The sequence below is a fragment of the Peromyscus leucopus genome, chromosome 22 (assembly GCF_004664715.2).
Source record: "Peromyscus leucopus breed LL Stock chromosome 22, UCI_PerLeu_2.1, whole genome shotgun sequence".
In the NCBI taxonomy this organism is placed as follows: domain Eukaryota; kingdom Metazoa; phylum Chordata; class Mammalia; order Rodentia; family Cricetidae; genus Peromyscus; species Peromyscus leucopus.
Window position 1 is genome coordinate 36,898,832 of NC_051081.1, and position 143,387 is coordinate 37,042,218.

Genomic DNA, 143,387 nt, shown 5'->3' on the forward strand with positions numbered 1-143,387 from the left:
CAGGCTGGCTGGCCCATAAGCTTCAGGGATCTTCCTGTCTCCCTCCCAGGGCTTACATAGGTACACTGCCATGCCAGTTTATTTATACTTTTTTGGTAGGAATTACAAAACAGTTTGCATCATTTTATATCACCACAAGAAGATGTCTCCTTTATCAAATTCTTAATAATTATTGGTTGTTGTGTATGCAAAGGAGTGTGCATTTGCAGTGTGTGTATGGAGGTCAAAAGCAAGTCTGGGAAGCCGGTTCTCTCCTTCATCTTCCCTAAGTTCTAGGGGTTGAATTTAGGTCATCAGGCTTGAGAGACAGGTGCCTTCAGCAGCTGAGCTATCTTGCTGGTCCTTTAAAAATATTTATTACTGCCGGGCAGCGGCGGTGGCACATGCCTTTAATCCCAGCACTCAGGAGACAGAGCCAGGTCTGTCTTTGTGGCCTGAACTTTGTGAGTTCGAGGCCAGCCTGGTCTACAGAGTGAGTTCTAGGACTGGCACCAAAACTACATGGAAAAACCCTGTCTTGAAAAAGCAATGTGTGTGTGTGTGTGTGTGTGTGTGTGTGTGTGTGTGTGTGTGTGTGTGGTATATGATTAAGATGTCCTTTATTGAGCCAGGCATAGTGGCACACACCTTTAATCCCAGCATTCAGGAGGCAGAAGTAGGCTAATTTCTGTGAGTTTGAGGCCACCCTGGTCTACAGAACGAGTTCCAGGACAGCCAGGGCTTCACAGAGAAACCATGTCTCAAAAAGAAAAAAAAAATAATAAAATGCTGCAAGCCGTAGGAAAACATAATGGAATTCAGCTACTATCACAAAAGCTACTACTTGGAAAAGTCGAGGACTTCTCCAAAGGTCAAGCCATGGCTTAAGAAGTCTTGGTGATATTCTAACTTTTGTTATATATATTAGCTGGTTCCTACAGTGATTTTCTTGTAATGCTATGTGTGCTTCCAAGAACTCCTAACAGTGTATTTATCTAAAATACCTATCAAGCATCCAAGGCCCAATGAAACAACACCTGTCTTCTAGGTCAAGAGGATAGCTTTATTTCTTGTGCAATTGAGGGTGAGACCCTCCTTTCTTATACAACCTTACTAATGGACCCCTAATTTCTTACCTAACCACTTCTGGGAATGTAGATTGAGCACATAAATTCCCTTCTTGATACACTAACTGATCACTAGCTCTCTATTGACCTCCTCCTTTACCACTCCCCTTTTGGGTTGTAAAAGAAAGCCTGGTGGTCACTGCCTGAGGAAAATTCTTACCTGCCTTTATGACCCTGTAAGAATTCAAGCCTGGTGACCTTGCTTGGTGGAGAAGATTGATATTGCTTGGGTTTATAACTGGATTCCTGAGAGAATTGAGAGAATAAGGAGACTGAGAGGAGGAAAGAGAGAGAGGGAAAAAAAGAGAATGGAAGAACTGAATGGGTAAGAACCGGAGAGGAATGACTAGATAGGAAGAACTAGATTGAAGGGCTAGGAGAGAGGACTAGAGGAACGAGATGGAAGATGAGGAAGAGCCAGATGAGGAAGAACAAGATGAGGAAGAATAAGGTGAAAAAGGAGGAGATGGGAGAGGAGCTAGGATGGGAAGGAACTAGATGGCTGAGAACCTAGATGGGGCAGAACTAAGATGAGAGAATTAAGATAGAACTTAGAGGAGACAGCAGACAACTATAGAGAGAATTAAACCGAAAGGAACTAGATTTGAGAACAGAACTGAAGCAGTGCAGGTAGGATTTTATCCCAGAGGAATAAAGTAGATGGATGAAGAGCCTGATGTACTTAGATTCGTTTCCTGGAAAACAGTTCTCACCGTATGTAGTTTTTTTCTCTTCTGAGCCCCTGGGAAGTATAACATTAAGACTTGTCCTTTTAATATTATACAAGAATAAAATGTCCCTTACTTTTATTTAGTTGTTTGAGTGTGTGTCTATGTGAATGTATGCCATGTGTAACAGGTGTTTGAGGAGGCCAGAAGAGAACATCGGGTCCTGTGGAGCTGGGGTTCCAGGTGGATATGAACTACTTGACAATGGTACCAAACTCAGGTCCTCTGAAAGAGCAGCAAGAGCTCTTAACTTCATTTTTGGTGGTGTTTTGAGACAGGGTTTCTTATGTGTAGCCCTGGCTGTCCTGAAACTCGATCTGTAGACCAGGCTGGCCTCAAATTCAAAAATCAGCTTGCCTCTCTCCCCTGAGTGCTGTGATCAAAGGCGTGCGCCACCACGACCAGCTCTTAACTTCTAAACCCTCTCTCCAGCCCTGAATGTCCTTTTAAGAGCAAATAAGTTATAAGATTTTATTTACTATATCCTGTTTGTTTTTTGAAGTCCTGGCTGGTGTAGAACTTGCTATATAGACCAGGCTAGCCCCTAACTCAGTGATCCACCCACCTCTGCCTCCTGAGTGCTGGAATTAAAGGTGGGGGCCACCATGCCTGCCTGATGTCGTTTTTGAGATAGGATCACATTACACAGTCCAGGCTGGTCTGGAACTGGCTGTGTAGCAAAGGCTGGCTTCCCAAGTAGTGACTATCTTCTTACCGGAGCTGTCCAGGTCCTGGGACTATAGGCATTTGCCCCTGTGGCTATCCTTAATGACTACCTTAGAATGAAAACCACTGTACCTATAATGAAAGAAGCAATTAGCAATTCAGCAGAAGGATTATAACTGATAACCAAAAAAAAAAAAAAAAAAAAAAAAAAAAAAAAAAAAAAAAAAAGTGACTTTGGAGTCAACTGGCCTTTTCAAGTAAGGGGTCCGCTCAAGGACCAAGGACAGCTGCCCAGGGAGCTGGTGTAGAGACTTGCTTTCCATTCTCAACAAGGTTTTCACACACACACACACACACACACACACACACACACACACACACACACACACACACAGAGTAACGGACTCTTGGTTGTGTCCTGGAGCAGGTCACCCTGAGCTGCCTCAGTTAGGGCCTGGTGTTACTCATCGGGGACAGCAAGACTGAGGCTCAGTTGGGTAGCTTGATTGGAAGTCCAGGCTGCTCCGTTCCCTTGAGCAGCAGGCATGAAAAGCAGAGGACGCCAGCCCGCAGAAGCGGGGACAGGGGCCGAGCTGAGTGCCTGTAAAAAGGCCACTTCAAGCCCCATTGTGGGGACAGCAGCAGGTGGGCATGTCTGCGCTTTGAATGCCTCTTCCCGAGATGCCCTGCGCTAATGGATGTGCATTAACAGCGTCCCTTCCTCGGTCCCCGCTGGAGAACTCTGAATTCCTGAGGAAGGGCAGCCGTCAATGCCTGAGGCCCCCACAAAGGGCCCATTGTGGTCACCGCTGAGTCAGACTGGTGACGGTTGGCACCTGAGCTCAGTCAGTCTGGAGTAAGTGGTTGGCAGGGACGTCATCCGGGAGAGCGGGTTTGAGCGTAACGTCCAGGACATCTTCAGCAAAGACCTCGCCTCCAGGAAGTCCATTCTGACTGCCCAGAAACAGACCCTCGTTTTGAAAAGAGGGTTTGGGCTAAGGCAAGCTTGGGAAAACGCCCACGCTCCGCGCAATGGAACAGGAGCGGGACGTTCTGACGCAGGCGTCCTGCGTCACTGCATCACACCATCGTGATGAAATGAATGATACAGAGGCCGTGACCCGGGCTGGCTGGTCAGCCACAGGATGGGTTTGCCAGCAGGCCTGGTACTTAGCAAGAGACCCACCTTGCCTCCTGGCCCTAGCTTTCTCTGGGACTGAGAATGGGCAGGAAGAGCGGTTGGCCAGCCCCTGTGAGGAGCCTTGAGGAGGTACAAAGGAGACCAGAGAGGCCGGTGGACACGTGTCTAGCTCCTTGGCTCAAAGTTCAGAGGGCTTTGTTGTGTCCATTGGCGCGTCCTGTTTTCCTTTCTTTCCTTCCTTCCTTCGAGAGAGGGTCTCATGTAGGCCAAGGTGACCTTGAATTCACTATATAGTTGAAGTAGATGACCTTGAACTCTGAAGCCCTCCAGTTCCCATCCCAAGAGTGCTCGAGTTTCAGGTATGCACCGCCTCACCTGGTTTTATGCAGTGCCAAGGACTGAACCTGGGACCCTGTGAGTGCGAGGCAAGAAGTGCCAGCCGGACCGTACGCCCAGTCGTTTCTGTTTTTTCTCCCTATTCCCCCTTCTTCTCTTTTAGTAAGACCTTGCTATGTAGCCCAGGCTGGTCTTGAACTCATAGCAGCCCTCCTGCCCTGAGCCTCTCAAGTGCTGGGGTTAGAGGCATGAGCCACCACATTCACCTGCTATCATTTCTTCACAGAGTTCCATTCTAGACCTGATTTTAATCCAGGGAACATCTTGCCTGGAAGGGACCAAGGGCCATGGAATCCTGTCACTGTTTAGATAACAGGGGGTACAAAGCACGACGAGAGCCCAGGTTACCCCATCCCTCACTGCTTCTCCCTCCAACACTGTGACTCCACTTGGGCCCCAGGGGGCTGAAAGCCAATGGGGGGGGGGGAGAGGCCTTGCCTTGGCTGTGGGCCGCTGGCCTGGACCCTTCTGCTCTCTGGGACATGCAATCCTTGCAGGCTGTGGTGGGCTCCTGCGCTAACACATGCATTAGTGGATGAAAGCCGTCTCCAGGGGCTCTTCACCAGGGCCCTTTGGCTGTAATAAAGCAAATTAAAACCCCATTCAAAGGTCAATTGAAATCTCTTTCATGCCACGTTTCCACACAAATTGATTCCTCTTTGCCCTTGGGGTCGCAGTGAATGCCATAAAGGGGCCCAGCTGTAGCTAGATGGGAACAACTTGAAAAATTGCCTCCCCTGGGGCTTTGGCAGGGATGAGGGGGCAGTGGACCCTCCCCTTTCCCAGGACCATCTGGGGCACCAAGGGCCCTCTTCTCCAGTTTGCTCCTGGCTTTGGAGCTCACATCCACACTTCTTCCTCCATTCCAGCAGGCTGCCGTCAGAGGAGTCAGGATTCCCTTTAACTAAGCTGCCCAGCCTGACCTCAACCTTGAGAGGCCCTTGCCTCAGTATCCCGAGTGCCTGGATGACAGATGTGAATTGTGTGTCCAGCAGACGGACCCGGTGTTTGCACTGACAATCTTGTTTGTTTTGTTTCTCTGTATAGCCCTGGCTGTCCTGGAACTCTCTCTGGGGACCTCAAGAGATCTACCTGCCTCTGCTTCCCAAGTGCTGCCATTAAAGGTGTGCGCTGACCATCTTAATAGCAACTGGAATGTTCCCGATCTGCTTGAACCCTGGCCAGCCCCATGAGGTGGGCCTTTGAGGAGATCAGAGAGGTTAAATAACTCTTCAGGGTCACAGAGCTCATGATTTTCTTCCTCACACCATTCCGCCCTGCTGTCTTCCCACATCCCAGAATGATGCAGCGTCTTGAGGCGCCGCCTCTGCGTCACTTTCAAATCTGACCTCCACCCTGGGTTCTGTGCTTGTGACTCCCTGACAACCTTGGCTTATCTGCCCTCTAGTGACCCTGCAGCAATGGCCAGAGGCACCATTCAAGGAGGCTTCCCGGATCTTGTCTCTGGCTTGGACCCAGTGTGGCTCTTTTCTGCACTTGGCATTGTAAGGGAGGAGGAATCTTTGCGATTGACTTCGACAGGTTCATTTGAGACGGATCCTTGTAAGTGACTAGGAGGAGAGAAAGGTAGGTCCTGGGGTGTGGCTCAGTGGCAGAGTACTAGGATAGTATGTGTGAAGGTCTGGGTTTGACCCCTAGTGAAAGAGAGGGAGAGAGAGAGAGAGACAGAGACAGAGAGAGAGAGAGAGAGAGAGAGAGAGAGAGAGAGAGAGAGAGGAGGTAGATAGATAGATAGATAGATAGATAGATAGATAGATAGATAGATAGGGAGTGTTTATTAACATGTGTTGGACTTCTGAGTGATTGTGAGAAAACTCCAAGAAAACAAGTTTTGTGACCTCAATTTCTTCAAAACACAAAATTGTTCTTGGAATGTCATTTCAGGTCCTTCTCAGGTGTCTCGGATAGGAGTGCATTTACTTCAGATTATTCATTACACCTGGCTGTTACTTGTTTGTATGCCTCTGTGGGAAAGCATGCTTTGCCACATGCGGCTCGCCTGCCCCCTGGGGCTCGCCCACCCGTGCAGTTTGCCCATCACACATGCGGCTTGTCCTTGTGGTTGGACACTTTTCTCAGGCGACTCCTCTTAACCCGCAGATCATAAACTGTCTGATGCTGTGAATAAGGTTGGCTATTGCATGAGACTTTTGTCTGCCTCATTAATCAGCTCCCTTCTCCTGGGTCCCACCACCTCTAGGTGACAACATGTATATTCTGTGTTCAGGGAACAAGAAGTGCTCAGAATGGTGGCTTTGGTTCCAGTTTATATATAAAATCTTCACCTTAAAAAAAAAAAAACACCTCAGTTTGGCCTAGAACTTGATATATAGACCAGGCTAGACTCCAATTCACAGCTTTGTCTCTGCCTCTCAAGTGCTGGGACTGAGCACATCTGGTCCCCTAGCTCCACTCTAAAATGCTGGACAGCTTTCCCTCACCCCCCACCCACACCCAGAATCCAGCTTATTGCAAGGTCTGGTCCAGGCTGTTTTCTTTTTCTTTTCTTTTTTTGGTTTTTCAAGACAGGGTTTCTCTGTGTAGCTTTGCGCCTTTCCTGGAACTCACTTGGTAGCCCAGGCTAGCCTCGAACTCACAGAGATCTGCCTTGCTCTGCCTCCCAAGCCAGACTGTTTTCTAACCTTTCCTATCCAGGGCCCTGGACTGGGTAGCACACATTCTGCTTCCCATGACCTACATCCTACATCTCACATCCTGTGCCCAATCCATGGGCTTCTTCCTTCCTTCCTAAGCATCAAGACACTCAGCCCATGGGTTAATTCCTAGAGGGACCCTAAGTAGGTAGAAAAGCCACCCTCTGCTCCAGGCTCCTTGGTCACCACAGGAAGCATAGAAAGGATATTTCAGAGCTAAGGCGGCACTTTGCCTCTCATTCTCTTCTCTATACTCTCCAGATAACCAGGAGCTTGTCATTTGCTACGTCCCTGCCAACAGTGGCACCAGTCCAGTATTTAGCACACACACACCCCCAAACAGCAACGTGAGTTCTCTCTGTCAAGGGGCCCAGAGAGGGGCATAAGTGCTTCTACCCCAGGGCAGCTACCACGGCTTTTCCATGGGGACCACGGGTCAGGGCTGAGCCGGGACTTCCTCGCTTCCTGCTAAGAGTTGAGTTGGTGCTGGCTACAGCCCAGTCTCCCAAACACAGCTGGCTGGCAGTCTCACCCCCAAGACTTTTCTCGCAGTGAGATGACCCCAGTGCTTGGCGCCACTGGGGAGGCTGAGAGTTAGACCATCTGGTGCTCCTTCTAGCCCCCGCTAGCCCTTTCTACCCCTGAGGAGCTTGCTCTGCACCTGCCTTTGTAACGTTCTTACACCCTGGTGCCATCTCCTTTCCAATTAAACGCGCAGAGGTGAAAAGCTGGATGACGAAAGAGGCTCAGCCCTGTGCCCACAGCCACCTGGTAGGGCTGGAGCCAGGGGTAAGACTCCCAGGAAGGAGCCTTCGTCACGCAGGAGTCACGCAGGAGTCACGCAGGAGTCACGTGGCTCAGCCGGAGCCCCTCTGCGACTTGCGACTCTCTCCCCTCCGCCGCCGCTGCCCTTCTTCTCCCACCCTCCAGCCAACATCCTCATGGCATCTGGGGCAGAGAGCTCCCACTTGCTGCAGGCCCCTGCTCTGAGAACTCTCTAAACACCTGACAGGCAGCAGATGAGCCGGACAAACTGAAGCGCCGTAGGCAGCAAGCAAGGAGAGCGCTCGGCTGTCCTTCAAGCTGTTTAGAGAAAGGAGAACTGATACAGAGAAGGACCAGGATCCCCAGGGATGGGGGTTAGGGGATCATGCCAGGCAGAGCTGCACCCTGAAGGTTCTGGAACACAGGCCAGGCTGTGTCCCAACATTTCCTCTGACTGGGAACCCCGAATGTGTGTGGGGTGTTGGGTGAAGGGAAACTGTCTCTTCGATGTTATAGTTCTTTCTTTCTTTATTATTTAATTATTTATTTATTTATCATGTATACAGTATTCTGCCTGCATGTATCCCTGCAGGCCAGAAGAGGGCACCAGATCTCATTACAAGTGGTTGTGAGCCACCATGTGGTTGCTGGGAATTGAACTCAGGACCTCTGGAAGAGCAGTCAGTGCTCTTAACCACTGAGCCATCTCTCCAGCCCGGTGTTATAGTTCTTTAGTTTTAGGAACATGTACAAGGCTCTGGGTCTGAGCCCCCCACCCCCCCACAAACACCCCCAAGCCAGTAAAACTTTCCATGAGTTCTGGGGGCTTGAAGTTGAGCCCATAAGGAGTGTGAAGTGAAGGTCTAGAGGGAGGAGACGAGCTCCCTTTGCATTTAAAGTGGAAAGATTGGATTTTTGAAAGAGCGGCAGCCTATTCACCTGCCTCCTTGCCTTCTTCCCTCCCTTTCTCCTCCTCGTCTCTGCCCCCCCTCCCACAAGGTCTCACTATGGAATTCACACTGTAGATCAGGCTGGCTTCAAACTCGGAGATCCCCCTGCCTCTGTCTCTCTAAGGCTGGGATCAAAGGCGTGCGCCACCACACTCGTCAACCACTTATCCTATCGATGTGCCGCCAATGTGCCCTCCTAGAAAGCTGGAGTCAATTCCCCTTTCTCTTATAGCTGTGTGGGATTTGTGATAACCTCAACCAATAAAGGGCAAGAATGCTTCTGTGAAACTCCCAAGGCTAGACCATAAGGCTAGGCAACCATGACCTCTACCTGGCTCCCAAACCCATGCTCAGGAGGCCTGGGCCTAGACATGAGAAGCCCAGCCGTCCTCCAGCTACTGAGAACCCCATGCCCAAGTTCCATAGAGATGGAAGTGGGGAGGGGGGGATCCCAGAAGCCCTAACACTCCCCCCATGCCTGCTCCCCCTGAATTGAGCATTCTCAGCCCAGGAGCCAGAGCTGTGAGCAAGCAGCTTCTGGAGCTATAGACCTCAGGCTCCAAGCTGCCCCATGGTGGAGCAGGGCCCTGATGGTCCTGCTGAACCCTCCTACTTGTGGTGCAGGTACCCGAGCAAATTAAACAGTGTTGCTGCAAAGCATTTACCATCGGGTGGGCTGTGACTCACCTAGACAACCAGAGCAACCCTCATTGACACTTGCTCCATTTTCCTCCCCGTCTCTGCTTCTATCCACACCTTCACCTACATCTATATATCTTTTATTTCCCCCACTTACTATCCAATGATGATGATGATTATTATTAATGGGTTTTTTTTTTCCAGACAGGGTTTCTCTGTGTAGCTTTGGAGCCTGTCCTAGAACTCACTCTAGAGACCAGGCTGCCCTTGAACTCACAGAGATCTGCCTACTTCTGCCTCCCAGGATTAAAGGTGCGCACCACCACCGACTGGCCCAATGATTATTTTTATGTTGAGGAATAGCCCCATTTAAAAAATAAAGGATTTATTCTTATAACTTTTAATGTGTGTGTATCTCTGTCTGAGAACGCGCGCGTGAGTGCGGGTATCTACGGAGGCCAGGAGAACTGGGTCCCTTGGAGTTGGAGTTACAGGCAGTTATGAACCGACCAACACAGGTGCTGCCTAACTTGGGTCTCTACAAGAACAGTACATGATCTTATCTGCCAAGTCATCTTTTTTTAAAAAAAGATTTATTTATTTATTTATTATGTATACAGTATTCTGCCTGCATGTATGCCTGCAGGCCAGAAGAGGGCACCAGATCTCCTTACAGATGGTTGAGGGCCTCCATGTGGTTGCTGGGAATTGAACTCAGGACCTCTGGAAGAACAAGCAGTGCTCTTAACCTCTGAGCCATCTCTCCAGCCCCCCACTGTTATTTTAAATAGTCACAGAATATTCCACTGTATGATGTCACTATAATTCTTATAACTGCATCTTTAGCATTGGTTTTTATTTTATTGTTGTGATAACTGACATAGGGATGGTCTTGAAGAAAATTTAGTAGAACTGCTAGACAGTTTCTTGTCTTAAGATATGACAACCATGGGATAAGTCTTAAGAAATGCTAAGGTTAAAGACCTGATATCTAGAAAACCCATTCATCTACCCCTGGTTTAGCCTACCAGCCCACTTGTATCTTGCATCTCCTCCTCCTCCTCCCCCTTCTCTTTTATCCTGTTATAGCAGAGGAAGCACCCCAACCCCCCCCCCCCCACACCCACACACTCCAGCTGTGTTCAATGATTAGCTTCATTTTCTGGATTCCATCTCTGGTTTGCTTAAGACTTATATAGTACTTGCTTTTCTCATTAGCAACAATAACGTTCCCCTCCTCCTGGGTTTTTCCCCTCAGAAAACAAAAACAAACAAACAAAAAAGCAAGCCGTACAAGGGATACTCATCATCATTAAATTGGATTTCTTTGAAAGCACAGTACATTCAACATTGGAAAAGCAATCAACAATGTGATAAGAATTCACTACAGTATTAGACTAAAAGAGGAAAACTGTGTTGTTGTTTGAGACCTTCAGAGGCACCTGCTCCAGGCTTTCAAAGAGAAACTATTGATATTAAGATGCAAAACAACAGTGATTTTTTTTTTTTTCTGGTGACATTCATGTTTAATGCCTGTCTGGTGACAGTGTCCTCTTGACCCTGGTTCTGTTCTGGGTTTTTCTAAAGCTTTTTCCAGAAAATATATTTTTATTTTATATGCATTGGTGTTTTGCCTGCATATGTATGTATGTATGAGGGTATCAAATCCCCTGGAGCTGGAGTTACAGACAGTTGTGAGCTGCCATGTAGGTGCTGAGAATTGAAACATGGGTCCTCTGGAAGAGCAGCCAGTGCTCTTAACCACTGAGCCATCTCCCCAGCCCCTGGTTTTCTTTCTTTACTGGATCAAGTGGCCTAATTTTTGGCCATGATTCCAGCCACCCTTTTCTCCTGCTTTTTTTTTTTTTTTTTTTTTTTTTTTTAACATCCTATAACTAAACCAGTGTTTCCTAATATGGTTCAATGACTTTTCAGTTCACATTGACTAAAGTAAGTTCTTCTATATATAATTAGGAACTCAAATGATTGGCCAATCCAACTTTATCTTGGTTTGACTTTTCTTTTCTTTTCTTTCTTTCTTCCTTCCTTTCTTTCTTTCTTTTTTTTCTTTTTTCTTTTTTTTCAGACAGGGTTTCCCTGTGCCACAGTCCTAGTTGTCCTGGAACTTGTTTTGCAGACCAGGCTGGTCTTGAACTCACAGAGATCCACCTGCCCTTGCCTCCCAAGTGCTGGGATTAAAGGCCAGCGCCACCGCCTGGCTCTGGTTTGACTTTGATGCCACCACTGGCAGCCTCCCAAAGTTACAACAGTAATGCAAAGGGAAACAAGACAAAGTCACCTTCCGATTGAAAGGATTGAAAGGCGTCGACAGGCCTGGCGGTGGGAAGGGCAGAGGTGGATGGAAGGGAGGACAGAAGACAGAAGGGAACTGGTTCAAGCACGATAAGCTGCTTATCCAGGAGAGACAGGGATGGGGTTCCCTGCAGAACAGACATCATCTCTCAGGCTCCTGGCAGAAATAATTGCCAAAAGGAGCTAAATGGGAACTGGGTGATGATGGAGAGCTAGATTTATTTTATTTTATTTTATTTTATTTTATTTTGTTTTTGAGAGCTAGATCTTAATATGAATCTGAGTTACCTCACTGGAGGGAGGAAGGGTGCTTAGCTTGCGGGGAACACTGGGGGAAGTAGAGGCAGAAAGTAGCGCTTATGGAGTACGAATGTTTGGGGGTGGGTGAAGTCCAGGATACAAGATGGACAGCAGGTTATAACCCTGCAAAGAGGCCAAAGCCTGGTGCCACATGTCTTGTTCACCATTAGGGAGCTCAGTGCTCTACTGTGGCACAAAAGGAAAGGAGATTTGGATAAAGAGCTGGTGCTGCCAATCAGAAAGGCTGAACTCTCAAGGAAGTCCTGGAGTCCGCCCCCTCCCCCAAAGGGCATCTAGTTGGGGGGGATAAAGTTCCTTCAATTGGCAGATTAAGCAGGCACCCTGTTTCTGCCAGCCACACCTCTCCTCACAAGTTTGTTTTGCTCTTTGTCCAGGATCAGGTAGATGTCACTGCAGGTCTCTGTGTCCTGGTCTGGCCTGGCCTGTGAGAGCTTACAGCCAAGCCAGAATGCCTGGGCCTGGCCACATGGTGAAGGCTGGCCCACAGTCCCCAGACCATCCTGCCAGCTCTCAGCCCAGAGAGGAGCCTGCTTCGGTAGACCTCAGAACATTGTACCTCCTGCCTGGTTAATAGTCTGAGGCTGGGAGTTTTCCTTGGAGTTTGGGCACAGAAGTGCACCTGTCCTGGCCTAGGCCTTGGGGACCGAGGGGGACTGTCCACCTCACTTGCACCCTCCCCAACCCCAAGAGGTAGCCCTTGGGTTGCTGTGGGTGACCCCTGACAGTCTATCGTTTTTCTTTCCAAAACGGAACAGATAGATTTTGATCCCACAAGACCATCACACTTTCCCAACATTGGGGAAATCTGAGGCATAACAGACTCACTCCTCATTAGTGATATTTACTTCCAAATGCCAGGAAGGCAGACAGACGCACACAGGTAATTTTACTCCGATCTGCGTGACCTCAGAGCTAGGCCTGCCTCGCACCAGGATGCTAAGCCTCTGCCCTGTCCTGAGGAGAGATCCAACACCATGCTTAATTAAGTTCTTCCTGACCACCGGCCGCAGGTGTGCGCTTCTGCGGGTCTGTGCTAATGCCAGCCTCCGCGCTTTCCAGGCACATCTGCCCTGAGCTCAGCCTCCACCGGGAAGCCCCCCCTTCCCGCGGCCCGCCGCCCCCCTTCACGTGGCCCGGGATTCGCCTGTTGCGCTGCAGAAGCGCTGCCAGGAAGGTCACGTCCAACGCTCACCCACCCAGCCCCGCAAGTATAAAAGGAGGGAGAGGAGCGACAGGATCCAAACTGGCGGCGAAGGAGGAGAAGGAAGTTAAAGGGCAGTGACCAAGAGAGGCCACCAAACGTCTTTGTCCCCGGAGAGCTGCCTTTCCGCGACAGGTAAGGGTGCCACAGCTCGGGACAGCTCTTCTACACTGAGCTCTGCCCCTGGGCCTTGGGATGCTCCGCAGGCGGGAATGCAGACTGGCGCTCTAGCTTGTCGGGGACCTGAGCTCTTCGCAAAGTTTTTGAGAGAGAGAACTGAGCCGGGACGATGGGGTGACAGGCTGCAACGCTCCAGAAAGCAGGTGGTTTGGCGATTCCGGGGATCGCTGCCGTCGGGGAAGGGGGTAGTCTTGGGGTCTGCACGGAGAAATGAAGCATTGGGATGCTTAAGATTATCTTAGAGTCCGACCAGCCCCTGGGGAGATCTTGGAAGAATTCCCCTGTTTCTCTTCCCGATTGTTCGGACTTGGGTATATATTTGTATTGAATGTAAATGCACGTTGGAAAGGCAGTGGGAGAGAAGGCCAAGTCACAATAAGCTCCTAATAGTGGGGCTCCTTTGTTGTTGTTGCTGCTGCAGACCCCAACTCCTGATTTCCCCGCGCATCTTAGCGGATCAGAGGCGGCTGCATTGCGGTAATTATGTGGGTTACGGGATAGGACAGTAGGCGTTCCTTCCAAGATCCAGCCCGGGTTAAAATACCAGGGAGGGAACTGTCCAAGGTTCTGAGACACCTGTCTAGTTTCGGAAGCTCTCAAAAGTACATGTAGGGCTGTGCGGCATTTGAAAGGACCATGCTCAGGCAAAGGACATTTCAAATGAAGGAGGGACAGATCCCCCAAATTCTCCGTGGATAAATAAAGCAGGGGAGGTTTTCACAGAATGGCTGGGAGGAGTCAAGTAAAAAATGAAAGTAAGTAGTATATGTTTGTGTTACTCAATTTGTGAAGTAGGCGCAGATTCATTCAATGGCTTGTTTCCTTTGAGTATTATAGAAGTTGAGGCACGTGCACGATGTATGGATGAAGTGGCATCTCCATGCCTCTTGGAGAGGGCTTTAGAGAGAGAGGACTATGTCGGTGGCACTTGAAGAGGAGTAAATATAAGGCTCTCCTGAGTTCAGAGAATCCCCCTGTACATGGGGTCCTAATAGGTGTAGTTGTGTCAAAATGAATAAATTGCAACTTTCTATCTTCCAGGGCTCTTAATGACTGGAATCCTACACTCTCCCACCTATGAGAAGCACAGCGTTCGACATTTCCTGCACTACTTTTAGTTCCCTCCCCCCCAAAAGATACAAATATTTGTTTCCCCATGAGAAAGGGGGGAAATACATATGAGAAAACACATAGCAAGTTGCTCTCAGGAGCCATCTAACCGGGAGCTCCTGGAGAACAAGGATGAGGATAAGGAGGAGGAGGAGGAGGAGGAGGAGGAGGAGGAGGAGGAAGATTTTAGTCCACAGCGGGTGGCTAGGAGGAGAGGGCAGGCTCTTGAAGGCCTGAAATCTCGACTGTGGCTCCTTCAAATATAAACCTCATTCCACAGTCATCCAGCTTTGAGGACAGCTGAAACTTAGTTGAGATGACTATTAGATTTGTATGATCTTATTTTTCTTTACTGACATGTTTTCATGCTAGTTATCATTTTTCTGGGGGGGAATTTGTGATCTCAGCATTTTGGGCTAATTGTGTGCCCGTCTGAGCTTGAGCACCAAGAAGGTGAATAAAGTTGCTTCTGGGCTGAGGTGTGGTCTCCACAGTTCAATGGCTGCCAGCGCCCACTAATGGTGGCTCTGAAAAAAAAAAACAAACCCCAAAACTCAAAGCTTGTACTACAACCAGCTCTTGCAGAATGGCACAGGGGTGGAGCAGAGGGGAAGTGATTCTTGAAGGAAGACTTTCACTCCCAAATCATCTCTCTCAAAAATAAAGGCTAGGCTCACATCTCTCCAAATGAGGTTTTTCTGCCCATTCATTTTAAAATGTGAATGTTTGTTAGGAGTGACAGACACTTTAGTTATTGAAATCTCTTTTAATTAAATTTTTTTTTTCAACATGGGGTGTTTCTCTGTGTTGCTCAGGCTGTCCTGGAACTCACTCTGTCGCCACGACCGCCTGGCTGTCCTTCACATCTTACTATGAACTAATTTTTCTGATCTAGTGTCACCCTAACAGCCGGTAATCTGGAGTCCAGAATGGGTGTAGAGTTCATGAGGAACATTAGACTAGGGTGACATCAGGGATCCTTGGTGAGGGGGAGCAGGTGTAACATTCTAAGAGCTAGGGGCGGCAGAGCTAGGGAAGAGCTGGACACCAGGGGGTCAAGGCAGTGTGAGTGTTCTCATCTGCCTATTGGGCTCTTGACCTTGGCATGTGCCCAAAAGTGCTTTCTGCATTCTTCAACAGTGTCCCCCAGTGGCTCTTCACTGCAGAGAAAGCTTCCTTTCAGCTTCCTGCCTTCCTTGTATCAATATCCTCTAAGTTTGTATATTTCAGGCTACGAGAGGTATGGTGCATGCTATGTAAGTTTAGAAAACAGGACAGTTTAAGAGAACTGGGATCTGCTTTAAAAAGACATCTTCCCAGCCCTGGGCGTGGTGGCACACCTTTTACTCTTAGCACTTCGGGAGGCAGAGGCAGGTGGATCTTTCTGAGTTCGAGGCCTTTGTCTTCCTGTCGGATATGGAGTGTTGAACTGTAGCTTTACCCAGGCAGTAAACTTAGAAAGCTCTCTGGGAATTCAGGAGAACTTACCTTTACTTCATCATGAACACAAATGATTTTTCCTTTGGCTTCAGCTTTCCCGCCTCTCCGATGAGGGATTGGACTACGTGATCACCAAATAGCCTCATCTCTAATTCCTCATTTCTTTAAGGGTCTGGTTTCAACAGGAAATGGGGGGGGGGCGGGCGGCGGCGGGGACAGATGCCCAAAGCTGAATTGAGCTCTTCTTCTCTTATCCTGCCCATGATAGCTCCGCGCACACCTTCCAAGTTCTGAGCATGGCTCCTGTCCTCAGAAAGCCTTGGACGGCACAAGTGAGAGCTGTTAGTGTTGGCCCGAGGTCCTTCCTGGTGACTAGCCAACATTGTTCTGCTCCTTGCAGGGGTCCCACCAATCTTGTTTGCCTCTGCAGAGCCGCAGCCTGTCACCTGGAAGATGCCGAGGTCCTGCGGCAGTCGCTCAGGGGTCCTGCTGCTGGCCTTGCTGCTTCAGACCTCCATGGAAGTGTGGGGCTGGTGCCTGGACAGCAGGCAGTGTCAGGACCTCACCACGGAAAGCAACCTGCTGGTATGTGGCCCACGGGATACCTCCTTGGTTTGGGTAGAAGACGGCCCTGGGCTTAGGACAGCTCCAGAGGAAGAGCAGTGTGGGGTTGGGGAAAGTCATCTCCGTTGATTGGAGTGACCCAGAGCAGTTACAGAACTTTCCCCCATAAGGCTGGAATTAGGCAAAGGTGAGGGAGGAGGTGGCTTCAGAGAAAAAGGGGTCTGGTCCATGATTTGTGCTCTGTTTATCCTCACTCTGTTTTCTGTGAAAACCCCTTGCCATATACTCAATTTAGACAGTGCCATATTAACCATGATTGCTCCCTTAATTGATCCTGTATCTCCAATCATTTACTTCCCAAATTAGCCCCCCTTTAGGAACTGAAAACTTACAATTTCGCTTCAAATGTCTTTATTTTCTTCCAGTTACAAGGCCATTACCAGTTAGGTATTTCCATACAACATCTCCAGAAGGAGAAGGAAAGACCAAAGTACTGTGTGTGTGTGTGTGTGTGTGTGTGTGTGTGTGTGTGTGTGTGTGTAAAACTGGTGCCAAATATCTCATGCTGTTTCTAGAAGGCAGGTTTCCTGCCAAGTTCCTTTCTGGTCTTTCCAGAAGCATGTACAAGCCCTCTGGGACAGGCTGGAGCTCCTTCCAGGTCACCACATGTGTGCACACAAATGCCGGGTGACTGCGGGTGTCTGTTCTGCTATCGATAGACAGCTGAGGCTAGATGATGGGAGAGGCCTCCTCAAGACATAAGAGGAAGGTTCATATACAGTTTGTTTTAGACTCAGAGGACCCAAGGAACCTTTGGGAGAATCCAGTTCAGAACCCCCTAAGACTGTTGATTTTTGAGACACATTGCATAGCCTCTCCTGAGGAGATCTCATCAGAAAGGTGTGTGTGTGTGTGTGTGTGTGTGTGTGTGTGTGTGTGCTAAATAAGGTCAGAGTCATAGGTTCTGTCCCCACCTCTGACACCAATGAGCAGGGGCACCTTGATCAGATATTTTTCTCTTTCTGAGCACCCCCACCCCATTTCATTATATGTCCTGGGGGAAAGGTATTTAAATTACATTGTTTTTATCATCCACTGTTAGCATTCTGCAGTATTATAATTCTGAATCTCTGGTGTAGAAACCCCTCAACTGAAAAGAGTGGATGAGAGCCTTCTGTCTTCTCCTCGGCAACTCCCAAGGATCTTAAAAAAAAAACCTTAAGGATGTAGGCTATGGGTAAATAAAGCCCCCTGGTCGAATCCTCTAGGGCCGGAGTGCAGAGGCACAAGCATAGCATTTGCGGTGGAAATACACCCCCACCCCGGCTTTCCAGCCTTCCTTCAAGTTAGAATAAGGAGGCAGAGAAATGGACCAACTTGTCTCAAAATTCTGATGGAGACAACACGAGATCAACACACAGAGTAAAAGAATTAGTGGACGCCGGGAAGTTTTGAGACAAGGGGGCAAGGGTACAGGGCCGGAGGAGGCATGAAACTGTAGATTACTGGGGTAAGATTGAGGCACTGTTGAAAATTTAGGTCCCAGAAGTCAGACATCTATAACTAGGAAAGATCCTCTCTCAAACTCCGGTCCCATGCCCCTCCTGTACTTAAACGGAGCCACACTTTGCCATCACTAAATGACCACACCCCCTTTTGGTGCATGTTAATAGCAAGGTCCTGATAGTAAGAGCTAAAGAAGACAAGTAGGCAAGGAATGGGGACGGGGTGCTTGCTGCCGTCTGGGCAGAATCATGCAAGGGCAAGCACAGCTCTGTGCAAGATGTCGGCGGGGCCTGGGAGACCGGGTGCCCACGTGCAGGTGCCCACGTGCTGGGTGCGATGGCCTCCAGGCTCCAAGTGGCTCTGCGACCAGGGCAGGGGCCCGGTGGCCGGTGGCCGCAGGCCCTGGCCTGGCTCACGTGTGGGTGGGGCGCGCGCGATCGCTCTCTCTCTCTATCCAACAGGCTTGCCTCCGAGCCTGCAAACCTGACCTCTCGGCGGAGACGCCCGTGTTCCCAGGCAACGGGGACGAGCAGCCGCTGACCGAGAACCCTCGGAAGTACGTCATGGGCCACTTCCGCTGGGATCGCTTCGGCCCCCGGAACGGCAGCGGCGCGGCGCAGCGGCGCGCGGAGGAGGAGGAGGAGGAGGATGCTGCGGTGGCGGCGGCGGGGGAAGCCGGTGGCTCTGAGCCCGGCCTGCGCGAGGGCAAGCGCTCCTACTCCATGGAGCACTTCCGCTGGGGCAAGCCGGTGGGCAAGAAGCGACGGCCAGTGAAGGTGTACCCCAACGTCGCCGAGAACGAGTCGGCGGAGGCCTTTCCCCTGGAGTTCCGGAGGGGCCTGGAGCCCGAGGCGGCCGCCGCCGACGGCGCGGCAGACGGGCCCTATCGGATGGAGCGCTTCCGCTGGGGCAGCCCGCCCAAGGACAAGCGCTACGGCGGCTTCATGACCTCCGAGAAGAGCCAGACGCCCCTGGTGACACTCTTTAAGAACGCCATCGTCAAGAACGCTCACAAGAAGGGCCAGTGAGGGCGCGGGGACGGGGACGGGGACGGGGGGGTCTCCTCACCCCAAGCCTCCTCCATCCCTGCATGAGCGAGCTGCTCGCCGCCGCAGACCTCAAGCCTCCTAGAGTTGCCTGTAGTCAGGAAATAAAACCTTTCAGATTTCACAGATGGCTCTGGCCTTCGATGCAGACCGCGTGAATAAAGTCAAAACACACACAGCCGTCCATTGACACCACCATGTGACCAGGTGGTAGCGTAAAGAAAACATAGCTCTACCCATTTGCCCCAGCAAACGACTCCGGGGGGGGGGTAGGGTGGGGGTGCAAATAGTTTGGATGGCTCAGGGTTGGTTCTCTGTCCAACATTCCTATGATGTGCTTAGTTAGCTGGGAGCCTGTCCCCAAAGCAAGATTCCTACAAGAGTGATGACCTTGGGGGCTGGAAGCCGGGTGGCACCACCAAGGCCCACTCCCCATTGGAAAGGGCTTTGGGCTGTCACTCAGGAAGCTCCGGACATTCCTTGCTATGTTGAGCCCTGATCTGTGACTTCAGGCAGGTCCCTGCACCCTCCCCGGATTTAGTTATCTCACCTGCCCCTTCCTTCTTGACCTAAGGGCAAGGATAAGAGAAAAGAGACGTCATTATTTGATCAGGAAAATGTCAGGGTTGATAGCGGTTTCAATTTGGTTTTTCACATATGCGCAAGGCACATGATCTTACCCTCTTCCACAGATAGACGCATCGTCTCTCCAGGCTCAAGTCTTGAGGGCTCTGGTTTCCTACCTTGCTGTGTCTCCCCAGCTCTCCCTGTTGTTCAACTTCAGTCTTTCATTCTCAAGTTCTCCCTGAAGACCTCCACTATCCTAGTGCGTTAACCAGCCGGTGTCCAGTTGCTTCCTATCCGCATTAATACATATATTTAAAAAGAGCTGGTTGGTCTCACAGTCCCTGGCCCACCAACCAAAGCAGCGCCCCCTACACCTCAATTTCCTTCCCATCAGGTGCAAACTTCTGGGGCAAAGTATGTAGAGCCCATGTTAGCCATGTTCACTCTCCTACCAAGCTTTTCAGTTTGTGTTTCCTGGGATGAAGGTCCTGTTTCATGTCTGTTGGTCTCATTGCCGCCCTTCAGTTCTTCACGGCCTGGACCCCATTCCTAACGCCACCTTTGCCCACCTTACATCATCTTGCCTCTTTGAATGCAAGCCTAGGCTCGAGACCACCTCTTCTAGGCCAGGCATACTCTCATCCAGCGGCTCTGCTCATTTTCAGGGCTCCGGTGGTCAGCTCCCTCTGTGCTGTAGGGCATGCCGTCTGTCCAGGAGGGCATGACGTCTGTCCAGGAGGGCAAGCTACTTGCTGTGTGTCTGTTTTGTCCCCTCCTCTTAGAGAAACTCCAAGCTCTGCAGGCTTGCATTATATTTTGTGTCCTTGTGGTGTCTTCACAATGCTGGGGTCAGCGTTTTGCAGCGCGGTGTTGACAATGACAGGGGAAGAACAGAAACCTGTCTTCACTTAGATTAGGCATCCATGGGCCACACCCATCAAAGCCTGGTGTATTTGCTCATAACCCCTTATATTTGATAGACATTCACAAAAACATGATGAGCCCTGGGAGTCCTGGTGGGAGGAAGGTAGGAAACTCCAAAGAAGCTCTCCCTAATGTAGGTCATGGGAAATGAGCTACAATGAGGAACAGCCTGGGTCTCCTGAGGATGCTCCCTCGCTGGGGATCCTCACTTAGTTCCATCTCTAACATCTTTCTCCGCCCCCTCCATTTCATTAGAACCAGGTAAAGCAGGGTCGGTGGGGGTGGTTAAATGCCACTGGCACACTGTTGATATTTTCAGATTCCGGTTTTATCTAAGACAAAAACAAAAAAAACCCAGCCATTTCCTTTTAAGAATTCAAAGAGACAGCCATATGGTGACAACATTGACATTTATTTGAAAAGGGCATTGTGAAGGCTCATCGGGAAACCACGACTAATAGTCCTAAAGAATGACTTTGGAATAGTCCTTCCCACACCCCCTGCCTCCCCGGAAGGAAAACTAATTTGATTCAACAAGTTTAAAATACAGAGAACTGCCACAGGTGCCGATTCTGCACTCACATATAAATAAGTCGGCTAGTTTATACACAACGTTGGCAACTACTAACTACATTAAACACATGCATGGACACAGGCACATACACACTCAGCCAGGGCATGAAGGTCTAAAAGAACTCAGACACATTGAGATGGATGGGCTGCAGCATCTATGGGTGTTCAGTGCACGCTTTTAATCCTAGCACTCGGGAGGCAGAGCTCAGAGATCTCAAAGCCATCCTGGTCTATAGAGTGAGTGCCAGGACAGCCAGGGCTGTTACACAGAGAAACCCTGCCTCAACCCCCCTTTCCCCCACACACCACCACCACCAAAAAAGGGGCAAGTGCTGGGCTCAGGAGACCCTATGCTTCCTGAAGGAGCTGGATGGTGCCAGGGGGCAGCCAACGGGGCCATGAAGTTCTTCCCTCCAGCCCATGGCTTCTCCTTATCACCCCCCGCCCCCAGGTATCCAGGATCAAGACCTCCCATCTGCAGTCTTTAGATGTAGATCCAGCTTGGGTTATGGAGCCATAAAAACCAGACTTTTATATGAAAGAGATAGAGGCAGCAGTTTTCCTTGAACCTTTCCCCCAGATTCCAGAGGACAGGACCCCTGTTGCCAGAGAAGGTCAAGGGACGCAGATGCAGCCTGCCTAATACGACTGTCTCCCACCTTCCAGTCTGCTTTTAAACAACGTTCAGACCCACAGCTCAAGACTTCCCTTTCCCCCGGGCCCCCAGACACAGCCAGCCGCTCATTCTCAACAGCATCTCTGCAGCAGATGGGGAGGTCTATGACAACAGATCACTGGAAGGTGCCATGACCCAGGGATCCCCCCAACCCAAAGATACCCGGAGGAACCTTAGGGCTTTTCCAAATCCCACTCCAGCTGAACTGTGTCCTGTGGGACCGGGAACAGCCCGTGCACGGGTAGTATACAGGACAGGGCTGCTCTGACCAGAGTCCTTGGCCCAGGGCTATGTTCCCCTGCACTGTGTAGGTCGGGGGCCAGACACAGGACATTTTTAGGTTTTCTTATGTGGTCATTGAGGAGTCATGGAACCATTTATTTCTAGTCTTCAAAGTAAAGAGGAAACAGGCTCAGTGCAGGGACAAGAGCAGCTGCTTCTGGGTCACAGGTATTTTCTGTCAATCCACTTCTTACGCTTGCTTATGATCGACCAAATTAACTTCTGTACCTCAAACACATTCGTGCCCTTTAGAGTCTGTCATCAGGAGGCCACCATCTGGCCCTGGCCTATGAAGCCAGAGCCCTGGGTGGTGGTGGTAGTGGTGGTGGTGGTGGTGGTGGTGGTGGTGGTGGTGGGCTGGGGGCCAGTTGGCCTTAAAGAGTTGGCTGGCTCCTTTTGGCTCTGGCTTACAACAGAGAGGGTGGTACAGAACAGGGCAGGAGACAGCGCTACCAGACACCAGAGGCAAGGAAGGTGAGAGTCCCACTGGGTTCCTCCCCAGCTCCCACCCACTCTGCTTTTGCCTCTCTTCCCCAGCCTTGGGATGGAGTGACAGACCCCTGTGATCGCCATCTAGACTTCCTGACTCCGAGGCATACTCGGCCAGGATCGGATTCCGCTCCCTGTCAACAGGCACCCCAATATCTTACTGAATATCAACTTAAATTCTACCCAGAAGAGGGCACACCAATGGCCCAGCTCTCTAGAAGCAGCATGTCCCCGCTAGGCAGTCTGGGTGCGGAGAAAAAGAGGACGGACAGAGAGAGGGCTGAGGAGGAGCAGATGAGTCCGCAGAATTGGAACTCGGTCCCCTTTCTCCTGTTGCCGGGGCAGGGCTGAGGGACAGAAGTATCTGAGTGGGGCCTGTGTAGGCCCCTCATGCTCTAGGAAGTCTCCAAGGAAGTGGCTCTCACAACCCACAATCAAGGTCAAGATACCTCAGGGGTGGACACTGATGTCACTTGGGAACAAGAAAGAAACTGGCGAACTCTTATCCAAGCCAGGCCTGGTATAAGGGATGTGGCAGGCAGGTGAAGGAAGGTGTTTTTAGCTCAAACCTTAGCTTTTCTCAGTTTCTAAAGGGTCACTTGCCTTCGTGCTTTTTTAAAACTTGACTTCTTACTAAAGAGATATTAAGGAAAAAAAACCTAAGTCCATGCTTATAAAGTTGGATTGAGCAACAACAGCCACATGGCTCCAAAGTCACGGGCCGCCTCGTCCGCAGGGACCCGAGTTCATGCAGGCCATGCAGGAGCCATGAGCCCATAGCTCAGTGCAGAGACCCCGGGAAAGAGTTGCATTAGAAGTGCAGAAACTATGGGGACAGGGGTCAGACGGGCCCCATCTGTGACATTTATCACATGTGCAACGGGGATGAACATGTGTTCCAGTTCTCCTCATTCTGGAAAATGTTCCCACCTGTCCTAATGAGCGGGCTGTCATCATGCGGGGTCACAGGCAGGGCTGTGATCTAGAGCGTCCCAGAAACGGCTCCTTTATGACCCCAGGTCACGCTGCCTAAAATTACACCCTGGAAAGGACTCCTGCAGGTCACCAGATCTACGCCCTCTTCCTAAGAAGCAAAATCTCTCCAGGCAGTTTGAGAGGAAAACAGCTCAGAAAACTCATGGGAAGTTTAAAAGGGAAAGAAAGGACCGTCCTGGGCCGTAGGGTGCTCCCACTGGAAGAGGCCTGGGGTGCTGCCAGAGGCCTCCTGGGAGGCACAAAGGCACCCAGAGGGGCATCAGGAAAGGGTCGAGTGGTCCTTTCTGCACCCACCCAGGCCTCGGTTAGCTGCCCCCCCGGCACACGTGAGTCACAGAGGCACAGGTAGGTGGCACAGAGGGAAAACGGAGCCAAAGGGGTTTCCACCACCTCTGCCCAGGCCACAGCAAGGCCGATTAATTGTCCCCAATGTCTCAGACTTTGCCCAGAGAGGGAAAATATTTCAATCCTAGTTGTTAAATCTCTTTCCTTGAACCCCAAAGTGACACTTGCTCAATTGCTCCCTCCTCTGCCCCCAACCCTCCCAACCTCCCAACCAACAAACCAACACACAGTTCTGCTGGGAGCATCTTCCGGGAAGTGATGTGGACCGGCCTCAGGGCCCAGCATCTTTCTCCCCCGCTTCTCAGTCCTCGAGAACCAGCTAGCTTGCTCAGCTTTCTCTCGACCCAGAGGGTGTGGAAACACTGTGGGATATTTGGAAGAACGACATCAGGGACCAAACTTAACTACCTAGGAAACCTCCAGAAGAGAGAGAACCGGGGAAGATCCGCCACAGGCTTCCTCTGGATAGAGGAGCTGAGAAGACACAACACAGCAGAGACACAGACTGGTCACACTGTGCCTTGCCGATGCTGCCACCAAGCCTAGGAGAAGCCGTCCCCCTCCATCCCCAGCCTGTTGCTCTTCCGCCAGCGTCTCTAAGTGCTCAGCATTCATCGACAGTAGAAAAAGAGACACAGATAACTGGAGATTAAAGAAGAGGCCGGGCAGGACACCCGAGACAAGGAGGTGAGAGCAGACATCTCTCACACTGTCACTTCCTGATGAGGGGGGCGCTTTCCTCAGCTTCCCCGAGTACCATCTATGGCTTCCTTAGACTAGTCATGTCTTCATCAGGCTCCTTCCCTCGGGGTTGGCTGGCACTCCCTCATAGACACTTTCCCAATGGAAGCTTCCCAGGCCCCTCTGCTTCTCGGTGGAGACACCCTCATGATTCTCTGTCCCTGGCTGATACAAAAGGGAAGACAGGTGAGATGCTCATTAGCCTCAGGGGGCAGGTGACTGGATCTTCCTCATGGAAGACCAGGAGGAGGCAGGAGGGCCACCGAGGACCGGAGGCTCCGTCTTTGCTCAACTGGGGAAGAGCCACTGTCCAAGGTGACTGTTTCTCAGCTCTCCCAGCTAGATTTCCAGATGGTGGGAGTGGGCAGGAGGCCGGTCCTCCCACAGGGTCCTCTAAGGAGTTCCGTCTCTTGGAATTCAGTACACACACAGATCGGGGAACTTCATCTCGTAGACGGGGATGGAATGGTTCTGTGGCTGGCCATAGGCTGCAGTGATGGTCCCTGAAGGGCTTGGAGGGGGCCTAAGGACACATGGAAGAGAAAGGTGTGAGGTAGAAATTGGGGTCCTATCCTTGTGCAACTGAACCCAGGGCCTCAAACTCACAGAGATCCACCTGGCTCTGCCTCCTAAGTGCTGGGATCAAAGGCGTGCGCCACCGCTGCCTGGCTTCAGTTTCTCTTTAAAACTCATGCCATTCCATGAGTTCCAGATTTTCAAGATGTTCTAGAATCTTCAGTCCAGTCAAGGCTATGGCAGTGGCTCTCAACCTCCCCAAAGCTGCAGCCCTTTAGTACAGCCCCTCATGTTGTGGTGACTCCAACCATAAAATTATTTGGTTACTACTGCATAACTGTAATTTTGCTACTGTTATGAATTGTAATGTAAATATCTGATGTGTGGGATATGTGACCCCCAAAGGGGGTAGTGACCCACAGATTGCGAACCATTGCTCTATGGTACCATTTTAGAAATCAAGTACTTGCCCAGGACACTAAGGCTCCTGGCCTTCTCTAGGCCTCACTGAGCCAATCTCTTGCCCTCTTCATGGTGACTGGGAATAGAGGTTGGGGGTGGAGGGAGGGCCGCAAGCAGGTCTGAGAAGGAGTCTTAGGGTTCCAGCCCTCACCCCTGATGCTGGACACCGAGGTAGGGTCTCCTGCCTGTGCTGCCACTTACCGGATGGTGATTTCAAAGATCTGGTTGAGCTTGCTCTGCAGCAGCGATGCCTAGACACAGACAGAAGGGAAGTGAGTTTCCGGCTCCAAGAGGGTCAGCTGCCACCTCCCTGCCACCTCCAAGGACACCTGGAAGCTTCTGACTGTAGCAACTGAGGGAAGGTAACCAGGTAGGTGTGTTCTTATCCCTGGCACCTGTCTGTTGGACTTGAACATTCAGATCAGGGACAACCACCCATCAAAGGCTGGCTGGGGACTCAAAGAGGGCCAGGAATACCAGGGGGCGTTTGGGCAGGCTTCTGCTCCTTGGTATGGGTAGCAAGGTCTGTTGGGCATGGGGTCAGGAGACCGGAGCTGACGACATTACTCTTTCTTTCTTTCTTTCTTTCTTTCTTTCTTTCTTTCTTTCTTTCTTTCTTTCTTTCTTTCTTTCTTTCTTTCTTTCTAAGATTTATTTACTTATTATGTATACAGTGTTCTGTTTGCATGTACCCCTGCAGGACAGAAGAGGGCACCAGATCTCATTACAGATGGTTGTGAGCCACCATGTGGTTGCTGGGAATTGAACTCAGGACCTCTGGAGGAGCAGTCAGTGCTCTTAACCTCTGAGCCATCTCTCCAGCCCCGACATTACTCTTTCTTGATGTGTGTCCAGCACTTGGGCCTTCTCCAAGATCATAAAATGGGCAGTCCACCTCTCAAAGTGGGATGGGAATAACTTACGACAGGGAACACAGGCTTGGAAGATCTGTGTTCCTATACAACTACAAAATACGTAGATCTTATATAGATAAAATTAAAGTATAAGCCACATGCCTGTAATCTCAGCACTCAGAAGGCTGAGGCAGGATGACTGAATGTTGTAATGTGAGCCTAGGCTACATAGCGAGTTCAAGGCCAGCCCAAGACGGTACAGCAAGACCTTCACTGAAAAGAACCTGGCTGGTGAGAGGCCTCCGTGGGTAAAGTGCATGCTGCAAAAGCCTGATGGCCAGAATTCAATCCCTGGAACCCACATAAAGGTGGAAGGAGAGACCCAAAGTCCTTTGACCTATATATACATACACACAAGATAATAATAATATTTAAAAAAAAATTTTTTTGTGGACAGGGTACCACCCTCTCTGGCCTGGGATTATCTATGAAGATCAGTCTGTCCTTGAACTCAGATCTACTGCCTCTACCTTCTGAGTGATGGTTTAAAGGTGTGAGCCACCCCACCCAGCTGGCACCCACCTCCCTTACCCCCACCCACTCCCTGCCTGCCTTTTTTTGAGGTCTCACTATGTAGCTCTGGCTGGCCTGGGATTATGTATGTAGACCAAGCTGGCCTCGACTTTCCAGAGATTTGCCTGCCTCTGCCTCCTAAGTGCTGGGGTTAAAGGTCCAAGACTGTGAGTCCCTGGGCTCCGGGGGAGCAATGTAGCATTGGGGTAAACAGCAGTGTACGGTATACTGGAACCCCAATTTCTGCAGGACAAAGAGCCAAGGTCTGAACCCAGCCCTGCCCTGGACCCAGGTCTGGCTTCTGATTGGTCAGGAAGGCACCCTATGGTAATGCTACTCACCCGGGCCCCACAATGGGCTGCAATCTCCTCGAAGGGCGCCTTCTGGAATTTCTCCACCACCTGTCGCCGCCGCTCACGCTCCTGTTCCTCAACTGCCACACTGTCCACTGTGACACAGAGAACTGAGTTAGTGTTCAGGCATGAGTTAGGGGAAGGAGCTTGAGGGAGACGGACAGGGTGGACTCTTCAGATGAAAAGGGGGCGGAGCACAGAAAGGGGGCGGAGACATGGAAAAGGGGCGGAGACCTCATGCGTCGCATAGACCCAGAGTCTTTCTGCTCGAGGCCCCGCCCTCTTGAGAATCAGTTCAAAGGACCTGCATCTGGGCTTTAAAGACCCCCGTGGCTGTGCTCTTGCTGGAGCTCTCAAACGAGACCTCAGCTAGTTGTCTCTTTTAGTACTGCCGGGGTAGTTTGAAAAAGGATCTGAACATTGTAAAGGCAGCTAGACGGTGAGAATCAACGCAGCCCCACAGCACAAGTCTGAGGAAATTTTACTTAAGGCTTTCCATGCACCATTTGCTATCCAAAGTGAGTTAGCACCAAATAAAGAAAAATAGCGAGTAGGTTTGGAGGTCAAATAATGATCACTCTGAGAGAGTTAGGGAGGCAGGCAGTGCATACATTTATTTTTTTATTTTTATTTATTTATTCATTCATTCATTTATTTGTTTATTTATTTACTTATTTATTTTTGGTTTTTTCGAGACAGGGTTTCTCTGTGTAGCTTTGGCGCTTTTCCTGGATCTTGCTCTGTAGCCCAGGCTGGCCTCAAACTCACAGAGATCCGCCTGCCTCTGCCTCCCGAGTGCTGGGATTGAAGGCGTGCGCCACCACCGCTACCTGGCTATTTTTATTTTTTATCTTTTCGAGACAAGCTCTCACTAGATAGGCCCGGCTGTTCTGGAGCTTGCGTCACCACACCTACCTGAGTGCATCTATAATAACAAAATACTGAAGAGTCTTCACAGAAAGCCAGTTCAGCGGCTTAATTTGTCATCAGTTAGAAACAACCTCTTCATAGGAAGACTTCACGGGCCAGTCATGCAGATAAAGAGGTGACTCGTGTTTAAAGTCTATTGCCCTTACTAAATGAACACCAATATGATTTCTTCTCGGTGCCTTTCCCTGGACATCTTGCCCTTTTGTGTCACCTCCACACACAAGGAGTTTTATTTGCACAGACCAGTCAGTCCCCTGGCTATAACCCTCGAGGGGTGGCTTTCAGGGGCAGTTGTCATTAGTAAGTAGGAAAGGGACTGCAGTGACAGGCAGTACTGACCCCCTCATCGGGGAGTGGGGACTTGCAGCTGCAGCTTTGGCGGCCGATGAGTTTATAAGAGACCCCCAGCCTCTGCCACCTGGTCCACGTCAGCCCCAGCTTCCTCTCTCATCAGAGTTCCCCGGGGCCGCTGTCTTACCAATGGCCTTCTTCAGCGTCTCATAGGTGATCTCCTCTGCAGGTACTCGCTGAAGGAGAAGAGAGACGTGTTCAGAAAGGTGTGGGAGAGAAGGCAGCCCCTTTGCTTCTTAGGGGGATGTCCCTAGGACACCACCATTGCCAGAGGTGCCTCTGAGCGCGTGTGGAGAAAAGCAAATGAGGCCAACTCCTCATGAGGGTCCCTCAGAATAGAATTCTATTCTTTTCCCTACCTAAGCCCGTCCTGTCAAGCTCCGTGGGAGGAAATCATCACGCGATTTAAAAAGAAATCCTCAGAGAAACAACTGGATGTAAGAGGTAGTTGAGAAACACAATCTCCAATATAAACTCCAAGAACTTCATAACATTTTGAGGGCTCATGATATTAAATTATACCCCGAAGTGATGAATCTTAATACAGTAAGTCATAGGAGGTTAGAAATAATGGGACCTCTGCTCATGAGATTAGTCCTAAGACCGGAGGCAAAGGATCTCAACCTCTGCAGAACCTATGAAAGGAGGCAGGAAATAATAAAACCCAAAGAAGGGGACTCCGTGGATGTATGGCCTCAGGGAAGATGCTGAGGATAATGAAGTTTGGACCAGATTCCATGAACTTCAAACCAGACTATAAGCTTCTTGGTGTTAACATCCATGCTGAATCATGTGCCATTACAAGAAGTAAGGGAAAGATGTAGACAGGAGAGAAAGATTTAATGATATAAAGTTCCCAAAGGCACACAGCTATGCTAAGTGGTTTCTTTGAGGGAGAGGAGAGCAGACAGGCCCCCGGTGATGATTGTGTTTGATCTCCTGATCTGAGGGTGAGGACATGGGTGCATTCACCTTGTGAATTCACAGACAGGACAGTGCTAGGCTTGTTTGCCATTTAGTAAATGTCTGTTTGACTGGAAAGGACAGATATGGGGTAAAGACATTCAGCAAATATTGCATGGACATCAATAGCATACAGAACTCTCAGAGGGTCAAGAGAAGCTGCCAATTTGTTAATAGAAGAATTACATGCAAGAGAGCCTGAGGATTCATCCTATGTACACCATCTATCATCCATCCATCCGTCATCCATCCACTCATCATCCATCCAACATCCATCCATCCATTCGTCCATCTTCTGTCATCCATCCATTCATCATCCATCCAACATCCATCCATCCATCCATCATCCATCCAACATCCATCCATCCATCCAACCATCCATCCATCATCCATTCATCATCCATCCATCCATCATCCATCCATCCAACATCCATCCATCCATCTGTCTGTCCGTCCGTCATCCATCCATTCATCATCCATCCAACATCCATCATCCGCCCGTCATCCATCCATTCATCATCCATCCAACATCCATCCATCATCCATCCAACATCCATCTATCATCCATTCATCATTCATCCATCCATTCATCCATCCATCCATCCATCCACCCATCATCCATCCATCCATGTCAGTGAAGACCAATGTAGATGAACTACAGGCATTAAGGAACCTCAGGATAAAGGAAAGTAAAAGCAAGTTCTTCAAATGAGAGCAGGTATAGAGATGTGCATGGAGGAAATGGGACCTGGCTGGGCTTCAAGGAACAAGCACTCCATAGGTCCAAAGGTCTAAGCACCTACACGAAGAAGAAGGCAGATTCTGGGAGGGTTTTTGCACCAGTATACTCGGGCAGATAGATGACTGAGTGTGGTACAGAGAAATGGAACAATGCCACCGTGCCACGCAAGGTGGTAAGGAAATAAAATGAGCCTGGCAGGGCACAGGGGCACAGGGATTAAGGTTTGACCACATCAGCATTGATTCATCACTCAGAGCACAGTCACCCGGCACAGGATCCTGAACCAGGACACCATGGGCTGAAACGGTGTCGCAGCGTAGCATGGCGAGGTCATAGCCCTGCATCAGTTACCAGGACACCCGCGGGCTAAGCTGACTCAAGGAAAGAACCAATGTGAGTGTCGCAGGAGGCCACCGGTGAGAAGGGGGCACTAGCTTGGTAAGCATTTCTTCTCCTTGGCGTCACTTAACTACTGAAGGCCTCGGAACTTAGGACAGGAGACGTCCCCTCTGCAGTGAGGGGAAGCAGTCAGCTAACTCCGAGGCTATGACACTAGAGGTCCTGTCTTTCATGACCGGAAACGTCTGAGGGCCCCCACTTCCTCTTCCTCACTTTGCTTGCCCAATTAGCCAGGGTCAGAGCTTCCTGCCTTCCATGGGAATGTTCCAGACCAGCTCTGAAGGTCCAGGTTTAGAGCTTGGCCCTCGTTACAGAGACGCTTAATCCCAGCCTGTAAGGGCTTGTCTATACTCTGATCACACCTGGGGAAAGATCCAGCATCCTCACAGCTGCTCTCAGACGCCCCCTGAGTCTTCTTGTCCCAGTCTCTCTCAGATGTGGCTCCTCCTTACTTTGTGTGAGGCTTGCCTCATGCCTGCCATTTCCCTAATTTGTATGAGGAGGAAATGGAGCAAGCCTTTCTAGAGTGATTTTTTTTTTTTAATGATAGTCTCATGGTAGAAGAAGCACATTACTCTCTTAGCTGGAAATACCACTAATGTACACATGAGCAGAGTCAGTAAGAAAATGGGTGTACCGGAGAAACTAATTCCCACAGACACTTTGATGCACGGTAAAGAGCTTTGGAGCACTTAACATCCAGAGTAGTGACAAAACACTTACTTCCTCTTTCTCTGGGCTGTTCCTTGATTCCACCTCTACCTGGAGGGAAATGGTCTCACCAATGCTCTTCCTCTTGGACAAGCGATCTTCATCTGGAAAAGAAGAGCCCGGGAGCTGGGATTCCCAGTCCTTGCTAAGCCACTGGTCCCACCCTCTGTGCCTTGGTCCACAGTCCTCAATGGCTCAGTACATACGTAGGCTACACTTGGAGCTTCCAGAAGCTTCTATCTGCTGTGGGCTTTCTCCACCCATCTTAGGGTGGTCAGGTTGCCTCTTTGGATTAAGATTTTTGCAACCATGTATGAAAACAGACCAGAAAGCATATCTCAACTAGCATAAGCTGACTGCATCCACTAATAATAATCACCAGTAATAATCATGTGTTAGTGTTCCCTAAGAGCTTATGACTTCATTACTCCATATACCTCCACATAACCCTCTAATTGTAGTCGAGTAACTCGGGGATTTTCAGAGAGTTGCCCAAGGTGTTTTTAGAGAAGTAAGTAGGACAGACATCTTGAAATGGGCCCCTGGTTCTGTAGCCCATGTGTGCTCTTTCCAATACTATGGACCAACCCTCCATAAGCCAGGTTATCTCACAGCTCAGTTGCTTTCTGAGATTCCAAACAGAGGAGGAAGAGCGTCAACATAGGGATTGCACCATAAATTCTGCTACGTCTTTCAGCTCTCATATAACTTCTAAGAGGCCACCACAAGTGATTCAGGGGTCCACACCCTCTTACTCTAGGGCTCTCACCTGGCAGCGAAGGCAGAGGTAGGTGGGAGGCTTTGCCCAGAGCTCATACCTGTCAGCTGAGGGATGTAGGGCAGGCAGAGCCTGTCCGAATTATAACCGCTTCCTCCCAGGACTTCACTGATTTTACTCTGACGGAAGAGAAGCTCGATCACCACGCCGTCTAGATTTTGAGACAGCCTGAAGGACAAAGAGGCAGAGCAGAACCGTGGGCAGCTAGAACAATTCCTGAATGACTTTATCACAATAGCAATATCGTGACTGTGCAAAATGACAGAGAAATAGAAGAAAATCCCCCTAGTCCCTTTTCCAAGGGCACCCACTAGCCTACATTTTATGCGGAACCCTTCGGTTGCATACATGCCCACAGATGAATGTTCCCTTCCCTAAGACACTGTCCTGTGACTAATTTTGGGTGTGTGTATGTGTGTGTGCAGATGCACACGTGTGCACACAGATATGTGGGGACCAGAGGTCAATGGAGAGGCCACAGTTTAGAAGGTTAAGTCCTGTTGCCGGACACCTGGTATTTCAGAGTATCTTTCTCTTGAGCTCCTCTCGTGTGGAAGCCATACTGGTCCACAGCACTGTCTGAAGGCAGCTGAAGGCAGGAGCCTGTCAGGGGTGACCTCTCTAGGCTGCACTCCCCCTGGGTTTGACCAAAGCTGCTGGAGACTGCATGACCTATGCGGGACAACACTCCCAGGTCATCACAGCCTGCCCGAGGCTTGATGGTAGGGCAGCCGTGGACGGAGTACGGTAAGGTGATGGGGGTCAAACTCTGCTCAGGGCTTGGCGATCTCAGGCAGGGTCTAGGTCCCCTGATGTGTGTCCTTGCCTGGCGTCATACTGCCCACTCTCCCGTTCTGACCGCAACACCCCACCCCCCCACCCCCCCCCCGTACCGTCCTTACCTGGGCCTTTCCACAAACACGTCTTCGGGAAGCATGTATGGCGCTTCTTTCTTCCTGGTCTCTATGACCTGGAATTTTGGAAGGAAAACAAATGATGAGATCCGGGTCCAGCAGGAGCGAGGAAGAGCTGCAGCCTCCCTTTCAGGGTCCTTCCTCCACCCAGCATCCTTGGAGATGCAACACACAGAGCATCTCCAGGGAGACTCCAGATTCCCCAGTCGCCGTCAGAGCTGCCCTGGGGAGGGGAGCTGCTGCTCAAGCTGTCGCCACTGATGACGCACATTGTGTCAAGAGTCCTCAGAGTGCGGGGCACTTCATTCCTAAGAGGCTGGGCTTTCTTAGTCCTGGGCTTTCGACTCACGCCAGGGAAAAGGGAATGCGGGTAGCACCACAGGCCGAGTCTGGCTGAGGTAAAAGTCTGGCTGATGGACACTGACGGCTTGAGATCTCCCCCATAGCCTTCGTCAGTGTTTTTGGAAGAGCTGTGAAAGCCACCTAAGTGGCGAGAAGCCGGAGATAGACGGTATGCAGGTGTGTGAGTGTGACGTGGCAACGGCCCCGCTCTTTCCAGTGAAGGGGACTTCTTGCGCTTCCTTATCGGCCTGGAGCCCGTGAGAGTCCAACACTCTTGGGAAGTCTTTGGTACAGTGGCACAGCACCTGCCCTCATGTCCCCAAGCCAGCTTAGGCCAGCAGAGACCTGGAATCTTAATGTTAACCTTAGACATCATACGAGCCCACCTAAAATACTTAAAAATTTTAAGTCAGAAAAAAAATCCTCACATATATGAATGTTTTGCCTGTATGCAAGTATATGTACTAGGCTCATATGTCCGGTATCTGTGAAGGCCAAAAGAGGGTGTGAGATCCCCTGGAACTGGAGCTATAGACAGGTTGTAAGCTACCCGGAGAGACCTGGGAATGGAACCCGGGTCCTCGGCAAGAGTGGTCAGTGTTCTTAACTGCTGAGCCATCTCTCCAGCCGCCTTCAGGAGGTTTGAAACGACCTTTATGCAACCGCCGAGACTGATGGACTAGACTGGCTACTAGAGAACAGCAAGGCAGGGGGAGATTCGAAATGAATTAGCTAAGTGACAATGCGGCAGCCTTGGAGGGAGACGCCACCGTTCCTTCCCTCCCTGTCTCCCGATTCATACGGACAGGTAGGTTAAATTCATGCAGAGGGAGCTGGGATTTGCGTTAGAATATTTCAGCAGAGGAAAAGAAGATGATCCTGATAAGGAGATGTGAGAAATTCTGACAAGTATTTAATTTACGTAGCTGTGGCTCACAGTTCCACTTTTGCTGTTGTGGTACTGGAGGGTGTTCATGACAAAATCCTCGTCTTTTTTGGGACAGGCTTCTTTGCTGTTTAAATTATTTGGCGTGTGTGCCATGCCTGTGTGTGTCCATGTGTCCGTGTGTCTGTGTGTCCGTGTCCGTGTCCATGTGTGTGTGTGCGTGTGTGTGCACGTGTGTGTGCGCGCGTGCGTGTGTGTGTGTGTGTGTGTGTGTGTGTGTGTGTGTGTGTGTGTGTAGGGGCATGCACACACCACAGTTATGTGTGGAGGTTCTGGGAGTTGGTTCTTGCCTTCACTTTGTCGGGGCCGGGTCTCTCTGGCTTTTGCCACTGCGCTGTATATTCCAGGCTAGCTGGCCCACGAGCTCATGTCTTATTTTTGTCTCTAACTCCCATTTTGCCATTGGAGTGCTGGGATTTAGGTGTGTACCACTGCATCTGGATTTCTTATATGAGTTCCAGGATCGCACTCAAGTCCATCAGGCTTGCTTGTCAAGGGCTTTTACCCTAAGATATTTCCAGTGTTGTCCAGACTGGCCTGGACTGGATATCCTCTATCAACAGCTTCCTGAATGGCTGGAATTACAAGTCTGTATCACCATGTTCAACTTCTTAAAACTTCTTTTGGTGGGAAGGGGGTCTCATGTAGCCTAGGTTTGGCCTTGGCTTGTTATGCCAAGGTCTCCTTACCTCTGAGACTTCTTGATTAGAGGCTTATGTCACCATACCCAGATTCATGTGGTCTGGGAATTGAACCCAGGGATTTATGTATGTTATGCAAGCACTCTACGATCTAAGTCACATTCTCAGCTCTCCTCCAAACTCTTATTAAGTTGCTTCTATCCACACTGTTGGAGGGATGTGTGCCATGTGCTTCCTTAGGACAGTAGGTAGGGGGCAGGTGTAAGAGACTCAGGAGGCTGAGGACTGAGGATCTTTAGGCCTACGTCTAATGCTCAAGAGCTCACTGAGTTCTCAGGATCACGAGGACACCCACCTCGTGGATGTGCTGGCAGAAGGCAGGCACCGTTGTGAGCTGGCTGATGAGGTTCAGGTAGGCTGCACCCAGAGCGTAGAGCGCACAGCGGTTATAGGTAGGCAGATTCTCTTCGTTGACTTGGGCCACGTCCTGCGGTAACATAGACAGGCTTCCGGAGTTTTTCCCTGACAAATCACACCAAAGTCTGCACCCTCCCACCTGACCTCTCCTCAGTCTTCCTAGAGATGGCTCATCTTTCTAGACTAAATCTTTGACTTAGAACCTTCTGGGAGGCAAGGGTCATCCTTATAAAGCTAGAGAGCATGGTCCCTGGAATAACCCATGAGCTGGAGGCTTGTGAATCCCTACTAAGCATAGAGGCAATAACCTCATGTTGCCACTCTGTGGTTTCAGCTGTAGTGATCTCCACCGCCCAAACCCTCCTCATTAGCATTAACCTCACCATTAGCTGCCATCTCCTTCAGCAAAGCTGAAGCTCAGACGACTAGATTGTCTTGTTAATCTGGGTCCATATGCTAAAAGCTGTGGGAGTCACCAGGAGAATTTGAGTCCAAATTCTACCTCTTGGGTAAACAAAGAAAATTGTAACATCTAGGTTGGCTTGCAGGATCTGGCATGGGCACAAAGATGACCTAAGACACATGTCACTAAGTTCAAGAATATGATGCCAACTTGGCTTCAGGACCCTGGAGACTGGAGCCTTTGAGGTCTGAAGGACCCACCTCAACTTGTGTGGCAATGCACTAGTACCCAGGCAGACCCTGAAGGTCTCAGGTCCTACCTAGTACCACACTGGCTGCCTATGAATCCCAACAGAGGCTTGTTAAAGACACAGGTCCCAGGCTTGGGACACAGGCTTTCCAGTTTGGGTAATGTGCATTTTTTTTTTTTTAAAGCACCAGTGGCAATTCTGAACAAGTAAGTCTGAGAATGAGAGAATTTTTAGATGAACACATTTGTTTCAGGATCACTTGGGGGCTTTTGGATGGCTCCTTGGGAATTTTTGGGGTGGTACTCAGACCCTGTGAGGTGGTAATTCTGGGTGACCTTGTGTCCTCTTTACCTTAATGATGAACAAGAGCCATGAATTAATTTGTTTCTGGGGCTTCCCAGACAAGAACATGGTTTGGGGTCTTCATGGAGGAATGATCAACCAACGTACAATGTCCCTAGACAAACAACTGCCAGGCAAGTTCAGAAGAGTATCTCTATTTGTACCTGCTAGACAGGCCCCTCCCTGTGACGCTCTTCTGGTATTCCCTACATCCGGCACTCCCCACATCCGGCACCCCCCACATCTGGCACTTCCCACATCCGGCACTTCCCACATCCGGCACTTCCCACATCCGGCACTCCCCACATCCGGCACCCCCCACATCTGGCACTCCCCACATCCGGCCCCACCTGAACAGCCAGCACGAGTCGGATGAGGTCCACCATCACCTCCTCATTGGCCAGCTCAATGCTGATGAGTGCCAGCAGGCCGTAGAGCGCCTCGTAGTGCTTCTGGATGTTGGTCTCCTCCTTACAGCTCAGGTAGATGTGCCTGTACAGCTGCTGGGAGTGCTGGGGACAGGAGCAGGGGCAGAGGACAGCGGCGGTCAGTGGGGTGGACCCAGGGTGGGGGGCAAAGAGAACTGGGGAGGAAGGTCCATGTGAAGGGAGGTGATAGCTGTGTGTAGTACCCATCTCCATCCTCAGCAACTGGTTAATCTGGTCAATTGAAGAGGGGAGGAGGCAGGCTCTGGGACCAGTGGTCCAACAGTGGCTTAGACGCTGGAATACTGGGACCAATAAACCTGACCTCTGCTGGGGCTCTCTGTGTCTTCTGGTCATATTCACCTTCTTCATGAAGACAGTGTCCTGCCGGGAGCATTTGTCCACTTTCAACTTCAGGACCGAGATGTCACCGAGGGTGCTATGAAGGGACAGAGGAGCCTCTTAACCCCTGTGTGAGGCCAACCTGAGTTCACAGGGTGTCACCAAGCTTTATCCCCAGCGCCGTAGGTTGGCCTTGGCTCTTAACCCAGTCTCCATTTTCTCCAAAGCTCTCACATTCCTGTTTCTTTCTCTTGGGTACACACTCTCTCCAGCCCCCAGCCCGGGCACAAGCATGCTCTGGCTCACGCTCTCCAGGACCAAAGCCAGGGATGAACTCTATAGTGAGTCTCACTGCGTCCAAATTGTCCTCCCACCTGGGTGTGAGGTTACTGGCCAAGAAGACAGGTCTCATTGGGGGGGCTCCCCCATCACACATCCACCGGAGGAGAGATGTGGAGCTCACCTGATGGTAGAGAATTTGTGGCGGTTGCCATGGCGATCAATGAAGCTGATGAGAATCTCTAGGACGAAGAGGCGGATTTCTGCATCTTCCATGAGGGCGGTGGAGAGAAGGCGGTCAAGGAAGTTGCTGGGCAGGGCTGACATCATGTTGTTACACTGGAATCCTGTGGATACCTGGGAGGAAGCCCGGGACGGGCGTACTTAGGAACACTGTCACTCTCGGTATAGAGATGAGATGAAGAAGCAGCCAGAATTCTGGTGTAAAGTGTCCCATTCTCTGCACAGAGTCCCCTGGAAAATCTACTCCGGGCAGCTCAGTTGACACGTATGGGGAGAGTATGCAGGGGCAGCAAGTGTTGAAAGTGAGTAAAGGATGAGCACTAGAGAAAGGCAAGAGTCAGGGACTCCCTCAAAGTTCTAGCTGGCCAGGGAACAACTGGTGAACGGCCAGCTGTTTTGTTGCAAGCGCTTTAAGACTAGGAGTCACAAGAACTTAGAGGGCAGAGGAACTAACTCACAGCGGGGTGGCAGAGTCCATTTGCGTTACCTGACAGTCAGCACAGCACTGTGATAATGGCGCCTTCCGACTCAAATCAGTCGGCACAGGTAGGTACATCATGCATGATGCCAGATGCCCGAGTAGCAAAAGGCACTTTCTGTTAAGTCCATACTGCAGAATGGTACCTCTGAGGATTCGGAAGGTTTCCATGGAGCCAGCCCTGCCCCAGAGCATCAAATGTTCTCTGAAGGGGCACATGAGCGTCCCCCAGATGGTCACATAAGACAGTGGGTGCAAATTAACAAGGGTCAACTCGGCAAAACTGCGGGGTTACAAAGACCAAGGAGAGAATAGACAACTAGATACGGGAGGTATAAGAGCAAAAGGGCCGGGCGGGGGTGGCGCACGCCTTTAATCCCAGCACTTGGGAGGCAGAGCCAGGCGGATCTCAGTGAGTTCGAGGCCAGCCTGGTCTACAGAGCGAGATCGAGGAAAGGCACAAAGCTACACAGAGAAACCCTGTCTTGAAAAAACAAACAACAACAACAACAACAACAAAAAAAAAGCAAAAGGGCTCTGGGAGAGGACCCTGAGTGGGGTTGGAAGGACCCTCAGTGGAGGGGCGTTTGCCTAACATGTGTGAGGTCCCGGGTTCAATCCCCAGTGCTACCAAAGCAAAGCGGCCAAACAAATGCAGTTGAGGATGAGGGTAGGAGAAGAGGGAAGAGAAGGCGTGCATGGAGTGAGGGGTCTGTACAGACTGGCGTGCTGGGAACAGAGACCGGAGCTGGTTGGTGCAAGGAACAGTCTAGAGCAGTGGTTCTCAACCTCCCTAATGTTTTCTCACGTTGTGCTGACCCCCAACCATACAATTATTTTCATCGCTACTTCATAGCTATATTTTTTTTTTCCTTTCCAAGACAGCGTTTCTATGCATAGTTTTGGAGCCTATCCTGGATCTCACTCTGTAGACCAGGCTGTCCTTGAACTCACAGAGATCTGCCTGCCTCTGCCTCCCGAGTGCTGGGATGAAAGGCCTGTGCCACCACCGGCCGGCTAATCTTGCTAATGTTATGAACTGTATGTAAATATCTGTGTTTTCCAATGGTCTTAGGCGACCTCAGTGAAAGGGTCTTTCAACCCCCAAAGGGTCATGTCCTACAGGTTGAGAACTGCTGGTCTAGAGAGAGGACGGACCCTGGGAACTTCGGAAAAGTCTGAAAGTTAGATGTTCATATTAGAAATTGAGATCTCCTCTGAAATAAGGAGAGAACTGGAAATGGTATTTCCAGAAAATTCACCTGGTATTCATGACGGTTGAAGGTGGACATAGAGACATTGAGGAGAATAACCTGGTCGTGAGATGTCCAAAGTTTAGGCTAGGGCAGGGAGCTTGCTACAAAAACAAATTTCAAAGCTGGGTGTGGCAGTGCACGTATTTCTGTAATCCCAGCACTTCGTGGGTCGAGGCAGGAGGATTTTGAGTGTGATGCCAGCATAGGATAAAGTTCAAGGGCCACAGAGGGAGGCCCTAAATAAATCACAATCTCACACACACACACACACACACACACACACACACACACACGCACACGCACACACGCACACGCACACATGCGCACACACACGCACGCATGCGCGCACACGCACATACAAATACAGGTTTTCAGAATCTCATGGTGGCTGACCTCTCACACTCCCTAGGGACCCTACATATTTGGCCCGCTGGCTGAGGGAACGGTGTTTGTGAACCAACAGAACTAGACTCCAGCAATGAAGTTTGAGATGCAAAGAGGCGTGTAGAAAACACAGAGGAAGAAGGTGGTGTCTGGAAGGTGACAGAGACATGAATGTCAATGGTGGAGTGGGGGTACCATAGGGACAGGACCTAGGGAAGGGCACCAGGTGGGCAGTGAGGAAGGAGTCATCTCAAGACCCACAAAGTTATAGTGGCAAGGCTACCAATCGGCACACGGAATCACCATTAAAAAAAAGTGCCGGGCGGTGGTGGCACACACCTTTAATCCCAGCACTTGGGAGGCAGAGGCAGGCGGATCTCTGTGAGTTTGAGGCCAGCCTGGTCTACAGCCAGGGCTGTGACACAGAGAAACCCTGACTCAAAAAAACAAAACCAAACAAAAAGAATTCCGTTTCCACCCGGCTCCAAACAGCTTAGTGGAGGTCAGGCTGGGTTTCAGTCCCTCCATTACCCTCTTTAATAGCTGGGCATCTGTGCAGTATGTAACACCCCTTTACTGTCTTGGTTCCCTGAAAAGAGCCATGTCCCACAGAGGCAGAGCTGGGATGGGTGTAGGGATGGGCGTAGGAGGCGCTCACCTGAAGGAGAGATTTCAGCAGCATGATCTGGGTCAGCCGGTTCCTATTCTCCCTGTAAGCCAGAGATGAGCACTGTCAGCAGGATGGCAATAGGGTTCACACACACCACCACCACCACCACCACCACCTTCCTCATCAGTTCTGCCACCGATGAGTTTTCTCACCAGGAGGCTTATCTTGTTGAGTTACCCAGGAAGCCAGACCAGGGAACCCATGATTTCCCTGAAGTGAGGAGGGAGCCTGAGAAATTGCCATGGGACCTACAACCCCCACTGCTGAGGGGTTTTTGAGTCAAGAGAAGACCCACAGAAGTAAGGTGGGTAACCAGGAACCAGAGAGTCTAGGCTGGGAGAAAGGCCTCGGACTAACCCTGTCCTTCCAGTCTCCACCGGGTGGTGCAGGGACGGTATTGGGACTTTGCTCATGATAAAGAGGATCACCTCCGAGCGCTGATAGGTGGGCAGCGTGCTGGCAAAAGAGCCTGTGAGGGAGAGAACAGAGCATTAGCCGTCCCCCAGGCTCAGTATATTAGTTGAATTGGGTAGAGAGTGAGGCTCATTGATGCCCAGGCAGACTGCTGTGAAGTTGCCTCCTGGGGGAAGGGAGCATGGAGGATCCCAGAGGGCTCTTCTAGATCCCACTTCTTCCCTTGTTACTGAGACTGTGGTCACAGCCAGGGCTCCTTCACTGGAGGACAGGGCCTGGGGCGCAGGGCAGCTCTCTGGAGTCATTGTTCTTCCCTGACTCTCCGGCAATGAGTCCCTGGCATAGCACAGAGACCTCTGAGAGGGAGGAGTCCATGGTAATTGCGGTTTATATTTCTCCACATCCAGGGCACAGATAGCTCCATAGCTTTCTTCCTTTCCTCTTTGCTTCCTTAATCCCCACCTCCCCTCCAATGGCCCCGCTGTGGACGCACTAGGCACGCCTCATGAGGACGGGGTCAACAGGAATAGTCTTCCTTTGCAGGAAGGCCTGGCGGAGAAACCCAGGGCCAGCCAGGCATGTGTATCATAGGCTGCCTCCATTTTCCCCAATGTCCGTAAATAACATAATAGCGCTAGACAGTCACACAGCAGATGCTACAGTAGAGGGAGGTGTGGTCCTCTTCCTCTTACAAGGAGCATCTCTAGTCTAGGTTCCACTCCACTCTCCCAAGACCCCTTCCTTTCCTAAGTTCCTTTCCGAGGCCCCAGACTAACTCCTCCCCCTAGAATTCTTCCCCTCTCCAAGCTTGGCCAGGGTCCCTCCTTTTAGCACCGGCCCTGCTCGACCCTGGCAACCTCTTTCCAGACTCTCATTCCGCGTCAAGCCTCACCGGGCCCCGCCCCCTCGCAAGTCCCTCCCCCAGAGCCCCGCCCTTCTCCCAGCCTCACCGGGTCCCTCCCCCCAGAGTCCGGCCCCTTTCCAAGCCTCCCCCACCATCTCCTCTGCCCGGGGCTGCCTTGGTTCCTAAGCTCTGCTCCCTTAGCTCCGCCTCCAGGTCTCCTGAGCCCGCCCCCGAGCCGCCGAGGCCCCTCCCAGCCCCGCCCCGCCCCCTCCCTACCGATGGTCTTGATGACCGCCTCCTGGAACATGCGCTCCTCATGCTCCTTGATGATCTTGGTCCCCAGGCTCACAGCGCCGTCGTAGCTCCCGGTTAGCGCGTAGTCGATGCTGAGCCGCAGCTGCCGCAGCAAAGTGTTGAACATCTCCAGCACTGTGGGCCCTGGGCGCCGGGAGGGAGGGACCCGCAAGTCAGGACGGGCATCCTTCCTGCTCTCCTTTAAACCCAAGCCCGCTCAGCCAGTCGGTCCTAAACCCAACGCCGGCTCCTCCCCCCTGCCCCTCGCCTTCTGCTCCGGACCCGCTTACCGACAGAGCCGGTGGCGGCGATCACCGCAGCTTCCGATAGGACCTCGACGATGCCGGCGCGCACGGTCGCCGCGCTGCGGCTGTTGGCGTCCAGGTGGCTCAGGAGCTGCTGGATAACCAGGTGGGAGTGCTGCGGCTGTGGGGGAAGGAAGACGTGATGGTCCCCAAATAACCACCCCAAAGGCAGCCTCCTGCGGGGACCCAGATGACATCCCACGGCCCGTGGACACTGAGGTGGCACCCAGACCGCGCACTCTTTTTCTGTCTTGCGGCACTCACCCCCAACCCCCAACCCGGCCCACAAACACCGAGCCAAATCCCAGGAAATGTGTTTGCACATCCCCCCCTCCCCCGATTCCTTTTACTTCAAAAGGGGCCAGAAATCCATTTCAAAATACTGTCTTTCATTTCTCCTTGTCCCTAGGTCTCACTGGCAAGGACCCCGAGAAGCCCCGTGGCTCAGCTGCGTGCTGCACAGTGTGGCTGGGGGGCCCAGTGCCAGTGCACGAGCTGACTGCTAACACCGCTTGCTGCTGAGATGAGGGCGGGCCAGAAGGAAAGGAAGCCGGTAGCAGCCGGGAATGCTCAGCAAGCCAGGGCGTGCAAGGCTGCTTGTCTTTTTGCGCCATTTGATTTTTCTCTAGGAATTCGTTTTCGTTTTATTTCATCAAAATGCCGGCCTCGGATGTACTAAACATTAAACTGGCCTCCCTTTTCACAGTCTGCGGCAGCTAGGGTCTCTGGGGGAAGTCAGAGGACACGTGGCTTGGCACTTCGTGCACTGTCCCGCACCCGGAAGTGCCCTGGGGGCGTGGTACGGGGAGGGGGAATGATGAGATGCGGATGGGGATACGGAGGGGTGGGTGGGTGGGTGGGGCACAAGCTGCATCAGGGAAGCTACCATACCTGAATTGAGTACATGACGATTTTGAAGCAACGGGTGGCGAACACCTTGGGTTCCCAAAGAGAATGGTTGTCCAGGTGGCTATGAGGGAGAAGACACAGGGTGAAGGTGACAGGATGAGCTCGGAGGGCCAGTGACACCTCCTGAGAGCCCCTGGCAGTTCTCAACCGCGGAAGGGCTTACAGTAGAGGGTCCATAGCTTGACGCAAGGAAGGGATGAAGAAGCTGGCACCTTCGTTCAGTTTTGGGTACCCTCCTGTTAATCACCACAAACTGCGGGTGGCCACTTGTGGTAGCCTCGTTATGCGATACAGGGTATGCAGACACCCAAAGAGGGGGTGACCTCACCACAGCGTGACAGCTGTGCCATCTCCTTTTCCTCCCACATTGGCAGAGGGGACCAGTTGGCAAGGAGATCCGGGGGACCTGGACCAGTCATCTGGCAGTGGGACATTTCCGGGCTGGGGCGGGACACTCAACTCACATGAGAACGGGCTTGATGGCGTTTTTGATATTGCCGAAGGCTGCCCGGCCCAGCAGCTCCCGCAGGCACCTCTCAGCCAGCTCTGCTGGGTTCTCCTTTTCCTTCTCTGGTGCTTGGAGGGGCGAGGGAGACCGGCTGTGGAGACAGAGCCACGTGGATAAAGGATGAGGTGCGAAGTTGGGAGTCAGGATTGGATACCTTTGGGTTTCTGTCCGGGACAAGCAGGAATTTGAGATAAGCTACACCAGGTCGTAGCACAGTCATGGCTGTCAGCAATTAGTCAGGGTAAGGGAGCTGGGGGTAGAAGATTGGGGGGGGAGGGACAATAGAATTATTTTCCTGGAAACACTTCAGGGTGGACTGGATTGCAGAGTTGGAGGCCTGCAGACCTCAAGGGTCTATATATACCTAAGCGTTGGGGGGGTCCGAAAAGAGGAAAGACAGACAGGATGAAAGAGGGAGACGAAAGGAAAGGAACAGTGATTGGCTAGGGCGTGACCTAATGATATGCAAATCAGAGTGTACCTTCTCTGAACAGAACTCCCCTTCTAAGAGACCAAAGCCCCAGACGGGTGAGCTGTGATATCAGAAATAGCCAGCAGGGGGCACGCTTCCCTCTGCTGGTTTAACAGCCCAGACCCAAAGACGTGCGTGCGTTTTTACTAAGCATCTAAGCACAAGGCCAAGGTGGGGGACAGACAGCAAAGGGAACCTTTCCGTCCATCCCATTCTACAGCGGAAAGCAAGGGTCAGGGAGCGGAATGAGTCTGATGCTTTGGGGGGCTCTGAGATTAGAACCCAGCATCTGCAACTCGAGTGGCCATGGCTGGTCAAGCAGTCATGTTTTAAGGTCTAAAGCAGCATCATGAAGGGAGACAGGAAGGTCCCAGGGAGTCTTTAGCATTTGGAACCACGGAAGGCATTTGAACCTCCTTAGCTCGCCGCTTCCGGAGGGGCACAAGGGTAACCTGTCGCTTGTGTCCTCACCAGCTTACGCGTATACTCAGGTGGCACAGACTCATTGCTGCTCCCGCTTCCTTATTTGGGAACCGAAGGGGCCCAGAGGCTGGCAGAAGCCATTTCCAAAAGCGTCCAAGGAAGGAGCCAGCCCTTGCACGCTTCGCAGAACAAGCCACAAAGCCGGGATCCCCCGGCCTCGGAGCTGGGTTTTCCCCTTCCCGAACAAAGGCCAAGCTTAGGCGTGTTCCCGCAGCCTGGATGGGAGCGGTGCTCGGAGAGGGGAGCCCACCCCACCCCCCACTCACCTCTCTGCCTCTTCCACGTGCTGCAGATTGAAGAGCAGCGACGGAACGATCTTGTCCATGTGCTGTGGGTCCCAGATGTTGGCCTGCAGCTCATCATTGACCGTCTTCCTCACGACCCCTTGCAGGCCTTTGATGCCCGACATTCGGATTCTGTACGGAAAGAGACGGAGGCGGCTCCACACCCCGAGCGAGCATCTCTACAGCCGGGAGAGGAGCACAGTTCAAGATCTAGGGACGCAACTGCTCGCAGGCTTTGACCTGACTGGCATACATTAACGAGCAACGTGGCCCTTGCCCTCCTGTAGCTTAGAAGCTCGTGGGGGAGCGACCCACGGAAGGCGGCTTCCGACTGTGCAAACTTTCTGGGGCGGGAGTGTCCTGCGTGTCCTAGGCGGCATGGCAGAAGGAGGAGGAGTGGGTGGGAGGACCCGGAAGACGGAGTGAGGAAGAGTCAGCCTGAGGACTTGGACTCTATGGAGGGGTGTAGACACTGGCAAGTAGGATGTTTCTGCAAATACACATTTTGCTAAAAATGTGCGTGAAAGGTTTGTGTGTATGTTACACGGGTGTGTTTTGTTCCTGGCCCTCAGGTTCAGCTCAGGGGACCGCCGTTATCTTGTATTTTGCCCTATGTTCTGGCCCCAAAGAGTTTTCCTTCAGAACCACCTGCCGGGAGAGCCCCATCCTGATTCACGCCCACCCATCCCTGGCAACCACAGGCCAGAAGGAGAGTCAAGGAAGGCAGACTGGTCAGCCAGCGCCGAAGCCCTTCAAGGCCCCTGGATGATTCCGCTGGGAGCCCCGTAGGGCCCCCCCGCCTCCCGCTACTCACTTCGTCTTGATTTCCAAGTCATCATGGCTCGAGTGGCACATTTCACTGAACCGGGACACAAAGAAGTCATAGCTCCGGTGATACGACGGCGTGTCCTCTTCAATGTTGGCGAACTTCACAAACTATCAGGGCAGAGGGAGAGAAGTGGCACGTGAGGCCGGCGCTCCGCCCCTGGATTCTGAGTGTCCCCAAGCACCTGCTGCCAAAAAAAGCCACAGACCCAGGCACCTGGGGACCAGCTCCTACCCATAACGGCCCACTTGGGAGATCTGAGTTCGAATGCTGCTCAGCTTTCCTATACACAAAAGTCTGGGCACCATGACCTCTCCTGTTGAGGCAGGGCAGAGGAGGGAGGAGAGAGCAAAGGATGGCTCCCCGGCACACTGCGGCACACCCCCCTGGGGATGAACGCACAGTGAATGAAGCACAATTCGGAGACCGAAGGAGAGCTGGGTCCACGCGTGGAACACCTCCTTGACTGAATTCTGAGACAGGAGAGCAAATCCGGACATTTGACTTCAAAACTGTTGAGATTTTGAGTGTTTAAGGTTTGCCATTTTGGTAGCCTCCTTCCCATCCCACGTCCTCCCCGTCTCTCTGTGGGACAAGATCTCATGTAGCAGATGTTGGCCTTGAACTTGAGCCCCCTACCTTTACCTCCCAATGGTTGGGATTACAGCTGCTTGCCCCATGCCCAGCTTTGGCTCTCATCTCCAGCAGCATTCTCCGCTGCTGCTCTGTATTGCACTGTGCGTTTCCAGCTCTAAATAGGAAACTCATTTCAATCACATCCCCCAGAGAGGCAAGCATTGCGTACAGAATAAACCGCTTGAAACTAACATAATTCGTTTTGCTTGATGTTACGTTAGTAGCCCCAAAGAGCTCTAAAAGAAGATTAGATTAATGGGTTAGACAGACAGCTTGATTGACAGAGTGTGTCTTAGCATGCATAAGCCCCGAGCTCCACCCCCAGAATGGGATAAACTGAGTGGGGCAGCACAGGTCTGTACTCCTGGCACTCAGGAGGTGGAGGCAGGAGGGTCAGAAGTTCACAGACATCCTCGGCTACATAGCAGTTTGAGGCTAGCTTGGGCTACATAAGACCCTGTCTCAAAAAGAGAGCTTAGATTGACAATACATTATATAATTTCTCAAATATTGGTTTAATACACACTCACACACACACACAATCCTTTCTCAAGGTATCTAGTTGGTTTACTTTCATAGTATTTGATATTAATTGTTAATCTGTGTCTAGTTAACTACTTAAAAGTTGCTAACTTTACCCTAGATGTAAATTATCAGCTTCCAGTAGTCTCATTAGTTATTATAGTTTTACATTTTTTATTCTTTGAGAATTTCATGTGTGCATACAACATATTATCCTATAACCCTGACTCCTTCCCCCAGTTCTCCCCAGATCCGCCCTCCACGCCTCCCCTCCAAACTTCATGACTGAATTATGCTGCTCATATACTCCTGGGTATGGGGCCATCCACTGGATGGTCAACCTGCCCACACTCTTAAAAAATGAAACCAAAACCTTGACTATCCCTCCCTCAGAAGCAACCACCTAACAGTATTTCATTAGCTAGGGTTGGCCTCGTAGGTGTCTCCTGCCTCCATGCTGGTGTATGGACTGGCTTGATCATGTACAGGTCTTGAGTAGACAGCCACAGTTGCTGTGATTTGATGACCCCCATCGTCCTGTTATGCCCAGAATATGCTAATTTGCTCCGGTCCTCCCTAGCTACGGTTCTTACAATCTTCCTGCCCCCTCTTTTGAGATGCTTCCTGAGCCTTGGAGGAAGAGGGAATGATACAGACACTCCACTTGTGACTACGCACACTGAAGATCCTTATTTTCTACCAGGTTCCAATGTGAGTTTCTGCCTTAACCACCGTCCACTACATAAAGATGCTCCTCGGATGAGGACTAAGAGCTGCACTAATCTGTGGGTGGAGATGTGAACTTAGAGGGCGGTTTGATACTAAGTCCTATTAGCAAAACAGTCAGAGTAGGTTTGCCTCTGGGGATGGTGAGCGGATCTACAGTAGCGGTCCTTGGTTTCTTCCCACTCAGAAGGCAGTGGGTTACCCCCACAGCGTGTGTACCACTGTTGCATTTACAGGCATATCTCGTAGCTCAGTCCCAGAGAATGAGCTGCTTACCACATCATTCCCCACTGGGATGAACAAAACCTCTGAAACCACGCACAAAACAACCTTTAAACACGTCATGGCAGACATTTTGTCACCAAAATATGCAGCTGTTTTTCTGCCGACTGATAGTAGTTCAACACCCGAAGTGGGTGAGGAGGTCTATCTTCCCAAGCCACAGCTGAGATGCATGCACCTGTACATCTGAGAGAGCATGTTCTAGTATTAGCAACAAATAAAACTGGCATTGCTTGCCTTATGGATGTGGTGATGTGGTGAGATACAGCAGGATTGCATGTCATTCCAAGACAACTGACTGCACCCCAGTTCAGGAGTTCTGGAAACGAGGGTGAAGCAGGCCCTTGCTCTGTGGCCTTCCTAAGCCCCCCAGGTGTGCCTGTGGCCTTGGCTAAAGCATGGTTCCAGTGAAGTTCGATTTGGAGAAGGATGCTCAGGATGCACTGACAGGATGTCCCCAAGTCACCTCCTCCACAACCCAAGGCCGCTGCCACCTCCTCCTCCTCTTCTCTGAGACAGGGTCTCATAGGTAGCCCCGGCTGACCTGGAACGTATTATGTAGATCAAGCTGGCCTGCCTCTGCCTTCCAATGCTGGGGTTAAGGAGTGTACCACCATGCCCAACCTTTGAGCCCCCCCTTTTTTTCTTTAAATGCTGGCTTGCCCTAAAGTCCAGAAGAACAGATAGTGCTCTGCCTAGCATTGGTCCCATCTCATTCTTGCTTTTATTCCCCCCCCCCCATGGGGCACAGGACAGGCTCTGTAACTTCTGAGTCTTTACTCCCTCGAGGCAGGCATAAGGAATATCTTAGTTACTTGGGACTCCCCCTGGCTTGGGCTATACACACACTCTCTTCAAGCTTCAAACAGTAGAAATAAATGACTCCCTCTAACATCCCCATGATAATGCTCCATTTTTATGGAGCTGGGGCCAATGGTCCCATTTGACCTAGACTGCTTTTGAGGGACTGTGCAATAAAGCGGCCGAGCCCTCAAAGTAAACTTCTAGGGTGAATCCCCTTTTTACCATCTTGTGCCTGTGAACTATTGAGCATGCGTAGGATTAAACTCAGATGTATTATGGTAAGGAACGTGTACAAATGAGCAGTGGCCTACCCAATCTAATCCTGTCAACCAAAATAGAGAAACACCCATACCGCACCCCCAAACTCTTCCACTTAAACTTAGTAAATGGACGCCCTAACATCCCTGGGCCCCGGCTCTCTCGCAGCGGATTCTAACCTATTCTACTGCTCTCCTTTAAATAGAATTTCTGGGCTACTCTGAAGTCTGTGTGGGCTTGTACTTTACTTCATTCTCAAATAAGACACCAAGAAGCTGGAAATACCCAGCCCAGACCCTAACCACTGGCAGCATCCTTCTCTGTGAAGTGGATACAAGGCCCTACTTCATAAGGCAGTCACGAAGATGACCGAAGATACACGCAGAACAACCAGACCCGACCAGGAAATGACTCCATGGCCGTCATGGTGGTGTTTATACCCAGCTCCATCAACTGTGGTGCAGGTTTGGATGTCCTGAGTTCCATCAACTGTGGTGTAGGTTTGGATACACCGTCGTCTTTGTTATCTCCAAACCCTCGAGCCCAGAGCCCAGACAGGCAGCATGGACTGGAGTGGGCAACACCGACATTCTGAGCGAGGAGCTGGGTGCAGGAGTCACCCTGACCTGTCACCCCGACACTTGAGAAGTGAAAGTATGAAGGAGCAGGACAAGTCCAAGGACAGTCCCCACCACAAAGTGAGTTGAGGCCATCCTTGGCTACATGGGATCTCTGTCTCAAACACACACACACACAAACCCCAAAACACAACAAAAGTTGATACCCAGAAGGCACAGAGAAATGGAAAGGAGAGGCAGCCGCTTCTCCAGTGACGTGGTACCCGAGGGTGAGTGTGAACATGGAGCAAAGGGTGGGAGCAAGGGTGACAGCCAAGCCCCCTGGGTAGAGGTCACCTGATGCAGCGCGGGGAGGGTGGGGGGCAGAACCCAAGGGGATTCCAGGAGCCACAGCTGCACACACACACACACACACACACACACACACACACACACACACATCTGCAGGAACTGGCTAAACCCTTGTTTTCCTCTTCTTACATGGATCACTTCCTGGGAGAGTGAATGAAGTGGAGAAGGGTGGGAAAAGAATCTTTGAATGCCATGCATGTTACCACTTACTCTCAGGAACTTCCACTTCCCCCGCCTCCACAAGATTCAGCTCTGCGGTCACAGGGAGTGACATTCCCGGGGATGATATGCTACAGAGACACATTCCACGCACTACTAGGAAAACACTCCACACGTCACGCAGAAAACAGTACTCCACCCAGGCCGCTGTGCATCGCCCTAACCCACTTGATCAGTAAATCAAACTTCGGGTAGACACGTCCTAATTGATGTTTGTTTGCTTTGGCTTAACTTAACACCTTGCTCGGCTGCAAGCTTTCAAGTATTCAAAAGACACCAAGTAAGAGTCTCTGAGGCAGCACACCTTTAACCCCAGCACTCAGGAGACAGAGGCAGGTGGATCTCTGTGAGTTCGAAGCCAGCCTGGTCTACAGAGTGAGAGCCAGGCCTACACTACACATTGAAACCCTGTCTCGGTGGGGGAAAAGTCCTTAAGGAAGCTGTTGTTCAGACACAGGCGTTTCCATCACAAACAGCCAGGCCGGCCATGTCATCTTTTATTTTTTTTCCAGAAGAGATCTGGCTATATTGCCCAGGCTTACCTGGAACTCACAATCCTCCTGCCTCAGACTGTAAGTGCTGGGACTACAGGTATGAACCACTACATCTGCCTTCAGTGCCTCCTCTAAAACGCCAGGGGTCCATGGAGCGGGAGGTGGGGTGATGCCAGCGTGCTCTGAGAGACAAGTGAAATGCTCTGTGCACTTGTACTCCACAGAGAGGACCCCTTACGCTTCTCTTGCCCTGCCTCCTCCCATGTTACATCCTTCTACTTCTCTTACGAGACGCACGGGACAGCATTTAGAACCGCTCCAGCCCCCCGAGCCCAGATAACGCAGCACGCTCTCCAGCCTCTTGAGTTACTCACGGCTGTAGACAACCCACTCCACTGTAAAGTGACAGGTTCCAAGGCACTGGACACAGACATCCCGAGGGACACCATTTTCGGTCTGCTACCGCGGGGGGGGGGGGGGGCGTTATCTGGTATAATTTTCCATCAGGTAGTGAGTGTGGCAGGACACATACTCGCCCCATTACAAAGAAAAGGAAATCGAGGCCTTGGCGAGTGAGTGGATGACTCTAGGTCAGCTCGCTTGTGATGGGTCCAACCGGGCCTCAAATTTGGGAGTTCCGACTTTGCCCTCTGAATTTATAAAAACACCTTTTAAAAAAAGATGAATTTTTAAATGGTGTGTGTGAGGGGGGGGAAAGGGGGGAGAGGGATTGCATGAGCACGCGCGCACGCGCGTGTGCACACACACACACACACACACACACACACACATTCCCTGAATTTGCATTGAACCTACCTGGACAACTCGTCAACTTCTGCTGTCTCCCCTCCCCAGGCCCGCTGGATAATCCCCAGGGATAGGCTTCGGTACCTATATTTCCAGGAGCCCCTCCCCTCCCCCTCCTCCCCCTGGAGCCTGGGCCAGGTACTCTACAGGCTCCGTATCCTTTGCACCAGAATGAACTTGTCCACAGCTATGGCATTGCTCAAGGCTGACCCCACGGATAGTGGATAGTTGGCCCACCTCTTCTAAAGGGCGGAACTGGTGTGGCTTTGAGTCGGAGCAACGGTTGGATGGGTGATCCCGCCGCCGCCGTGGTTCCATCTCTGGAAGCCAGTCCTCAACCCTAAAGTCCAGGACTGCCTGGGACGCTCCAACCACAAGGCTCAGCTGCACACCATCCCGTTCTCACACCTGCAGGGCTCCAGCTGTGACGGGGACTGGGGTGGTGTCCTTCACACCAGTCCTGACCGCCCACACAGAGAGCACATGCTCTCTTTCTTTCTTTCTTTCTTTCTTTTTTTTTTTTTTTTTTTTTTTTTTTGGTTTTTCGAGACAGGGTTTCTCTGTGTAGCTTTGCGCCTTTCCTGGGACTCACTTGGTAGCCCAGGCTGGCCTCGAACTCACAGAGATCCTCCTGTCTCTGCCTCCCAAGTGCTGGGATTAAAGACGTGCGCCACCACCGCCCGGCTTTTTTTTTTTTTTTTTTAAAGATTTATTTATTTATTATATATACAGTGTTCTGTTTGTATGTATGTCTGCACACTAGAAGAGGGCACCAGATCTCATTACAGATGGTTGAGAGCCACCATGTGGTTGCTGGGAATTGAACTCAGGACCTCTGGAAGAGCAGCCAATGCTCTTAACCCCTGGGCCATCTCTCCAGCCCACGTGCTCCCTTTCTAACATGAAGCCTGGCAAAAGGGCTAGCTAAGACAGAGGCATCCTCTCCACGCCGGGCTCTGCGAGCCGCATCCCTAAGACACTGCTTTGATGGTGTGGTAGAAGGCGTTTCTTCTCAACCTGGAAACCTGGTGGCTACAGGCATGGCAATCCAGTTGCTCACGTGACCTGGTCAGAGAGTGCCGGTCTGTGGTGTCCCCGTGGGGGGCAGCTCTTAGCCCACTCCATGCTGCTCCTGAGTCCTCCAGGGGTTGACATGAGGAGCCAGAGAGGACGTGCTAGGGGTCTTGATTCAGGTCTCTTATGGGGTGCCTCATGGGGGCTATGGCCAAGAGGCCATACTCACAAGTAAGAGGGCCCAAACCAGGCTGGGACATAGTTGGAACCTGTCTTTGCTAGAGTTTCTATTGTTGTGAAGGGATACCATGACAACTCTCTTTGTTTGTTTGTTTCAAGAAAGGGTTTCTCTGTGTAGCCCTGGCTGTCCTGGAACTTGCTCTGTAGACCACGCTGGCCTCAAACTTAGAGATCTGCCTGCCTCTGCCTCCCAACTGCTGGCATTAAAGATGTGCGCCACCACTGTCTGGAGGGCCATGGCAACTCTTAATAAGGAAAACATTTAATTGGGGCTGGCTTACAGGTTCAGAAGTCTAGTCCATTATCGTCATGGCGGAAGGCATGGTGGCGTGCTGGCAGACATGGTGCTGGATCCGCAAGCAGCAGGAAGAGAGCGTCACACTGGACCTGGCTGAAGCTTCTGAAACCTCAAAGCCCACCCCCAGTGACACACTTCCTCCAACAAGGCCACACCCCCTAATAGCGCCACTCCCTAGGAGCCTATGGGGGCCATTTTCATTCAAACCACCACAGACCTTTATAGGGGGGCTTTCCTTCTTCCTCCTTCTGTCTTTCCTTCTTTGCTTACTTGCTGCGCTGGGGAAGAAACGCTGCCCCTTCTGCACACAAACAAGCTCTCTATCAGTGACCTGTAGCCCAGCCCTTTGTGGTTGGTTTCTTGTTTATTTGTTTGGCTTTAAGAAACAAAAACAAGGTCTTGCTTTGCAGCTCAAGATGGCTTGGAATGAATGATTTTCTTGCCTCTATCTCCTAAGTGCAAAGAATACAAGAACGGTACCACTGTACCTGGTACCCCCTATTAGTATTTTGAGGATGGGTTTGGACCCCAACTATACATTCAAATTCCAACTCCTCCAATGATCAGTAGGGTGACCTGTGGCAAGTTACTTACACTTCCTTGGCCTCAATTGTCCCACCTACAAAATGGAGTTAATGAGTACTTGTCTTATAGGCACACTATGACCAGAATGACCACTCATCCCGACTGTCACTTTAAAAAAAAAAAGATTTATTTTTATTCTTTATTTATGTGTTTGCATGTGTCTGTGTGTGGGGATATGCACATGGTTGCAGGTGCCTGAGGAGACCAGCAGAGGGCACCAGATCTTCTGGTGCTGAAGTTATAAGAGATTGCGAGCAATCTAATGTAGGTCCTCCCGAAGAGCAATCAGTGCTCTTGACCACTGAGCCACCTTTCCAGCCTCAGACATGTTTATTTTTTAAAAGAGATTTATTTATTTATTTATTTATTTATTATGCATACAATGTTCTGCCTGCATGTATGTCTGCAGGCCAGAAGAGGGCACCAGATCTCATTACAGATGGCTGTGAGCCACCATGTGGTTGCTGGGAATTGAACTCAGGACCTCCGGAAGAGCAGTCAGTGCTCCTAACCACTGAGCCACCTCTCCAGCCCTTAGACATGGCTTTTATTAAAATGCTAGTTACTTAATGAATGAAATCACCAGAGAATAAAGTCGCAATTTTGTTTCTTTTTCTTGTTCAAGACATAGCCCTGATGAAGAAGGTCTCCATGACAACAAACTGACAATTCCAAACACACGACATTTGAAAGGCCAGGAGCGCACTGCCAGGGCCACCCTTTCAAGATCAAAGTTCCAGCTCTTTCCATATAACAAAGGGCGCCAAGCTTGCTGGAGCAGATCACCAGTCCTCACAATGCCTCTCACAAACGTGTGGAAAACCGAGGGTGATTAAGGGCTTGGGTAACAAAGAGCGCATCTACTCCAGATAGTGACCCTGAACAAACAGCTCTCCCCTGGCCTGAAAAGGGAATCCGAGCCTTGTGGGACTCACTTGGTACCAACAAAGTGTCTCCAAGCAGAGCTAGCCCTTCCCCCTTCTATAGAAGGCGCTGAGTAAACTCTCTGTTGTCAAGAACAGGACAACAGAGAACCTGGGGGCAGAGGCAGGACCTCACCTCTCCTGCAGCCTGGGAGCTGCTGGTCTTTTTCTGCCGTCCCTTCCTCTTTGCCTCAGCAAGACTGTTCTCCTTGTGATTCAGCAGCTCTTAGAACCATTGCTGTTTTGACTTTCACATTGTCTGCTCCGGTTGCCTTACCTTTTTTTTTTTTGGTTGTTGAGATAAGCCCCTCCCATGACCCCCTGAGTGCTGAGACCACAGGGCCATCCTACCACATCTGATTTCTCTTTTCTTCTCCTGGCAGCGAAACCTTCTTACAAGTTAAAAAGTGTTTCAGTGACTAAATAACACACAGTTAAAAGGAGTTGGATGCTGGGTAAAGAAGAAAGGAACTGGAACCTCTCCTTCCTCTCCCTCCACCCTCCTTAGCTCCCACAAAGCTTCAGATCCCTGTGAAGACCCTGTTGACTGACACTCCTGGGTTAAACGTCCCAAGGCAGAGCAAGGTGGGCACTGGGGTCCCTGCAAATCTAAAATAATTCAAAGCAGGGCTCTCCTGGGGGTTCTTGGCGTAGATAACTGGCCAGAGCGTCCAAATGAAGAACAATCCTAGGAAGGGTTACCTCCAAGTAGGAATCCCAGCCCACTGCAGGTTCAGCTGAACTCTTGAGGGTTGCCACCCCCCGCTAATCTCCACGGTCATAGCACAGGTGTCATGTTATTCAGCCGCCTGCTCCCCAGCTAAGACACTGAATCACCGGGATGTTGAATTCAGACGAGGTGGCATTTTCAAGGCTGTAGATAATAAACGCCTGCCCCATGGGCTAGGATTCCCTTTGAGAAAAACAAGAGCTGCCTGGCCACCTGCTTCTGTGGCCCCCCGTGGATGCGGGGTGACTGGTTTATTTTCCATGCAGATGCTCTTTCCCAGACTGTCGTTATCTTCAACACGACAACTAAAACAGTACATGAAGCTGTTGCCCCGGCAACATGACAAAGGGCCTCGCCCTTAGCTGCTGTAGATGTAATTTGTCAAAGGCAGCTGTTGTAAAAGGAAGGGAAGGGAACATCAGGTCCTGCAAAGGACTCTTTGGAGACTTTCTTCTAGTTAAAGCAACTCTGTCACAGAGCAGGAGAAAAGTCATGACCTATGTGATTAAAAATTCAGAGACAGGGCTAGCAAGATGGTTCAGGAGGTACAGAGGCTTGCTGCCAAGCCTGACGACCTGAGTTCAATCCCCAGGACCCAGAAGGTGTTAAGAAGAAAACTAACCTTCGTGACTTCTCCTCTGACTATGAGCTGCTCACGATGGCTAGTTCATGCCCACACACATACACCAAGGAAATCAGTAAACATTAAAAAAAAAATTAAAGAAATATTCAGAAACACCTAGCTAGGAACACCAAGGAAAAAAATCTCCTACTTTTCTGTTCTCTCTGCAGAAAGATAAAGGACTCACTAAAGCCATAGAATAGCTGCATCTGAGCTGTTTAAAGACCTGGAGCTGAAAGTATGCTCTAAAGGTGGAGGGGCGCTGGGACTAAGGCAAAAGGCAAGAGATATAGAAAGCAGCCAGGCCGGGTGGTGGTGGTGGTGGCGGCGGCGGCGGTGGTGGTGGCGGCGGCGGCGGCGGCGGCGGCGGCGGCGGCGGCGGCAGCAGCGGCGGCGGCGCACGCCTTTAATCCCAGCACTCGGGAGGCAGAACCAGGAGGATCTCTGTGAGTTTGAGGCCAGCCTGGGCTACAGAGTGAGATCCAGGACAGGCGCCAAAACTACACAGAGAAACCCTGTCTTAAAAAACAAACAAACAAACAAAAAACCAAACAAGCAAAAAGAAAGCAGCCAGAACATTCGAGAACATTTAGACACACACGTTATAGTGAAAACTTCTTAGCATGCCTATTACCGCTTCTCTCATAAATCATAACATGTCATGGTAGCATCTGTTTGTACTGTCACCAGCAACAGAGCCCAGGGACCCACAGAGACCAAGTTCAACTCGTTAGAGATTTTGGTAGAAACGCCGCAGCCCACATAAATCAGCCAGCTGGGAGAGGGCAGACCTAAACCCACAGCCTATTTCTTGCTTCCCTACAGTCTCCTCTCTTCTCTGGGGCCTTCATCTCTGAGCTCTTATCTCTAAAGGACATATAAGTGAGACCAGCTTTCAAATGGTGACCCATGGAACACTGAGTCATAAGGGCCTTGGGCACCTCCACCCTCCACAGAATGACCCAGGTTCAGTCCCGCCTTTCTATTTCTTGGGCCCTTACTGAAAATTATTCATGAGGACAATTTATTAGGAAAAAAAAATCAGAAGTCATCAGTCTAAGGAGCAGGACCTTATTTATTTATCATGAGATGTGGGTTTTGTTATGTAGCCTTCCCTGGCCTTGAACTTACAGAGATCCATCTGCCTTTGCCTCCCAGTGCTGGGATGTAAAGATGTGTGCCATCCTACCCAGCCCATGAATTTTATTTTATTTTTGAGATTCATTCTATCATATTTAATTACGTGTCCATATTTGTGGGTCTGTGCACATGTGTGCAGATGCCTGAGGAATCCAGAGATGTCTGGAGTTACAGGTGGTTGTGAGCAGGCCAAGATGGGTGTTGAGAATTAAACTCAGGTTCTCTGTAGGAGCACTGTGTGCTCTTAACTACTGGGCCATTTCTCCAACTCCAGCAAATTTTATTTTTAAGGACTATTTTATCACATACTTATGCAAGAAGCATATTCACTGAAATTAAAACACAATGCCTCTTTGCTCACACAAAGAGAGACATTAAGACAAGATGTATACTGTGCACAGGGCAGCAGTTCTCAACCTGTGGGTGAGACCCCTTTGGAGGTCGCATATCAGATATCCTGAATATCAGATGTTTTCATTACGTTTCATAACAGCAGCAAAATTACAGCTATGAAGTAGCAATGAAATAATTTTACGGTTGGGGGTCGGCACAGCATGCGGAGCTGTATTAAAGGGTCGCAGCGTCAGGAAGGTTGAGAACCACTGGGGTAGAATCAGAAATGGAGTGGTGATGGAACAGACTGACCCAGAGGTCATCTAATCCGTCCCACCCACCGAGTCCCCAGCCCCACCCCTTACCGAGTTGGTGCCCAGGATTTGCAGGTTGGGTTTCTCGGACTCCAGCAGCTTGGCCACCATCTTAAGGAAGCTTTCCACGAAGAGGTTGATGCTCTGGCAGTGGCAGGCCATGAGCAGCTGGTCCAGCGCCTCCATGGCGATACACACGTACCTGAGGACAGAGGCAAGGTGGCTTCACTCGGTCTCGCTCTCACCTACTATCGCACCTGGCTAGGGCAGTATCTGGGGGAGGAGATGCCTCGGTGGGCTGCCAGTGTCTGTGCCGTGCTTCTAACAAGTGTTCACTCCAGCCCGGAACTGAGAATCAGGGTGAGACTGAGCTGCAAGGGGTACTTAAAAATGTTAAGGCTCCCTGGTCCAAGTTCATGTGCTACGTGTATAAGTAAGAATGAGCCCAAAGACCAGTTCCTCCTCATCAATCCAGATCAAATGCATCTTTGAACCCGAGGAGGATATTTATAAACTCTTGATATTTTGGGTCTTAAAAAAACAAAAAGCAAACAAACAAACAAACAAAAAAATGTCAATAAAGCAAATACCTAGGAGGAATCACCTGGTCTCCTCCAGGTCCTAACCATACTTCTGTGGCAGCCATCAAATCACAGAAAATTTCTAGTAAACCACCTGAGCCCCAAACCAACTTGGCACATCCACACAAAGTCACAAGAGTCCATGGTGTCTTCTTCTTCTTTTTTTTTTTTTTTCTTTTTTCCAGAGACAGGGTTTCCCTGTGTAGCTTTGCGCCTTTCCTGGAACTCACTTTGCAGACCAAGCTGGCCCTTGAACTCACAGAGATCCGCCTGGCTCTGCCTCCCGAGTGCTGGGATTAAAGGTGTGCACCACCACCACCTGGCCCATGGTGTCTTCTAAACCTGTTTTTAAAATTTTTTATTTTTAAAGATTTATTTATTTTATGCATATGAACGTTTTGCCTGCATGCATGTCTGGGCACTATATGTGTGCCTGGTACCTTTGGAGGCTGGAAGAGGGCATTGGACCCCCTGGAACTGCAATTACAAATGGTTGTGAGCAGCCCTGTGGGTGCTGGAGCTCAAACCTGGGTCCTCTGGAAGAAGAGCATCCAGTGCTCTTACCTATTGAGCCATGTCTCCAGACCCTAAACCTGTTTTTAAAAACAGCCATTGGACACCAATTACTAAAAACATCCATGCACTAACTTCTGTACAAAATAGTCATTTAAAAAAAGAAAAGACTGTACTTTGAAATCTTTTCCACTTTTACAAAATTTATTTCTGTAATCTCTATGAGCTTGAGCCTGATATTAAATCCTTGAATATTACTAAATTCAATTATTAAGGATTATGAAATAGTCATCTCTGGGTATACTAAAAAATGGATCATGTCATCCGTTTATCTATCAAGTCCTTTTTCTCGAGGGGCTAGGGTGGAACCCAGGGCTTTGCACATGCTTGTTAAGCACACTAGCACTGAGCTACAGCCTCAGCTCTCCGTGGCGGCTTTGGAACACAAAGGCAGCGTTGCCTCTTAGAAGTCATTTGGTGAGTGGGAGCCCTAGCTTGGCATTCCTCCTACCCAGGACAGGCATGCCTCACCCTCCATGACCTTGACTTCCCCAGACGGGCATAGCCACAGCTAAGACACCTCAGGCAGGCCTGGCATTGCAGAGAGTTCAAGCTACCCAAGCTGGAAAAGAAAACTGGCTGGGGCCCCAGCCAGAAGGGACATGCCAGAGAGGACAGGTGCGGGGTGGTGGTGGGGGGATGGAGGGGAGGAAGCTTCCTTGTAGGGACACCTGGACACGGCCAAGTCACCAGGCACAGTTAGAAAACGATAGGCAAAGAGAAATCCCCCCCTCTTTTTTTAATGGGTCATGCCAGCATTTTTGTCCTGACATCTTATTTCTAATAGAGTTTAAACGAAACAAATATAGGAACGGGGTGGGGTGGGTGGCAAGAGAAGATTCCAGAAGGCCTCTCAAGTTCTCAAGCATTATTGTTACCATTACAGAGATCCAAGTTCTTCACGGGATCCACAGTAATAACAGGTCTGAGAATCCAAACTGGCCTCTGTGGGTACTTGGGGCAGAGCGGACCAGGATGGAGCTGGACCATGGGGGAAGAAGGTATAGGCTGCCGCCGCAGCAAACATCGGCCCCAGATATGCCCCGCATGGAAGATGAAGATGAAAGGTACATAAGTGACCTGGAACAGACTGGGAATCCCGGGCAGCAGAGGAGGATGCTGGGTAGGTTACAACCAGAAGCCAAGCTCAGGAACCAACACAGAAGGTGAATGACAGCCGCAGAGGTAAATACCCAGAGTGCCTTATGCCTACGAGTCAGACGAGAAGTCCCTCTGTGGAGTTCCTGGGGAGGCTGGTTCTGCCTGGACACCTTGTTCCAGGTCAGAAGTAGCCAGGAAAACCAGAGAAAGGTCTACAGCGTAAGAAGTGTGGGATGAGTAGGCTGGGAGCCCCACCTAGATGGAGAGGAAAGATGGACCTGGAGTCCCTGGATAAAGGGCCTCTTACTCCGGACATTCTGTGTGCATTTACTCATCTCATTCCTGAATTCAACTTTCTGAGTTTTTTAGAAGCCCGGGAACATGGAAGACAGTGTTGGCCCCATCTAAGGAAGAGCAGGCTGACCCTCCCCATCAAGCAGAGTCTGCAACACACTCTTCTGAAGGGTCAAACCACTCTCCCACCAGCTTCAGATCCCTCTAGAAAACCTTGTTGGGTCATCTCGTCTCCATCCTCGGTGCTGAGCCCTGGGCTGGGGCAGATCTGCAGACACTGGGGACCCCAGATACTGTCTCATAAGATATCCCGTACACCGCGGTCTATACTTGGTGCCCCTCGTGACTTGTCTCACTCAGCACAGTCATTCCTTCCCTTGTGCCCCTGTTTCTAGGGACGCTGGGCTGATCTGGGAAGAGATTGAAAGGAAGGAGAGAAGCGTAAGAAACGCTGGGGTTTGGCTCCTTTGCCTATCACCACCCTTTATACCAACACTTTGAAGTTTGTCCATCTTCTTCTCCCTGCTCACAGCTGACATCCTTCTGGGGCCAGACACTCAGGAATCAGGACCCCATACGGCAGTGACAGAGTGACAGTGTGTAGAAAGTCAGGGGCCATGAGGAGATGGTTCTGGGGTTCACAGGTCATGAGAAGGTGGTTCAAGGTTCATATCCATAGAACCAAACCATAAATAGCCACCCCTAGCCGGGCGGCGGTGACACACACCTTTAATCCCAGCACTCAGGAGGTAGAGCCAGGCGGGTCCCTGTGAGTTCGAGGCCAGCCTGGTCTACAGAACGAGATCCAGGACAGGCACCAAAACTACACAGAGAAACCCTGTCTTGAAAAACCAAGGGAAAAAAAAAATAGCCACCCCTATCATCCTAGGAAGACACAGCTCCTGTCACTGATGTGAAAATGCTGCTCTTCCATAGCCCCCACCCAGGACAAGGAAGAGGCCAGGGTGTTGGGCAGGGAGCCGCAGAAGGGCAAAGAGAAAAAGAGGATCCTAACAGACATTTCTCCAAATGTTTATGATCAAAGTCCTCCTTCAGGCTTTAAATACCTAGACGCTGCGAGGGGCTATTTTTAACAGGATGATGCCAATTTTGAATTGTCATTCCAGGAGCAGAGAGGCAGGATTCGAAGAGGCTCTGTCAGCTATGGACATTTTTAATCACCAGAAACATCACTGCAGAGAGCTCGGGCAGAATCGGTATTAAATGTTTAATGCTGTCGCTGGCACGGTAGGCGTCTGGTTCAGTCTAGGCTGAAGCCATTTTTCCTTGCTTGAAATGTGCTCTACGGTCCGTCAAGGCAAGGAGTTATGTAATCGGTATGCACAAGGCGTTCACGCTCCTCCTCTCATGGAGTGGCAACCTAATTTTATTATATAGAGCATGGTCGTGGAAACATATTAGTTCGCGTTTTTGTTTTCACATCAGAGATAGCCTGGCTTAAGATTTGCCAGAGCTGGGGGTGGTGGTGGTGGTGGAGCACATCCTTAGTATACACAAAGCCTCGGTTTGATGCCCAGCCTCCTCCCCAACCCCAGCATTTACTGATGGCCCTTGGTTTCTCAACCTGAGGACTGTCCAGATAGTCTGTCTGGTATTGGTTATATAATAGGTGTGGTGGGCATGGCTGGGCGGTGGAAGAGACGCTAGAAGTTGAGGAGCCTGGAGGTGATTTTTTGTTTTGTTTTAGTTTTTTTGTTTTTCAAGACAGGGTCTCACTATGCAGTCCTGGCTGTCCTGGAACTCACTCTGTAGACCAGGCTGGCCTCAAACTCATAGAGATCTGCCTGCCTCTGCCTCCTGAGTACTGGGATTGAAGGCGTGTGCCACCACCACCTGGCTCTGGACTTGATTCTTTCTTTTCCCCCAGACAGGGTTTCTCTGTGTAGTTTTGCGCCTTTCCTGGAACTCAATTGGTAGCCCAGGCTGGCCTCGAACTTGGGTAGCTATTTGGCCTATGAATTACGTGATCATGGCTGCAGGGCAGGAGCAAGCACAATGCACACTGAGGTCCACTCCTCTGTTGTGACATGCTCAACAGTCAATGTGTAGGGAACAGAAAACACAATGAGACAAACGAAGTCCTCCAACTGCGCCACTCACAGATGAGTGCTCTGAACACATCGGCATTTGGACTTCAGTTTTTAGTCACTGAGATTTGTTGATATATTTTTTTTCACTTTAAATACTTAGTACATGGCCATTAGAGTCTAAGCTTTCCTATTTTTAATATCATTAGATAGGGATCCTTATAAACTCCATTTCTATTATCTTATCATACGATACAAACCATAACTTACTGGAGTTCTCTCTCGCCAGATGCTTAGGCCATGTCTAGCTTTTCATTGTTATAAAAAGCACTATGGTCTGGGTATGGAGCCCCACATTTGTGCTCCAGTACTTATGAGAAGGAGGCGAGAGGATCCAGAGTTCCGGGTCATCCTCAGCTACATACCTAGTTCGAAGGCAGCCTGGACAACCCGAGACTCCGTTGGTTTGGTTTGGTTTGGGTTTTTTGGGGACAGACAGAACACACAGCAAAAACCATCTCTGTGTATAAGGTAGAGGTGTTGAGATGGCTTCCTTGGGAAGCCACGAGCGGAAAAGGACTATAGTTTTGAAGATCTAGACACATATTTCATGACCTAGAAAATTTTAACCGATTTGTTCTCTTTCCAGAAAAGTGTGAAAATGCCTTTTTTTTAAATTTCCTGATTAGTATTGGAATATTTACTTTTAGAAAAAAGTGAGTGTGATAGGATGGCCCAGGAGTTTGGGCACGGACTGTAAGTCTGACTTATCTAGGCGACGCTGGCCCTCCGAGTGGACCCTTTTTAATCTTTTCCCTATGATGTTACAAATGTGCGACCTTGAAACCTTCACTTTATTTGTTGTTAATATTTATCTTTGATGTTCAGTTTTAAAAATCTGATGGTTTTGGCCGAGTGGTGGTGGCATCCGCCTTTGATCCCAGCAGAGGCAGGAGGATCTCTACAAATTTGAGGCCAGCCTAGCTTACAAAGCAAGTTCCAGAACAGCCAGGGCTACACAGAGAAACTCTGTCTCCAAAAACCAAAAACCAAAAACCAAAAACCAACCAACCAACCAAATAAATAAATAAATAAAATTGACATCAAGATTTAAATAGCAAGGACTCCCCTGGAGGAGATGGAAATGGGGGGTGGTTGGGGGGGGAGGGGGGAGAACAGGGGAATCCGTGGCTGATATGTAAGATTAAATTAAATTATAAAATTTAAAAAAATTTAGATAGATAAATGTATTGATTATTTTAAGATTTCTTCTCTCTTTGAAACATACCAAGTCCTTTCCTCTCAGAAGATGAAGATGATAAATATCTCACTGAAGTGTATTTTTGTCTTGTTTTGAGACGGCAGCTCACATTTCCTAAGCTAGCCTTGCTCTGATGCTGGGGATGACCTAGAACTTTGGATCTTCCTGCCTCCACCTCCTGAGTGCTAGGATCACAGATGTGCTCCACTAGAGATTGAAGCCAAGGCTCCTAAGACATGCCAGACACTAAGCCACACCCCAGTCCTTTCTCTAAAGTGTGTTTTTTAGTGGAAAAACCACCCCAACCTTGCCTTCTCAGAACATGGCTGGCTCCACCTCCCTGCCTCAGACAGTAAGGAGAGCCATGCCGGTGAGAATAAGCACCCTGAGAATCAGACTGACCATGTAAGTTCTACGTGGGCACACGAGGACTCGATGATGATGCCAAATGGCTACTCCTATGGAGCCAGCATGTCCCCTTCCCAAATGTCTGAAGAATCATCCAAGTTCACTTGCCTCGGGAGGCGCATGTAAACCCACCCTCCTTGGTCCCGGTCTTGCCTTCCTCAGTCTATCCAATAGCTCACCCCATACTTTTTTTCTTGAAATGTTATTACACTATCTTACCCTAAAAACGTAACGCAATTTCTGACAATCCCTTCCTTGGCTTACCCATAGCGATGGCGCCCCACGTCTCGGATGAGCCTCTCTGAGAGGTAGGCACCAATGCGATCCAGCTTTTCTGGAGCCGAGAGGGCATAGAAGGTCAGCTTTTCCATGTTGGTTTTCACCAAACCATCCTGCAGAAGACAGGCAGCTTAAGATCGCCATGGTCCCCGTACGGTGGGAAGGCTCCAGTCTGGAGCAAATACCAATTCAACGGAGCTGATGTTTACAGGGTGTCTATTATACAGGGGCCGGGCATCAGGAACGTTGAAAGGATGAAAACAGCATTTCTGTCCTCCAAGCATGGGACTGGGAAGATACTGTAAATAGCATAGTACTTGCTGTGTGAGGACGAGCGTCTGAGTTCAAGTTCCCCAGAACCTGTAAAAGCTGCACACAGCAGCTCTTGTGCCTGTAACCTAAACACTTCCTAAGAGCTGGCTGGGCGTGGACACAGGGGGGCTCCCTGAGGCTCACTGTCCCCAGTTTAACCACAATAGCAAGCTCTAGGTTCAGTGAGAGACTTGTCTCAAAACACATGGTGGAGCGTGATAAAGGTACTTGTCAATCTCTGGCCTCCATAACTGCATGCTCAGACAAGTGTACCTGCACACATTTGCACACAGGCATACACCCCATACATACAAATATGGACAGAGGTAGGTCTGTGTGCCTGTGTGTATATGCATTAATGTATATACCTGTGGGTGTAGAGACACACACTGGTGTGGACGAAGGACAAGGCATTATTAAAGGTAACTCAGAATTAAGGCGTGTGGATAGCCACCACTAAGACACAAAGGAGGCAATTCCTCAGCTCCTAGGGAATTCTCCAGAGGATATTAGAAACAGGATCCTCCAGCTGCCCATGCAGAAGAGGCCAGTGATTCTCAAATATCATGGTCAATGCATCAAATCCCGACATCCTCAGACCACAATGCATAACACAGAGTGACACACAGAGTGACGGCTTGGAAGCCAAGCAGCCAGGCTTCCTGTGCGATGCATAGCCAGACACCTGACAGATGCCAGAGGGAGCTGGGGAGAGACACGGGTTCCCGAGCCAAACGCTAGACAGGGGCACGTCTTCCCTAAGTGACAGGAAAACATTTCCATCAGGAGAGTGAGCAACTGAGACAGGGGGAGAAAGATGTGTCAACGGTACAACCACAGCCCATCACATTCCTAACAGCCCTTCTGCGCACCCAGCCTTCCAAAGAGTCAAACGTCCTCATCCTCCGTGCGACAGAGCCGCCCGCCATTCTCAGGCTGTGGGCCGGGAAGAGCCGCTGCCCAAAGGCCTTCCCTAGTCAGCAGCCCATGCAGCCCTTAAGGTGACCCACCTCAGGATCTTCAGGGAAGATATTGTCCACCAGCCTCTTGTACCTGGGACGAAGGGCTCCGCAGCAGCCGCACACACCTGGAATAGGGAAACAAAACAAAACAGAAAAACTAAGAATGAAGCCTTCTCGGGAGGCTGCAGAGACTGGAGATCCAGGACCTCTGAGGAAAGAAACCAGGACTGGTGGGCCAAGGGCCTTGTTTTTCCCAGGGTGGAGGTCTCCCACTGATTCCCACAGGCGAAGACATTGGTTTTTTGTTTGTGTCTTTGGTTTAGGGATCGGGCAGAGTGGGGTGTTCAGAGGAGGAAGCCAGACCTCAGAAGAACACCTGGAGGATAAGACCTCATGGGTGGGAGCTCATGTGAAGGCCAGGTGCCGCCATGCCACCACCCTACCATTGACACACACACACACACACACACACACACACACACACATACACCACACACACATACACACCACACACCACACACCACATACACACACACATACACACACACACACACACACACCACACACACATACCACACACCACATACACACCACACACCACATACACACACACACATACACACACACACACACACCACACACACATACCACACACCACATACACACCACACACCACATACACACACACACATACACACACACACACACACCACACACACATACCACACACCACATACACACCACACACCACATACACACACACACATACACACACACACACCACACCACACACACACATACACACCACACACACACACACACACACACACACACACACACACACACACACACACCATGGATTTCTGGGGTTAGACTATAAAACCTACCCCTGCAGCCCATGAGTCTAGAATATCCTGGGAGGATGAAGGCCACATGGGGGGGGGGTGACTGTTCCTCCTGCCCTCACTGGCTCCCAGCTCCCTATTTCCTGAGCCTCAGTCTCCTCCAGTGTCCTTTCCTGTCCACTCCCTCTGCTGAATGGTCACGACACGATGATGAATGGACAGGATCATTAACTATTAACAGACAGTGAATTTCTAAGGCTCTTGTCTGTGGTATTTGAAACTGCGTAGAAGAGCTGGGCTAGTTCTCCATGCCAGCCCTTCCCTGGTCCCCTGGCCAAACGGAAAGACCAAGAACAATGCAGCAGGGTTTTACAAAGTTAAAATTTATTCCACCAAGAAGCCCCAAATGACCCTGTTCAGGATCTTTGAGGCTGAGAAACCAATGGTGTCCGGAAATCACCAATAAAACGAACTGGTAAAATAACTTCATGTATCAAATGGAAGCATCTAGAAATTGTTCTCTTTAGCCTTCTCCCAGACAAGACTGTCCTCTGCTGCACCCCAGAGCCTTCGCGCCAAGAGAGTTGGGGTGGGTAGAAAGTGGAGGGGTGTCTGTATCACAGAGGAGCCTATCAGGGCTTGGGAAAGTCCACCCCACAAAAATGCCCCCTCCACCCACCAATTATAAATGAGTTGTGTTTGCTCACGCCTTCTACTTGAAATGCAAATGTTCATTGGGAAGATGAGGGGTGACCGAGAAAAGAATGAATTGCTTTGGTGGGAATTCCTTCACCACACAAAGAGCTCTGCATGGGCCGGTGGAAGACGCTGCGAGGGAGCTCCGGCTGGGAAGTCTGGGTGGCAGCCAGCCAGGAGGAGGAGACAGCCATGGTTTGGGCTTCAGACTTCATGATTTGGGTGTGTGGGAATGGATGCGAACTTGAAGAAGTGCAAGGCAGCCAGGGGCAGGTTAGCAGGGAACTACCCCCTCTGTGAGCCTCACCCCTGCCTCATAAGGCAGCCCTCGGTCACCGCTACCCCAGGCTCTCCTGGTCACCAGACTCAAAGACCAAGGTTTAAGGTTATATATACACCGTCATCTGTCTGGCCCAGCTTTTTGGACACTTTCTCCAGGTGCCCAGGTAGGACAGACATATGGCAACTTATTAAATCTTTAGAACAACTCCATGGGGGTGTTTATATCTATATTTATCCCTGCTTTACAAGTAAGGAAACTGAGACATGAAGAGGTTAAATGACCTGCCTAGACCTCTACAGTGGCCAACCGGGATTTAGTCTGCCCAAATCAGAGACCAAGCAGGTGACCACTGTACCAGGGCTGGGTGGGTTACATAGTTACCAAGCTAGGAAAACTCAGAGCACACGTGCAAAAGGGAAATACAAATGGAGTTGGGAGCAGGAGAGTGCACACGAACTTGTGGGTGGGGCCCGAGAAGCTGCATTTCCACCCACGGCTAGGCAATACTGAGGCTCCAGTCACTGGCATCTCTTGGAGTCCGTAAAGTGGCAGAGCATGGTGGCTACGTAATTTAGGCTGGAGAGTCAGACAGAGATGCCTGGGTTGAAACCCCAGTTCTTCTGGTTACTTACTGCATGACCTTGAATAATTTAACCCAAATTCACAGTTCCTTCCAGATCTGTGGTAATAGTTCCCCAGTTAGGGGGGGGCATGAGAGACACTGCATCTTTCTTAACATCCTAGAAGAGGAGACGCAAAGACCAGGCAGGGCCAGACCGAGGACCGCTGTGCCCAGGCTAACAGGGATCTTTGAGCGTCATCTGAGTAACAGGCGACAATAAAGACCCACCCCGATGTCATATGCAGGATGGTACAGGGCTGTCTAATCAGGGAGCTGTGTGGGTGGGCCACCCAAGACTGGTGACGTATCAAGACAGGACAAGGGGGGGCAGAGTCCAGCAAGACATGAGTTACCTCCTAGAAGCGAGAGGACAAGGTAAGAATGTGGGGTTCAGACACACAAGCAAGGAACCCAGAGTACAGCAGCGCCTCACAGAACTGGAGGAAACAGGTGTCTGTGAGCGGCCTCTAGAATGCGTCACACCCAGAAAGGCTAGGGCTGAGTCCTGGGGGTGGTCTGCCTGTGCGGGACCACTGAAGCAGCACTGTAATGTCCTGAAGCACCATCGCACTGCCGGAGATGGGGGGGAGGGTTTTAGAAGAAACACCTGCTGGGGTGGGGGTGGGGAGGGAGAAACCACCGAGAGAGCCTGTCATCTCTACCAGTTTTCCATAAAGCATGTCACCTTCATCCCCTCCTTATTTCTCTGCCTCTTTCCTAGGGTCCTCCAAACCCAGACCCCGGTGGCTTGACACTGGTCTCCAATGGATCTCATGAACGGCCCCCGAAAACTAAATTCCCATTCCCCCGGGATCATCTAATTAACCAATTCACAAGCTGCTGGCGTCTGAGAAGCAGTCTTCTAGAAGGCACATGTTTTTGGTTCGGTTTTGTTTGTTTTGTTTTAAAGCCTGGAAGGCGAAGGAAATAATCCCTAACTGTAGAACCTTCTAGACATTTGGGTGTCGGGGTGTTTATACGAGAAAAGCCGGCTCACAGGTGTCGGAGACCCATTCTGTTCTGTTGGGTGCGGGAGTTTTGTTTGTTCTTAAACCTTTACAGGGTTTAAAATAAGGTAGGGATGTGAGACGAAGAACCTGGTTTAGGAGGGAGGGAACCCTCGGACACAAAACAATGGTTTGGTCAGCTATATGCAGTTCACGGCGTGGTAAATATAAAGCTGTGTAGCTCGGCGCGTCCCAACAGAAGAGTCAACGGGACACTCAGCTCAGGGCTGGGATTGCATCGGCATCTTATCCGCGTCCTTTTAGGAACTGAACAGTCACGGTCATATAGCTAGGTCATAGCTAGAGTGAGTTTTTCTGGGATCTCAGTCATAGGGCAGTAGGTGTTATATAGCCTCTGTATTTCCTGGGCAACCTGGAGGTAAGGGGAAGAGCGGGGATGGGAGGTTGGGGTGGGGAGTGGGGGGGACAGCGCTGGGCTCAGGCCTGGCCTCTGGGACCCGAAGCAGGTAAGGGAGGTGCTGGGAAACCCACAAGCCTCTCCCTGAGTTTTCTGCCTGCCTCAGAGCAGGTGAATTTAAAGGAGACGCAATCCTGCCAAGAAAGCAATAGGCTTGTCGATTGTTTCTTTAATCTCGCTCCTGAGAGCACTGATTCTTAATGTTCGCACACTGAGGCGGGTGGAGATCAGCTCGCGGCCACGTGCCTATATTGTCCCTTTTAATCCTCATCCATTTTCTTTCCAGGAGGGAACTGTTCTCCACCAGGGCCATCGCTCACTCTCTGGAGATCGTGCCTGGCAGATGCAATCTCCATGCCCCAAAGGCGACTCTCTAAAGGATGTTCTTGTCACCAAGACCTCACCCACCTAATCTTTTATACCTATTTTAAGGAAAGTGAAGGAAAAGTAGCCTGGCCAACTTCCTGCTTTATATATATATATATAGTATCTCTGGACACTTAAAAATCAAGCGATGAATAGAATTTAAGAGACTGTCCAGTTACAAGGCTTCAGTGGCACCCAACAACTTGAAAATCAAGCATGGTCAGACTGTCCTGGTCTCCTCTCCTCCTTTTCCCCTATGATTCCTCACAAGGACATTTGTATGGAAGATTCTCCCTTACAGAATGTTCTTCCCACTATTTTTTGGGGGGGAGGGGAACTTCGCTCATTTCTCAAGGGGGTTTCACACAACCTAACTGGGGGAGCTTCCCTTGACTCCGTTTCCTTTTAATTTCCTGCATCAATTCATCCATTTTCATAGCACGTTCCCCAAATGGCTCCCTCCATCCGTGTCCACATCATGTCCCCTGCAGGTAAGCTGGTCAAGGGTGAGGACAGTGTCTGCCCTAGCCCAGGGCCAGCACGGGTGAAGGTTGGTAGGAGGTGCAGGTACATACTTCATGAATGAAAGCCACGGCTGTGACTGAGGAAAAGCCAATGGGGTTAAACTTGTAAGCCATCAAAGACGCATTAAAGCACTCGCCAACAGTTCCATAAACGCCTGCCTTGGCCTTGGAGGCTCTGGGAAGGATCTCGGCCTTGAATCCCACAGGGCTGCCGCTCCCTCCGACGCTCCAGTTCCAGCTCACAGTTCATAGCTCTGGGGTCCCATCTTTCTACGAAACAGGGTCTTTGAAGCAGGCATGCTGGAGACGGGGAACCGGAGGTCAGAGGGGTCTCCTACCTGCCCATGCCACATACCCTGGCCTCCCCCCTACCTTCTGGCCTCTGCGTGGTCCCAATGACCCCATCAGATGACCCTTCCCCTCTGAGGATGGGCACGGGCTTTAAATGCTCCTCAGGGACTGGTGTGCAGCCATGGTGAGGGCGCTGGCCCCACTCTGGGTGTTTTGGATCTGGTGGCAAACAGCCCTGGCTGCTGGCAACATCATCTGGCCAACATCGTCAGCCTTGCCAACTCCTATCCATGGCAGCCTTTCCTCCTGGGCTCCGCCTGCCCCCATCCTGGGTTCTGGACCAATCTGTTCTTTTTGGCCAGAACTGCCTGGGACAAGCGGGAGATGGGAACAAAAATCCCCAATACTAAACATCGCGAACTTTTCCAAATCTAGGCCTCCTCTGGTGACGTCTTCTCAACCCACATGACCTGCAGGTCCAGGACACAAGAGAGTCCATCCCCTCTGTATTGCTCGCCCCCTCCCCTCACTGCCTCTGGCTCCCTCAGGCTCATCTGTAATATTTCAAACCCCAGGGTTCACCACTGGCTTTGGGCCAAGTACTTTGTAAGTATTTCACATAGAACCTGGCATGATCCTGTAAGACAGAGGGAGGATCTGAGAGATTATCCTGCCCAAGATCTCACAGCACACGTCTCTTTGCCAGGAGGCTTCCTAATTCCCTCATTACTATAACTAAGATGCATCTTCAGCTACCCCGCGGGGCCCCCCCCCTCCCCGCTCATTCTGGATTGCTCTTTGTCGCTTGATTAGAAACCCCCTGGGCGCCTGACGCTATCCTATCAATCCGGCCACCGGCCAGTCTTCTTGTTTTCATCCGTTTCATCCGTAGCCTTCAGGTGGCTCTGGTTAGGTTTGCTTCCCAGCGGAAGAGTTAGCGGGCCTTCCGTGTCTGCATCAACATCGCAACCCTCGCACATAGCATTCACCCAGGGAAGCCCACTCAAGGTGGAAGGTCACCCTGTCCTTCAGCCGTCCGCCATGATAGGTGCTTTTGTTAATTCTCTGCCTCCCAAGGCTCAGAGGCCAGACTGTATCACAGAACGTCCTAACAGGAACAGGGAGTGGAGCATGCAGTAAGCAAATGAGGTGACAGGGATGCTGGGTACAAGCTAGGGTGGGGGGTGACCCTGACTCAGGACCTGGACCTCCCTGGACGCCTCCATCCCTCACACCTCTGCCAGCAGCCATCCCTCCCCCCCACACACACACACCAGCTGGAGTCTGCGCATGTGTGTACTTTGCACTGAGGCACACAGGCAGAGCCCGGCCGGCCGTTCAGACTGTTATTTCAGTGATTCATCTGTTCTTCCTCTAGAAAAACTGTAAATTGCCCAGGCTTTGGGTCCTGCAACCTTGACCTCTGTACAGTATCCTGAGCACAGCAGGCCCAAGCGGAAGGCTGACGTGAGGGGAACTTCACCTGCCTTTGATCGGCGTGAGACCCAGGGAAGTCCTTCCTTTCCTCTTGGCTCTCATTTTCTGTCTTAAAAACATGAGCTCCATTATCCCCATTCACACACACACACACACACACACACACACACACACACACACACACAAAGCCTTTTTTGCTCAAAATAGTCCATATTTATTTTCTTCTATAATCTCCCTGTAAAAACAAGGGCTAGACTTTGGTCATCCCTACCAAAACAAATGGAATTAAAAAAAAAACCACAACAATTCACAATAAAGTCTAAACCCAGGGCTAATGGCACAGACAGCCCTTTCAGATGAATTGGAGGAAATGGGACAAAGTTCAGAGAGAAAGGCGCGTCACCCCCATGTGGTACGTCCCATGAGGACCCAGCTTGTGTGAATGCTAGTTAAACCCCGGCAGCTGGAGGGCACTGGCTGGGCCATGTGGCCAGGAGAAGGAAGTTCAATATAAACACATGCAGCCACCAAGGGTCCCATCCTTTAGCTGGGGACATGAGGCCCCCACAGAGATGGTGAGTCCAAGGGTCCGGCAAACTGAAGTTATCTCTGAGTTGGTTGAACCCAGAAAACCACCTAATGAGGCCGGACTTGGATCCTTAGCAGGAGAGCACGCGATGAGAACTCAAGCCGCCGCTGGGAGAGAAATGAACAAACTTCCCGTAGCCGTGGCCCCCTTTTCCCTTGCTTGAAAAAGACATCGCGCTCTCGGGAACACATTTATAAAGAAGTAAAAGTGAATGGAAACCCTGTAATCACATCACTCGGAGATGGTGATTGACAAGGTGGGGCTTTGGCTCTAGATTTGTCGCTGAGTTTTCACGTATTTTTAAAATACATGCATGAAATTCGGGTCCCATGGGCTGCTGCTGTCAAAGCGTCCTTTCTTCCTTGTACCAGGAATACTGTGACCTTCTCACTAGATATATTTTGTTGTTGATGTTCCAAACTTTAATGGCTGCTTTTATTATTCTGTCTTTTGACCAGATGCCGACTTATTTATTTAATCATTCCCTGTTGTTCCCGATTTCTCATTACTCAGAGCGAGGCAGCCATTTGCCCTGGGTAATTAAAGCCAGGGAGCCACACAGGCAGAGCCTGGGTCTGCTCCGTTGGTGATAAGGACATTGATGGCGCCGGGGCGGCTGCAGGACAGGTATACAGTTGGGAGGCACAACAGTGGGGTACCGTCACCGGTCTTTCACCCAGGGAAGATTATGGATGGAGAAGAACAAGAGAAGGGTCGGGTGAAAATGAATTCGGGGAAGGAGTCAGGAATTGGTTTCTAGACAGACCTCACTGAAAGAAGAATTCTGCAGCAGCTGAATTCTCCCCAGGGAGGCAGCCGAGCCAGGAGCTGGCAGTAGCAGGCTGACCTTTCACGCTCCAGAGCCTCCAAGATGCTCCCCGCTTTCCCAGCCAATCTCGGTTAATCTGATTGCCACCTTAATTGAGAATGGGAATTTTAAAAGAAACGTGTCTGATTGATTTAATGTCAGGACTTCAATTCGTTACTACCTGTGGGCTTCCCCTGGGGGTTTTAGCACCACTTTCCAAACAGATAACAAATAAAACCAAACAGAATCTCTTCCAATTGTCTGACTCTTGGGACCACAGACAGTAGGAAACGTTTATCTCAGCCGTGTCCAGGGAGGCTTGATGGCCTGGTTTTCGAACCCCAGTTCCAGCTCTGATAGCTGTACAAACCGAGGCAAGGTGTCTAAGCCTTTGTGTGCCTTGGCCTATGCATCTGTGAAATGGGACTGAGGAAGTCTGTTTCTCAGGGTTATGAAACCAAAAGCTACTAGCACAATTTCTGGTACAAGATAAACACTCCATTGCTATCAGCTTCATCATCTTCACCACCACCATCATCATCACCACCACCACCATCATCACCACCACCACGTGGTACTGCAACAACTGATGATTACGATTTAGATTTTTGTTCTTGTTGTTGTTTTTTGTTTTTCAAGATAGGGTTTCTCTGTGTGTATCCCTGGCTGTCCTGGAACTTGATCTGTAGAGCTGGCTGGCCTTGAACTCACGGAGATCCCCTTCTGTCTGTCTCCCGAGTGCTGGGATTAAAGGCTCCTGTGTTCTACCACCTCCCAGCTTAGCTTTATTATTTTATGTGTATGAGTGTATTGCCTGTTTGTACATACGCATATCACATTTGTACCTGGTGCTTGCAGAGGCCAGAAGAGGGCATTGAATCCCCAGCAACTGGAATTACGGAAGGTTATGAACCAATGTGGATTCTGAGGGCCAAACCTGGGTCCTCTGGAGGAATAAATGCCCTTAATCACTGACTGAATCATTCCTCTGTCATAGTCGTCGTCGTCATCGTCGTCGTCACCACCACCATCATCACCACCACCATCATTATCATCATTGGCATCGGCAGAGTCTCTAGTCCAGGCTGGCCTTGAACTCTCCATGTAGTTGAGGAAGGCTTTTTTTTTTTTTTTTTTTTTTTTTTTTGGTTTTTCAAGACAGGGTTTCTCTGCGTAGCTTTGCACCTTTCCTGGAGCTCACTTGGTAGTCCAGGCTGGCCTCGAACTCTCCATGTAGTTGAGGAAGGCTTTGAATTTCTGATTCTTCTACCTCCATTTCCCAAGAGCTTGGATTATAGGCATGCACAACTCTGCAAGGTTTATGCAGTACTGGATGAGTGGGCTATGGATATATGATATGAACTCTATGCATGCTAGGCCAGCACTCTACCAACTTAGTTACAGTCCCAGTTTCATGTAAATTATTATGATTTTTCTTTCTTTTTCATGTAATTATTATTAACATTTCTGTGGTTGGGGAGAAGTCACAGTCACTAGAGTGCTCACTAGATTTTGGATCCCCTGCAACAACTTAAACAATGAGCGTGGTACCCCTACGCCTGTAACCCCAGAGTAGAAGGGGCAGACATAGGCATATCCCTGGGGCTTGCTGGCCAGCTGGTGTAGCCAACTGGTGTGCTCCAGGTTCGGTGAGAGACCCTGTCTCAGAACATAAACCCAGCAACAACCTTTGGCCTCCACTTACACACACACACACACACACACACACACACACACACACACACAGAGAGAGAGAGAGACAGAGACAGAGACACAGAGACACACACAGATACACACAAACATACACACACAGACCCACACACACAGACCCACACACACAGACCCACACACGTACAGAGGCATACACACACAAATAAATTCTTTCCCAACTTAGGAGAAAGGCATCAGGATAGAAGGAAATAAAATAGCAGAAAATGACTGGCCACCACTGCCTCCTATCTTCATTTTTATTTTTATTTTTATTTATTTGTTTTTGCTTTTTTGTTTTTTGAGACAGGGTTTCTCTATGCAGCTTTGGAACTCACTCTGTAGTCCAGCCTCAAACTCACAGAGATCCTCCTGCCTCTGCCTCCTTAGTGCTGGGATTAAAGGTGTAGGCCACTACTTTTTTGGGGGGGGTTATTTTATTATTATTATTTAATTTGTAAAGATATATGTATCCTTTATGGATGAGTGTTTTGCTTACATGCATATATGTGTACCACAAGAGTGTCTGGTATTATGGAGGTCAGAAGAGGGCATGGGATCCCTTGAAACTGGAGCTAGGATGGTTGTGAGCTACCATGTGGGTGCTGGGAACCAAACCCAGGTCCTCTGCAAGAGCAACAAGTGATCTGGGCCACTGAGCCACCTCTCCAGCCCCTCTATATTTTAGGCTCGGCCTGTGTCTTAGTTAGGGTTCTGATGCTGTGATGAAACACCAGGACCCAAAAACAAGTTGGGGGGGAAAGGGTTTATTTGGCTCACACTTCCACATCACTGTTCATCACTGAGGGAAGTCAGGACAGGAACTCAAACAGGGCAGGAACCTGGAGGCAGGAGCTGATGCAGAAGCCATGGAGGGATGCTGCTTACCGGCTTGCTCCTCATGACTTACTCAGTCTGCTTTCTTATAGAACCACCAGCCCAGGGATGGCCCCACCCACAATGGGCTGGGCCCTCCCCCACCAATCAGTAATTAAGAAAATGTCTTATAGGCTTGCCCACAGCCTGACTTTGTGGAGGTGTTTCTTAAGTGACATTTCCTCCTCTCAGATGACCTCAACCTGTATCAAGTTGACCTGAAACTAGCCAGCACAGAGTGAAGCACAAACAGCCATTAAGAAAGCCCACCCTGACCCAGATGACACTCATGCTCTCAGATGCCCAAGGACAAAGCCCTGTGGGAAACAGCAGAAGGGACAACCCCGGTAGCAGCCAGCGGGTTTCGAGCTCATCTATGCTAGACACTCTCCTTCCTTCCTTCCTTCCTTCCTTCCTTCCTTCCTTCCTTCCTTCCTTCCTTCCTTCCTCCCTCCCTCCCTCCCTCCCTCCCTCCCTCCCTCCCTCTCTCCCTCCCTTCCTTCCTTCCTTCTTTTCTTTGTTTTTCGAGACAGGTTTTCTCTGTGTAGTTTTGGTGCCTGTCTGTCCTGGATCTCGCTCTGTAGACCAGGCTGGCCTCGAACTCACAGAGATCCGCCTGCCTCTGCCTCTCGAGTGCTGGGATTAAAGGCGTGCACCACCACCGCCGCCCCACTCTGCTTTCTTTTAGTTCATCTTTACACAGTCTCTGAGGCTGGTAAAATTATCCTTGTGTTCCAGATGGTGGCAAACCCAGGCTCTTCTCCAATATGTTGACTTGTAGAAATGAAAGATTTGAGGTCTCTACTGCAAATACCTCATAGCGTTGCTAGGTAAAAAGCAGAAATGCGAATATGTTCAAAAGGAGTATGAAACACATTAAAGTCAGGTTCATACACATTCAGTGTTGTGCACACATAGACCGGGTTGCTGAAGAGACTGGAGCTGGGATGGGAAAGGTGTCAGGGGAGAGTAATTTTGAACATTATTTAAGAGAAGAATTCCACTGTATTGTGAGAAAAAGGCAGCGGTTAATGTAGGAGAGGGTAGAGGAAAAACACATTTCCTGAGTGCACTCACTTTTTCATTCTGTGTAGGCATTCGTGTCTATGTCCTCACACAAATACAGATGTGCGTGAGTACAGGTGTTCACAGAGGCCAGAAGAGGGCATCCGGTCTTTCAGAGATGGAGTTACAGGCCACTGGGAGCCGCCCGACATAGGTGCTGGGAACTGAGCTCGCGTCCTCAGCAGGAGCCGTATGCAAAAGCACTCTCAACTGCTGAGCCATATCCGAGTGTGTATTGTTTTATGGGCTTACCCAAAACATTTTGCATTAGAACCCAAAAGTCCCATGAGGTTGTTATGGCCGCTCTTCAAATAAGAAAACTAAAGGGGTTAATTCATTGGCCCAAGATCCCACAAGCAAGGAAAGGGACGGGATGGCTCTCAAACTTCAGAGCTGTTGTGCATAGAAAGATCTGAAGTGAGGAAGGGGATGTCACACAGGTGTAGAGGACGCATGTTCAAGTAGAAAAAAGACCAATTCTGGGATGGAATGTTTTTTTAAAAGTTGTCCACGGCCAGGCGGTGGTGGCGGCACACGCTTTTAATCCCAGCACTGGGGAGGCAGAGGCAGGTGAGTTTCTGTGAGTTCCAGGACAGCCAAGACTGTGACACAGAGAAACCCCGTCACAAAAACAAAACAACAACAGCAAAAGTTGTCCACAAAACCGGTGAAACGGCTCAGTGGGTAAAGGCACTTGCCACCAAGCCTGACAGCTTGAGTTCGATCCCCAGAACCCACACGGCGGAAGGAGAGAACCGACCCCCACAGGCTGTCCTCTGATTTCCACGGCAATCTGTAGCATGCTTACACACACACCCAGACTCCAGTACACACAATAAATAAATGTTCAAAGTAACATAAGGTATAAAGTTATCTATAACTGACGAAACCGAAGTCTGCTTTGTGGACGGGACCAATGTCAAGTTTCTTGTATTGAGACTGAACCATACTAACACATCACGTCAGCGCTGGAGGATGCTGGGTGAAAGGGTACACGGGACTTCTCTATGTATTTCTTTGCAACTACCTAGTAATCTATATTCCCAAATAAAGTTTTTAAGTTTAATGTAAAAAAAGGTAGAGAGGGTTCTGCTGGTAGAGAGGGAAGCCACCAAGGAGACTGTATCTAGAAACCTCATCTACATATTAGGGGCACAAGAACACATCCCCACATCACATCACATCACATCACACCTTCCCCTTTGTCTGACAATCAGCTTTGTGCTAGGTTGGCCACTAGTGGGGGACGGGGAAGAAGAGGATTTGCCAATATACTGCCGGTACCATGGTTCCCCACAGTGACATGGGTCCCTTGGGGATACCAAGTAGTGACAAAACACAGCATGGTCGTTGTGCCTTCTCCCTCCAATGACTATGAGAGCCAATCAGAAATAAAACAGTGGTGGGTGCGTGCTGACGCGTCTTTGGGAAGGTCCCCTGTGTTAGAGGCTCCTGGGAGGGCATGTGCTTCTCTGGTTGGGTGACTCTCAGGGGAGGCAGAAGCCAGGCCCCCGTCTTGAAGGAGGCAGGGCTAGCTGTGAAGAGGGGAAAGGGATCACCCAGGCAAGAGAGGCTGCTGAGCAAAGGGTCACAAGGGCAAGTGGCCTAGGAACCCAAGCTGGCTTGGGAATCCTTGCAGGCTCGAAGTCCTGAGGAAGAACACACACACACACACACACACACACACACACGGTTTTATATACATGGTATATATCTATGTGGTGTGTATATATGGTATGTGTGTGTGTGTGTGTGTGTGTGTGTGTATACACACACATATATGGTTTTCACTATATATAAGAATAGTTTATAGGCTGGAAAGATGGCTCAGAGGTTAAGAGTATTAATTGCTCTTGCAGAAGACCCTGGTTCAATTCCCAGCATCCACATGTGGTTTACAACCATCTCTAACTCCAGCTCCAGGAGATCAGACACTTTTTTCTGGCCTTCGAAGGCATTGGGCACATACATAGCACACATATATACATGCAGGCTAACATTATACATTCAATAAATAAAGCTACAAGTCCCAGCACTTGGGAAGTAGAGCACTTGGTAAGTCTAAGTTCAAGGTCAGTCAAGGCTACATTGCAAAGGCCTTGCCTAAAACAGAAACAAAGCAACCATCTAAGAACGGTATACTACATAGCAAAGCATGCCTCGGGATTCACCAAACCAGGACAGAGCTGCGTGACATCCGCTACATCGTTCAAGCCTTCTGTTGGTTTCCTTGTCTCCAGGAGATGCTCAAAGTAACTCGCACAATTAACTTCCAAACACGCGGGCTTCTTCCCAGTTCACATGCGTTTCCCCCCATTGTCAAGGTAGCACTCTGAATGGGTGTTTCAAACTCCGGTGAGACCCACAAGACTTACTGCATCTTTTTCAAGTTCTTTGACGTTGATCTTGTTTACATCTTTCACGCGACCGCATGACAAAGTAACGCTGGAAAGAATGTATGCCTGTTACAGTTGTTCTCATTTTTCCAGAGTAGTCCCTGAGGTTGGATTTCCAGAGGCCAAAGACAGAAGCAGGAGTTAAGACTCAGGCATCTGAATTGTGTCTTCGGGGGGCAGGACAGATCCCAACTGGAGCAGGAGAGGACTTGAAGACTGGGGCACTTTGTTGGGCCAAGGAGGGAGAGGAAGGCAGCCTTTGGGCCTGATGCCTGGTGACGGGGGTGACTTCTGGGCTCTCAGAAGAGAAACCTGGCTGGCTGGATTTGAGTTTAGAGTGACTAGAAAGAGCCAGAGTCAGGATGGAGGGCTAGAGGAACGCGACGGAGAGCCCAGAGGGCCAAACCCTGGCCGACGGCATAGGGAGGGAGAAGCCAAAAGCTTGGGACTACCGGCAAAAATGGTGACTCTCCATTTCCAACGGGGCTTTGGAAGCCACCCTGGTCCTGAGAGAGCTGGATTAGAAGCCATCCCACCCACGAAGGAACGACAATGCATATTTTGAAAAACGCAGCGGGTTTCAATGTTTTCAATGTATTCTGTTTATGTCTATTGTGCGTGGGAGCAGGGGCACACACGTGGAGGCCAGAACAACCATGGGAGTCAGTTCTGTCCTTCCATGGTGCGAGTCCCAGGGATCGGGCTAACGTCACCAAGCTTGCACAGCAAGTGCCTTTACTCACTGAGCCATCTCGACAGCCCGGAATGGCAATATTAAGACTCCCATAGGTTTGGGAAACAGGCACGAGACACAAGGCGAGTTGGGTCCAGAGTCTGAAAACTACCACGTAATCTGCAGGGAACACAATGGAGAAAGGCTTCCCACATCGGTAATCTATTTTGCCGGTTCCCACTAAACATAGGCACAGGACATGCTTTCACCGTGACGTCTGCCAACAAAGGCATTCCCAGTGAAACTTGGCCAGATGGCTGAAATGTGTTTGCATAAATAATTTAAGTGCAAACTTCACTGGCATCATTTTGAAGACAAGGGGGACACCCTGGGAAATTTCCTAGGGGTGAGGATGTTTGATTTAAAAAAAAAAAAAAAAAAAAAAAACATACACAAGGGTCCCTGGGTGTCTGCAGTTTCTCTTTCTGAGGTTTGTTACCCAGGGTCCACCTTGGTGAACAGATACTGAATGGAAAAGCAGAAACAAGTAAAACTCCTATGCTCTAGATTGCATGCTATTCTGAGTAGCATAATGAAATCTCATGGGGGGGGTCTTACCCCACCCAGGCCAGAATGTGAATGACCTCTTTGCCCAGCGTATCTACACTGTATATGCTACCCTCCAGAAAATCACACAGCAGACATCCCGGTTATCAGACTGACTGCTGCAGTACTGCCATGCGTGTGTGCCCTACTAACCCTTTTTACTTGACAATGGACCCCAAGTGCAAAGGTAGCCATGCCGGCAGCTTACACGGGATGGGATTATAACTGTTCTATTTTATTGTTGCCATTCATTTCTCGCTGTGCCTGGTTTATAAACTACACTTATCCAAGGCATGCATTATAGGAATAAGACACAGGCTACTTAAGATTCAGCACCATCATCATGGTTTCAGATAGCCAGTGGGGGGGGGGTGTTTGGGATAAAGGGAGGGCATTAGACTTTCTCACTGCCATGGTAAGATATGGCAAAAACTGCCTAGGGATGATTTATTTGGGGTCATGGCTTCAGAGGGGCCAGTCCATCGTCCTGGGCGCTGTGGAGTCTGGACATTAACGAAGCAGACGTTATGGCGGCAGAAGAGGGTCCTCACTTCACGGCCCCCAGAAGCAAGAGAGAAACAGGCATAATGGGGCCTGAGACAATGAGGAACTTCCTCCAACTAGATCCAACCTCCGAAGTTTCCAGAGCCTCTCCAAAGAGCAGTAGCAGCTGGGGATGGAGCCTTTGAGTCTTCTGAAAGGGACATTTCATATCTAAATGATTAACTGTATCTAATTGTTAAATTAGGACAAAGGGTATCTGAAAGGGAAGTAGGTTGATTGCTGGAGTATCAGACTATGATGAATTCTAAGGCATTGGGCATGCATTTGCGTGTATAGGTATGATACAGGTGCATTTATGTGTATATGTATGGTATGTGTGCATTTGTGTGTGTATAGGTATGGTACGTGTGCATTTGTGTGTATAGGTATGATACATGTGCGTTTATGTGTATATGTATGGTATGTGTGCATTTGTGTGTATATGTATGGTATGTGTGCATTTGTGTGTATAGGTATGGTACGTGTGTGAGGGCTGGTGCAGGCATGCCACAGCGTGTGGGTGGAGGTCAAAAGACAATGTTCAGGGGTTGGTTCTTGTCATCCACTTCATTTTGAGTCAGGGTCTCTCTCGTTTTTTTGCCCCTGCATGGCTTACTTCAGGTTAGGTGACCTCAGCGCTTCCAGGCGATTGGCCCATCCCTGCTTCCCATCTCACGGCAGAGGCTCCGGGATTACAGATGCACCCCCAACAGCCTCTGGCTTTTCTATGTGGCTTCTGGGGATCCGAAAACAGCTACTCAGGCCTGCGTGACAAGTGCTTGTACCCACGAAGCCGTCTGCCCAGCCTACTCCTCAGGGTTGTGTGGGCACCTTCAGAGCCTACCCATGAGACAGACTAGCAGTGTCTGTCCCTCTGGGGCCCTCTCCTGCTCACCTTTCTCAGGTTTTTGTTGGGTGAAAGCCCACAGGTGTCTCCCACTCCTGGCCGCAGGAGCCGCATTTCGAATGGAAAGGTTATCCACTGCTCACTAGTTTCTTCTTCCAATCTTAGCCAGCTCAGCCTCTAGCAATTCCTCCAGTGCTAAATTATTACCATTATTTGAGATGGACAGTTTTTCTGGGTAGCCCAGTCTGGTCTTGAACTAGCTCTGAAGTCTAAGCTGGCCTTGAACTTGCAAGTCTCCTGCCTCAGCATCCCATGAGCTAGGATTACAGGTGTGCACCACCACACCTAGCCTTCAGTGTCAATTTTTAAGATCATCAAAAGCCCTCAGTAACCAGGCACTGGTAGCATACGCCTTTAATCCCAGCACTTAGGAGGCAGAGGTAGGCAGATCTCTGAGTTCAAGGCCAGCCTAGTCTACAGAGTGAGATCCAAGATAGTCAGGGCTACACAGAGAAACCCTGTCTCAAAATACCAGAAAGAAAAACAAAACAACAAAACAAAAAACTCAACATGAATCTCTAGTAATTCTACTTCAGTGTGCTTTGAAATTAGGATTGGGGATACTGGAGGTGTGGCTCAGTGGTAGAACACTGGACTAACACACAAGGCCTTGAGTTCAGTCTCCAGCACTGAAAACAAACAGGAAAAGAAGGCCATTAGGCCTGGGTGGTGGTGGCGCACACCTTTAATCCCAGCACTCGGGAGGCAGAGGCAGGCAGATCTCTGTGAGTTCGAGGCCAGCCTGGGCTACAGAGCGAGATCCGGGACAGACACCAAAACTATGCAGAGAAACCCTGTCTTGGAAAAAAAAAAGAAAGGAAGGAAGGAAGGAAGGAAGAAAGAAAGAAAGGAAGAAAGAAAGAAAGAAAGAAGACCAGTAGGGTTAATAGCACTGGAGAAAGTACCCTGTGTCCCTCAGAAGCAGGCAGTGACGTCTCATCTCAGTATAATTTATACTGGCTTCCTCATCATGCCACACGCCCCTTTAGACCCATTTGGACAGTGATCCTGCACACAGCAGATGATGGATCTTTGTTTTCTTCACAGCTCCACACCCAATACCCCAGGGTTTGCAGTATGTGAGCCTTTAACCCCATTGTTTAATGCTCGCGCCCCAAAATGAGCATCGTGAGTGAACTTGAGAAATCTAACTTAAAAACAAGACCCTCGCCAGCCAGGTGAGGCGGTGCACATCTGCAATCCCAGCATGCAGGTAGCTGAGGCAGGAGGATTGTCATGAGTCTGAGCCATCCTGGGCTACACAAGAAGACCCTGTCTCAAAAATAAAACAAGGTACTAAGAAGCGTTCTGGATCTCCCTGGAGTCTGAGCTTAGCTCGGCCGTCAGAGGGGTGCCGTCTGCACCTGTCATCTTGATTGGTGATTAATGTCTCAGTATTTCCAGACCTCATCACCATCCCTTTGACAGCATCTAGGTGTCAGCTTCTCAGCACAGCAAGCGGCAAATGACCAGAGCAGGACACGGCTGCCAGCTTCCGCCCATAAAATAAACGCTGGCTCTTTGGTGGCGCCTCAGACTCTCAGGGCTGACCTCACACGGGCCCCGACCCTGCCTAGGCCAAGCAATTGGGATGGGAGAACCCAAGGCACGATACGGACACCCAGACATCCCATGTCTCCGCATCTGTCCCTGCCCACTTGCCAAAGAAGCAGGTCGGGAGTGGCTTCGGTGGCTTTGTTTGGAAACAAGGCAACGCTCCTCAGGAGAGGACTACTAGGTCACCTAACCCGGGGACATCCATTTGGCAGCTGAAACAAATGAGATTGAGCTGTGTTACCTCTGACGGCTCCGTAAACATCCTGGTGATTCAAAGGAAAGCTGCAGGATATGCATGACATGATACCACGGGCGTGCAACAAACCTGGCGGGTGTGTAAACGTGTGTGTAAAATGTGCTACAAATGCAGAAAGACCCACAAGGACCCAAGCACAGTGGCAATGTTGGCTACTGTCTGCAGCTAGGCGACCAATTGATGAAGGGAGGGGGGCGGGTCTCAGAGTGCATCCTACAGTGTGACAGTCACTTAGTTTTTAAGTTTTATTTTATTACTATTTGTTTATTTTTTCAGATGGGGTCTCGCTCAGTTTTCTCAGGCTGGTCTCAAATTTTCAACCTTCAATTCAGTCCCCCGAGTAGCTGGCTGTACAGGGAGATATAGCATCTTGCCAAGCTTTGCGGCTTCTTAAACAGAAGTTAAAAACTCTGAAGCCACCTTTAGTCCCAGCACTAAAGCACAGAGGTGGGCGGATCCCTGTGAGTTCAAGGGCAGCCTGGTCTACAGAGTGAGTTCCAGGACAGCCAGGACCACACAGAGAAACCCTGTCTCAAAAAGCAAAAAAAAAAAAAAAAAAAACAAAACTCTGCCGCTTAAGTAGATGTTCCATTTGTGTGTTCAATAACCTGAGGGAGGACGGGATGGGAAGTTAGTACTAAACTACAGTTAGACCAGAGGAAGAGGTCCTGGTGTGATACTGCAAGAAGGTAGTGACAGTTAGGTTCTTATATATGTTAAAAAGCCAGAGGAAGGGGCAGAGGCAGGCAGGTCTCTGGGAGTTCAAGGCCAACTTCATCTATATAGTGAGTTTCAGGCCAGACAAGACTACATAGTGAGATTATTATTTTTTCCTAATTTCTTCGTGAAGAAATGACAGGTCCTTGGGGGCTGAAGGGATGGACGGCTCAGTGGTTAGGAGCACTTGCTGCTTTTGCAGAGGTCCCAGGTTTGGTTCCCAGCATCCACATTGGGTGGCTTAAAACCCACTATAACTCCAGTGTGAGGGATCCAAAGCCCTCCTTTGGCTTTTGAGGGCACTGCATGCACATGGTACATGTAGACAAGCAGACACAGGCACGCACACACACACACATTTCAATTAAAAAAAATGGCAAACATTTGAACTGATAGTTTAACCTGATTTAAACATTATACAGCGTATATGTATAATTACAATGGAAATGTTACATGGTACCCCATTTATATGTATAATCCTATGCCTTTACATATCAATTAAAGAATAAATTAAAAGTATGTTTTGAACTAAAAAAGAAAGGAAGAAAGAAAAAAACAACAAAAGCCGGGTGGTGGTGGCGCTTGCCTTTAATCCCAGCACTTGGGAGGCAGAGACAGGTGGATCTCTGTGAGTTCGAGGCCAGCCTGGGCTACAGAGTGAGTTCCAGGACAGGCACCAAAACTACACAGAGAAAACCCTATCACAAACAAACAAAAGCAGCCATGCATAGTTAGTGGTTACTGTATCGAACAGCAAAAACATGTAACATTTGTGTCTTCCTAGTAAGTTCCCTCAGATAGCTCTGATTTGGGGCTTTAGTTTTTAGTTGTATTTCTTTCCTCAATAGAAATTGTTCTATAGAGCATCCATCTAAATTAAAACAAGTTTAATATTTTGTTTAACATCTCTTGTTTTCTCTTAAAGTTAAATTGAAAATCTGATAATTTTTTTTTTGTTGTTGTTCAAAGATTTGGACTCCTAGAGTTTCTCTCTCTCTCTCTCTCTCTCTCTCTCTCTCTCTCTCTCTCTCTCTTTCTGTACTTATAACAGTCCTGGCTATCCTGGAACTTGCTTTGTAGACCAGGCTGGCCTCAAATTCACTGAGATGCTCCTGCCTCTGCTTCCCAAGTCCTGGGATTAAAGGTTTGAGCCACCACCACCCTGCTAAATATTTATTTTTATTATTTTAAATGATGTGTCTATGTCTGTGCATGGGTATGTGCACCCGAGGCTAGTACCAGCAGAGACCAGAGGTGTTGGACCCCTGGAGCCAGAGTTCACTGGTCATTGTGAGCCACTCAAGTGGGATTCTGGAATTGAACTTGAGTCCTCTGGAAAAACAGTCCAAGCTCTTTACCACTGAGCCATCTCGGGAAAGTGAATTTCAAGAAGGAACAATGGCCAGAGAGGAAGAGACAATAAGAACAGGGAAAGAGAAGAAGGCTTTGTAGAGCTTGGCTATGGAGCATGCGCGGACCGCCTTCTAGAGCGGCTCTTAGGAGGGAGTGACATTGGAAATTCCGAGAGAGAAAGTAAAGAAGGGCCAGGAAAGGAGAGGGGAGTGTCATCTCAGCGGCAGTGACTGCCAACTCAAGGGGCTCGCTCAAATGTCACACGAATTCCAGATGTCACAACAGCTCTGCAGACCAGGCAGGGGCACGCTTCTCCAAGCTCATGCCTGGCCAGCGGTGAATCCCTGGGACTGTAGGTTGCTTCCAAAAGCATCTGTGCAGACCCTCGGGAGCCTATCTGCCCTGGGCCAGGATGGACTTGAGACGTGGCCCAACGCCTTCTGGCTTCAACGTATAGCCTTGCGACCTCAGCTCCTCTGGTACTGGTGTATACCAAATTACCACAGGAGAGCTGGTGTTTTACACAATCACCGATTGCTAATAAGCACTCACTTCATAAACAGTGTTTGCCACGACAGGCAGTCTATCAGTTACATCAATGGAAGTGTTTTTGTGAGCTTCTTAAGCCCCAGGATTGTCAATAAATGAGAGCTCAGATTTAAGGAATTCCATACTTGTGTGCCTAGCTCTTTGTGAGGTGATCCCAGCCTTTCACGGGGATTCATTCATCCGAATATCTTGATACGTTGCAGTACTTATTTCTTCCTTCCCGTTCATACAAACTGTGAGGTAAAAAAAAGCATCCCAACAAATAACTCCTAAAGAGCTCGGCAGCACCAAAAATCTACCATAAGCACTAGAGCGTTAGTAACGTCACCGGTGATTTGGTTTAAAGTTGGGAGCCAGAAATCGGGATTTGGAATGGACAACACATTTCTGCTTTCCTCTTTCTTAAAATACACCCAGTTTCCTACTGTGGTCAACAGGCAGCCTATAAAAAGCAGGGTTACTCACCTCCAGTTTCCAAATGAACACACGTTTACAAATATAGAAGCCGGAGGAAGCCTCATTGTCTTGGTGCCAAGTTGATTGAGGGCAAGTATAAGCATTTTAACTGTGCAGACGGGTAACAGATTTGAGACAGGGACTCTTACAGGCAGGCTAAGAATCTGAGATCAATTATTCAGACATCCAAATATATAATCAGAGAGTCTGTTGCATCATGTGTGAGTCGCCAGAATACAAAATAGGCATTGTGCCCAGGGCAAATAAAATGTAGAAAGTCAGGGTCCAGGGTGGTCTTGGTGCCAAAGGAGATTTCAAAAGCAATGCATTGGAAATGCAGAACTGAATGAGAGGCATCAGAATTCTAGGGGAGAAAAAAAAAAAATACTAGGTTGAGCCCTGCTAAAAATGCCCAGTAAGCAGAGGCCCAGCAGAGCCAAGACCCATTTTCAAGGAAGCCCTGGTGCGCATGGGCGTTCCGTTACACCTGACTGAGGAACGAAGTCTCAGCAGCTGCTGCCTACCGTAAGTAGCAGCATAAGCAGACAGAGTGCAAACACAGCTCCTTCGAAAGCTCTCCATGAGGCGAGGTGCACTCTCCCTCCCGCCCAAGCAGATCATCCGGTCCCTGGGGAGGGGCCCTCATTCCTTGTCATCCTAAAGGACTGGCGGATGGGAAAACGTGCAGTGGCTTCTCCTATTAACATCGACACCATCTACCACTCGTTATCCTGACATCGTGTGTCAGGGACTGTTACGTGGTTTGAATGCCTCTTTCTTTAACCCTCCCAAAGCCATCGAGATGGGTCTGTTGTCCCATTGGACAGATGGGGAAAAATGAGACACAAAGCAGATAACACTTCCAAAGACACCCAGAGGCTAAGTAAAGCAGCTGAGTTCAAACCCAAAGCGATGTGTCTCTTGGAGGTCTTTATACTTATGCTGTTGGCCAAAAGGGAGACATGGAGATGTATTCATTCCAATGTGTCACTAGAGAAAAATGCATCTTCTAGCCATGGAGATGCAGCTGCCTATGCAGAGATGCCACCAACCAGCACATTATTAAGACATTAGGTGAATGGCAAGCCCATTAACGGCCGTGCATCCTTAGAGGAATGACATCACTCTGGGCTGAACCGGTCACAAAAGCCCCAAGGAGGAAATGGAAAAGCCGGTCCTTCACACAAGCTGGCTCTGTTTCGCCACGCCTGTGTTGGGCTGAAACCCTGCTAAGGGCCCATTAGAGGCAGGCCTTGACATTTCTGGTCCTCTGAAAGTCAGCAATGTCACGCTCACTGCTCCCAGGGCAGACCCTTCACCCAGATGGCCCTGTGTGGGCCCTCTGCCCACTTACCCTGCCTGCACCAGCAGCCTCCCAGCTGCCAACGGACTGAACTTCCAGGGTCAGCTTCCTCCGCTTGCTGCTCAGCATGTTATTTGCCTTGTGTCACGGGCTCTGCCCGACAGTTCTCAATGAGTCCTTTGACCAGGGTGCCAGGGATCATCTTGGGCTATGGGTAAAAGTCATGGTGCAGGCTGGCACAGACCCTACTTCCTAGCATACCCACTGCCTGGGCTACAGAACAGCCTTGTGATTGTCTGTCTGGTTTCTGCTTTTCCTGGATTTCCCTACTCATTTATTATGATATTATTAACATGCAAAAGATGCACAGATTCTTAAAAGTTCAATACCATACATTTTGGCAAGTATTTTTTAAGAACTTTTAACCAACCACCCAACAGAAAAGGCATCTCCCAGTTCCTAAAAAATTCACCTTCCCAACCAATGCCTACATCCAACTGAGGTTTGAAGCCTATCAACATAGATTTGTTCTTGCATGAATCTTTGCATAATTACTTCTTAAACATAATTAGAAGACTCTAGATAACTACCCACAAGACTGTTGGTGATGAAAAATACTTTTAATTATATTTGTGCCCTGACATTAAAATGCTCAGAATGCAAACTATGAAAAAGAAATTTAAAGTAAATTAAAATCACCCACGGTCCTCTTAGCCATGGCTGGAGCTCCAGTGTGTTTCTGTCAAGGCTAGGACCAATGCATTTATCACAGTTCCTGGGTAGGGCATTCGTTTTGTCTACTCTCTCTCCTCCCTCCTCCTGCTCTTCCTCCTGCTCTCTCTCGCTTCCTCCAAGTCTGCCGCTCACTCCAGAGCAGGCATTTAGAGTTGCCCTTGCAAAGCAGCTCAGGCAAAAATCAACCCATAATTCGAGCACCAACCCTCCCGGCTGAGTTGAAGCCGAGATCCGAATTTACGTGGATCCTCTCTGGAGAATGCCTGGCTCACCTCTCTCCCCGACAGCAGCCGTGTGGGCCTCTCCTAGCATCCCAGCTCTGCTGCTCAGGATAACGGCCAGCTTCCTAGAGACGCCCCCCAGGTGAAGAATGCATTTGCTGCTGAAGGCCGTCCACCCCAACATATGCCTCAAATCCGATAATCTTCCCTCTACCCACTTGCAGAAAAATGTAGCAGCGGACATGCCCTTAATCTGATTTAGGTAAAATTGTCATTTCTTTGAAAATGGCACTTTAAGGGCATGCTTGATGAGAGTTTTCCAGAAATCCGAAGAATATGAGGATGCCTGTTTCTGAGCCTCGATTTATAGACACCCCTAAACAAGAGGTGATTGTTGCTAAGTCATCAGCATGGCCAGTGGTGAGGGCTTGAGCAGATCTGAAAACAGTGCCATGTGCGCGCATGTGTACACACACACACACACACACACACACACACACACACACACACACACCGTGCCCACACACACCCTGTCTTAGTTATGGCGGTAAAATTTATGTAAGCTGGGTACAATAGCTTATACCTGTAGCACCTGCTGCTATTTGGGGGGGGGGGCTTTGGAGGGGAGTAGCCTGAGCCAAGGAGCTGGAGGTCAGCGTGAGCAACTGGCATGACCCTGTTTCAAAGCGGGGAGAGGCTGGAGAGATGGCCCAGCGGTTGAGAGCACTGGCTGCTCTTCCAAAGGACCCGAGTTCAATTCCAGCAACCACATGGGGGGGCTCACAAACATATATAATAACTCCAGTTCAGGGAGATCCAATGTCTCCTTCTTGGCTCTGCAGCCACTGCACACACATGGTGCACAGACAAACGTCTTGCAGGCAAAGCACCCAAACACACGGAGAAAAAATTTAAATTTAGCCGGGCAGTGGTGGCGCACGCCTTTAATCCCAGCACTCGGGAGGCAGAGCCAGGCGGATCTCTGTGAGTTCGAGGCCAGCCTGGGCTACCAAGTGAGCTCCAGGAAAGGCGCAAAAGCTACACAGAGAAACCCTGTCTCGAAAAACAAAACAAAACAAAACAAAAAAATTTAAATTTAAATTAGGCAATACCAAACTTTCTCATTTTAATTCTTTTAAAGTGTACTTCAGTAGTATTAAAATCTATTCACAACCATCACCACATCCATCTTTGCTTTCACTAAAAACAAAACAAACAAAAAACCCAAAACAAACAAACAAACAAAAAAAACCAAAAAAAAACCTGACACTTTACCCACTAAACACTCCTCATTCTCTCCGCCCATGAAACAATTCTCCATTCTCCCGCATCAAGTCCACCTGTTTGCTTGAAACAGGTTTTCTCACTTTGGAGCCCCAAGGATCTACCAGTCTCCACGTCTCAGCCCTGGGGTGACCAGGGGAGCCGCACTAGCTTTTGTATGTGGTTTCTGAGATTCGAACCCACGTCTTTGTGTTTCCATGCCAAGCAAGAACTTACCGACTGAGCTTACCCCAGCCCCTGGATCCATTCTGTTTTCTGTCCCCGTGAATTGAACAACACTAGTAGTCCGATGGGGACTTACCAGTGAAAACATCTGGCCCTTTGTGAATGTCTATTTCCCTTTGTAGAATGTCCTTAGGGTTAAGCCATGTTGGAGAATGTGTCGGGGGTTCTCTTTTTACTTGTTCATTTTTGCCGCACTGGGGACTGAACCCAGGGCCTGATGACTGCTAGGCATATGCTCTACCACTGAGATATATCCCCAGGACTCTCTTTTTCAGAACTGAGTAGCATTCTATCTTATGCAAACATCTGTCTGTAGAGGCAAAAGTTCAAAACTAAACACAATATTCCTACACTTTATCAATGAGATCGTGACCATTTGGAGCCTGACTCTAGCAACCTAAGATGTCTTACACAAACGCCTAAAGCCATGGCACCTTCCAGAAATAGCCAGTCTCACAAAAAAAAAAAAAAAAAAAAAAAAAAAACAGCTTATACTATAAATGTTATTCCTCAGCAAGAGTGACGAGCCCAGCCATCCACCCAGGTATGGACTCCACACAAGCGGCCTGCAGGAAAGGACCGAAGACTTCCCCTTTTCCCCGGCTGTAAAAGAACAGCTCCCCTCTTCCAGGAGTGAGATCCCCATCTGGGAGTTCTTCAGGAGCCTCCCATCTCGTATCTTAAGCTGTGGTCTCTCACTGGGGCTTGAAGCTTGCTGATTGGCCTAGAGATCCCCAGAGATCTTCCCGTCCTGGGCCTGGCTTTTTATATGAGGATCAGGCAAGAACTCTACCAACTGAGCTACATCCCCACCCCACCCCACCCCACCCCACCCCACCCCATGCCCAGTCCTTTCCTGGATTTTTGGAAGCAGCTGCCCTAAGGGGTCTGAAGCAGCACATGACAATGGTTTTGGGTTTCATGCGTTTGTTGGCCTCTCGCATATGGGATGAAATACCCCTACTCTCCCAACTCTCACTTTTTTTTTTTCTTTTGGTCATTAGATGGCCTTTAACTGACCTCCATCCTCCTGCCTCAGCCTCCCAGCTGCTGCACACCCTCCCCTAGCTTCTAGAGCACTTTTCTGGGACGTCGTACCAGGATCTCTATTGGGTTTTCAGTCCGTAAGTGTAGCTGATGAAGCTGTGTTTTCTTCCGCTGTTATTTTTGCAGCATGAGGGATCGAACACAGGCCCTCATCCACTCTGGGCAAGCGCTGTACCCGCCCTCCCTAGTCAAGTCTCTTGTACCTTTTAAAATCAAGTTTTTTTGTGTGTGTGTCTGTTGAGCTTCCGACATTCCTTATAAATTCTCTAACTTGTCCTTTATCTAGTGTATCACCTGCCGGGATCTTCTCCCGTTTGTTATTTCTTCCTGTTTCACTGTTAGGCGTGGCCTTAGTGGCAGAGTCTTGAATTCTGGTGTAGCCCAATTGGAAATGGTGTGTTCAAGCAACCATGTGGAAGATAGATCACCGTGAGATAAAAGGCCCCTGTTTTTTTTTCCCCTAATCTATGCCACTAAATTAAGCTAGATGACTTTGCACGAGACATCTAAATTCTGAGACTTTATTATCCTTGAAAGTGGGAAGAAACCAAGAAAGGATCACTCACCAAGCAGGATTCTGGATGAGACTTGAATGGACGTAAAACAAGAAAAGTGGCCCCAGACAGCAGGGCCCAGCATAAGGGTCAGCATGATCATCCCATTGGTCAGGGCCAAGGACAGTCACTGGGCACAAAGGTCATTATTCCTAACTTGCCAGTGAGGAAGCTGATGCCTAGCCAGGCTACAAAAAGTGGCTGGTTCCCACTAAGACCATTTGTTTACACCCCTCCATCCACCCCAACTACCCACCCAGCTTCTTTGGGTGCACACCAGCCTCAGAAGCCTGGGCCCGGGGATAAACCAACTTTGCCAATCACTTCACAAGCTGTAAGAGCCTGGAAACCCTTCGAGACCATCCAGGCCAGCTCTTCCTATTTACAGATGGTAAAAACTGAAGCTGAGGGAGGTAGAGAATCCTGCCCAGATTCACACAGCAACAGAGCCTGAATCGGCTCTGATGGCCAACTCCCCGCCCCCACGCACTCCAGAAATGTCCTTGGTGAAGCAGAAGGACAGTGTGGCCGATGCCCGGCACCGCCCACACTCTTCCAGAACACTCAGCTCCGTTCTCCAAGAGTGCTGTCTGGAGGAGACATTTCTAGCAGTCCTAACGAGCAGCTTCCGGATGGTCAGATGGGTTTCCTGTCTTTACCAGCTGCCGGGGCTCAGGCCTGCTAGCCCGGTCTGCACACTCTCCGGGGTTCAATGTCAACAGAAGATCCAGTTATCACACACAGTGCACTCTCCGCAGCTCCCAGACTGAAGGCGTGCGGGCCTGTCGTTTATCAGGAACATTCTGGCCAGCGCTCCCCCCAACACCCCCCCCCTCGCTTTGTTTTGTGATAGACGACACAAGTGACAGGAACAGAAATCACAATAAAGGCCACTAGATGACCCTCCTTTTTGAATAGAAAGATTGCGGCATTAACGTTGATCTCCACAAACCACCCGGGAGGAAATACTCGAAAAACGTCTGGCCTCCTTGACCACATCTCACAGGTAACCAAGGGCTGTTTCCTAAGACTGAAACCTCAAAGTGGAAGAGGAAGCCAGATGATGAGACACTGGTCTGTTCTTATATGGACTTATCAGCGGTGTGGGAAAGCCCAATGAGGACGGCAACACATAGTTGCTCTCATTTTCAGGATTGTCTCTGATCTCAGCGGGGCTCCCAGCCCACCCTTATTCATTTCCCGGAAGCGTGGGCTCATGGACTGCTAGGCGTATTTGTGCGGATGAATGAGACACGGGATGATTTTCAAGTTCAGTGCCAACCTGTGAGTTTTCACTACGTGTCCTAGTTCTTCACCTGGGCAAACAGAACTGAAACACGCTGGAGACCGTGTGGTCTGTAGAGGCTGTATGTTCAAGAGGCTCCCAGATCTGTGGTGTAAGGAAATAATGACATTCACGGTGACAATAAATGACAGACATAGCAATAAAGTATCCCCTGGGGGGGCGTGAAGCAGGCTGGGGGGTCGAGCTCTGGATTTTCCCACCATCGTCTCCTCTGCTTCCATTCTAGAAGTTTCTTTCATGCATGGGTTGTGAGAAGGTAGGAGATGCTGGCATCCTGTCATTTTAAGAGATCTTAAGGCGAGGTCTGTGACAAGTGTTCTTGTAATTCAGGGATCAGCCTTCACACAAGTTATAAATGAGGAAAGCTGGGCCGGGCAGGCATGGCGGTGCCTGCCTGGAATCTCAGTCTCAGTACCCAGGATGCTAAGGCAGTGTGCGTCAGCTGAGGCTACCTCCCAAGACTGTCTCAGAGGCATGAACTAAGTGTCCAGAGTCCTGTGACTTGATAATGCTACTCCATTGTCTCTTCCCTGGTCCCAGCCAGGCCCATATAGGGAATGGGTAACCGTCTATGCATGAGATCCACATAGGATACAGGCCTACTCCACAGAGCCTGCTCCAAGCCCGCCTCTGAGGCAGCATGAGCTAAATCAAGTCTGCTTAGACCTGAGGTTGGAGGGCAAGTTCTAGTTCACAGGCAAGCTCTCAGGGAAACAGAGGCACCTCTTGTTCCAGAAGGTTCTCTGTCCAGGACAAACACTAGCCACGAGACTTTTTTTTTTCCTTCCTTAAAGCAGGCTATCATATAGACCAGGCTGGCTTCCAACTTGCTCTGCAGAAGAGGGTGACCTTGAACTCCTGACCCTTCTGCCTCAAGTACTGGAATGACTGGCACACACCACCCAGAATAGGAGTCTCCTTTAAGGGCACTGCCATCCTAACACTGTCGTCTTGAAGGTGCCAGCCCCACTCTGCTCTGTCTGCCCGGGAAACACATGTGCCGCCTCTTGCCCGGGCTCCCCATCATGGCACATCTGTTTTTGTGTCTTTCTTGCTTATTCTTTAGTCCTCTGAAGTTCTTCCTTGAGTCCTTTCCCTCTGACAAAGCAAAACAATGATGAGAACGGATTCCACCCAGAAGTGAGCGTCGCCTGTAGATGGCCTGGAACCACAGAATGGTGGTGTGTCGCTTTCTGAAACATTGTCACCCTCCGTATTGGCCGGGTCTGGGGAAGCACAGTATAGTGAGCCCCATCAAGGAAGGTCTCTAACCTCTGGAAGGTTCGCATCATCTGGGGCCAGTGCGATGGCATTTGGAGTCGGGAAGCCCAAGTTCAAATCTCACCCTTATCTTCAAAATAGGTGGCCCTGGCGAGTTTATTCGACTTCCTACGTCTCAGTTTTCTCACCTTGAAAATGGAAAAGCTGATCCCAATTTGTAGAATTTAGGCAAGATAAGTCAGTCAGCACATAGCGTCTTCTCTTACAAGTCACTTCTACTTCAGGATATTGCTGGCAGACCAAGGATGACCTTCCGTCCCACCTGGCTAGATAAACTCCGTGCCATTCCAGGCATGGCGGCATGAGCATTTACCTACAGCGCCATCTCGTTAGCTCCTGAAGTCACGATCTTGATGCAAAAGACATGGATTTTTGTGTCCCCTTTGATGCCCTGTGTTATATCATACATAGCCGATATACCACAAATAATTGGTAGTTTTTTTTGTCTATTTTCATTCAATGCAATACCAAGAAAATGCGAATCGAGTGGTAATATCCTTAATAAACACGGCACTCATAGTCATACAATTCACTGAAACATAAATGCTTAAAAACACAGGAAGTGTTAGTAATAAAATGCAACTTAGGGGGTGAGGGAGATGGTTGAGTTGGTGAAGCCTTGCCACGTAGGCACGGGGACCTGAATCAGGGTTCCCAACACCCACATAAAAGCTGGGTATGGTAGATCATGTCTGCATCCCATCTCTAGGGAGGCAGCGACGGGAAGGGATCCCCTGAGCCCAATGGCAGGCAGCCTAACCAGATCAATGGACTTCAGGTTCCTGTCTCAAAAACCGAGGTGGAGAGTGACAGCGGACACTCGGTGTCAACCTGTGGCTTCTGCACACTTTTGTGCACACGTATGCACACCCGATGCCTGCAGAGACTGCACACCCAGAAAGCAAGTTAAAATGATACGAAGGCTTTGATCGGATTAACAAAGAAAGAAAGCGAGCCTCAGGAATGCTAAGCAATGTTCCACCAACCATAGCCTTAGCCCCGAGCACTAACTGGAGCCTCAGCCTCTAGCATTAACGGGAGCCACACCCCTAATCCCTAGTATTTATTGCCTTTGAGGGTCCCAGAAAATAGGCACTCTGATAACTACCGGCAGGAGTGTTACCCACACAAAAACCACAGTTTTGACAGTAGTAACAAGTCCCTAAAATGTTTATGCACTTACCTTCATTCCTTGACTATGGCCTGAGGGAAAATCCCAGAGTTCAGAAAAAAAAAAAAAAAAAAAAACCTTTGGGTACCAGGTGTTTCTTAATTCCCTGTACCATACCAGAGCCTTTAAAAATCAGCCTGGGAAGCCAAGTGGCGGTGGTGGCGCACGCCTTTAATCCCAGCACTCGGGAGGCAGAGCCAGGCGATCTCTGTGAGTTTGAGGCCAGTCTGGTCTACAGAGTGAGTTCCAGGTCTGCTAGGGTGTTGACACCCAGTTTAAAAAAAAAAAAAAAAAAAAGCTAGGGCTGCTAAACAGGCTCAGTGTGGGAAAGGCTTGGGCAAACTCTGGCTCCCAGAGTTTGAGCCCCAGAATCCTCGTAAAAGTGGAAGGAGAGAGCCAAGTCCACAGAGCGGTCCTCTGACCTTCACAAGTACGCCCTGGTACGTGTCCCCTCCTCCATTTCGTGTACAAACTCAACAGTAATAACACACAAAAAGTGTAAAACGGCAGCTATCTGGTATAGGGTGACTACAGATAGTAATATTGGACCATCCATTTCTTTAAGGTTTATTTTTATTATTTTTACTTACATGTATGAGCATGCATGCTTGTGGAGGCCAGAAGAGGGTGCTGGGTCCCCTGAAGCGGGGGGGTTATAGGCCAGTGGTTCTCAACCTTCCTAATGCTGCAACCCTTTAATACAGTTCCTCGTGTTGTGGTGACCCCACACACACACCATAAAATTATTCCGCTGCCAATTCATAACTGTAGTTTTGCTATTGTTATGAATCATAATGTAAATATTGTGCATGCAGGATATCTGGTATGTGACCCCTGTAAAAGGGTCATTTGACCCCCAGGTTGAGAACAAGTGTTATAGGCAGTTCTGAGCCACCTGATGTGAGTGCTGGGACTCAAACTCAGGAACTCTGGAGGAACAGCCAGTGCTCTTAACCTCTGAGCCATCTCTCCAGCCCCCAGTGTATATAAATGTATTTTAGCTAGAAGACAGGATTTTGAATGTTTTCATCACAGGGGAATAATAAACGTTTGAGGAGCTAGACATGCTTAGCCCAACTTGAACATTATAATACACATATACTTATGTATGTATGTATGTACGTGTGTGTAAATATCACACAGTACCCCATAAATAGGTTCCTGTGTACACAGTGCTAAGGGTCTGCTATACTTTAGGTCTGGAATGTTCTCCAAAGGCCCATAAATTGAAGGTTTGGTCCTCAGCTTGGTACTCCTGGGAAGTGTAAGCTGTGAGGCTGCCTGACGGAAGGGTCAGGCCAAGGGGCCATGACTTCCTCCTGGGAAGACACCGGGCCGCTGGCCCCTCCCATCTCTCTTGACTTCCTGGCCACTGTGATGTTTGCAGCTTCCTTTCCAACTTCCACCATAGCAAGCTATCTCACGACAGACCCAGAAACAGTGGGGCCAACTGACCACAAACTGTAACCTCTAAAATTGGGTCAATAAACCTTTTCATTTAAGTTGATTTATTACAGCTCCCACCCCACCCCCACCACCCCACCCCCGCCACCACCCAAGTCAAGGTTTCTCTGTGTAGACCAGGCCGGCCTCGAACTCAGAGATCCACCTGCTTCTGCCTCCCCGGTGCTGGGATTAGAAGTGTGGGCCACCACAGCCCAGCTATCACAGATTTTTAATGTAGCAACAGGGAGCTAAGTAATAACTGAATGCAGGGCATCAGGACTCAACCACTGAGCTATAACAACCCAGCCTCAAATATCTATTTTAAGTGGCAACTGGCAAATTTTCATTAATTTGGGGCTGGGGGAGGATGCAAATATGCCATTTGGGAAAAAAACAGAACATGAAATTGTATAAAATGAGTAATTCCAACCATGTAAACAAATGTGTAGAACAAGTATCAAGACATTGGTTATAGCTAGCTGTATTTTCAGCTTCTCTAGAAAGATCATTGTTAATAGCAGTAGTAAAGGAAAATAAAGGTCCTTTTAAGAAATTAAGTTTCCATTGTTTGAATTGGGGAATAACATAACAAGCATTATTCTTAAGCTAAGAGGCATAAATTTTTGTTTGATTTGGTTCTATCTATCTATCTCTCTATATCTATCTATCTATCTATCTATCTATCTATCTATCTATCTATCTATCATCTATCTCTTTCTTTTGATATTTCAAGACAGGGTTTCTCTTGAAATCCCAGCCCTGTCTGCCCTGGCACTCACTCTGTAGCCCAGGCTGGCCTTGAACTCACAGATCCGCCTGCCTCTGCCTCCTAAGTTCTGGGATTAAAGGCGTGTACCACAGCCTCCCAGCCCCCTTTTCTTAAATTAAGAAGCAAAGGAGTATGGGTAGGGAAATGGCTCAGAAGGTAAAATGCTTCTTGCCATGCAAAGGGGAAGACCTGAGTTCCAACCTCCAGAACATAAAGCCAGGCGTGGCAGCACACATCTGTAATCCCAGCATTCTCATGGTGAGGCAGCAGTCAGAGACACGATAGACTCTGGAAGCTCACAGGCCAGCTAGCCTGGCCTACCCAGCGAAGGGGTAAACAAGACAAGACGGGAGTCAAGGACTAATACCTGAGGCTACCTCTGACCTCCACACATGTGCCGTGGATGCTCCCCACCATATACACATATATGATACATACATACACACAAACAATAAAATTAAGAAGCAGAGAAGATTTGAGGAAAGGAGAAAAATGCAGGCAGCTCTCATTCAAATTAATTTCCATGGTGAGGTGGGCGTTCTTTTTAGAGCGTGAGTGTGTGTGAGTGTGTGTGTGTGTGTGTGTGTGTGTGTGTGTGTGCCTGTGCCCTCCAGTGCACTAAGAGAAGCTCCAGTTCAAGGTTACCTGAGGGGAAGAGCTGGGGTCAGAGCTGGGGTAGGGGGGTCCTTAGTGCTCAGTGCTCTTTCTCTGTTGCTGGCCTAGAGTAACAAACACAGCAGATCCAGAAAGAAAGGAAAGGGTAAAGGATTTGGGTGAGGGGCAAAAATCACAGCATCCGTGTGCACTACAGCCCGGCAGCCGGAGGGTCTGGGGAGTTTTGTTCAGTAGTTCATTCTTTTGGTTGTTCTGTTTTTTGAGACAGGTTTTCTCTCTCTGTAACCCAGGCTGTCCTGGATCTCACTCTGTAGACCAGGCTGGCCTCGAACTCACAGAGATCTGCCTGCCTCTGCCTCCCGAGTGCTGGGCTAAAGGCGCGCGCCACCACCGCCCGGCTCAAGAGTTTGTTCTTTAGGGTTTGTTTGTTTATTCTGTTTTGTCGTGCTGGGAATCAGGCCTCAGACTCTACCACTGAGCTAGTTAGTCCCAAGCCCAAAAGATAGGTCTGAATGAGCAGCAGTGAAGGGATGGTTTTCCCCCATTCTCTCTTTTCCAGATCTTCTGGAAGGTGATATCAACTTCTTGTTTTTAATTGACCCGAAAGAACAACACTGCAACAGCCTGAATGACTGAACCATGAACTGCAAGGAACAGAAAACAGGCTGTACCCACGGGGCCTCTTCCGAAGGAGAGTAAAGTAAAGACGGGGTGGGGGGGCGGGTGGGGGGGGTGGGGCGGGTGGGGGGGGGGTGGGGCGGGTGGGGGGGGCGGGGGTGGGGGTCGGGGGGGCGTGTATAGGTACTGGCAGGCCATGCAGCTGAAGCCATGTGGGGTACCACGAGCTGCAGGAGGCTCAGGGTTTGTAGGGGAGGTCAGTGTTGCTGTGTGTGTGTGTGTGTGTGTGTGTGTGTGTGTGTGTGTGTGTGTGTGAGAGAGAGAGAGAGAGAGAGAGAGAGAGAGAGAGAGAGAGAGAGAGAGAGAGAAACAGACACAGGCAGGCAGGCAGATTTCCGCAAAGGCGAGTCTGCACCTCAGAGAGAATCGGCCTGGTCCTGCGGTTTCTCTGCTCCATTTACGACTCGATACGGAGTGTGTTGGATGCGCTGAGCACCGTTCTAAAACCCAGACACCCCTGCTCTCCCTACAGTGAGCATTCTCCCTCTCAAAGCAGGAAGGGAGGCCCAAGCTGAGCATACAGAGGAACTGCTCAGAGCAGCTTTGGCTCCAGTGGGACCAGCGTGCCCAGACCACAGTGCGGTGGGGAAATCCTCTCTACTCTCTCTACTCTTAGTGGCCAGCTGCCCTCGGTCTCTGGAGGCATCTTTCTCGGGAAGCTCAAACTGGCCTCGGTGGGGGAATGGGATGCTCTCATGCCTCTGGCGCAGGTAAGAGGAATAGGTTAAATCCTAGTTACATAATCCCAATCAAAAGAAAACGGGATCCACGTTTGCACAGAATTTGTCTGGTGACCCTCCCTCCCCGGGACAAAATACTTTGCTCCTCCATGGTTCTTGTTAATCCACATTTATAGATATAATCACAGGGCCAGGCGGCGGCGGCGCACGCCTTTGATCCCAGCACTTAGGAGGCGGAGGCAAGTAGATCTTGGAGTTCCAGGCCAAGCCTGGTCTACAGAGTGAGTTCCAGGACAGCCTGGGCTACACAGAGAAACCCTGTCTCAGAAAACAAACAAGAAAAGACTGTAGGAAGTAATATGTGTCCCTTTGGAGAGCCATTTCAGAAAGTGACTCTGGGTTAGGGTTGAGTGAATGGTAGGGGCAGCCTGGGTGGGTCAGGAAATGGGAAAGAAAATAGTTCAGGCTGAGTGTAGTTCCACATGAGTAATCCCACCACTCGGGAGGCAAAGGCGGGAATATGAGGAAGAATTCAAGGCTAACTTGGGATACATGGTGTGACCCTTGTCTCAAAAAAAAAGAAGAAAAGGAAGGGGGTGGGGAGCTGTTTAGTGGCCCATAGTTAGCAAGGTCAAGGTGATATGTGGTGAGGTTTCTTGCTTCTCCTCCTGGCCAGTTCCTGCACCTACAAGAAGTCCCAAGAGGACCTGGAAGGGACAGGCTCTTCTGTGCCCTGTCATGCAAATGTAGAACCTCTTGTGATGCTCTTGACACTGTTGCTTGGCTTTTGAGGTACACAACAGACCTGGGAGGGAGGGAGGCATGTCACCATTTTATAGAGAAAAAGAATTCAGAGACACGACTGCACTTGCCTAAGGCCAGAGAGCGTGACTGGCTCTTGGGTTGAGATCCAAGGACCTCAGGTCTAGGACCCCACTGTGCCCTCCAGGGAAGACAAAAGACTTTTGGCCTCCTATAGGGCAAAGGAAGGAGACAGACTGAGCCCCCACAAGATGGCTGAGCTGGGGAGGGCAAAGGTATAAGGTAGACACTGACAAGAGAGAAATGAAGATCTGTCTGAAGTTGGCCTGAGGCAAGGATAAGGCCTGAGGACAGGACAGGGTAGAGTTCATGGATCTGAATTTATAATGGATTGAGTCTTAAGTAGATTCTGGTTCTGAATGTCCTTACTAACTATCAGTTCACAGGATGCCTGGTGGCATCTTATAAGACGTATTCACCCGGGACATTAGGGGAAGGGGGGCAGGGGGCCAGCACTGACCCTGAGGTGTCACCCTGCCTCACTCGACCATGTCACCCTGGACAAGTCACGTAGAAAATCAGGGGAAAGGATAATCCATAGGAAGTCCACAGTGCCGTGTGCCCCTCACCACCCCACTCACATCTTCTGCCTTTTTTTTTTCTTTTTTAGCGAGCCTCTCCCTACGCAGCCCTGCTAAGCTGGAACTCACTCCGTAGCCCAGGCTGTTCTCAAACCTGCAGTGACCCTTCTGTCCCTGCCACTAGAATGCTTGCACACACACACACACACACACACACACACACACACACACACACACGCCCCTATCCTGCTCACATCCCTTTTCATCACTGACTTCTAGGGAGAGAATGTAACCGCTCTGCGGCCCCTTTCTTTTCACCAAGGCAAGACCACGCTAGAATGCAGGCAGACAAGAGAGGCTCCTCGGGAGAGCAGGTTCCCAGACAACTCCAGAGACCGGGCTTGGCAAGGGGAGGGGGGCAGCTCCCTCCCAGCACCGATGTGACTTTCCTGGGCGGTAGGCAACTACCCCGAGGAGGCCCTCACCACACTCTTTCTATGAATCACTCAGGGTCAAGTCCCTGCTCTGTTTGCATCTGGGGAAACAGAAACATTATTAAAGAGAATTGAAATTTTGTGGTGCCTCTGAAAATAGCACGCAAGTAAAGCTTGCCTCCTCAGTTCCTCCTTCTGTTCTAGCCCGGCTCTTCCAACAGGAGCAGACCTGGAACCCCCACACCCCAGTTCTCAGACACCCTAAGGAAGTTACTGCATCATCGACTAGCTGTAACGTGGTGACCCAGGGCTGCTAATTCTGGCCCATACGGTCGGGCCTGTCCTAACTCCTTCCCCTCTGCAGGTGCTCCCGGAGTCACATGCTTCTATCAAGTGATCTGCAGCTTCAGGCTGCACCCTCTGCAGAAAAGAACGGGGCGGGGTGGTGGGGGGGAGGTAGACAGAATAAAGGAGGTATATGGCTCTTTGATCCTCCCAACAGGCAAATGTGCAAGTCCAGTCACCTTCCTTCAGAGTCCCCACTGGTTATGGGTCCAGCCTCTGAGGTCAGGCCGCCCCTCCCCCACTGTGTCCACCCAAGAGAATGAATGCACGCCGCCGTGAGGACCTGCTGATATCTTTATAGGGATCAAAATGTGGCGGTGTAATCGGCTGGGCAGGGAAGGAGATGTGAAAGTTGAGCCTTTGTGTTCTAACTAGGGGGCCCACCAACTGCCAGCCCTTTCAGCATGCTCTCCAGCTTCCTCTGTGCCAACAAACTTTGTGACTCATGGTCTGTTTGCAGAGGCAGCCAGCAGCCTTCGAGATGGGTTAAATTGGGAACACGCTCTTCTAGATCACTCACCCCTCAGGTGCAGAGTTCCTACCCTGCAGTAGGAGAGGGAGTGAGCGCGGCTCCAATTCTTTTGCCGGCCCCGGAATAACTACCAGAGACCTGGGTTCTAATAGTCTGTCCATTGGAATACAGGCGCGCGCACGCACGCACACGCACACACACACACCCCTGGTAGGCTCTGCAAGGCAGCCCATTCCTAGACTGGTCCAGATCGCCAGTGTTCTCCACTCTTTTGAGCTGCCAAGTGGGACGGACCCAAGGAGAGCTTTCCTCATCCACACTGCCTGCAGAACCAGAGGAATTCCTGATAAAGGAGCAAGCAGAGCCGTGCACACTGAGGGTCTTGGAACTGTCACACATCCGTGGGGACGGTGCCTGTGGAATTGAGGGAGACCCTCGAAGCTACATCTCTTCCCTTGAGCCCTCCGCAGGGCCAGTCTAGAAGTTGGGAAGCCTGCCTGCATCCCACCGGTAGGTAGCCGGATTAGGTAGAGGCCAAGTCCACCCAGCTCGAAGAGATGAGGCTTCAGCGCCGGTTTGCTCCCCAGCTCCTGCACCGCCGGCGCCACCTCCCACATCAGACAGGCGGCGAGCCCGGCATCAGGCTTGCAGCGAGCAGCGCCGCTCTACCTTGGACCAGTTTCGCGCATCAAACTCCCAAGCCCAAGCCTCTTTGTTAATTCTGCAAACACTGTCACACGATCGCCTCCACCAACACTCCTTGTCGGCTCAGCTCCGGAACCACTCGCTTTTCCCAAAGCCAGGTGCCTCTCCCACCGCCAGAGTCCCTTACCCGGGGACAGACCACCGCCCCTTAGCGCCTGCAACACGCCGGCCCGAAAGACCTCAGGGGACCAGATAGTGCCCCGGCCCGAGGCATCTTTGTCCTCTCTGGCACAGACGCGCGCTCACAGGGCGACTGAAACAGCCAGCCTGGCACCAAGTCGGCGCTCTCGCTTTTGGCCGGGGGCCACTCCGGGGGACAAAGGTCCGCGTCCTGGAAGTTTGCGGGCCCGAGCCGGGGCGCCCAGCCCTCCTTACCGTACATCTCCGCGGGGAGCGCGCCTCCCGGGAGGCCGGCGTCGCCGCGTCGCTGGCAGCTAGTCCTCGGCCGCGCCTGCCTTTCATTCACAGCCCGGCGGGCTCAGGCGGCTGCGGGCGGAGACCCGGGCGCGACGGGAGCAGCCGATGGGGGGCCGGCGGCGGGCGGGACAGAGCGGGATGCCACCCGCCCATTCAGCGCAGAGGTTGGCCGCCGCCTCCCGGTCTGGTCCGCAGGCTAGGCGGCGCGCAGGGGGCGGAGCTGTGTCCTGCCACGCCCCTCCCTCTTGGCCACTGGTGGGCTGCCTCAAGAACCCCGCCTCCATCCCTGCCCCCTCCCTTCCCTCCCCAGCCTGGGGCGCGCCTTTTGCCAACCCGACGCCCCCAGGAGCCAGGATTCTGGTTGCTGAGGTCACCCGGTGAATCACCCACCCTGAATTCCAGCTCCTGACTCAACAACCCTTAACACTGGTCTCTGAGGTGTTCCCCAACCTGAGGACCCCTCCGAGGTCAGCAGGGAGCTTGAAGCGGCAGGTGCACCCCTCCTCCAACTCTATCCAGGATGCTCAGACTAAGCCACGGGCTCCAGGGAGCAGGAACTGAGTCATAACCCTCCTTTTTTCCGTGGGTCCCTACATTCTAGCCCAATCCTTCGTCTCTCTGGCCAGGTGTTTGCTACCTGGGCCAAGTATGCAGGAAACTGGGCGCACCTCCAACCCCCAAGGGCTGCAGGAAGTCCGCTTGATTTTTCCCCCCCCTCTAGATTTATTCCTGTAATTTGCAAGCTTTGCAGCCAGCATCCTCTCCAGCGGTGCCCCAGAGCCGATTTGAATTCGGTATCTTCCACCTGACCTGACAGAGTTAAGAAGCAGACACAAAAGCGTAGAAACCTCAGGCCAACGCCCCAAGCCCTGGAGATCTCTGCCTTCTGTTTCCCCAGCCTTTCTGTATGTTTTAATTTCTCCACTTGCCCCTGGGTGGAGGCTTTTCGTTTTCTTCCCGACCACAGAAATTAGAGAAGGGCCTGAAAGATAATGCATTGGCCTTCATTTTATTAATACTTCATTTAACCTTGAGAAGTTAATTTGTGTTCTGTTTCCTATATGTCCTATGCTGTGAGCCTGATAGGATAGGTCAATGCATTACCCTCTTCAAGTCTTGCTTCCTACAGGGCTGTTGAGAAATCCCCTGAAACCTACAATACATAGCACCCACACATTTACTTCTCATCCTTCTTTGGAAAGACAAGGATAAAACCAGAGAGAGAGAGAGACAGAGAGACAGAGAGACAGAGAAAGAGAGTGAAAGCCAGTACATGTATCTGGAGACATTGCTCACTGTACCCCAAACCTGCATTTTCTATTTTTCTCTGGCTTCCTTCTCCCAGACACCCCCACTCACCCACCCACACCTCCCCCATCCTCTTTCGGTTTCTGTGGTGGTTTGAATAAGAACCGCCTCCACACACTCATGTATTTGAATGCTTGGCCCATAGGGAGTGACACTATTAGGAGGCGTGGCCTTGTTGAAGTAGGTGTGGCCTTCCTGGAAGAAGTGTGTCACTGTAGAGGTGGGCTTTGAGGTTTCATATACTCAAGCTAGGCCTAGTGTGGCACACAGTCTCTCCTGCTGCCTGCAGATCAAGATGTAGGACTCTCAGCTCCTTCCCCAGCACCATGTCTGCCTGCAGGCTGCCATGCTTCTTGCCATGATGATAATGGACTAAACCTCTGAAACTGTAAGCCAGCCCCAATTAAAAATTTTCCTTTATAAGAGTTGCTGTAAGGCCCTATGGCCGTGGTGGCACACACCTTTAATCTCAGCACTTGGGAGGCAGAGGCAGGCGGACCTCTGTGAGTTTGAGGCCAGCCTGGTCTACAGAGTGAGTTCCAAGACAGCCAGATCTACACAGAGAAAGTCTGTCTCAAAAAAAAAAAAAAAGTTACCATGGGTCATGGTGTCTCTCTTCATAGCAATAGAAACCTTAACTAAGACAGTTTCTGTTGTTGTGATAAACTGGATGACCAAAAACCACTTGGAGAGGAAAGGGTTTATGTCATATTAAACTTTGCAGTATATCATTGAGGGAAGTTGTAATAGTTTGAATGAGAGTGGTCCCCCATAGGCTCATATATTTGAATACTTGCTCCCTAGTTAGTGGAACTGTTTGGGAAGGATCAGGAGGTGTGGCCTCGTTGGGGAGGTGTGTCACTGGGGGGTGGGCTTTGAGGTTTAAAAAGCCCACACTAAAGCCTAGCGGTGGTGGTGAACACCTTTAATCCCAGCACTCGGGAAGCAGAGTCAGGTGGATCTTTATGAGTTCAAGGCCAGCCTGATCTACAGAGTGAGATACATGACAGGCACCAAAACTACACAGAGAAACCCTGTCTCGAAAAACAAACAAAAGAACCAAACAAAAATAAGCCCCACACTATTCCAGTTGACTTTCTCTCTGCCTCATGCTCACGGGTCAGATGTAAACTCTGATCCAGAGCCATGCCTGCCTGCCTCCTACCGTGCTTCCCACCATGACGGTTGTAGACTCTGCTACCCTCTGGAAATGGGAGCCCCAAACTGAATGCTTTCTAAGTTGCATTGGTTATGGTGTCTTATCACAGCAATAAAAAAAGTAACTGAGAAAGGGTTCATCCCTAAAGTTATCTGGCCAGTAAGCCATTGCTGGAGGGAGAGGAGAGTTCTCAGGTGGCGTAGCCGCCTGTATGTTGTCCAAGAGGTACTAGTGAGGCAGATTTTTTTGTTGTTGTTGTTGTTGAGACAGGGTTTCTCTGTGTAGCTTTGGTGCCTGTCCTGGATCTCACTCTGTAGCCTAGGCTGGCCTCGAGCTCACAGAGATCCACCTGGCTCTGCCTCCTGAGTGCTGGGATTAAAGGCGTGCACCATCACCTCCTGGCTTTAGTGAGGCAGACTTAGAGTCATCCATGCCCCATGTTGGTTGGACTTTCCAGTGATGCAACTGCCTGGTTACCGGCTCTCCTGTAAGTGACCACAACAAACTCCTCAATTCGTCAAGAGAGCTTGGATGGGATTGTTTCTTTGGTCTGGTGATAGCCACACTATCTGGGTTGAACAGAAATAAACTCTCGGGGGGAAAAATAACGCAACAAATAACAGTGTAAAACCAAAGGGCCGAATTCAAGAGTCCCAGCCTCCTGAGCAGTGTGACCCCTCTGGGAGGATTCGGAACAGAAATCAGCTACTTGGGGGAACTGTGGGATGCAGGGAAGTCAGAATTGGGATTTCTATCTTCAATAGTTCCCGTTTCCTTACAGAAACCTCAAATAAGGTTATGGGTTTGAACAGAAAGTAAAGTGAAAGAAATTGCATTTGTGAATGATGGCCCAATTGCAATGCGTCTATGTAAGGCCGGTTCGTTTTTTTTTGTTTGTTTGTTTTTTGTTTTTTTTTTTTTTTTTTTTTTTTTTTTTTTTTTTTGCTTTTTCGAGACAGGGTTTCTCTGTGTAGCTTTGTGCTTTTCCTGGGACTCACTTGGTAGCCCAGGCTGGCCTCGAACTCACAGAGATCCGCCTGCCTCTGCCTCCCGAGTGCTGGGATTAAAGGCGTGCGCCACCACCGCCCGGCAGGCCGGTTCTTATATAGACTGTCTGTCCCTTGACTTATGATGGCCAGACTTTACATTCTGTGCAGGTGATACATCTTCTGTAGAAACTGTTCTTGGAAGTTTGATCTTTTCTCAGCCTAGCAATATACAGCGCTGTAGTCTTTCTTGCTTCTGGGCAGTGACAATGAGCCCCCAGCCTGTCAGCCCTGGTTCATGAGGAGAGGTAAGCGGTAGCCTCCAGTGCAGTGTGTTCCAAGTTATGACACAGGTAGGCAGAAGTAAGTGAATTTTCTACTCGCAATGTTTTTATTTTTCTTGGTGTGTACGTGTGTGCTGTGCATGCATGTTGTGGTGGGGGAGGCATACACATGTATGCACATGATGTCAGTTTGTGGTTTTTTTTTTTTTTTCTGTTGCTCTTCATCTTAGTCATTGAGGCATTTGAACTCAGAACTTGCTCATTAGACAACCATCTTGCTCCAGGGACCCCCGGCTCCTCTTCCCAAGAGCCGGAATTACAGGCGGGCTGCCGATCTGAGCCAGCATTTACATGGCTGCTGTGGATCCAAACTCTGGTCCTCGCATTAGCTCAGCAAGCGCATGGCCAGCTGACCTACATCCCCAGCAGCTCCTACAGGGATTTTTATCAGGGTGTAACACCATTGTCGGCCAAGGAGCATCTAGACTGCTCTTTCTGCCTTATGGCTGGAGGATTGAGGTGCAGAGAGATCAGACAGCTTTCCAGCAAGAGGCTGGGTAGGGGGTTCAAGCTCAGAACACTGCCTAAGGTGATTCCTAACCAGCACGAAGCCTTGTAGTGCACACTGATACACAGGACTGCACTCTCAGTGGGGTGGTTCTTCCTGGCAGTTGGGATGGCCTGCCTCCTTCTCTCCCTTTACCTGCATTCATTCCCCTGCCTTATGCGCTCTGGCTGTCTCTACCAAATGGGGTCCTTTCATTTGCACCCTTCCTAGATCTGCCAGTTCTGGCTCCCTTGGTGCTGGCTGGGGGCCTGGGCGCCTCTTAAGACTGGTTTGCAGGCCTGGAGAGATGGCTCAGCAGTTCAGGGCACTGGCTGCCCTTCCAGAGGACCTGGGGTCAATTCCCAGCATCCACGTGGCAGCTCACAACTGTCTGTAACTCCAGTTGCAGGGGATTCAACACCCTCATACAGATATACGTGCAGGCAAAACACCAATGCCCATAAAATAAAAATTAAAAAAAAAAAAGACTGGTGTGCTCAGGCCTAAGACAAGATGCTTGGTCTTTAGCCAGACTGCACCCTGCTCCATGTGGTTTCCCTTTAACAGTGGCCTTTGTGGTGACCGCTCCAATGGTCCCCTCTGCTGGAGTTTCCATACGAACCAGAGTTTCTCTGTTCCACAGAAGGAAGGCTTAGAAACAGAAGGCAAGCGACAGCCATCATGCATAGTCCAGGAACCCTCCCTTTCACCCCGGACATCAATATCCATGCGATATCCCCTAGGCCTGTCTTCTAGCATTCTGACAGCTAGCTTTGCCAGGCCCCATCACTCAGCTGTGTCCACTCAAAGCCTCCAACCTCTCCATCAGCTGCTGTTCTCATCCTCATCCTTGCTCCAGGCACCAGCAGTGAGCAGGGGACAGATCTAAAGCACTACCTCCCAGATGAAGGGGAAAGAGAAGAAGAAGAAAAAGAAAAAAAAAAAAAAAAAGACAGCCCCAGGGGAATGCAGCTTCAGGGGAAAAAAAAAAAAGGAAAGAAATCCTGAGACCAAAAGCCAGCTCAGCAAGACCCAGAGGGGAGAATGCACGGGGAGGGTTGCCATGCAGCTGTTAATAGCTGAAAATAGAATTCAAGAGTCCTGACACCGGGGCTGGATTTCTTGAACCCTGGCACTTCTCCCTAAAGCAGGTTAGCTACCTTGACCTACTTTTTGAAGGCCATAAGAAAAGAACAGCCTATTTAAAAAAAAAAAAAGAAGAAGAAGAAGAAAGAAAGGAAGGAAGGAAGGAAGAAAGGGAGAAAGAAAGAAAGAAAGAAAGAAAGAAAGAAAGAAAGAAAGAAAGAAAGAAAAAGAAAAAGAAAAAAGACAATGTAAACATACAGGAGTAGAGGTCTCCAAGGGCTAAAGAATGGTCTCCACAACACACACTCCAACAGCTCAGCATCCAGGTAGGAGGCAGGGTGTGCCCCGGTCACCAAGGTGCTATCAGCAACCTTGGGCTGCAACAGGGACGGAGAAGGCAGAACTGCAGGGAAGCGAGTAGACCTAAATACACTTGGGCCACAGACCAGATTTTAGAATCCGATTTGACCAGGGTGCTAGGGGCGTCTGAGATGTTAACGGCCGGCATATGGAGGTATAAAACACTGTCTTAGGCTTCCCCGAGTTTCCCCTACAAGGCAGGGTTAGTCCCACTTCTCTCTGTTTTTGTTTTGAGGTTTTGAGACAGAGTATCTCTATGTAGCCCTGGCTGTCCTAAAACGATCTGTAGACTAGGCTGTTCTTGAACTCACAGATACAGCTGCCTTTGCCCAACCCCCTCCCAGTGCTGAGATTAAAGACGCGTGCTACCACACCCTGCTCAGCCCCTCTTCTCTGGCCACTACTCCCTCTGGTCCCCGGAGACCCTTTTCTCACATGAAGTTCAAATTTATAACCATTTATTTCTGGCAACACACAGTCACTGCAAACCCATGGCCCAGCTCAGATGAAGACCAGGGAGATCCCATTTCCTGGCTTCCAGCTGTAGGAAGTACCTTCTCTCCATGGACACCGTAATTTCTGATCCGTCTGGGAGACCGAAGCCTACCCACACTCAGAAGAAGGACATGCCTACAGTGTCACTTCCATCTTACTCTTTTTTTTTGTTTTGTTTTGTTTTGTTTTTCGAGACAGGGTTTCTCTTGTGTAGCTTTGCGCCTTTCCTGGAACTCACTTGGTAGCCCAGGCTGGCCTCGAACTCACAGAGATCCGCCTGCCTCTGCCTCCCGAGTGCTGGGATTAAAGGCGTGCGCCACCACCGCCCGGCCCCATCTTACTCTTAATAGACATGGTTTATGATTGAAAAAAGAACCGGAACAGAACAGCTGCTCAGAGAGCTGGCTACAGCTCTCTAGGCCACAGAATAGGAAAGCCTCATCTTACCATAGCTGGGGGGCGCGGGGTGGGGGTGGGGGGCTGAAGGGTGGCGATCCTGACCGAAAGATGGCTCAAACACATGCAAGGGACCCAACAACTATAAACTTGGCTCCAAGAATATAGAGGAGTTGCCCTGAGTCACTTGAGCCAAGCCATACTTCCCAGACCTTCTGTGTATGCTGTCACGTGGTAGTCTTGGACTCAAAAATCACTCTTCTTCCTCACTACAGGATGCTGATGTTTACACTCGCCTGCTTGGTTGTTGATAACTCTGCAGTTAGACAGCCCCGGGCATGTGCACTGTCTCTCAGAGACCCTGCCTGGCTCTCTTTGGCCACAGGACTTAACTCATCTTTGATATTCAGCTCCAGTTATCTATCAGCTTCTAAATTTTTTTGGCCTAAAGCTCACTTTCCCGGCTCACAAGTAGCAGCTCATTTCAGCCATACAACCTAGTTCAAAGAAAAGGATGTCTGAAAACAATCCAAGCCGTGCTGGAGAGGTGGCTCGGCAGGTAGGAGCACTGGGCTGCTCTTCCAGGGGTTCTATTCCCAGATAAACCACATGGCAGCTCACAACCATCTGTAACCCCAGTTCCAGGAGATCCGGTGTCCTGTTCTGGCCTTCATGGGCGGTGCATGCTTGTGTGCACAGACATATATGCAGGCAAAATGACTATACACATTAAAAATAATTAAAATCTTTTTAAATCCAAGGGGAAAAAAAATAAAAGCCGGGCGATGGTGGCACACGCCTTTAATCCCCTGCAGAAGCAGATGGATCTCTATGAGTTCAAGGCTGGCCTGATCTACAGAGCAAGTTCCAGGACAGGCGCCAAAACTATACACAGAGAAACCCTGTCTTAAAAATAAAAAAAAAGAAAAGAAAAAGAAAAAAATACTAAGAATGAGATAATAATAAGAATATTATAAAAATAATAAGAATCTCTGTAGCAGTGTGCAGGTAACAAAGTCATTTTGAAGTTTGAAGCCTGGTAAGGTAGGTAGAACTTGTATTATGGAATATACCCATGCTGAGGATATTCTGTATTCCTGGTAGACACAGTACACAGAGACAAACAAAGAGTATCCTTGATGATCTGAAAGATCACAGTCTATCAGAGAAGGTAAGATTGTTCTTTGCTTTATATACTTCTATACAAGTAGAACTTTTATTATGGAATATACCCGTGCTGAGGATACTTTGTATTCCTGGTAGGCACAGTACACAGAGAGAAACAAGAGTATCCTTGATGACCTGAAAGATCACAGTCTATCAGAGAAGGTAAGTCAACACAGAACAAACGGATGTGTCAGAGGAGAGATCAAAATGGAGTCCCAAGGGAGGTTGGGGATGTGGCTCCGTTGGTAGGGCACTTGCCTGGTATAGTGGTTAGTTTTAATTGTCACCTTGACACAGTCTAGACTCACCTGGGGAAAGACTCTCACTGAGGGATTGTCTAGATCAAGTTGGTGTTTTAACTTCCACAGTGACTGCATTTTAACCTTCTGTTATGTCAGCCAGCAATTATGACTCTGAAGTTACCAGCCTACTTCTCTGGCAGCGATGGGGTGTGGGGGGCTCAGACTGCAGTCTGGCAGGAATTCTGCTCCTGCAGGCACTGGCCCTTTCGCTACCACTAAAGGTAGCTCTAACTAATTTTCTATTGTTCTATTTACAAATAAGACTTGAGATTCAAAGGCTGGGGTGAAAACCTGCTAGCTCAGAGAGGTTGAGTAGCACCTAGCTAACCTTCTCTCCTTGCAGGCAGCTCCCAAAGAGCGTCCTTCCTCTCCACCAAACAAAAAAAGCTGTGCCACTCAAAATCTCTCCCTGCTACTTCTGCTGTGTCTCTCTATCTCCTCCAGATGCCCTCTGATGCTTTATGATTACTTTCTGTCAACGAGCTGCTAACTCAGCCCCCTGATCCAAGGATAATTTTTATTAAATTAACACAAATGCCAACTTGGGGTTTACAGTGTGATGGAATATCCCCCAGCAGGTTGGCCTGTGGGCGTGTCTGTGGAAGACTATCTTGATAAACGAAAGAAGGTACCTGATGTCTACAAAGCCCTGGGTGTGTTCTCTAGCACTGCATAAACAAGGAGTGGTGGTGCACACCTTTAATCTCAGAAGATGGAGCCTGGAGGATCAGGAGTTCAGGGTCATCCTTAGCTATGAGATTTTGAGGCCAGCCTAGGATAAATGAGATTCTGTCTCAAAAAAAAAAAAAAAAAAAAAAAAAAAAAAAAAAAAAAAAAAGCAGGGGAAGCAGAAAAGGGAATGGAATAGTAAGGAATGAGGGAGATTTCCAAAAGAAATGAGCTGTGGAGAGGTGGGGTTGTGGGTTTTAGAGAATATAATGAACAAAGACAGATACTGGGAATTCACCTTATGAGCAAAGACATGTGATTCATTTGGTTAGAACATATGCCAACCAAAGGGAGATGGTGAGAGAACCAGTAAGAAAGGTGGGTGCTGACCCAGCCGTGAGGGCCTGGGGTACCGGAAAAGGAGTGGGACCTTCGTTCCATGAGGAGAGTTTTCCCAGTAGCTATAAACGGAACTGGGGCACCAACAGTGTGAACTGCTGAACCCAGATAGAGAAGAGAAGGCAGTCCTTATGCAACAGTGAGGTCATGGTAACCAGACCTGACTCATGACAGACATACTCTGTCAGAGAGAGAGAGAGAGAGAGAGAGAGAGAGAGAGAGAGAGACATCAAAAGCACCAAAGAAGCTCGGCACACTGGCATACACCTGTAACTCCAGCACTCGGGAGACTGAGACAAATAGATCAAGAGTTTAAGACCAGCCCGAGCTAAAGAGCAAAACCTGTCAATATATATATAAAGATGCATAACAAGGTTGTACAGAACATTTTCTCCCTTCCTGATCTTTTCAGAAAAGAGTGGGAAGGGATTATAAAGCTCATCTTCCTTCCCGTACATTCCCTTTCTCCCCCACTAAGGAAGTGGCGCTTAGCATGGCAAGAAATGAGTCATACTGTCTACCTGGGAGGCTCTTTGGGTTTTAGAGGTCTCGGTTAGGTTCAGGAGACAGGAAATGATGCACTCTTCAGAGCTGCCTCTGGCTCCCAGCTTCCTGGGTAAGAGTCTTTCTGGCTTCTATACGACCTCCAGTACTGGAGGTCTCTACCCCCATCCAAGGCCCACTTGGAAAGACCTCTGGCATAGAGTAATATAGATAGTCAGACTCAAACCTGACTTTCACAGTAGATCCCAAACAACTCTCCAAGAGTTATATATCCTAACCAGCAGGCCTAGGGATTTCAGTCCAACTAGTAAGTGAAAGACCAGGATGCATGAGACCATTATAGCTGAATACCATTGGATAAATTGACCCATGTCCCTTGTTACTTCTGTCTAACCACAATTTTCTGGATAAGCTTTATCACTCTCATCATGTCCAAAAGACAATGCTTTATCCCAGTCCTTCCCCAGCTTCTGGCTCTTACAATCTGTCTGCCCCCCTCATCTATCATGTTCTCCGAACCTTAGAGCAAATTTGTAAGATATACACATCTCGTTTATGGTTGAGCATGCCAAACTCATTCTCTGCATTTTGACCAGTCCTAAGTTTCTGCGTTAACCACTGTCCACTGCACAGAGATGCTTTTCTGATGAGGGCTGAGAGTCACACAGATCTATGGGTATAGAGATGGCAACGTAAAAGGCAGGTTGATATGATGCCCATTTAGCAAAATAATAATAGTAGATTTGCCCCTGGGGACCTCTGAGCCCCATGGGTTCTTGGTCAGATTTATAGTATTTCCTCTTATGGAATAGGCCTTAAAAGCAATAAGAAAGCAGTTGACTACCCCCTAACATCTGTGCCACTATGGGCACACCTTGCCAGGCTGGTTATCACTGTAGCTTGCAAAGTTCACACATCTACCTGTGTTGGTCTCTGTATGTGTCTGAATATGTGTTTGTATCTATGTGTAATATGTTTGCTGGTTAATTTTTGGTTAACTTGAACAAACTAGAGTCATTTGGGAAGAGGGAATCTTAAACGGGATGATGCCTCTATCTGATTGCCTATAAGCAAGTCTGTGGGGGCATTTTTTTGGATTAATGATTAATGTAGGAGGCAGTGTCACACTTGGGCAGTGTGGTTCTAAGTCACCCAAGAAAGCAAGCTGAGCAAGCCACGGAGGAAAAGCCTGTAAGCAGCATTTCTCCATGGTCTCTGCTTCAGTCCTTGTCTCCAGGCTCCTGTCCTGCCTGAGCTCCTGCCTTGGCTTTCCTCTGTGATGGATCATGGGATTCTATAAGATAAATAAACCTTTTCTTTCCTAAGATGTTTTTGGTCAGTGTTTTATCACATTGACAGAAAGCAAGCTAAAATAATGTATGTCTGTGTGTCTGTGTAGGCCTGTATTGGTCTCTGTGTGTGTGTGTGTGTGTGTGTGTGTATGTGTGTGTGTGTGTGTGTGTGTGTGTGTACCTGTGTGCATGTCTCTGTGTGTGTGGTAGTTTGAATGAGAATGGACCCCCATAGGCTCATATTTGAATGCTGTCCTTAGTCGGTGGAACTATTTGGGAAGGATTAGGAGGTGTGGCCTTGTTGGAGGAGGTCTGTCACTGGGGGTGGGCTTTGAGGTTTCCTAGTTCTCTCTCTCTCTCTCTCTCTCTCTCTCTCTCTCTCTCTCTCTCTCTCTCTCTGCCTGCCGCCATGCTCTCTGCCATAATGGTCATGGAATCACCCTCTGAAACTGTAAGCAAGACCTCCAATTAAATGCTTTCTTTTATAAAGTCTGCCTACTGTTGTAACTGCAATAGAAAAGTAACTAAGAAGGTGTGTATGTGTGTGTATGTGCATGCTCATGCGCGCGTGCGTGCCTGTGTGTCTGTGTCTCTCTGTGTTTCTCTATCTCTCTGTGTGTGCCTTGTCCACAGTGTGTGCTAACCATTACCTCTTGGGTTATGCTTGATAATTGGCCTCCTGGGCATGCTGGCCCCTAATGTGAGTTACACACTTGGAGATAATGAGGATTGGAGGATACCGATAATTGGCTTCCTTCTGCAAGGGAGCAAGCTGAGTTCCCTCAGGTTCATCGTCATGGACAGCAACAGCAGCCTCATTAGACATTGGACAAGGCTCTGTTTCGCTTGGCGATGGAGACAGTGTGGGCTGGTCCAGAGTGTCCCAGGTCCTTCTAATATGTGTGTGTTATCATTCCAGGTCATGAGAGACGATGCTTTCCTGACCAGTATCCTCATCTCCACAGAGACCTGGTGAGCTATGGATTTGGCTGACTTTGTAACTCACAGAACTGGCTTCCATTCATCTCCATCGCATGTCTCTAAGAAATTAGATTCCTTTTTATTTTTCTTTATATATTCTTTTGAGACAGGGCCTCTCTGTGTAGCCCTGGCTGTCCTGGAACTCACTATGTAGACCAGGTTGGCCTTGAACTCAGAGATCCCCCTGTCAGCTTCCCAAGTGCTGGGGTTAAAGGCGTGTGCCACCACACCCAGGTGAAATTAGATTCCTTTTGGAACTGTCATTGAAAGTGCCTTACATCAGTGGTTCTCAACCTTCCTAATGCTGCAACCCTTTAATACAGTTCCTCATGTTGTGGTGACCCCAACCATAACATTATTTTCACTGCTACTACAAAATTGTAATTTTGCTATGGTTATGAATCCTAATGTAAATATCTGTGTTCTCCAATGGTCTTAGGCGACCCCCGTGAAAGGCTGAGGATCTCTGCCTTAGAGGTTGGGGTGGGGCTCAGTGAGAGAGTGCCTGTGTAGTATGCACAAGGTCCTGGGTTCCATTCCCAGTGCGGCAAAAAATAAAAACAGAGACCACTGTCTAGTGCATATGGTAGCACATGCCTCTAATGCCAGTACTCAGAGGCAGAGGCAGGAGGATCAGAAGTGGGGTCAGCGTCTACATAGTGAGTTCAGGCCACCTTGGTCTACACAGCAAGTGCCAGGCCAGCTGGGGCCACACAGTGAAACTTTGTCTCATGAAAGAGAGGGGAGAGCAGAGGCTAAAAATGAAAAAGAAAGAGAGAGATTAAAAAGAAAGTGGGCCTGTGTCAGCCTGGATTAGGATCTAAGCCTCTAAGCACCTGAATTTGTTCATTTTTGTGTCAGTAGATTAGAGCCAATAAAAGAACTCTATGGTGTCCTTTGATTTTCCTATAGTTCAAGGAAGAAATAGTTAATGAGCAGGAATCACAGGTCATTTTTGCCTGTTCATTTTTTACCATCATATAGCATGGAGGAGGGTATCATCCTGTATGCTAACATTTAGAGTTTTGTTTGTTTGTTTGTTTGTTTTTTTAAAGAAACTTATTCCTCAGGGCTCTTAAGTGACCAGCCATCTGCACTGGCCTTGCCTTAGAGTCCTGACAGGATAGACCTCAGCTGCAGCTACTAAGACCACCCCTGTGCACATTTGCTGTGTTTCCTTATAAAAGGTGGGCCTTGTACACCTCCCATCTCTCTCTCTCTCTCTCTCTCTCTCTCTCTCTCTCTCTCTCTCTCTCTCTCTCTCTCTCCCCCCCCCCCCCCCCGCCCCTTTGCTCTCGTCCCCAGGGACCAGTCTCTGCCCCTTCTCTCCATAATTCGCAAGCCCTGAATTGCTTTTGGATCTGATCTGATAGTCAAAGCTCATCCATCAGACACACAAGAAAGGCCTAACATGGCAGACAGACAGACAAAACAAAACAGACAGACAGACTCACAGGAGGTCAAGAATGAGATTGCTTTAGGAGCTTCACAGATAAACAGGTAGATGAGCCTAGATTTTTGAGCTTTGGTTAATTTCCTGTTTATATTAATACTCGTTACAAAAACATATAGTTAGCAAGTTAGACTCTTGATTTCCCAGTTGGCATTGTTGAAGATGGATCCAGACACTTGAGTTTTTTAAAAGAAAGCCAAATAAAAATAGTAAGCCACTGGTATTCTGGTGGCGTCTGGAGACAGGCTGGTGGGTAGTTGAATATGAGTCTCCGCTCAGCCCAGCAGACAACGTCCCCCCAATCTCCAGCCGCTTTCAACATTTCTTTGCAGTGTTTGCCTCCAGTCTTGTCCTCTCTTGCCTGGTTCTTGGAATTTCTCCTCTGCCTAGATGTGAGCAGCTTTCTTTGCTCACCTCAATCTCAGCTTTTGTGGTTTTCTGCCTCGTGTGAGTCTCAGAGGTCCTAGCAGCAGCGACGGAGTTTTCACTTTGTATTTTAAAAAAAAAGTATGCATGCAAGTCAGGCATGGTGGCTCATGCCTGGAATCCGAGCACTCTGGAAGCTGAAGAAGGATTAAGCCGGGTGGTGGTGGTGGTGGTGGTGGTGGTGGTGGTGGTGGCGGCGGCGGCGGCGGCGGCGGCGGCGGCGGCGGCGGCGGCGGCGGCGCACGCCTTTAACCCCAGCTCTCAGGAGGCAGAGGCAGGTGGATCTCTGTGAGTTCGAGGCCAGCCTGGTCTACAGAGTGAGTTCCTGGACAGCCAGGGCTACACAGAGAAACTATCTAGAAAAAAACAAAAACAAAAAAAGGAGGAGGAGGGTTGCTCTAGTTTGAGACCAGCCTGGGCTAAAAAGGGAGACCCTGCCAAAAACAAACAAACGAACAAACAAACCAACAAACAACAAATAACCCCATCCGCATACACCAAACCTTCACCAAGTCCCTTCAGTGAAGGCCAGCAGCAGATGATAACTACCTGACAATGGCTCCCTTTCCCCGCCTCCCCTCAGGCACTCCCTTCACTCAGCCCACAGGATCTCACAGCCTCTCCATTGTTAGTTCTCACCCCAGGTCACATTCCACAGCCTCTGTGGAAGTGGAGCAAAGAACTCAGTTCCAGGAGCAGTCACCCGGTCCAGCAGAGCGGCCACAGCCTGTGGCTTGTCTCAGGGGCCACGGAGCATCCGTCCTCCCCACCACAGCTACTAGGACCAGGTGTCAGATTCCAGCAAGCACCCTGGAAGTGGGGACCCTTCCCAAATGTAGTAAGTGCACTCCTGCAGATTCTAGAGACGGGCACGCAGGCAGACACACAGACAAGCATGCACACACTTGCACACACAGAGTCTCACACACACAGAGTCTCACACACACACAGAGTCGCACGCACGCACGCACGCACGCACGGAGTCACACACAGTTACACTCCACCACCAGCCATAAAGATAATCTGTCTGGAGCAAGACCTGTATTTTGCCTCTAGCTTCAAGCCAGGGAAGTGTGTGATGCTGCGTTCTGGCCCAGATCAGCGGGAGAAAGAGCAAGTGTCTGAGATGATGACTAAAAATGCTCGTCTCCCTCTCCCTGTGACCCACAGGAAGCTCTGCTCTCCAACCACAAGGCTTAAGGAACAACCAGAGACTTAATCCTGAGATACTACAGCGATCACGTGATCATTTAAAAGCAAAATGTGAAGGAGAAAACCAGGGTGCTTGGAATGGGATATCCCAGGTGCCACCTTGACCACAAGCCCAGGCTCTCTTCTCACCCTGAGGATAAATTCAGGCGGCAGGAATTGTAGAGCTAAGGTGGAAGTGTCCAGAGGCAGTGGAACCCACTAGGAAGAATTCACAAGGGAGTTTTTACCGTCCTTCTGAACATTTAATAAATCCGATAAAAAAAACATAATTGAATGGTTCTAAAAATGAAGACCACAGAAAGTGAAGGTGATTTATTCATGACAAATACATCTCATGAAAGCTTATATTCCTCATACTTTTTTTTTTTTAAAGATTTTTATTATGTATACAGAAGAGGGTGCCAGATCTCATTACAGATGGCTGTAAGCCACCATGTGGGTGCTGGGAATTGAACTCAGGATCTCTGGAAGAGCAGTCGGTGCTCTTAACCTCTGAGCCATCTCTCCAGCCCCTGAAAGCTTACATTCCTTCAAAATAGAGTTCATCACATTTTGTGAGGTCAAGCCTTAGTTACTCGTCAAATGACCAGGGTATGAAAGGATAAGAATAGATAGTTTCGTATGTTAGAAAATATGGGATGTGACTAAATACAAATCAGTGGGAATTAGAAGAAGGCACAACCAAACATCTCAGAGGTTGTCTGCCATCTCCCTGGAAAACGAACAAAAGATGAAATACTGCAACTGAAAGCCAGCATCGGTGGGTTGAAAATAGAGAATTCAAGAGGAAAAAAAAAAAAGCTTATTTGCACAATAATGAATCCATGGTATTACTTACAATATTTGCAATAACTTAGATGCAATACCCGAGGCTCTCACAATAAAGATATGATTAAGTAAAAAAATGGCATACTGGTAGAACAATTACTTATATAGCCACTAAAAAAGAATGAGTGTAATGATCATTGAAGTGTGTACATTTAAAAAAAAATGTAGACAGGCAAGGAATATATAAGCATAAATTTCAAGTGAAGATAGACCCGGTAATGAGGGGCTAGTTGGTAAGCAGATTCATTGTCTGTCAAGCGAGTTCATAAGGAAGAGTGTGTAGTCCTACATAACGAGGTGTGTGTGTGTGTGTGTGTGTGTGTGTGTGTGTGTGTGTGTGTGTGTATGTGTGTTGGGGGGTTCTTCCTCTTTGCTTCCCAGAGAGCTATGAGGGTGAATTAAGTGTTTTGAACTTCTTGGATCAAATTATTAGAAGCTAGAATAAGCAGGCGGTTAGATTCGTCTTGGAAGTATTTAAAAATACCCGTCTGTCAAGTGTTAACCATGCCTTTGCATTCATTTTATGACACTGAAAAAATGATTATAATTAGTGCTGGATTTTTGTCTTGGTTTGGTTTTAAAGGTTCTAGAATACTCCCCCCGAATGATTCTTTGTTGTAGGCCCCCTCCTTTGCTCCCTCTCACTTTCTCCTTCCCCAAAATCAAACATTAAAATCGGACTTATTTATTTAGCGTTAATAAAAAAAAAAAAAAAATGAAGGGAAGGCGTCTCTGAAGGAACTGCCATGTGTGCCCAAGCCCCTGTTATTTTTGGTTCGTTTCCCCCGTGGCTGTCTTTCATGGTTCTCGCACGTGCACACACACCGCCACAGTCAACATTAGAGGACCACAAACGAAGATTCTAAACTCATGACTTCCCCTTTTCTCCACCTTGGTGTTTCCTCAGCTGTGCTCATGACGTCCCTCGCCAGCCTTACAGCAGAACATGAAGGCATGGGCAAAGTATCGCCCAGTTACTTGAAATTTTTTTTTAACAAAATATTAAGCTGGGCCGTTGTAGTGGGTAGCCATTCCAGCTTTGACCTGGAAGTTCCAACCCCCTTTGAGGCTTCCGGTAACTGTCACGCCTACAAGGCAGGGCCGAGAGAGGACCCTGAAGACCTGAGATCCGGATGCGCCGGCTCTCTAGGTTCCTGGACCCTGGATGCTGGAGGTAGACAGAGCAGAGTTCTCCAGAGAACACCGCTGGACTGCGCTACACCTTTCCCAGACCCTGTAAACTATCCATTCACTTGTAAGTGACCCCACAAAATAAACCTCCCTTTAAACTACGTGGAGTCGCCTTGATAATTTCACCAATAGGCAGTGGTGGAGAAGGCCTTTAATCCCAGCACTCTGGAGGCAGAGGCAGGCTGATCTCCAGGAGTTCAGAGTGAGTTCCAGGATAGACAGGGCCACACAGAGAAACCCTATCTAAGAAAAAGTAATAAACAAAACAAAACAAAACAAAAGTTCATTTCCCTCCAATTATATGGAGCTACAAATAGTGATAAACATGTTTTCTTATTTCAATTTTGGCAAGCAGGGGGGTGGGGTGGAAGTAGGGGTGGGGGTTGGGGGTGGGAGGTGCTACCTCTGGATCGGGCAGAGGCAGATGGCATGCAGCAGCAGGCATTTTTTGCGGGAGTGGGTTTTTAAGAAGGAAAAGGGGGAGTCTGTTTTAGAGTGAGGTGGTAATTCCTGATTGGACAAGTTAGTCAAATAATGAATTTTGACTCTTGGATCAGGGTGTTTAGCCTCAGAAATGAGTCAGTGGCGGGGCTGGAGAGATGGCTCAGTGGTTAAGAGCCCTGCCTGCTCTTCCAGAGGTCCCGAGTTCAACTCCCAGCAACCACATGGTGGCTCACAACCATCTCTAGTGGGACCTGATGCCCTCTTCTGACATAAAGTTGTACATGCAGATAAAGCACTCATATACATAAATAAATAATTAAAAAAAATGAGTCAGTGTCCAATAAGGGAACAGTCTGTGGGCTACCTTCAGGAATGTAATCTAATGGTTGTTAGCAAGGGCAGGGGAAAAGGGGAAAACCTGACGAAGCCATGCTCCCATGCTCGGGCCTGTGTTTGCCATGCTCGGGCCTGCTAGAGAGCACTACAGTGTGGATGCTGGGAACCCAACTCAGGTCCTCTAGAAGAACAGCCAGTGCTCTCAAATGTTGGGCCATCTTTCCAGTCTCCCCAAATTTCATTTTAATGTTATGTTTATCCGGTGTTTAATATGTCTTAAATATTGAGGGCTTAAATATTAAATATTTAATATGTCTTAAATATTGAGGGCTATTAAGTGTGAGTTCCGTAATGACATCCGAATCATGTAACATTCTGTCAAAGAACGAGGAGCTGAAGTCACATCAAGGGTAAAGGACTTACTCAGTATAGGTCAGGCCCAGGTGTTATTTATTAAGCAGCACAGTGTTTACTGTACGAGAGAAGCCACGAGGCACACCAAAACCCACTATAAGAGTTTGTTGGCCGGGCGTTGGTGGCGCATGCCTTTAATCCCAGCACTCGGGAGGCAGAGGCAGGCGGATCTCTGTGAGTTCGAGGCCAGCCTGGGCTACCAAGTGAGCTCCAGGAAAGGTGCAAAGCTACACAGAGAAACCCTGTCTTGAAAAAAACCCAAAAAAAAAAAAAAAAAAAAAAGAGTTTGTTAAGGGAAAGGAATAGAAAGAGTATGCATAGGCCTATGGAATGACTGTGCAGGAAGAGCGAGAAGGAATAGGTGGAACCCGCTTTTATAGCCCCCCCCCATATGTGCATACGGGCTTAAGTACCTATGCCACACATACGCATAGCTTATGTGATCATGCTGCACACAGGTTACATTTTCATGATCAGGATGTGCACAGGTTATGTAGGACGTAAGGCCCTAGGATGACTAAGCGTCTTGCCTGGCTACCGGACAGCGCGCACGTGTGGTCATGTAGCTGGGGGTGTGGCTAGGAATTCTAACACCGGATTCAACCCCAGTACCACCAAAACAAATGTATACATAAAGCAAGGATGACAGAAAGGTAATCTGTCCCATTACTCCCCAAAAGAATGCTCAACTTATTAAATAAAAAATTGTAATACAAAGTATGGGTATTATGAGGGTCCACGGTGAGGAACACAGGCATCTCCATATCCATTCAAAGAAATGTTAATGGTGGCTGCCTGGTAAAAGGACGGAATTGTGAGTGAGTTCAAGATTTTCCTTCCACATAGTTTCCAAATTTTTCTACCATAAAAATGTGCTAGCTCTATAACAAAGAGAAAACTCAGAGTTATTAATAGAAAGCAATATCCAAGAGTCTGGGAAGAAGCTCTCACGACGAGGACGTCAAGGGCAGACGGGTCAGGAAGGGGCAGATGGCAGCTGCCGTGTCTAGAGCAAAGTTCAGGGAAGGCCTTTTTGAGCCCAGAACGGCAGCCTCTTGAGAGAGTGTCCAAAGAGAAGGGAGCGGAAATTGAGCCCAAGAGACTGGAAAGGCAGACTTGACAAAATCTCATTATCACTTAGCTCTCGTGACTCCCCATGACATTAGAAAGGAGAAGTGACCAGGACCAGGCACCTGGAAAAAAGGCTCCTCAAGCATGTCTGCTCTCGTCTTTGTGCTCCCGAAGAAGAGCCTCTTAGGTATCTAACCCCTTCCCTTCCCAGCTGCCCCATGTGGAGCCAGTATCTAAGTTCCCAGCCTCTCATGGGGGTCAGTTAAGCCACATTAAGATTTCTGCCACTATGAGTATTATGAAAGTGTGTCATACAATCTTTGTTCCGGACCGGAAACTGACCTCACTCCAAGTAGGTCCTGGTGATGGTTGATTTTGAAAGTCAACTTGATTTAGAATCGCCACAGGGGCTAAAGGGATTGCTCAGTGGTTACTGCTCTCCCAGAGGACCTGAGCTCAGCTCCCAGCACCAACATTAGATGATGCACAGCTGCCTGTAACTCCAGATTCAGGGGGACCTGGTACCTCTTCTGCCCTCTGTGGGTGGAGCCCCCACCTCAAACACATAAATAAAAACAAATAGAATCACTATGGAAACAAACATTGGGCCCTGTCTGTGAGACATTATCTACATGAAGTTAATTGAGAAGGGAAGGCCCACCCTGACTATGGGCAGCATCATCCCATGGGCTGGGTCTCATTGCCTCAGCCATGAGACTAGTAACTAGGACAGTTTCCGAACACTATCCCAAATTGGGACAGATTCCATATATCTCTTTATTTCTCTTGACTCTAACCCCTCTCCTATACAATGAACTGCGTCCCTCCAAAACTCCTCTGTTGAAATCCTGCCCTGGTCGGTGGCATGGAATTAGGTGGAAATTAGATAAGGAGGGTGGGGCCCTGATAAATGGAGCCCCAGGGAACTTTCTAGACATTTCTCTGCAATGTGAAGGCAGCAACAATATGACAGCCCACAGGAGACTCCTGACAGACCCCAGACATGCTGGCACCCTGACCTTGGAGCCTCCAGAGCTCTGGAGCCTTTGGTGTTTGCGCCTCCAGGCAATACTGTTCTGCAGCGGCAGCCAGGACTGCCTAAGCCAGCTGATTAAGCTGCTGTCATAGGGCTGGCTTCCATTTAATTCTTCTCCTTTTCATTCTTTTCTTTTTTAAAAAGTTTATTTATTATTATTTTTTTATAGTATCTAAACATTCAAAAGCTCAGAAGAGCAGTTCAGGGACTCCATGTGTCTTTATCCAAATGCAAAGATCAATAGCATTTTGGATCACCCTTACCTGTCCAGTGTGATATACCTACAAGTCCCATGCCTGTAAAAACATCTGTATCATATTTGTATGTAGCCATACACTGCACTTTTTCTTGAAGTTCTGAAAGTAGATTGGCAATATCCCAACCCTTTATTCCTTAAGTTCCAAGTACCATACAAGAATAAAAGCAGCCAGGCAGTGGTGGCACACGCGTTTAATCCCAGCACTCGGGAGGCAGAGGCAGGCGGATCTCTGTGAGTTCGAGGCCAGCCTGGGCTACAGAGTGAGTTCCAGGAAAGGCACAAAGCTACACAGAGAAACCCTGTCTATAAAAACCAAAATACAAATAAATGAATAAATGAATGAATGAATGAATGAATAAATAAATAAATAAATAAATAAATAAATAAATAAATAAAATAAATGAAAGCACCCTTGGGCTGTGGAGAGTGTTCAATAGGTAATATGCTTGCACCACAAGTATGAGGACTTGACTTTCAACCCCAGAATGTACATAAACATGCCCGGAGTGGGGCTGGATGGTTCAGTGGTTAAGAGCACTTGTTTTTGGCTGTCCTAGAACTTGCTCTTGTAGACCAGGCTGGCCTCTAACTCACAGAGATTCACTTACCTCTGCTTCCCAAGTGCTGGGTTTTAAAAGGTGCTCTACCACGCCCAGCCATGAATGCCCAGCCTCACTTGTTCTTCCAGAGGACCCAAGTTTGATTCCCAGAAGCAACATGGCCGTTCACAACCGTCGGCAACTCCAGTTTCAGAAATCCAAGCCCCTCTTCCGACTTCTGTGGACATCAGGCATGCACGTGGCGCACAGACATACATGAACGCAAAAACACTCAAACACATTGTTCGGCTGGAACAGCTCGCCCCAGCTGAGAAAGCCCGGTTCCTGCCTCCCCAAACCCTGCCTAGTTCCCAGGGCGGCACTGGGAGATCCCATCCAAAAGCTTACCATAGCACAGCCCACCTTGGCGGACGTCATCACTCCACGCCCCTACAGGGTATTTAAATCACCCCCTTAAGGCCGGCCATGTGATTTCTCTCCTGCCCCCTTTCCCAAGAATCACCTGGGAGTGCTTTGCTCAGATCAAACCTGATTCTTTATTTTTTTAATTCGGCCCAGTTTGGCTAACTGCGTCGGTGGAGAAACCTACTACTGGGGATACAAATAAACAAACAAACAAACAAAAAGCCTGTCACACATAAAATAAATAAATAAATAAAAAACTAAATTGGAGAGGATTAGATGAAGACATAGGCTTCAACCTCTAGCCTTCTCACACATGTGCATGTAGATGCACATCTGCATGCACCAACATGCATATATGCATGTAAACACACATGTGCACTGTACACACACAAGTAAATAAGTAGGGACTAATTACTAAAAAGAAAACAATGTGTAACATTTAGCTCGCATCCAAATTCTCCCATTGTCCCCAACACGTCTTTGAGAGGGGTCTGAGTTCTCCATCAAGGATCTCCTCAAGGATTACGTATTTTGTAATGGGCTGGTCTCCTTTTACCTAGAGCCATCCCCTCCCATTTTGTTTTCATCTTTGTTCATGATGACACTGAAGTCTTGAAGGATTTCAACCAGTTTTCTTACATACCACCCTACACTCAGGTTGTTTCCTCAGGCTTAGACTGAGATCAACAACCATCAACTATCCATGAGAGCTCATGCGTCTTTCTTTTGAATCACAGCAGAAGGCGGATGGTACTGGCTTGTACCACATGCTGAGTCTGGCTTCCTCCATAAGGCAGTGGCCCCTGGATCTTTCCTTTGCAAAAGTGTGGTCTCTCCCTTTGTGCTTATCCATAGAGTGATTCTGAGACTGTGTGAGGAGCGTCTCTTTTATTGATCATTTTAACCCCTGCCTGAGCTGGGGTTGCAACATGACTCTTTCTGATTGACATCAGGTAGCATTTCCTTCCAGGAATTCCCATCTCACCCCCTGTGCTCTCCCTCAGAGGACTTCTGACTTCTACATGCCTCCACTTCAGTTCCTCTGAGCTTGGTCTGCTGCCGGAGCGAGCGTGTGTGATTGCAGATCTGGACATGCTCATGTTCAATCCTTCAGGGACACACTGGGCTCTACAAGGCTGTCGTGGGACTCTGCAGTCTGGTTCCTCCCTGTCTGTTCAGGCTCACCTTTCTGTGCACCTCCTTGAGTCTCTATCCAAACGACTTTCCGTTCTCCAAGTGCACCACCGTCCTGCACCCCCAACCTCTGCATGAATAATTCTCTGTGCTTGAAAGTGCCCACCCCTGACAGACACACATCTTCCAACCTCATCTGACTTCCTCCTGGCCTTACGCTTCGCCTCAAACATCACATCCTCTGAGGTGAGGCCCAGCAAGAACCTGCCTGAGAATGAAGCCCACTTAAGGGCAGAGAAACCCACGGAATTAATGACATGATTTAAACCTGCAAACACCCAGGAAATATCTTAAGTCAACAAATCCCTTCCTTTTTGCCTTCAAAGCAGACAGAATCTTAATAAAGGCAAGCATTCTACAACTTTCTGCCCTTGGTTAAGCAAGCAAATGGAATTGGGTAAGAAGAATTTTATTTTCATTTGGCCCTTTGTTTATAATAATAATAATAATAATAATAATAATAATAATAGGGATAGGCCAGCAGGATGGCTCAGTGGGTAAAGGCACTTGCTACCAAGCCTGACTATCTGAGTTCAGTACCTGGGACCCACATTGTGCAAAGAGAGAACTGAACCGGCTCTTCCAAGTTGTCTACATGTCCACTATAGCATGCCTGCGTGCTCACACACATCCATCTAAATAAATAAATAAGAAAGTTTAAGCTTTTGAGAGAGAGAGGCTTACCACATAGCTCAGGCTGACCTCTAGTCTTACCATATAGTCCAAGCTGACCTCCATCTCATGATCCTCCTGCCTCATCCTCCCAAGTGCTAGGACTAAAGGTGTGTACCATCACACCTGGCTTCTTTATTGCTCCTTGAGAACCATGCAGAGGCCTGCACCAACACCGTCTCTGGAGCCCTGGAGCTCATCTCTCCAGCACTTCCCACCTCTATCCAGAACTCTGGTGCCAGGCGGAAAGACAGTGTTTATCTAGCTGTCTCTTACCTCAGAAAGAAAAAGTGTATTTGGGGGCCCTGTGCTTATCTTCATGTTGCCCCCTGTTGCGGAATATTTGTGCACTGTGTGAAGATGTGTTACTGTGATTGGTGTAATAAAAAAGCTGAATGGCCAATAGCTAGGCAGGAGAGATAGGCGGGACTTCCGGACACAGAGAAAGGAAGAAGAGGAGTAATCTAGGTGTAGCAGGAATCTTAAAAGTTCTTATTAATAAAAACAAACCTGGAGCCAAGTATTGGGGTGAACACTGGAAGATCAGAGAGACAGAACAAGCCACAGCTATCTCACCTCACCTGGCCAACTTCTCAGCTGATCTTGTTTCCTCAGACTGGAAGCCTCTGTGTCCTCATATCCAAATGGCTCTCAGCTGAACTGTGGTGCTCAAAACCTAAAAGCTTAACCAGCCAAATTCTTCTAGTTTCTGGTCTTCACACTTTATATACCTTTCTGCTTTCTACCACCACTCCCTGGGATTAAAGGCGTGAGTCACCTTGCCTGTCTGTATCCTTGAACACATGGATTTCTGCCTCTGGAATGCTCGGATTAAAGGTGTATGCTACCACCGCCTATCCTCTATGTTTAATATTGTGGCTGTTCTGTCTCTGACCCCAGATAAGTTTATTAGGGTGCACAATATTTCGGGGAACACAACACCACCACATCTAGGTGTGTGGGAGATGCCAGGAGACACAGAGAGGAAACAGGAGGTACAAGATGGAAGAGAGGTAACACCATAAAATAGAATATAGATTAATACAAATGGATTAATTTAAGTGATAAGAGCTAGTTAGAAACAAGCCTAAGCTAAGGCCAAGCTTTCATAATTAATTAGAAGTCTCCATGTCGTTATTTGAGATCTGGCTGGTGGGACTGAGGAAGACTCGCTCCGTTCCCCATGTCTCTTCCAAAGGAGAGAAGCAGTCTCAGGTGGCATGCTAGGAATGTTGAATAGCCAGGGTTGTTACTGATTCTGTTCCCGCAGTCTGTTGAACCCTCCTCACCACATGCAGCCATCACATCTTTCTCCCGAGGTGCACAGCAATCTGCTTCTGGCCCTGGATGTCCAGAATCACGAGGATGGGGAAGAGGAGTTATCTATGGACATCTGCCCAGCACCCCCCTGAGTTTACAATGTCAAGTGCCCTTCTGAGCACCCTTAACCGAGATGTTTTCCAGACTTCTAAAGCTCTGTATCATTTCTTTCTTTCTTTCTTTTTTTTTTTTAGTTTAATATGGCTTAATTTAATTGAATTCAAATTTTGTATGATATCCTGTTGTATACATAAGTGTATAATGGGTCAATGTTATCTGGACATAAAATGAGGACTTTTCTTTTCTACTAAAGTAGATATTTTACATATCTTACACTTAATTTCTGAAAATGTTATGGTAAAGACTACTAATGATCTTGACTGTAACAGTGTATTAGAATTTTCTACCTTTTATTTTTTCAATGTTAAGTGACACTGTTGGAGTTTTAAGTTCTACTTTTTCTCTTATCTTCAAATAGACTTTTCAGCATATAAACCTGAACTGCTGACACCACCACCATGACCATCAAATTAACCACAGACCAAAAGTTGACTCTATCGAAGTTGCTTTCTTGTATGTTTCGATCACGAGCTTCAAATGCTCTAAGCAGAGTTTGTATGTGGCCACTTTTGCTTAGTCTGGACTTGATGCTGTTGATGGATTCCTGGATGTCCTCCAGTTTCATCTCCAGCACATCTGTGTCAGTAATATATTTTTTCCAGTCTTCTTGTTCTTGAACCTCTTCTCCCATGTTATCCAGGATCAATTCAAAAAAGATGACCTTCTCAGAAATGGTGCTGAGTGTATTATCAAAGCAGAACATGTAGTCACCAACTTCAGTCTCTACAGTGTGAACACCATCTGATTTTCTTTGCTCAAAAACTAAGGTTCTGCCCTCTGGAGAGGCAAGATGGAAATCAATATCTAATCCTGCTCAATCTAAAACTTGGTACTCGATCTCCAACGAGGCCTTCAGGGGCATGGGCTGGTAGAAGCACTCCTTCTGGCCCGCCGGGAGCGTGAAGGTGAAGTCGCTGTCCAAAGAGGGCTTGAAGCCGGCCCCCCGCAGCAGCGCTGGCGGCAAAAAGACCAGGAAGAGCACTGGGAATGGCAGCCAGATCCTGCCGCCCATCCCGGTCGGAGCGATCTGGGACTGGAAGAGTTTAGGGAGGTGTGGGATGCTGGCGTCTCCGCTCTGAGATCCCGAGTTCGAGCGAACTTCAGGCGGCTGCGGCTCACCCTGCCTTCAAAGGGGAAGCGCCATCCTCCACTGGGCCGGGTGAGGGCGGGGCTACTCTTCCTGTTCTGCACCCCCCCTGGGTTTCGGAGCCTCGCTTCACTCTGGACTTGGAGCTCTATATCATTTCTTACTAATGAATGGTTTAAAACATGTTTTTTGGTGGGATGGTGCATGCCTTTAGTGCTACCCAGTACTCTGGAGGCAGAGGCAGGAAGATACTTTAAGTTAAGGGAAAGCCTGGGCTACGTGCCTACATAGGCCAGAGTAAATCGGACTATATAGTAAGACTCTGTCAGAGAGAGGAAAGGGGAGGGTGTGATTCTCCCCTGTTAGACTAGCTGAGTACCCTGCCTGGGTATTTCTAGGAGGGGGGAGAAATAGCCAAGTTCTTTAAGGAGAGTGGTTTTCAGGGCTGTAATTTGAATTAGCTTAATTAGATGCTTTTCTCATAAATACTAGCTAAAAGAAACCGCCCCATGGGAACCAGTTATGAAGTATAGAAGGACAAAGAAGGCATTTGATGTGTGAGCTCCTGCTCTCCAGGTCTGGTGCTAGTGTTGCTAGAGAGTGTGTGTGGAAACACCAACGTCCCTGGGTGGAAGAAAATCTAGAAAGGAAACCGGTGCAAAGGGATGGGGGCCAGGCACGGGAAAAAGTGGGGGGGCACTGTGGTAAACGACAGTCACCGTGCTACATCACTGCTGGGGGAGGGGCCAGTCTCCCCAAATGTCCGTTTAGAGATGCAAGGTGAATGTTGTAACAGTCCAGTCTTTAGGTCTCTGTGTTTGGGTGGGGAGACTGTTATTTATTAAGCAGCCCAATGTTATTTATTAAGCGGTGCTGTTTACCTTGGAAAGAGAAGCCACGAGGCACAACAAAACCTACTATAAGAGTTTATTAGGAAAGCTGGGTGGTGGTGGCACACGCCTTTAATCCCAGCACTCGGGAGGCAGAGGCAGGCGGATCTCTGTGAGTTCGAGGCCAGCCTGGTCTCCAAAGCGAGTTCCAGGAAAGGCGCAAAGCTACACAGAGAAACCCTGTCTCGAAAAGCCAAAACCAAAAAAAAAAAAAGAGTTTATTAGGGGAAGGGGACAGAAGGGGTGTGCACAGCCCTATGGAACGACCTTGCAGGAAGAGGGAAGGAATAGGTGGAACCCGTTTTTATAGGTCTCCCACACACATGCGCATATGGGCCTGCCTAGCTGTGCCACGCATGCGCATAGATTATGTGATCACGCAGCTCATGGATTAGGTAGGATGCAAGGCCCTGGGATGACTAAGTGTCTTGCCTGGCCACTGGACAGCGCATGTGTGGTCATGTAGCTGAGGGAGTGGCTAGGAACTCCAACAGAAATGGCCATGCCCACCTTCCTCTCCTAGGTCCTGCGAGCTTGGACCTCCGTTTGTCAAACAATTGCCACAAGTTTTCATCCCCAGGGAAGAGGCAGAACTCTGGCTCGGAATGACGCAGACAGACAGAAGTAGGGAGAGTTTATTTCCTCGGACTCCTTCTGGAGTCCATGCCGGAGCCTGGAGTTACAGCTCTAGCCTGCAGCTGTACCTTTCTAGGCCCTTGCAGACATCACCACACTTCTCTATTTTAAAGCTAGTGTCTCACTGGGTGTAGTGGTTCACACCTTTAATCCCAGCCCTCAGAAGGCAGAGGCTGGTGGATCTCTGAGTTCTAGGATAGCCTTGTCTACGGAGAGAGTTCCAGGACAAACAGTATACATGGAAAAACCCTGTCTGGAAAAAAATCAAACCAAACCAAACCAAACAAATAAAGAAAAACACAACAACAAAAAGATAGGGTCTCACAAAGCCCACACTGACCAGCCTCAAACTCGCTGTCTAGCTGAGGAAGGCCTTGAACTCTGCTTCTCCAGCCTCCACTTGCCCAGTGCTGGGATTGCTGGCCTGTGTCACCACGACAGTTTAGGCAGGATCCAATCCAGAGCCTCCTGTGTGCTAGGCAAGCACTCTATTAACTGAGCTGCGGCCCCAGCCTGTCTCCCCTTCGCCCCAGTTCTGACATGGGCTACTAGTTGAAGAGGATGCTAAGGGGGCAAACCTGAATTTCATAAATCAGCCTCCAAGGGGGCTGGGAATGGACCGTGGAGACCCGGAGAAAGGAAAAGCCTATCATCTTTCTGGGCTGACTGCTTCCTCCGAGCCCTTCCTTGATACGATTTGAGCAAAGGGGATTCCAGAGCACAGCCTCACATGGAATGTTAAAGAAGGGCCACAGTGCTCCTTCCCCAAGGGAGGCGGGAGCCCTGGGAACTGAGACAGCAGAGGGAGGAGGGCAGACGAAGGCCGGTGTGGGTGCTGCAGATGGTGAATTTGCCCTTTATGTCCTGCCTGTCCCTGGTGACACCCCAAGGATGTCATTAGCCTCACAGCTGTCCCATTCATTCCCTTGCTTAGTGCAGCACCTTCTGAGTCTCTGGGTGGCTGCTCCTCCCTGCTTCCTGCATAGCCACCATCAGTATCAGTATCAGCATCAGCACCAGCATTAGCACCAGCACCAGCATCAGCATCAGCACCAGCATCAGCATCAGCATCAGCACCAGCACCAGCACCAGCATCAGCATCAGCACCAGCACCAGCACCAGCACCAGCATCAGCACCAGCATCAGCATCAGCATCAGCACCAGCATCAGCATCAGTATCAGTATCAGCACTAGCACCAGCACCAGCACCAGCACCAGCACCAGCATCAGCATCAGCATCAGCACCAGCACCAGCACCAGCACCAGCACCAGCACCAGCATCAGCACCAGCATCAGCACCAGCACCAGCACCAGCACCAGCATCAGCATCGGCAGCCAGCGCTGATTCTCCCCAGGCCACCGCTGTCACTGCTGCTGTCACCACCCTTGGTCTCAGCAACTCTGAAGCACACAGGTTGTGCCAGCTGCAGGAGCTCTTTCCCTCAGATCTCCCCAGATGTCCCCAGACAGCCAGAGGAAGGCTGAGCCCACATCCCTGACTAATGATCACGCCTTCAAGACTGGAGGCAGCCTGTGACTCAAACTGTGGAGGCACACACAGCAAGGGGAAGCAAGAGTGGGAGGGAGAGAAGGGAGAGGAGCATGGGGGAGACTGAAGCCTGAGGGGGGGGAGGAAGAATGCAAAGGGATCAGAGTGCGTGAGTTTTGCCTCTATAAGTGTTGTGGCTGCATCTTGAGGCCCCCCAAGCAGGACCACGCAGAGCCGATGTCCAATACAAAACACAAAGGGGTTTATTGATAACAAGCAAGCCCAGGCTTGGTCTGCGTCCAACACACTGGCTAGCCAGGTGAAAGAGAACAGCCCTGAGCTCTCAGAGTGAGGGTTTTTTTTTTTTAAAGGGAAAAGCCACAAGCAGAGTGACACAAGCCTTTGCATCATATGATTGGGTGAGGGTGTGTCACCTTTGAATTTACTGGTTGGGGGTTACAGTTATCATTTTGGGGCAGGCCTGGACAAGTCCCAGGCTCTGTCCTTGAGCCGCCATGGGGACTGGCTGGCCTCACATGTTCACATTGACCCACGCACGTAGCTCTAAGTTGGTGAGGGGTCCCAGACAGTAAACAACTGGCTGAACCTTGAGCAGTCAGAGTACGTGCAGAAAGGGAGCTACTGCAAGGACTGTGTCTTTTGTTCACAGCCCTCCCAGAAACTGCTTGCTCAAGTCTCAGGAAACTGAAATCGAGGCCTGATCTCTGAGCAAAGACTGAGCAGCCTATTATGGCGTCTGCTTGATTCTCTCGTAAGGACCCTCTTCACTGTGGCCTCTGCTCTACAGCCTTGCTCCGTCAGCCCAGCAATCCACTTGATAGGACTTTGAAAGGAAGAGGGGACCAAGACTATAAAGGGTATTGTAATCGCAGGTGATGTAATTGGTAACATGGTCTTATGCATACCCTACATCCAAATTCATACTTCTGTGGTGTGGGAACTCCCGTGGGTCCTTTTACCACACAGAAATGATTGTGTGCTCCAGCTGTCCTGGTTCAGTCCTGGTCAAGAATATGAGTCTGGGGCTGGAGAGATGGCTCAGAGGTTAAGAGCACTGATTGATCTTCCAGAGGTCCTGAGTTCAATTTTCAGCAACCACATGGTGGCTCACAACCATCTGTAGTGGGATCTGGTGCCCTCTTCTGGCATGTAGGTGTACATGTAAGCAGAACACTGTATGCATAATAAAAAAAGAAAAATAAACCTTTAAAAAAAAAAAAAAAAGAATATGAGTCTGGGGCTGGAGAGATGGCTCAGTCGTTAAGAACATCGGCTACTCTTCCAGAGGACCCAGGTTCAATTCCCAGCACCCACATGGCAGCTCACAACTGTCTGTAACTCCAGTTCCAGAGGATCTGACACCCTCACACAGACATGCATGCGGGCAAAACACCAATCAATGCTCATAAAATAAAAATACATAAATAATAATCATTTTTAAAAAAAGGAATACGAGTCTAACTGCATGGTGGTGGCACATCCAAATACTCAGGAGGCAAAGGCAGATGGATCTCTGTGAGTTCAAGGCCAACCTGGTCTACAGAGTGAGTTCCAGGACAGCCAGAGCTGCACAGAGAAACCCTGTCTCAGGGGAAAAAAAAAGGATCAGAGTCTGTTTGGGAAGGATATAGGTTATTTTGAGGAGAATTAAGTTCAGTCTTGGCACAGGACAGTGTCATGTTGTAGAAGCTATCATTTGACATCTGTCATATTTGAGGACTGTTTATTGTAACTATGTTAGAAGAGGCAATTTGCTCTGAATGCAGTATCTGTAGACACATAGGGGAATGACTAGAAGTCCATTTAAAGTATGATTTAATTTGGGCATGGTGGCACAAGCTTATAAGTCTGGTACTCAGAAGGCTGAGGTAGGATGATTGCAAGTATAAGGCCGGCCTAGATTTTACAGTTTTTGCCTTGAGGTCTCTGACCCATCTTGAATTAATCTTTGTATGTGATGTTAGGTAATGGTCCAGGCTCATTCTTTTGCAGGAAGATAGCCAGTCTTCTAAGTGTCATTGGTTGCAGAGACTGTTCAAGGGCCTTGGAACTCCTCTTAAAGATTATTTGACAGTATACGGGAGAGTTAACTTCTGGGCTCTCTATTCCCTTCTGTTGGTCTATACATCTGTCCTTATGACAATACCACACTGTTTTTGTTTACTGTAGCTTTTAATAAGTTTTCATTTAAGAAACTGACTCCTTAACTCTTTTCTTTTAAGATTATACATATGTATATATTTATAATGTATATTTATTTCTATATATGTATACATATATGTATATCCATACACACAATTCTACGGACTTTGTTGGAATTAGACTGAATTTGTCAATCATTTTAGATAGTAATAATGTCTTAGCCATTTTAAGTCTTACAACCCATGAACACAGAGATGTTTTTCCATTTATTTAACACATCTCCTTTTTAAATTTTTAACTACCATATCAAACTTTTTTTGGGGGGTGGGTGGGTAAAGGCGTAGTTCTCTAAACTCTAAGGGATTTCTCTATGCCCCTGTAGTGATTTGAATGAAACTGTCCCTTGGTTCCCAGTGGAAGGTGCCATTTAGGGGAGGTTTAAGTGGTTCAGCCTTCCTGGAGGAAGTTCATCGTGGGGGAGGAGGGGGTTGAGGTTAAAAGCCTCACACCACTTCTAGTTCACACTCTCTGCTTTGTCCTTGTGGTGGAAGATGTGAGGTCTCAGCTTCCTGTTCCTGCTGCCATGCCTGTGTCCTGGATGTGACCCGACCGTGACTTGCTGCTGTGGTCCCTGTCACGATGGACTCTTAGCCCTTTGGAACTGTAGGCCGAATAAATTCTTCCTCCTGTAAGTTGCCTTGATCACAATCTTTTATCACAGCAACAGAAACGTAACTAATAGAACCCCCAAATCCTACCCTTTTCCTCTGCCCGTCTTAACAGTTCCGCATCAGGAAACGGGTCCTTTCTTAATGGTTTCTAAGAGATGAGATGGCCTCCTCACAGCAGGAGCAAACTCCAGCAAGAAAGCTAATGAGGTGATTTGAGGGTTAAGTGAGATGGAGAACTTGCTGACTTGCAAACTTTTCTCCAACTCGAGATCCCAAAATGGCTTTTATTTTCTCTTTAGAATGTAGAGCACAAAGCATTTAAAATTAACATCCGTGATATACTTGAGGTTTTGCTGGCAACAGAATCTCAGTCACAACACTGCCATTGCCAATATACTGCGATAGAAGACGGAACCAGGCAGGACAAGAATCACCGATGTCGCCACACGAAAGATGGACCCTGAGAAAAGTATGCTAAGTGAAAAGGGCTGACACCAAAAGTGAATATTGTTATGGGTCTACTGACAAGAAACGCCTCCAAGAGGTGAATCTACACACACAGGGAGCAGAGTAGTGCTTTCTGTGGGCTGGGAAATTGTAGAAGAAAATGGGAATGACTGTTAACGAGTGTTTACGGCTCTAGAGGCGATGGGACCCGGGAGAATGGAGCCAATAAATGAGGCAGACTAAAGTCTCATGCAATAGCCAACTTTATTCAGAGCATCAGACAGTTTACACTCTGAGGGTTAAGAGGAGTCACCTGAGAAAAGTGTACAACCACAAGGACAAACCACACATGGCAAAAACATGCTTTCCCGTAGAGGTGTATAAACAAATAACAATGGCCAATTGTAATGACTGATCTGAAGTAAACTCACTATCTGCTGTATGTGGGAGGGGCACAAAAGTGTAATCCAAGAACAATTCCCTGCTTTGGAAGAAACTGAGTTCACAACACTTGTGTCTTCTTGGAGATTTTTCACAAGCACTCAGAATTCTCCTCACAGGACTCCGTTCCTGGACGGTGTTCCGACAAATGGGTACAGGGTTTCTTCGGGGAATAATGAACATGTTGTAATTAATATCAGAAGGCAATAGTGGTTACAGAACTCTGCATACACTGGAAACCCCGAATTGCAAGCTTTAAAGAGTGAATCCATGATATGTGAAATTCCTCGATAATTTTCAAGTCATAGTCATGTGTGTACAAAATGGGAATGTTTGTGTTCCAATAAAATCATATTTATAAAAAACAGTAGATTTGCCAGGCAGTGGTGGTGCACGCCTTTAATCCCAGCACTCGGGAGGCAGAGGCAGGCGGATCTCTGTGAGTTCGAGGCCAGCCTGGTCTCCAAAGTGAGTTCCAGGACAGGCTCCAAAGCTACACAGAGAAACCCTGTCTCAACAAACCAAAATGGAAAACAACAACAACAACAGTAGATTTGGCAGACATGTCATATTTTGCTGGGCCCTGTCCTAGACCTTAGCATTCACACATAACAGATTGTACCTTACTTTAAACTGATTTCTAGTACCCAATATAATCCCTTCCAAGTAAGTAGGTATCAATGTAAGTATTCGCCGAGTGAATGAATGAATGAACCTGAAGGCTCTGTGTGGTCAACATGGAGCTGTGTCTGCTACTCAGTTCTCAGCAGCCCATCCTTCTTGGTCCCTCCTTTTCCAAGATGATGTCATTTGCTCACATCGCTCTACCTACTGCTATCCAACAGCCTCAGCTCTCCTCTCCGCATACTGCCTGGTTCTCTTAGGTTTTCATCTCTTCCTTTGATTCTCCATGCTATTTCATCTATGCTTTATTCATTCAACAGGTATTTTTAAAGCATGAACTATTGCCTCTCACTTAAAAAGAATCTCCGTGTGTGTCCATGTATGACATGACCATGTGTGTTTGTCAGTGAGGGTGCAAGTGTGTCATGGTGTCCATGTAGAGGTCCGAGGACATTGCCAGGTGTTGGTCCTCCCACTCTGCCTGGTTGGAGGCAGGGTCTCTTCTTGCTACTGCATACACCACGGGCTCACTGGCCCATGAACTTCCAGGGGTTCTCCTGTCTCCAGCTCCCATATTGCTGAGAGCACAGTCTCCTGCTACTGTGTCTGACTTTGGATCCAACCCCAAGTCCTTACACTTGAACTTTTCCCACTGAGCCTTCTCCCCAGCCCTGCCTCTGACTTTTAATTCCCCACTGCTTCCAATAATGTGATATAGGTTGAAGGTGAACTTGAGTTCCGTGGTCCCTACTCTTTGCATGGAGTCAAACTTTACTAAAGTCCCCAAAACAGACATTTGAAAGAAATTCAAATTCCACCCTTCCTCTTGACTCCGTGTCTCCTCCCTGTCTTCACTCTTTCTCTTTCCCTGAGTCAAATATCTGTGGCTCTTTACAAAGAGTGTAACATACCAGCGTGGGCCATCCACTCTTCTTTCATGGTTATACAGCAGCATATTTATCCAGCTTGGAGAGTACAGTTCTCTTTGGAAGCCTCTAGGGCTGACACCAGATTCTTAGCTGTTCATAGTCTGTGTCTGAAAACCCTTAACACCGAGGATCGGGGGACTATACAGAAGTGGGTAAAGTCCTCAGGTCTATAGGCTCTGACTGGATGGTCCTTTGTCATGACTAAAGCAATATGTGAAGCCACCGCTGTTTCCCCAAGGTCCAGACAGGACCAATAAATCGGGACCTGGAACACGCCAAGGCATGAGTGGCCACATATTCACAGAAAGTAAGCTAGGCTGTGGCATCTCCGACGTGAACCGCGTGGCTCTCCGGGGCTCCTTCGTAGGGGCTGCTGCACAGCCACAGAGTACTGGAAGCTGCTGCTCAGAGAGCCCGCTTAAGGGGCGGAGATGCGTCTACGCCACTTTCTTTGCTGCTTCGGTTATATTTTCTCCACCTGCCTTCTTTTTCCTAAGGGTCGTTTTGTTTCTTTGTCCTTTCTTTTGCCCTCAAAAAAAAAAAAATTATCACCAATTGTGAGAGTTCAGTGAGGCCTTTGAGACTGTGATCTTTACTCAAAAACTTTACTCTTGGTTGGGCGGTGGTGGCACACGCCTTTAGTCCCAGCACTCAAGAGGCAGGCGCAGGCCTATCTCTGAGTTTGAGGCCAGCCTGCTCTACATGGTCTACAGAGCAAGTCCAGAACAGCCAAGGCTACACAGAGAAACCCTATCTGGGAAAAAAAAAAACCCACCAATAAATAAATAAATTAAATTAAAAATTTGACTCCTTACATGAATTCCACCAAAGTGCCCCCGATCTCTCAGGCCTGTTCCATAGACCACTTGAGATATCCCACCCCAGACCTGACTGACTCTTTTTTCCTTTTCTTGATGACACACGCTTGTGAATTTGACATGTGTACCCTGCCCCCACCCCCCAAAATTATCCATCCCTCTGGCTATATTTTCTTAGAGCGTCAAGAAGCTCCATACCAAACTAATAACGTTTTCTGTGTGATGCCTGTGGCTCCCTGGCAGGGAAACCCTGGAATTGTTGCCTGGCTTGAGGCCATTTCTCAGCCTCTGAAGCTTTCCGCTCCTATAGCACGGCATTGGCATGTGTGGACTTTTCTAGAATCCTTGCTTTTCTGATGCACCTCTCTAGTTCCTGGTGCCCGCACGTGGCAGTTCAGTGCCCCCCTGATGTGGTCTCCACGGTGAAGCTGGCAGAGGTCACCGACTTCCCCTCCCTCCAGCAGAAGCAGGGAAAAATCTACGGTCTGGTTTGCAACTATGGAGGGAGATGTTTTTGCTTCCCGGGTTTCGGGTGTCTACTAGTTTGATTCTCTTTCTGTAATAACTGGTGTTAAGCAATCTGTTCTCGCTCAGATGCAAGTTGGATATGGGCATCTTTTAAAAAGGTTTTTACTTTCGCCGTGGTGGCTTGGTCTCATGCCTCCTCGGCTTCCCACGGAAGTTCAAAGTCTCCTTGGTCAGGCTGAAAGGTCTGCACTGAACTGCATTTCATGGCTGCCTGAATGAGGAGCAGGCTGTCCCCTGCTAGTATTCTGTTTGATCTCCTAAGATAGAGTATAAAAATCAAAATTCTGTTCTTCACCATCCTCTGACTTACTGTTTGCTTACAATATCTTTATTTCTTATTATTTTTTAAACATTAATTTTTGAACAGTCAAAGCACAAGATACAAAATTCTGTTCAACAAAAAGTATATCTCCAGGGCTGGAGAGATGGCTCAGAGGTTAAGAGCACTGATTGCTCTTCCAGAGGTCCTGAGTTCAATTCCCAGCAACCACATGGTGGCTCACAACCTTCTGTAATGAGATTTGGCGCCCTCTTCTGGCCTGTAGGCATACATGCAGGCAGAACACTGTATACATAATGAATAAATCTTAAAAAAAAAAAAACAAACTAATGAAACACTACAATTCAAGTTGTTTTTTTTTTTTTTTTAAGTATATCTCCAATGCTTTGTCATTGTTTTTTATTGTGTTAAGGTAGGATCTCACACTGTAGCTCAGGCCGGCTGAAACTCACTATATAGCTGAGGATGACCTTGAACTTCTAATCATCCTGCCTCTACCTCACTGTGTAGCCCAGGCTGGCCTTGAACTTGTGTCAATCCTGACTCAGCCTCCCAAGGGCTGGGGTTACGGTTGTCAGATATCATTATCTCCAAATTCTTCGTCCTTCTCTTCAGGGAACCCACAACTCCCTGCTGTCTCTCTGTTTGCTCAGAACCACACACACACTTATTCTGAGGACCAACAAGGGAAATCACACACGCTGTTCTGAACCTTACTTTTTTTCCTGTCCGTCCCAAAGCTGATGCATAGTTCCCTCCAGTAACACGGAGCTGCCTTTCTTTCACTAGCTGTCCAAGGTTGTGCCCTAAAGTCAGCCGAACTCCTTCTGATGGGCACAGAAGTTTCCTGAACATCCAGTCCTCGATTTGTATGGACAAATGATTAAACAGACCAAGAGAAGCAAAGTAACTCTTGTGTTCCCCTCACTCAAGGGTATTGCTGAATCCGTGAGGTTTCGTCAGACCACAGGGCCTCAGAGTCCCTGGGTGAGTGTTGAGAGGCTCCTACCAGGCTTCCTGTCAGACCTTCAGAGCACACTCAAGAAGACTGCCGTGCCGATGAGGTAGATAGAAGAGGCCTCCCTGTGGCTAACTCTGAACATTCCTGTCCCTTTCTACCTCCCCATTTCTATGCTATGTGTGATAAAAATATGAAACCTACAGCAGAGACTTAAAAAAATAGCATAGGCCAGGCAGGCTGGCACAGGCCTGAAATCTCAGCACTCAGCAGGCTGAGTCAGGGGTTTTGTGAGTTCAAGGCCAAGCCGGGGCTGCACAGCAAGAAAATGTGGCACAAAAGCTTTGCGGGAGGTGGGAAGGTTTCAGTGTGTGTCGGCAGTCAGATGAAGGAGCTGATACAAAGACGGGGGTTGGTGAATTAAAGGCAAGGAAAATAGACAGAGTAAAGGCAGAGGGGGCAAGAGCCCAAACTTCGTGTGAGAAGATGCAGCACATGGGGACAAAAGCATCATGCTAAGGAGCGGGGGGCACAGGACAGAGGGCAGACAAAGAGGACCAAGGTGATGCCGGGGTTGAATACACAGGTGATGATAAACCCTTATCTGCTCTCAGAAGAGTTAAAATGTGTCTTCCTATCTGCTAGGGTGTGTTTCCCCCAACACATCCTTTTTTCAGACATACCCTACTGTCAAACCTTCGTTCTTCATGCATAACTTGTAATCATCTCATCAGGTCCCTTTTTGGGATTGCGCTTCTAACAGCATTGACTCTGTGGACTAAGAGGAAGTGATATTTATTTATTTACTTATCCATTGGGTAGGTGTGTGCTGGGGATTGAACCCATGGCCCCATACATTGACATTTCTGTACTGTCAATTTTTTGTTTTGTTTTGTTTTGTTTTTCGAGACAGGGTTTCTCTGTGTGGCTTTGGAGCCTGTCCTGGATCTCACTTTGTAGACCAGGCTGGCCTCGAACTCACAGAGATCCGCCTGCCTCTGCCTCCCGAGTGCTGGGATCAAAGGCGTGTGCCACCACTACCCAGCTTCAATTTTTTTTTTTTTATGATGATGAACATGGTTTCTCTCTCCATTTACCCAGGCATTCTTTACTGTCCCTCAGTGGAGTCTATCTTCTCTTACAGGTTGTAACTGAGCTTGTGCCCTGCAGCAAGTCTCGTTCTAAGCGCCTGGAATCCGGATGCACAGGGGAGATACGGGGAGTTTGCTGCCTAGTGAAGGAGACGGACAGCCTAGTGACATAAAAATTACACTCCAGTGTGACAAGTGCCCATGGAGAGGAAGTTCCCCGGGCTTATAGAAGCCCACTGAAGCAAACTTGGGGTCCGTGGATACAAAACAGGGGTCAGACATGGTTTCCCGAAGGAAGGAGCTTGCAACCTCGTTGCCTGCTGCCTGCCCGTTGCAACTTTCAGCCGTCAATCTTTCTACGGCTTCTCTTTCCTTCAAGGCCCCCCGTTAAGCTTCTTCCTAGACCACCCACAGGCTCTCGTCTCCTTATGACAAAGATACTAATTCAGTCCAGAGGCCAGGCCAATTCAGACTCAGGTTTCCGTGCACACACACATGTGCACACACTGATGAGGCTGAGTCATACAAAAAATCACTGAATATTTAACCATTTTTAGCCCCCACACAAAAAAAGGCAATTCCATATGGCTCAACCGTATGACTTGCGAACTTGGCCTGGAGCTTTCCCTCTGTAAATCCACACGCAAACTTAGAGTTTCGCTCGAAGAACTAACCTCAGAAGTGGCCGAAAATGCTCTTTCATGTTTTCTTCAGCCTCACAAACATGGATGCTCCCATTTGCATATTTTATATGCCATTTCACACACACACATACACTTGCAAAATGACAAACTCTTTCACAAATGTCCTCACATACCACCCAGACAGTTTACACACACAAAACCAACAGATGCGCAGGGCCCAAATGTGTACGGCTCTTTTACACACGTTCGTTATAACCAACATAGCGGCATACATAGACGCCTACATGTGTGCTTGCCTACACAAACTCATACCCAGATACATCTAGAACAAGTCTCAAACACAGCGAAGCCAGGTGCATGTTGCACCCTTGGGAGAATTTCACCCACCCACTTCTAATGTGTCTTTTGGTAGACCCAGAAAAATCAAGTAACAAGGTGCTGTATGTTTAAAATAGGAATTAATAAGCTCTGAAGAACTCTCCTGAGCAAAGAGGGTGTGCTTAGCACGTGGCTCCTGAATGCTCACTATGGCTATTCCGGGACCTTTAGGGTCCCCTTTAGAGCTGAGGTTCCAACATATGACTTCTAGTTAGTGAGGTGTGAAGAGTCCTCCATGCAGACTCTCCACCTCTTTAATATCAGATTCCTATCAGGATAACGGTGCTGTTGGATTGGGCGGAATGGAAGGCAGTAGCAGCCAGAGTGGCCTGGAATTGGTTTAGGGGTGTGAACGTTGACGGGCAGGAGTGAACGGTGTGTGAAGAGTCACACTGGCGGGCAGCTGGCTGAGGGTGAGTGGGATCAGAGCCCGAGGGAGAAGTCTTGTTGCCAGTCTGTTTTCCGTGGCGTGCGCTGCGCTTCCCAGGCTCTGCTTCTTTCTTTCTTGTTTCCACGCTGTC

At 49.1% G+C, this 143,387-nt stretch overlaps 3 protein-coding genes across 3 annotated transcripts; 1 reads left to right on the forward strand and 2 right to left on the reverse strand.

The window, feature by feature from the left end:
- Positions 1-12,949: 12,949 nt before the first annotated feature.
- Positions 12,950-18,871, forward strand: Pomc (proopiomelanocortin). Its single transcript, XM_028875698.1, has 3 exons — positions 12,950-13,036; positions 16,062-16,216; positions 18,163-18,871. Exons 2-3 carry the CDS (start codon positions 16,085-16,087, stop codon positions 18,727-18,729), a joined length of 699 nt encoding a protein of 232 aa, XP_028731531.1. The 5' UTR covers positions 12,950-13,036; positions 16,062-16,084; the 3' UTR covers positions 18,730-18,871.
- Positions 18,872-21,058: 2,187 nt separating this feature from the next.
- On the reverse strand, positions 21,059-104,110 carry Efr3b (EFR3 homolog B). Its single transcript, XM_028875170.2, has 23 exons — positions 103,875-104,110; positions 65,387-65,463; positions 64,050-64,177; positions 57,571-57,721; positions 45,632-45,753; positions 44,800-44,949; positions 43,535-43,669; positions 43,053-43,131; positions 42,147-42,282; positions 41,839-42,000; positions 40,662-40,773; positions 40,293-40,344; positions 37,458-37,630; positions 37,016-37,091; positions 36,578-36,739; positions 35,171-35,302; positions 32,875-32,942; positions 32,013-32,140; positions 31,207-31,298; positions 28,507-28,555; positions 27,087-27,193; positions 25,520-25,569; positions 21,059-24,863 (listed from the first exon to the last, which is right to left on the reverse strand). Exons 1-23 carry the CDS (start codon positions 103,879-103,881, stop codon positions 24,758-24,760), a joined length of 2,454 nt encoding a protein of 817 aa, XP_028731003.1. The 5' UTR covers positions 103,882-104,110; the 3' UTR covers positions 21,059-24,757.
- A 24,770-nt stretch (positions 104,111-128,880) lies between these two features.
- On the reverse strand, positions 128,881-129,804 carry LOC114697455 (transmembrane emp24 domain-containing protein 5-like). The gene is given in 1 exon segment (XM_037198260.1): positions 128,881-129,804. A coding segment is annotated over 1 exon segment (687 nt). The 3' UTR covers positions 128,881-129,117.
- Between the last annotated feature and the right edge of the window lie 13,583 nt (positions 129,805-143,387).

Coding starts and splice junctions, on each gene's coding strand:
- Pomc (XM_028875698.1), top strand. CDS start 16,085: ATGCCGAGGTCCTGCGGCAGTCGCTCAGGGGTCCTGCTGCTGGCCTTG. Junction 16,217..18,162: donor CCACGGAAAGCAACCTGCTG/GTATGTGGCCCA, acceptor TCTATCCAACAG/GCTTGCCTCCGAGCCTGCAA.
- Efr3b (XM_028875170.2), bottom strand. Junction 35,303..36,577: donor GACTCGTGCTGGCTGTTCAG/GTGGGGCCGGAT, acceptor ATGTTACCGCAG/GACGTGGCCCAAGTCAACGA. Junction 27,194..28,506: donor GACGCTGAAGAAGGCCATTG/GTAAGACAGCGG, acceptor TCTGTGTCACAG/TGGACAGTGTGGCAGTTGAG.